The following is a 144,179-nucleotide window of genomic DNA, read 5'->3' on the forward strand; positions in this document are numbered from 1 at the left end:
CTACCTTAGGACCGCAGATATCGTCATTTGCATAGGTGTCCAAATACTTATTGATCACATAGTCAGTGTATTAGCTAAATACATGAAATAGTGTAATGCATTTTTGTTTGCATCACATACAAATTATTTATTTTATTTAAATGCTGTTCAAAACTGAACAGGATTTTGCAAACATATTGACCATATTTTTCGACCTATAGATGCAACACTTCTTCACTTAAGAAATAAGATTTAGAATTTAAAAAATAAGAAGAGAGAACAGTAGTTATGAATAGAAAATAAATATATATGCAGGCTAGCAAAAGAAGGATGCCTTCATAAAGGACTTTTTAAGCGAAGCTGGCTCAGTTTCACATTACACGTAAAATCACAAAAGCTCCCATATACCTAGCCTGAACTACCACTGTTCATTGGCTTATCACTCCCTCACTAAAGGATTCTAACGACTGTATGAATCTTTGAGAGAAATCATCAGTTATGATAATTGTTGTTGTGTATTATTACCATTGCTACAAAGTTTACTCATTATGATAATTTAATTTCAGCTTTTAAATTATAATCATAAATTACTTGTAATGAATTGAGTGATTAAAAAAAATACATACTTCTTAATATTTTTACCATTTACAAAATTTAATTCATAAAAGTATTTCTAACACTGCTACAAAATTTACTCATTATAATTGAATTTAATTTCCTTCAATTTGAAATATTTTTTTACTTCCTGTTAATAACAGAATCTAAGAAACTAAAGTAACATATACTAGTTTGAAATGCACTTATTAACCTTTTTTAAATTTCATTATTCATAACAAAAATTAACCTTTTGTGAATTAAAAATATTAGCTAAATACTACTATGATATAAATATTAACTAACAATTTAAAATATTAACCTTTTGTAAATTTCATTACTCATAACATAATCACTGCCATAAACTTATTTACGGCAGTGTTTCAAGAATTTATCATAGCAGTACTAGAAATGTTGAAAATTGGAGAAAACTGTTTTTTGCAATTTGTTGAAAATTAGAGAAAGACTGTTTATTCTAATCAAGAACTTATTTTTTAGGATTGCTATTTAGTCTACATCGGGTTTTGTTTACAACCCGCCATTTTTTTTTTTTTTTTTTTCGATCTTCAAAGTCTGGTCTACCTTGGCGACAGAAGTTGTCGCCAAATCAAAAAATCGCCAAAAAAGAAACAATACTAAAAGCTGTTCCCACTTTTTAAGTTTTTCAAGACTTTAATTCAAAAATGCAATGCAAAACTGTCCTCTTTGTCATTCCTCAGCCAATTCCTGTGCGATTCAGTTGTCCTTTCAGGTTAGCTTTCTTAGATAGTTAAACCAAAAGAATTTCTTTTAAATTTTTTAAAATTCCTAAGTCACCTAACCCCTTAATGTGTTAATAAATAATCAAAATGAAATATTATTTATTTGTCTACAATTCTACTATCTCTTTAATTTTATATTTTCCCAATATTTCACTTATCAGATATGTAAATTGTCTTTAATTTTAAGATAATGGTGTTAAGCAGTACATTTAATATTCAATGTTTTTAGTATATTATTTCAATTCTCTTGCAATGTTATTTTATTATAGTATAAATATATGTAGAATTCATCCATAAATATGTTTGACTGCAGGTTTTAACAAAATACAAAATGTTTGCACATTTAGAGAAAAATTAAAAGATAAACTGCAATTCTTTTGGTTTTCTTATATGCCGTTCATGTAAAAATGCAACGGCGCCTTGATTAGGGCATGCATGCAGAATATGCTGTGCAAACAGCTGAATGACAGGATTGTAATGTTTTTTCAAGATATGAAGCTCCCACAAAGCAGTAGACTGTGCATTGCAATGTTCAGGATCTTGCATTTTCGGAAAATAAATACCACTACCACATGTGCTCTCTGGATCTAATAATATATCACTACCCTTTACACTCTGAATTATGTTTCTAACTGAACTTAACAAACCTAATGTACCATGAACGGGTGTCTGTAAGGACACTATGCAGGCACGTTTCACAAAAGCCAATATCCGAATGAAAGATATTTTCTTTTTCTTCCTCAAAATATTATACTCTAAACATTTCACAGTAAGATCAGAGTGTTCGACATTAGCAGAGTGATTAAGTTTCAACAAACCATCATACATATGACAATATATCCTATGAGGATCTATATGAAGAGACTCTGCCTGTCCTGCCAAAATTGTAAATAATGTATACACTCCATGCAGCTTTTCTACATCACTCACTTTTCCACTCTCCATCATGCCACATAACACTTCATTTTAAGTGTTGCATGCATAATGTCAATACTTCATTTTAGGTGTTAACCGTAGGCAATTTATCTCTAATGTTGTCACTGTCTAAAGACGCTCACTAGACATTTGTACAACAGCGCTGATTAGGTTTGGCAGGGGACTGCAGATGATGCTAATAAAACACTATTTTTATTAAATATGAACTGTGGTAAAATAGAAAGAAGAAAAAAAAAATGGTCAAAGCAACAATCAATTTTAGTTGTGCCATTTAAAATTAAAAAAATAATTAAAAGTGTGTTACATGATTACAGAACTTTATACATATTCAATTATTTGGCTTTGTATTTGATATTATATATCCAAACAATTTATGATGAAATTTCACTATATGCCATTAGTGATTTTGCATTCTTTTACTAACAAAATTACCAATGAACCCTTATGGCAAGTAAAAAAGATAATTATATCCTTAAATAGCAATTATTTCCAGGCTTCTGCATATATTTTGAGGCTAAAGTGCAGAATCGCCCACTTATTTGTTAGGTGCTTTTTACAAGAGTTAGAAGAATTGGATTTTTGTCAATTTTCTTTGACTTTTTAAGTGAAAATAGGTCGATGTGTACATGGATAAAGTCAAGAAAGTACGCAATGCCATTTTTGTGCAATTCTGGGATGTTTTTTTAAGTGAAAATAGGTCGACGTGTAGATGGATACAGAGTATGTGCAATTCTTAAAAACGTGCCAAGCAGTGGGCGATTCTGCACTTTACTCTATATTGAATCAATCACAGGTATTTATAAATAACCATTTCAAGAAAAGTATGAACTTTAAATTATAAATTTTCCTAGTTTTCAGTTCTATTACTAAAAAAGTTACCACAGAATCTCAACAGTACATAAAAATCATCGCTTTCATAAATACCAATCCTTGCATGTTTCCTGCATATAATTTGAATATGTTGCAGTGTACCGAAACATTTTAAGAGTATGAATTTTAAATTATCCATTCTCCTTAATCACATGGGAATCTTCTGTAGCATTTTACTCTGCAAAATTAATAAACAATAAGGTTAATCTTTGGATTATGGTAACTTCGCAATTTTTTGGCGACCAACCCTGCTACAGCAACCTGCTAGTTTTTGTTTGGACGCCATTTCGTTTTCATGAAGTAAAGGCATATTTTTGTTTTTTACTCAACATTTTTTTCCAACAATCTGCAAGCCGAATTACACTTATGCTAGAACTTTTATGGAACAAAGGTACTTAATCATGACGAAGATTAGGTGCGAAATTGGGACAAAGTGCAGAATCGCCCACTGCTTGCAGCGTTTTTAAGAATTGCATATACACGGTATCCATGTACACGTCGACCTATTTTCACTTAAAAAAACATCCCAGAATAGCACAAAAATGGCACTGCGCACACTCTTTATCCATGTACACTGCTAAAGTCCTAGCTAGTAACCTTTATCGCCTTACCAAAATGTCTCCAAAGTACCTGTCAGCATATTCTAAAGATTAGCCAACAATAATTTTAAAAATTTAAACAAAAATTATGAACATTTCACTCCCTCCTTTTTATTATTAAAAATATCTTCAGCTGTTAGAATTTTTAAAGCAGCTTTCATTAACATGATGCAAGACTTATTATTACAAAATTAGATATAAATTTTGTTTTAATTGAAACAAGATTTTAATGAACATACAGAAGACTTTTTAATGATTTCTTGCTATTATAATTTTAGAAAATATGATGCATTATTTTTGCATAAAATTAATGGTTATATTTTCCCATATGGGTTTTCATCCGCAGAGAATGCGTTGGCGCCGTTGCATTTTTCCTCGCGGCTTATCCGCCGTAAAAGTGATCTTTTTAAAAGTTTCTCTTTTACAGACTGCTAACCTTACAAGTTGAATTTCTAACTTAATAACTGCCAGTACAACACATTTCTGAATTACAGAAAAATTCTTAAAATTTATTATTTACTAGATAAGCATTTTGTAGCTTTAAAATCACACAGAATTTACATCTATATTAATGTTGGTTTCAAAAAATAAATAAGGGTAATAATTTGATAAGCCTATGATTTGAATTACTTTAATGAGCAATATTTTTTTGCTCTTTGAAGAAAAGTGTCCTTATACCTATATTATATTTTCTAAGTAAAAGTTTACAATTGGGTGCCCCTTGTGTTTTTGCGATTCTTTTTTGACACCAAGATCGATGGCAGGAAGACACAATTTCAAGATGGCCGCTACACAAAACCAAAATAAGAAGTCAAAGAATTGCACAAACTCTGTGTCCATGTACACATCGATCTGTTTTCACTTAAAAAAACATCCCAGAATTGCACAGACTAGGCATTGCACACTGCTTTAAATTTGTCCATGTACACATCAATTAATTTTTATTTAAAAAATATCAGGAGGCTAAAGCAAAGTTAAACTATCATGGTAACCAGAAATGAGATTTCATTGACAAAATTTTACAAACAATTGCCGCTAATCGAAGGGGAACCCAATTCTAATTTTTCTAATATGAACAGTTTAAAATATTCAATAAATGGTTAAATTTTCCTAATATTAGAATATGTAAGTGGTATACACATTTTACAAACTTTTCTGTTTAGTATGACTAAATTTTAAAATAGATTAATTTATAAATTTTTATTTACATAGTTTAAAAGAAATTCATATCTTTTAGTTTGTCACATGAGATACGCAAATCAATATTATCTTCATATGAAATTTTGTTTATATCAGGATCAAATCTGAATTTTTTCTTTGGAGGTTCCTCATTGTCTTCAAGGAAGTCCATTTTATTTTGCACACCAACTTCAGCAAATAACTTCAGAATTTCCTCTGGTGACTGTGAAAGTTTATCTGGTAGGCAATGTCTGCCTTGATTAGGGCATGCATGCAGAATATGCTGTGCAAACAGCTGAATGACAGGATTGTAATGTTTTTTCAAGATATGAAGCTCCCACAAAGCACTAGACTGTGCATTGCAATGTTCAGGATCTTGCATTTCCGGAAAATAAATACCACTACCACATGTGCTCTCTGGATCTAATAATATATCACTACCCTTTACACTCTGAATTATGTTTCTAACTGAACTTAACAAACCTAATGTACCATGAATGGGTGTCTGTAAGGACACTATGCAGGCACGTTTCACAAAAGCCAATATCCGATTGAATGATATTTTCTTTTTCTTCCTCAAAATATTATACTCTAAACATTTCACAGTAAGATCAAAGTGTTCGACATTAGTAGAGTGATTCAGTTTCAACAAACCATCATACATATGACAATATATCCTATGAGGATCTATATGAAGAGACTCTGCCTGTCCTGCCAAAATTGTAAATAATGTATAGACTCCATGCAGCTTTTCTACATCACTCAGTTTTCCACTCTCCATCATGCCACATAACACGGAATTCAAGTCATCAAAAAATTCTAAATTAATCAAAAAAGCAAATTTTGATAAACCCTCAAGAGCTGGAGCCACAAGTTCAGGTTTGTCACCATCTTTAAGAATGTGAAAGTAGACCCAAAATATTTTATTCAATGTTGCTGTATGAAATTTTTTTACATTTTCTTCACATTCATATGCTTGAGCTTCTTTTAACTCTGCTTCAAGTTCCTTAATTTTCTTCTTGTTTTGACGCTCAGTTCGGGACATCATACGCCATTCTTTTCTTCCCTTGTTCATGTCTATTTTGTCAATCTCAACTTTTGCTTCCTTTAGATTTAAGCTTAAGAAAGTTCTTAGTAATATTACTGGCACACAAAACTTCCTCTGCTTAATAACATTTACAATTTGCTTAACTAATTCAAATGAAGCTTCACCCAATTTATCAGCTCTAAATAGTCTCTCAAATGATTGGCAACAGATGTTAGTTACTTTCTCATCACAATCAGCAACAAGTGGTACTAATTTGTTTGCAATATTTTTAAAATAATTGAAATGAAACTTAGTACTAAGCAATTCACACATACACCGAACAGAGATCAAGCCAATTTCTCGTATCACCTTGCCTTTACTTACTGAAATGTTAGACTTTTTCTGAATACTTTTCATTTCTCGAATCCTTTCGTACAGGATGTCAAGGTACTTTTTATATGAGCGCAAAAGAGCTTGCTCAAAACCTAACAATTTTTTAGTTTCTTTCTTTAATTTAACTTTGGGATTTTTTTCTTCCTGCACTCTAATTCTGTATCCTGGAATAATATCTGAAAAGACATGCAGCAATGATAAGGCTAAAACTTTTTTCTCCCTTAAAATCATTTGAGTCGTAGTATCTTGGAACATGATGACAAGTTCCTTTAAAGCAACAATATTACTTTCTGGATCTTCAACAATCGAAGTACATAAAATGGCTACCTTACGTTTTAAATTTTCAAGAATATTTCGTTGCACTGCGTATTGTTCAACTAAAGACAGTTTCTTATTAACCGGCAGATTACTTGGAGTATCGGAATTTTCTTCGTCGTTCTCTTGAACTATTTCAGATCGAAACATTAATCCTTGTTTACTTTTAATAGGAAGCAAATTTCTTACTTTGACCGCCTTTTGAAATCTTGGTTTCTTCTCATAATCTTCTTCCGAATCACTTGACGCAGACGATTTGACATCACTCTCATAAGTACTTTTCATAATTTTCTGGTCATTGTCTGCATCCGCTTTATTTAATTTTTTGTATTTCTTTCTGTTATGTCGAAATTTTTGTTTAGAATTACTTTTAGCGTTTGATTTTCCATTTTTCCTTTTCCGATTTTTAGAGAAAGATTTAATATTCACAACCATTTTTACAATAAAAAATGAGAGCTAAATTAACTTTCAATATTAGCTCAAATTTAATGAACATTAAAGATATTCGGATTTCAGCACCCTATTTAAGAAAACACGTTTTAGAACAGCTGCTGAGTTGAGTTGTTCTTATACTGTGCACTATATCTTTTCAATAAATTAGAGCTCAGTTTTCTTACTTTTAAAACGAAAGAAGCTTCATTCTTAATAAAGAGCCCTTCATTTAAATTAGAAGTTTAGAAGTTTCTTATTTTTTATTATAAATATGCAGAAATATGAAAAAAAAGAAATGCTTTATATTGTTGTCAAAACTTCTTGACAACATTTATCATTTGGAAATTTAATAAAAATTTATAAGAATAAAGTTCTTGCTTCGAAGTGTACTTCTATATTTTATAGTCTCATTTTGCTGCGCTATTATTTTATCTTAGAATGTAATCTCCGACCGAGGCGAAAGTATCCGAGCATGCGCATATGCATTGTTCTGTTGCGTGAAAATTGAAAGCCCACTTCTGGCAAAGAATCTGTAAGGAATCTCCTTAGAGATTCTTTGCTTCTGCTGCAGACGTGCGCAAGGCGAATAGTTCCGGAAACAGTGTACTTGTATTTCATACTTTTACATGCGCTTGTACTTAAAACTAGAAAAGAATGACAACGAAAGATAAGTTTTTAGCAGCTGTTGAAATAATTCATAGTCTCCCTCTAAATGGTAAGAGAGACTTTCGTGAACGGTGTCTATTACTCTGCTCTGAACGCTGTACTGAGTCATTGCATGAAATAATTTTATAACTTAAATAATAATTCCAGAATGGATTAAGCATAATTTAACTCACAGTAATAAAAGAAGACGTTAGGTTACATCATCAAGACGAACTCGTTTTTGTTTACATAATATTATGCTTAAAGGGAGTCGCTACAACTCTAATAATTCCTTGTATGTATGTGAATTACAGACGCTCAGTAATGAACTCGCGCTCGCCGTAAGAGCTAATTGCAGCGGTTCACGTCTGTTTTCGAACACTTGTGTTTTTGTACTTTATTTGAAAATATTAGTGAAATAACTGGGTTTTCATCCGCAGAGAACCCGTTGGCGCTTAGGGAAAGAATCCGTTGGCGCCGTTGCATTTTTACTCGCCAAGCTCGCGGTTCATCGACGATGTGCCGAGCCGTAAACGTGATTTTTAGTGCATGTAAGTTGAAATTAGCAAGCAAAACAATATATTAAGCATATGGTAGTAAAAATTTACAGATAATAAGCATGTAGATGTAAAACTAACGGTTAAATGTGATATACGAAAATAAATTTGTATTAAATTCAAGTTAGTACAGAAAAGAATATATTAAGCTTTTATAACGGAAATAAAAATTCATTTAAAAAATATAAATTATTATTAATATACTGAAATTAACCGGTTAAACGTGATATACGAAAAAAAAAAAATTGTCTTAAATTCCAGTTAACACAGAAAACAATAACAATTTTGATGCATCAAACTATTCTGTCATCTTAGGTAGTCAATAATATTTTTTTATTTCAATTTAATCATGTATTTATGTCACACCTGCCATCCTCTGAAAGGTTATTGTTAGAAAAGCATTAACAATATATAATCTTGTTAAAATTTTAAGCCATAAAAATTGATTTATGCTCATAATTTTAGATGACAATGACCAATAATAAAAATAAAAGCATTACTTAATTATTTAAAATGCACATGCACATTTTGACTTATTTTAGAGGTTGGAAACCTCATGTTTCTTAGCGCTGTTAATAATTAAGAACACAACGTAAACAGCTGTGTTACAAATTAGCATTCACCCCTCCCGCCGTATTTTCTTCCTTTCATCCCGAACCGAGAACTGGTCTCTATCTACGAAAATATTTCTATCTATTCGTTGTTAAAATTTCAGAAAAAATAATAATAAATAAGAGAAGAATAATGTAAATCTGCAAATGCGAACAACAACAGTGATATCTCAACAAAATGAACGCAAGAGAAATGGTTGCAAACTTCGAAAAAGCGAAAACGATAAATCGGCTGAGTTACCAGGTTTGAACTATTATCGCCAAAGTTGGCGATGTTTACATTTACCGGGTTCTCTGCGGAAGTGCTTCCAAATAACTTTAATGTTCTTCCACGTTTATTATTGATCCTCATTTTTAAAACATGGTTGTTTTGAAGAAAAATTACTCAAAATGTTTTCTGTTATTAAAAAAGAGTTTATTCAGAAATTTCTGAAACTGAACTCGCATCAGTTTTCAAACACTTTGAAATATGATTTTCTGAAAAAGATGAAAATAACATACATTCAGTATTATGTTGTAACTAAAAGTACACTTTTCATTCTCTCTGCCATGCATTCAACGAAATTTTTTGCTTAACAATGTTTTATTCCTTCATAATAATTGCTTTTAGTAGACCTTCCAAAGAAATGTCTAGTTTTCTTATTCTTTTCTGCAACTCAGTTCATACATGTTTAATAAGATTTAAGTCCGAAGAATGTGGGAGAATTTAGGTAATTTCAAGATAGTTGTATAATAACCACTAGTGATTATTTATTTAGGGCTGTATTTTTACGATCATTACTCTGATGTAACCTTGAACATATTTCTCATTCCAACTTTTCTTGCAGATGTATTCAGGATTTCATGAAGAATATTTATATATGTATACTGATTCACATTATTTTCTGTAAAAAACTGAATTTCCTATCCCAGAGGTGTTGAAGCATCTCCAAACCATTATTTCTTCACCCAAGGTGATGGGTTTTTCAAATTCAGTTTTTCATTCAGCTTTTCCGTGCAGCAGTTCGCCCATTAGACCCAAATCAATTAAATTTTGACTTGTCTGCATATATAATATTCTTTCAGTGTGACATGTCTTTACATATTTTGGATTTTTGTGAAAACTTGGCATATTTTCTGTGTTTTGTTATTGACAAAAAATTTCATGCTAATTGCATACTGTAGCCATGTGCTGTAATGATCCTCCCTCCAGTTGCAGTTTTAAGTCGTGAGTAGCTTGTAAATTTGCTCGCTTTGTTGAGGCTGTCATCACATAAGTTGCTACTACGAGCGATGCAGTGAGTTGAATGCTCAGGGTGGGTCCAGAGGACAAACTAGGAGGTGAAAAGGGCGTGACCAATAGTCACGTGTGATGCGGCAAGGCATTGGGTTGGCTGATCCTTCTAACAGTTTTGCAGTTAGCTTTTATTGCAAACTGTCCTAAATCCACTGCAAGTTTTTTAGTGCAAATATCTGGATTTTGTATAGGATAAATTTCCACTTTCTTCATCTTAGCTTGGAATAGCTAGACTAAACTTCAGTGCGTTTGAACAGTTTCATCGTTTTAATGCATCAAAGACAGTTGAAATGTCAAAGATTTTGTAGATATTTTGAATACTCTGACCATCTTTAAAATGATGAATAGTTAAATTTTTACAGAAATTGTCATTAATTTATAGTGTCTTTCTGTTTTCACTTCAGATATGGAGTTGTTATTATAATTTGCTGAACAAGTAGTGATTTCGGAACAGATGTGCTAGTCGCACTTTTTTGATAAAAGATTGCTGCCAATAAATTTGATGAAAAGAACCTGTTTTTGCAGACCTGCTAGGCTTAAGTTGTGAAATATGAACAAAAATCTTGAATAATTAGAACAATATAAAAACAAAAATTGAGCAACACAAAAGCCTTTTGTTTGGTGTGTATTTTAACGAAGATTATCAATTTTAAGGTCAGGCACAGGTTCCTAATCATCGGGGGGGGGGATAATCTTTGATGCTTTTGATATGCCTGTTTCAACATGAATTATACCCTGCTATTATAGTCAATTCAAATAACCCTGGTTAGGGGAGACATAACATACAGTACTTCACAGGAATACCTTGATAAAGGATAAAGTCATCAAAGATGAAAGCTATATTTATGCCAAAAGTCAAGCAGTAAAATGAACAGCAAGGTAGTGCCATCTGTTCACAGAAATAGTAATGAAACATGAAAAATTGCGTTAATATCATTTCAAAAGCATTAGGAAGAACTAGATTACAATTAGTCATTAATTAAATAAGATAAATCTTTGTGAATGGGCAAAGCTTTAAAGAAATCCAATTCATCGACTGGAAAAGTGTTTTGGATAATTTTTGCAGACCAATGTCAAATTCTGATTAAATTTCCAGCAATGAAATACAGTTCTCTTTTTTATTGAATTTCTTTTCTCCTGATGATGATGGGCCTGCACCTGCTGCTTTCGAAATCAGTAGTCTTGGTTAAAATACTATATGCCAAATAAAAAGTTGTTCCTTTCCTTTATTAGCCCTTAAGCAGTAGTCTTTAAGTTATGGAGCTTCTGAGCTACTGTACCAATTTTAAATCCTATCACGAGCTACCAACCAAAAGAACTACCAATGTTTAAAAAAGAAATCGTGCATTTGTTTATTGCCTATGAACTTACAATTATAGTAAATATGAAATCCATTTTAATTAAAATCCTTTCACTACATTACACTACAATATATATATATATGTAAGATAAAAATGTATGAATCAGAATTATAATATAATTATAAAGATTAATTCTTCCTCTCTATTCTAAAATCGTAATAACGTATCTGCATTGCGTCATTCAAATTAATCATGCGATCTTACGTAACCGTTAATACCAGATGCCTCTTGACAACCAATCACCGAATTGTAAACCAAAACTTTTCTCTTCGCGTGCTTCCATCTTTCATAACTACGTACATCAGCTTTTGCTCGCTACTGTGCTAAGATGTGATTTCGCTGGCTTGCTTTCTATCTCAAAAATGTAAATCTTCTGTGGAAAGGCACGACTAGAGTGCCAAGTGATTGTGGCCACAAATATCAATTGGAAATAAAACTGGAATTAAAATCGCTTCTACTGCCAAGTTTTATTTCTACTGCCAAGTTTTATTTACGAAGTCAACACATTCATTAGTTTACAACGCAATCAGATTACTTCCTCTTCAATTTAGGATAACTATGCATCGACACTGCTCCGTCTTTTTTCCTTTTCTTTGCTTTCATTATGACAATTAAGACGGTAGGATAGTTTCCTGCAGCCTGAAACCTCAATGGAAAATTTAGTTCTGCTCTTCAAATCATTGTTTGGTGATAAATCCAAGATAATGTGAAAGAAGTGAATCATAAAGTTTGTTTTTTCAGTGTTTAAAAAATAACAGATCATTCTTCTGCTGTGGTGTTTTGCAAGTGCTTCAAAAAATAATCACGCGTAGTGTTTACAGATTAAAAGTAATATCTCGATAAATTGAGAAGTTCGAATGCCTAGTGAAAAGGAAATCATCAGTGAATTACCGTTTAGGAATTAAGCATTACAGCGAGTTCAAGGTTGATCTGAGTTAGTGTTTGCAAGTATGTGCGACAGAAAATTATTTGCACTTCTGCTTTTTCAACAGCTCGAAAATTATTACATTCGTGTGAATCTAGCTCAGGAACTAAATTATTTAATGTGCTGCGGATTCTATAGTTTTCATTTCAACTTTGGTTAAAATTTTTGCAATTTGTTTTGAGAAAATCTGAAATTCTTGTTCATTAATTTTTCATAATTATGTGTGAGCAAATTAAGTAATTAATTTTAAGCTATTTAAATTATTCATAGGGAAGGATATTAAGATAAGTTTTTATGTTTTTGAAATTTTGTTGAGAATTTTGAATACTAATTTTATAATTATTCTAAAAATGAAGTAGGTGTAAAAAAATAAGTGAAATTGTTACAGATACGTAATATAAAATTATGGTAAATGCATGTTAAAATTTATGGGTTATTGTGTGTTAAGTATAGTATGATGAGGGTGTACTGGTTCCTTCAACAGAGGCCTGTAATTACCTCTGTACAGTTGTTCCTTTTACCCTCTTCATGCAAGATAATGTTGGAGGCTCTCATTTTATGAATGCATGTAAATTTTTTATATTATTATTATTATATTTTTTTTATTATGGAATGTATTAGTGCAGTTCTCAAAGGCCAGTTACCTTAATGCAAGGAACGGAGGCCTTTTCAAGTAACTGCCTAGGCACCCTGGGCCACCAGTGCAGAGAACACGCTGGTTAGCTCAAGAGGACAGCCCTAGTGATGGATATGTTTGTTTAGAAGTATTGCGAGGCTTCCAGTTTGGTAAAATCAGGAATTGTAAATGAAAGATGATAACGGTGAAACCATAAATTCTGAAGATCTTAATCCTATTATTTATGATGTTAAATTATAATTTATCAGTATGGAAATAAGTATCATAAATATTTATGTGCATTACATTTTATTATAAGCAATGATTGTGTAAAAGTTTATTTTGTGAGATTCTGTAATATCAAGAACCTTCCCTGAAGAATTATGATTATGTGAACTCTCAAACAAAAAGACTTTTGGACTGAAATGCTGAAAAATTCAATAGGACTCTAAAAATTAAAAATTTATTTTAAAAAAATTGATATTTATAAATTATACTTTTATAGAATCAAAATTTTATGATTTATGTTTTTCTTTTTTATTTGCTAGTGCTTTAACTCTTTCTCTTTAAAAAGGCTTCTCTGTCGCTACGCCTTTTTTTTTTTTTTTTTTTTTTTTTTTTTTTTTGAAGGGGGGAAATATGTAAGATAAAAATGTATGAATCAGAATTATAATATAATTATAAAGATTAATTCTTCCTCTCTATTCTAAAATCGTAATAATGTATCTGCATTGCGTCATTCAAATTAATCATGCGATCTTACGTAATCGTTAATACCAGATGCCTCTTGACAACCAATCACCGAATTGTAAACCAAAACTTTTCTCTTCGCGTGCTTCCATCTTTCATAACTACGTACATCAGCTTTTGCTCGCTACTGTGCTAAGATGTGATTTCGCTGGCTTGCTTTCTATCTAAAAAATGTAAATCTTCTGTGGAAAGGCACGTCTAGAGTGCCAAGTGATTGTGGCCACAAATATCAATTGGAAATAAAAATGGAATTAAAACTGCCTCGACTGCCAAGTTCTTTAGATGTTACCAAGTTAGCATTACTAGCATACTACGCAATCAAATTCTTCTTCAATATGGATCTAATCACGCATCTACAGTGTTCTGTCTTTTCTTTCCTTGTGCTTTTATTATTACATATATATCATTTAAAAAAAATACTGCTCTACCATACATATATCAGCTTCAGAAAAATACTTTGTTATTTATACTTTTGAGTTCCAGAAAACTGATAATGCTTGCTGACTGACTGTATTCCATGAAAAGTGTAATGTATGTATGAGCACAAAGATTGCATTTAGCAGTTCCTGTCATTAAGGTATACAACTACGTTCGGAGCACTTTTTTCAAAAAAGCAGTATAAGTATACTATAAACACATTTTCTAATTTATTATCTACAGAGATTAATTATGCAATATCAAAATTTAATATATTCTATTATTATCCTGCAAAAAAATATTAAATTTACAAGAAATTTTAAAACAATTTGAAACATTCTATATGAAAAAATATTAAAGTTATATTAAAAAAAGTCAGAAAATAATAAATTACATGCTTTTATCTAGGGAATGATATAGGGTTTTAAAAATATCTTAAATAGTAAAAAAATTTCTGAATTTTATGAGATTTTTGATAAATGAATGAGTAAAAAAATTTTATGAGATTTTCGATAAATTCACGATGTCATTATTTAAATAACAAGCCACAATTTCAAAAATATTTAACATATATATATTCTGGTATGTCATTCCCTAGATAACTACAGTCAAAAGTCGTTAATCCGGACTCACGGGGACTTCGGCGATGTATAAAAAAAACTCCTCTATATGTATTGCATTTGCTTTGTGGTTTCAGAGTGCGACCACTGAGCTGCTAGAGCATTGTGTCACAATCCTCTAGAGGGTCGGTGGTCATGCCGTGAAACTACTACTCTTCACAGTGGCGTTTGCTCGCTTTTCAAATAGGAATTTTTATTTTTACCTGGATATAGATAAGGGGCTTTGAAACCTCAGTGTTATTTTATTGCTAAACAATACATGCAACTGCTCAGTAAAAAGGTCTTTCTTTTCCAGCGATTTTTCTCTGACCTCAGCACACTTGCTCTCCAAGCTAGTATTGTGATTTTACAAATTATTTCGTGTGGTTTAAATTTAATGTAAATATACTTTGCTATAATTAAAACTAGAAATCGCATAAAGTTTTATTTAAATTTAAAATATTTTTCTGAATATCTTGAGTCGAAATACGAATAAAATAAGTATAAATGGGAAACAAATGATCCGTACCAAAGCCAAAACGACCAAGCCCCCCGCCCATTAACATAAAAAAACACAAATTTCACATGCCAGATGAAAAGAAACTAAATAACGCAGGCAATATACCAGTGAAATTTAGATCAGGGCAGTGTACATTTTGTAGCACAAGGAAGAAACATCATAGAACAAGATACATTTGTGAAACGTGCAGTGTGGGTCTCTGCATGTACCAAAAAGACAAAACGGGCTTTGAACAGTGTCGCAAAAAAATTTTTTCTTGAAATTAAAAAAAAAAAAAAAAAAACAGTTTTTTTTTATTCTTATTTTACTGAGTTTTTTTATCCACTTATCCGAATGTCCTTATGTAGGTACTTATATTTTCACTGCTATAGAAAAATTACATAAGTGTTTATTTTTTAATTTTTCTGATGATTTACTTTGTAAAATAATGTAAATAAATTGTGTATCGTGCAATTCTTACATACTTTTTTTTTTTTTTTTTTTTTTTTTAATTCATAAATTTTGTCATTTATTGGGAAACGTGCACGGAAAAAGACAAGATTTTTTCCTACTACTCCTAAACGCACAGTGGTTTCACAATGCGACCACCACCCACAGAACAATGGGCAAGAGTAGATTTTTTTTAATTTATATATTATGTGTCTCTAGGATCATAATATTCAGTTTGTAGAGTTTTAGTTAAAAAAATTATAAAAATAATATCACACATGTAAAGGGTTAAATGAAATTCACAGGTATGTGAATAAAAGAAAATTAAAATTCATAGATAATTGTAACTTAAAGAGGAATCTTAATAAAATCATGTTAAGCTAGAAAGGCTTGTCATGCCTGACAATATTTTTTTTTTTTTTTTTTTTTTTTTTTTTTTTTTGCATATAGATTTGAACTGTGTTGTCTTCTTATGATAAATATGTTTCATTAGCAAAGTTAGCTGGATTTTGCAAAAATTGAGAATTTTGGGAGTTTTAATTTATGTTTAATATATAACTAATGCTTCAATAAATAATATATTTTCATTTAATGACACTTATATGCCAGTATCTTAAAATTTTATCAAATATGACTCTCTAATGAAATACTCTTGAAAATTTTCATTTTCATAAGTATGTATTGAATCAAGCTAATGTTTGTATTAAATATCTTTCATAGGAACTTTTCAACCTTCTGAAAATCTGATGTTGAAATTATATGCTTATCATAAGCAAGCTACAGAAGGTCCATGTCAAACATCCAAGCCTCCAATATGGGATTTATCAGCTCGAAATAGATGGTTAGTAAACGTATATTATTAAAATATGTAAAGTGTTAATGTATTGCAAGTTACTAATACCTTTTAATGGATTCTTAGGAAAAAATATTTAAAATGGGAACCAAAAAATTAAAAACAATAACCCATATTCATAACAGATGACTGTTTGAAAAGAATAAAGCCAATGCTAAACGATGCAGATTATTTTAATAGGAGCATTTTCAGCAACTGAACATACATGTCTTCTTGGAACTACTCTTATATGCGCCATCAGGTCGCCAAATTTCTCGTTAAACATTTTTGGCAAGAAACTTTATGCCGCCATATTACTACCCAAATTTTTTGTCTACATTTTGAACTTTTAGCCTAAAGTGTCTGCAAAAATGCATTTTTTGCATGTGCAAAAACCACGTTTTGAATGCTTAATTTAAGCTAAAAATCCAAAACAAAAAGAAAAAATTTAGGTAGCAAAAACGTAAAGTTTCTAACCAGAAATATTTGACAAGAATCCATGTACACAGCGATATGTTTTAACTTAAAAAAACATCTACGAATTGACAATCTAGGCAGCGAAGGAACCTATGAACTACGCACACCTCGCTTTAATAAATTTCAAAGAATACCATGTACACACCATTCTGTTTAAGGGGTTTCATGGGTTTCATCTGAGTAAAAATGGCATATTTTCAAGATTTTTTTTTCATATAATAAATGAAATATTTAATTCAATTTTTTATTATCTTAAAGGTACATATTTAATAAACAATTTTTGAAATTTTTGAAAAAAAAATATTAAAAACTCCGCCATTGTGACGTCATTCCCGACAAGCCCTCAGAAAAAAGGTGCATTCGCGTTGACAGCAGAACTCCTAGCAGGATCATCTGAAGTGAAAAAAAAGAAATTCGTGTTTTAGTTAAGGCTTCAAACTAGAAATTGGACGAAGGGGAAAAAAAATAAAAATTAAATGTTTGACAGCGGTTTTTACATAAAAATGCAAAATTCGATAAAAATTTCGTGGCATTTTGAAAAAAAAGTAGTTGTAATCGGAAAAAAAAAAAATCCTTCAACTAAGTCCTTGTAAATTGTATCTCGAAGACCTGTTTAGAATTTCATTGAGATCGGTGGAGTAGTCTTCGAGAAATCTTGACAACCGACTTTAAAAACAGTTTTGAGAAAAAAACGCATTTAAAGTTTTGAGTGACCATAAAACAGGAAGAAAAAAAAATTTTTTTTTTTTTTGACTTACATTGAATCATCGATTCCTGGGCCATGAACCTGCTGCAGCTGCAATGTCCTCGGCTTCCTTTTGTTCCTGTCTATGACGGATCCTGGCTTCACGAGTCTCGTTTGCAGATTTTTTCTCGGTGGCGCAGATACGGTTTTCATCAATGTTTCGGGCATATTTGTGGGAATTTGGGCCAAGTTTTAAATCCATACAGTGCATAATTAATAATAATGATGATGTTCCTTCATTAAAAATGCAAGCAGCAGTCAATGCAGCAATATCAACGATCCTTGAACCAGCTAGAAGTATTTTTGGAGTAATTTTCCAGATCAACTGTTTGTAACTTTCGTTGCTATTTTGTGTAAAACCACCAACACATCGCTCCAAAAGCTCATCCTTACTCAGATCTTCGTAAGTAGGTTTCATTGCAGTCAAAACATCATCTGACTTCAAAAGGCTGTATCTCCGAAACTATTACTCGGATCAACTTGAAATTTTCGGACAATATTCAAGAGATGTTGTAGATTTTAATAAGCCCAAAAAAATATTGATTTTTTTGAACCCGTGAAACCCATGTAACCCCTTTAACTTAACCGTTTGACTGCTGCGCATCGCAAAATCACTGCGTTCATTTGTCTCGAAAGCCGCGATGCAGCGCTTTTCTGCTGCGAGTTTCAGTTTGTCCTTATTGCTTCGTGGGTGTGAATGTATGTAGTCTGACCTTACGCGTACTTTGTAACATGAGTGCATTCTAAAATAACTAACTGCGTCGGGGTTTTCGATGAAATGAACGCAGTGCTTTTGCACCGCGTAGCAGTCAAACGGTTAAAAAAAACATCTAAGAATTGCATAAGCTAGGCACAAATCAACAAAATAAACTTTAAAAAAAATTACAAACAATTTAAAAACAACAATAACAACAGAAATTCATAGTAACATTCTATAAAATAAGATCAATAAAATAAAATGCACTTACCATAATGAAAACTTCTTCGGAAAGCGGAAATATCAATTTCAAAATTTACCAAAACAATAAAAACACGAACACTTTCTTCAAATATTCTACAAAAAAATTTTTAATTTCTCCCATTCAACAGTTCTTATAATTTCTATAAATTTGTTGAAAGGATCTTCTCCAGTTTCAGAACAGCAATGGAAAAACATATAGACCACCAAATAAAACTCAAAATCCCATTTCCGATTATAACTAGGCAACATAGCTTTAACATGCCCCCACGTACTTTCTATGGTATTTATATGACAGCCAGACTTGCTGTCCACAAAATAAATATTATGGCTCACAAAATCTTCTTTTCCTAAATCCTTGTAAGATTTCCTGCCATGCAAAAAAATAGTTGTACCTCAATCCGCTCTTTTATACACTGAATCAGCATTTCCTTACTTCTATCATGTACAGCCACTAAAAATACTCTCCCAGACCCTCATTCCACACCTCCAAATACCCACTGTCCCTCAACAGGATGGCCATGATGATATTGCCGAACTTCGACTCAACTTCACCACATTATCTTTTCCCCCTATCATCTGAGACACAGAGCATACAAAGTCCAGCATACATTCGTAAATAAAATTTTGCCAGTCACACAACGTCTGTGAACAAAAGTGCCACAATTTTGCTATATCACACGTCTTTCTGCGATTCAAAATTTCGAAAGTAACGATAAAAACTTCCTCCAAAGTTAACTTACTGCACAAAAACCACGATCCAAATCTTAAACTCTGCTGACAGCCACATACTTTACCAGCAACCATTTGACTGCAAACCCATGCAAGTCTATCAGAAACACCATTCTTCATCCAAGTTCTTATATCAGTTCTGCATTTTGGACACGCCGAATTCTGTTTTAAAAGTCCTGGCTCCCACAGAAATTCCAAAAATACACTTTGATCCCCATAACACACCCATTAACAAAAGACTGGTTAACAACTCCAACATCATATCTTTTAATACTAAATTTACTTTGCACACAATCTAAAATACACGACTGAAATCTTGTCTCCACGTCTCTCATTGCAACATAGGCCATTTCAAAACTTTCACGACACAAACCAAATAGCAATTAAACCACTCCAGCAAAAGAGTTTTCAACGTCAAAAGGGTTGCCATACAATACGCAATTGCGCTAAAAACTAGCGCAGAACACATATCGCCACGTTTGGTGATCTTAGGGCGTATATAAGAGTAGAGCCGCCTTTTTCAGCTGCAGTTAAATGAAAGACAAGTATGTTAAACAGGGATAACTTTCTGTTTATTGGAAGAGACTTGTTATGGATAGAGAATGAGGATATTTAATCCAAGAATTTATTTCAATGTTTATTTCTACAAATGTTTACATAATATTAGATGACATCAGTAACCTTTGATTTATCTAAGTACATATATGCTTGAAATATGAAATGTACAGAATCAAGCAACATGAAAGGCAAATGCAATGTGCGTGCAGCAGTCTTTTATCAAAGTATATCACAACGTGTATTATAAAACTAATATATTTTCAGTTTTAGTTAAAATTATTATTTGTAGAGGTAAGCAATTTAATTATACAGTGTGTTTATTTTAAGAAAGGAAACAAAATCCTTATATAAACCTTTTATTTCTATTATTTAACTATACTGTTCAGTTCTATTTATTAATACCCTTATTTTAGAGGGACATTAAAGAGTGGGTGGGAGTAGAGCATACCTAGAACAACTGTAACAATGGACCTGCTTAGTTTAAACTGAATAATGAATTCAAATAATGCAAATATAAGACTGGAATAATGATTTTGTTTCCTCCTGTTTTAAAATAAACTCACTGTGTATCATTTATTATAAATTTAGGTACCCTTCTATTTTTCGGATCCGATTAAGAAATATATGTTTGTATCCATATATTGTATGTATGTGTATACAGTCAAAAGTCATTAATCCGGACTCGTCGGGACTTCGGCGATTCCGGATTATCAATTTTTCCGGATTATACATCATCAGTTTAAATCTGGTAAGATGGCATGCAGAAATTATAAAATTGAAAATGTGAAACTGTAATTTATGAAATAAAGAACAATTATGATCTAAAGGGTATCAAAATTTACAAAAAAAAGCTTAATATTTCTATGTTTACTTTATTAAACACTTCTTTCAATGTAAGTTATTTAAGTTGCTTCGTTTTATGTGATAATACTTTCTCTTTAATTCTATAAACAGACATAATTTCTTGTTCAGTTACAAAGTTCCGCTGTTCAAGTCCTATAATTGCTGTGTCGAGAATACTGACTAATTTGTCAATCGAAACTTTTTCCTTTTCAATAACCTCTGTGTCACTTTCTTCACTATCGGAAGCGAACTGTAATGACGAGGAATTTGATTTAAATCATATCAAAGTCAAAGACATAGTACATAGAGATGAAATACTACATTTAGTAAGGAATTAAAAGCCAAATAAAATAAAAATATCTGCCCTGAAGATAAGGATAGTGCTGACAGATCAACTTCCAGTTCATTGCGCACCGCAGCATTTGCTCCCCCTTCCCCGCCGCAGAGCAGCATGAAATTGATAAACAGATTTCGGAATGGTTAGAGAAACAAAGGATATGCCTTTATCCATTTTTTGCAGCAATTCCACTTTTTGTTTGATGGACATCGAAACATACTTTTGCTTTCATACCTTTGTAGATCCTTTGGGAGCTCCAGCATCAGAAATTCTATTTGACATAATCAAAAGTTCAAGCTTACTTTTATAAAATTGCTCTAACAGTCTGCAAAAAATAATAAGCCAGATCCAATTCGAAGATTAAGGAAGAATGCAATCTGCAACATTAACTGAAATAGATAATTAGATAATTTTAGCTTATACTGTCCGTTATACACTAAGCGTGCATGCGTAAACGTATTATGCACATGCGCACACGCATATGTGCAGCCGTAAAGGTCTTAGGCCCCGTTCAGACGAGGGCGTAAAGGACATAAGTAGTTAAAGCCGAGCTCCATTGCCAAGGCAACCAGTCACTGCTACGTCACAGAATCTGGTTTAGGGCTTGTGGCACAAGGTTCCAAGGTTTCAACTTTACGCCGAGTTTGGGATAAGCGTCGACCAATCAGAGCGAAGCGGCTTTCTTAAGATGATTTCGCAGTCACATCGAAGGCGACGTTTTTTTTAATATGGAACACATCGTATCCGAATGAGTTGTAATCGTATCCGAACAAAATAATGAGTTGTAATCATATCCGAACGAAATAAAGAGTTGATCTCGCAAGAAATCTGCGATGATGACATGCATTTTTTAATGAGTTTTTCAATTTATATTGAAAAATATGGATGAAACTCGTAAAGCGAAAGTTAAGCTCAGGATTATGCACGCTGTGTATGATCCTGTAGATGATTGATCCCTTCCAATATTTTTCATTTTATTATGAAAATTCTTTAAAAAAAGCATGCTTGCAAAAATTTTATTTTTTCTGTGTAAATTATTATTATTACTTTCTTTCTGTCTATAATTTTTTTTTAATTATTTGTTGTAATTTTTTCCTGTTTAATTATTTTTGTATTTAAGAATAAATTTATTAAAAAAGCTGGAAATATTGTATTGGTATTTGCTTCAAATGCTGATTTTCTTTCCAAACAAACTTCATGAATTAATTTTACTAAAACATCAAATCAATATCAAGAATTTGCTGTGTTTTTTTAACAGTAAAAATATTACTTAAAAAAAAAAAAAATATTTTCACTTATTTAAGAATAGTCACAGTAGTCAATTCAATGGTGTAAGCTTTGTATAAGTAATAAAAGATTAATCTTTTGAGAAAAATGCTCTTATGAATTCCAAGAAAGAAAAAATGTAGTGAAATATCCTTAAAACAGCAGTCAAAAGTTTTGTCTCCTGTTAAAGTCCAGTTTTGTCTGTTCTGTTTTTTAATTATGTTCTCCATGAAAGGAATTTACTTTTAATGAAACTAAATAGCACACATAATTCATAACATGGACTATAATTTAATGAATAGTATTTGTTATTATTATCCACTCTTTATTACTATCATTTGAACGGAATTTTGATCATTAAATTCATGCTATTTCTCTGGTAGAAATTCCTGGATAAGGTATGAATGTTTATAATTTTGATGTATTTGAAGACCTTGGGTACCTAAAATTTGTCAATGTGAAATTACTTTTGAAATTTGGTCATAAATAGAAATGACAGCACATCTTGAAATTAAATTCAGTGGTGAGGCTTATACATGCAAATTATTAAAAATAGATGTATACAAACAGCTGGCAAGACAGCAAAATGTATTTAATGATTGAGCATAAAATACATTGTTGGGTGAACGTTTCCTAGTATTGTACTAGTTGTGTTTGCTGGTCATTGTGACCAGTTGTGGGATACTAGTACTAGTGATAATTGATACTGGTAGTGCAGCAAACTACTATAGTGATCGACAGGGACAGTGAATAAGGAGTGTTAAGCATTTGATTGAAAATAATAATAATAATAATAACAATAATAATAATAATGTATGGTAAGTACTGTTTTTAGCTTAACTGCTTTCACACCTGCAAAATAGAAAAATATTATATACAGGCTATCTGTTAGTTATCCTCAAGATTTTTTTTTAAATTAGGCATATTTAGAATATCGTATTTCTCCTAAGAGAAATTATATATAAAAATTGAATAAGGTTTTATGTAGTATATAAATATGCATGTGCATGTTTATAGTATAGAGAGTACTACAGTACAATGCAGAAATATTCCATACTGCTTTGTACAGAAAGATATGTGCCAACCAAGTATTGGTCTTTCAAAAAAATATCTCTAGACCATTTTGTTATTTTTCTTTTTTTACCTTCATCCTCTTGGCTAATGAGAAGGGCAGATAAAAGATCATTCTGTTGAGACAGTAACACTTTGTGGCGAGCTGAAAAGGCCATGACACAACTAAAAAAACAAGCAGAACGAACGCGGGAAATCAATCGAGCGGGAGAACAGCGCGGGAAAGTTGTAGACATTCCACGCAAGCGCAAATTTAGCTTCTCTCATTGGCCATGGCTTACACCTCGTTTTCGCAGGTGTAAACGGGTCTCCCATATTTTATGCCCTTATGACTATGCCTCTATGTGCTTTACGCCCACGTCTGAACGCAACTTTACGCGCATGCGTCAATGCGATGCATGCGCGTAAGACCTTTACGCGCATTGAAAGTTTGTAGCTTTGAGGTCCGGATTATGGGTGTCCGAATTAACGACTTTTGACTGTACACACATTTACATGAATACGTACAGGTATGCATACATACATTTCTGGATCTGATCCAGATAACAGAAGAGAACCTAAATTTATTTTCTTAAAAATATGTCATGCTGATTTTTAAATAAAAATATTACATAAAAATTTGTAATAAAGTTATGTATACTGTAAATACATACTTCTGTTGTTTTCGATTTTAGTTGCACTTTTTCAACTTTTTTTTAGTCTTGCATGATGTAATCTTATGTTTGATGTCTATAATAGCAGACTGATGCTATCAGCATATGAAATGAAAAATACTTTATCAATTTAAAATAAAAATTTTAATTATTAAATAAGGATTATGTGATACATTAAAAAATAAAACATAATTCTTCTTCATATCTTTCTGTAATTTTTTGTACACTGTTCTCCTGAAGTATGCAGCAATCTGTTTTCACTTAAAAAATAAAATCAGAGAATTGCGTAGATTTAGCTCCGCCCAAACCTTGGCAACAGCGGCTACCTAAGAAACACATTTCCTCATTGTTTCCTTTATCAAATTTTCAGCAAGATTCTGTACTGGTTTCTGTACAGCTGGTTACTTTCAGAAATGGTTGTCATGACAGGGTTTATTGTATTTTGAATATGGAGACTGACGATCTAATTTGATAAGGTAGAGAATAAGTACAATAACAGTTAATAGGCTGTGATAAATTTCTGAAACTGGCATAAAGAGAGAACAAAGTATTTATATCATAATTTATAAATCTGTTTTTTTTTTTTTATATATATATATATATATAATCTCATGGAGGTCAGGATAAACAGTTAGTTAAAAATATTTTATCTGAAAAAAGAGCACAATGTCAGCAAAGCATTTATTTCTTAGTTTTCTTATTGATCATTTTGAAATTATATAATATTCAACCTCGATAATATTTCTTGGTTGTACAAATGCGAACATGCAGATTAGATTACCTTTTATAATTATTTTTGAATCTTTTGAAAATATATTATCCCAAAGTATATGACAGATAAGTGATTGAGAACATATGGTCATGATACTGGCAGCTGATGAGTGAGTTGTCGTAAAATTTCTTCAGAGGTTGCTTGCACATGCTCTGTAATGATCTTTTGCAGCAGGACTAATTGCAACATAATTAACTGTAGCTTTTTGTACTGCTTTCCTCATAGTTTAAACTTGGAATTACTGCATCAATCTATCTAACTTCAAATTCTTCATAGGAGAATTAGAATTTCTTCATAGAAGAAAACAATTCCTTCAACAATCATTTTGTTTATAATGATTAATCTCATCTTTAAGCAAAATTTTCGACCGGGTATTTTTGCTGAAAATATTTAACGAAAGAATCGCCGTCTTTATGAGTAATCTATTTTTAGTCAAGGTCACCATTTATCAGAACATTACGTCAATCAAATGTTTATATTTATGTTGAGAAGGAAGGGAAAACAGGTGTTGCGGTGATGCAACGTCAGCAGGAAACGGGTAATCAATCTCCTTTTTCACTCATTCCTTTCGATGTTGTGGTTCATGTTCTGGCTGCTTTAAAAATGCTGAAAAAATGCAAGGTATCTTACATTAGAAGAAGCCCTTCAAAGATTTTTTGATGAAAAAACAGATTATGATAATGTTAATAATGACCAGAATGAAACTGATATTGTTGTTGTTCCCATAGAAATTGCAGAAGCTAGTGATAAAGAAGAAGGGAATGACAATGTTTTAAATAATGATAATGATGTTTTGCCAAATGATATTGCAGTTCTCCTGCAGTATCATTTGGCAAAACGGCACAGCTTTAGTATTAGTCCTTTTTGGCGAGAAATTTGTTTGGCGACATTTTGGAGCGATATATGAAAAATTATGATAACCTTGGTAACGCTAAATACTGAGCTTCAAACATGCCGCCATTTCTGTCCACGTAACTTTAACGAATTTGATAGATATCAGAGCTTTGATGGCAGGAGGGATAAATTGTGTGTTTTTCTTAAAGTTACTTTTGTGTTAGGAAAGCACAACATTTAAAATATTTTTTAAAAAGCCGAATTTTTAATAGCTAAAACTGGTGCTTTTAATATTACATCACATGAGTCTTGACATTTTTTCATATGTCAACTCTGCATATTATTATAAACTTGCCCCCCCCCCTCAAGGGAAAAAAAAACACATTTTCAGTAGCATGAGGTAAACTCTTGGTGTTTCCTTTGCTAAAGAGATCAAAATTACCATGGTTTAAAAATACTTATTTACCTCATATTAGAAATATAGGGATGTGTAATTGCATGAATTCATAGGTTCAAATCAGGACCAAAATCAGGTTTCATTATTGCTTTTATAACATTTTCATAATTTGCCTGATTATAAAAAATATAATGTTGCTTAGATTATGGAATATATTGCTTATAATTTAGAGTTCTCAAATTTTGTAAATCTTACAACCTAACAGCTGTATATGAATAACCTTCACTGAGTATTATTACTTTTATTAATAGTATGTTGACACAACAGTCGACTTTTTATTTTAAATTTTATGCAAATTTTCTACATTACCTAAACATTATATCTAATAGAAATCTGAATTTTTTGTAATAAAAACTCTATAATAAAAGTAAGAGTACAATTTATATATAAAAATTTGACTACATGGCAAGCACTTAGTAAAGTTTAGATGTACAGAACAGAAGGCACACTTTGTGCTTACGACTCAGTCAACCACTTGTGACAAGATAACTTATGATAACAATTAAGTTCAAATGTAAAATTTAAATTCAAATAAATTTGTAGCCCAAAGGCTGCACAAATCAGTTTAATGCAAAGTTGGTTAAAAACTTAACTGGCATGGAATTCAACTATCAGCAATTATAATGCAAGGCTGAAGACTACAAATCTTTTCTTATCTAGCAACCTATTAATGTGGCCTCAGGCAAAACTCGGTTTGTTTTACAAAATAAAAACGTCATTTGGATTCTGGTGAGAAAACGGATGGAGGAAATTGACAGTAAAGATCCCAAGCGTAAAATAACTGGTTACAAAATAAAGGAACGTTACAATATACTTTGTTCCCTGATTAATTATTCAGTACATGAAATAGTGTAATGCATTTTTGTTTGCATCACATACAAATTATTTAGTTTATTTAAATGCTTTCCAAAACTGACAGGATTTTGCAAACATATTGACCATATTTTTCGACCTATAGATGCAACACTTCTTCTCTTCAGAAGTAAGATTTAGAATTAAGAAATAAGAAAATAAGAGAGAATTATGAATAGAAAATAAATACATATGCTGGCTAGCAGAAGAAGGATGCCTTCATAAACTACTTTTTAAGAGAAAATGGCTCAGATTCACATTACATCTACGGAAAACTACTAAAACTCCCATATAGCCAGCCTGTTCAGTGGCTATCACTGCACCACTAGTGGATTCCAATGACTGTTCGAATTTTCACAGAAATCATCATTTACGATGATTGTTGTATTATTACCATTGGTACAAAATTTACTCATTATGATAATTTAATTTTAGCTTTTAAATTATAATCATAAATTACTTGTAATAAATTGAGGGATTAAAAAATACACAATTCTTAATATTTTTACCATTTACAATATTTAATCATAAAAAATATTTCTAACACTGGTACAAAACTTGCCCATTATAATTGAATTTGATTTCCTTCACTTTGAAATATTTTTTTTTTATTTTTTTTTAATAACAGAATCTAAGAAACTAAAGTAACATATACTAGTTTGAAATGCATTTATTAGCCGTTTGTAAATTTCATTATTCATAAACATAAAAATTAACCTTTTGTAAATTTAAAATATTAGCTAAGTACTAATATAATAAAATATAAATATGAACTAACTACTTAAAATATTAATGTTTAATACATTATATTTTGTAATTAAAAATATTAACATTTTGTAAATTTCATTACTCATAACATAATAATTGTCATAAATTCATTTACAGTAGTGTTTCAAGAATTTATCATTGCAGTACTAGAAATATTGAAAATTGGAGAAAGACTGTTTATTCTGATTAAGAGCTTATTTTTTAGGATTGTTATTTAGTCTAGATCGGGTTTTGTTGACAATCCGCCATTTTTTTCCGATCTTCAAAACCGGGTCTACCTTGGCGACCGAAGTTTGTCGCCAAATAAAAAAATTGCCAAAAGGACCAATACTAAAGCTGTTCCGGCAAAACATCATTATCATTTTATTAGTTGTTGATATTCACTTAATTTATCAAATTATTATTTAATCAGTTGATATTCACTTAAGAAGTAAGCTTCAGCCTTCTAACAGCAGTTGTAGTCATACTAAAAAGTTTAAAAAGCAGAAGACTGAGAACTTGAAGTGGATAAGAAAGGAACTGTCAGTTATGTCTCAGAAAGAACATGAAGAAAGAGATAGAAGAGAAACTATAAAAGACAAAATACAAGGTAAAACTAGTGCACAGATTTTCGATTTTCTTTTTGGTTTAGACATTTACTCTCTTCTCGTTGAACAGACAAATATATACGCTCAGCAAAAAAATTGCCCAGAATTTATTTCATCTGAAGTCTATATGAGAAGATTTATTGGAATATTATTGCTTACGGGATATCATTCTTTACTTCATGAAAAATGTATTGGTCTTTTGGTAGGACATTTCTGTTCCTGTTGTTCGAGAATCGATATCATGTTTGCAGTACAGGAATATGAAACAGAATTTGCATTTGACAATAGCCAAATTGACAATACTTATAAATTATATGAGGTGAGACCGTATCTAAACTTACTAAATATCACCACATTTTACTACTGGAAATATAAAGTCTCTTTTAGATTTCAGACTCGTGATTGTATTATTCCTTTTGCAAACTCCTATTGAGTGTGTAGAATTAGCCAGAAATAGATCAACAGCAGGAAGACCTAGTAAATTCAGCATTCAAAAACCATTGCATGGAGATGGTAGACATTTTATCGTTGTTGATACAAAAGTCTGTTGTTAACAAAAGACTTCATTGTAAAGAGTGCCATAGCCAGACTGTTTACAGATGCAGTATATGTAATGTAGCTCTGCATCATGATTCTAATAAAGCTTTTGATACTTGAATCTTCCAATTGAAATAATCTGTATTCGTAAAAGAAATATAATGTATATTTTAATATTAAATTAATTACAAGTAAAGTGATTTGTAGATTTATAAAACGTTATACAGCTAAAAAGCAATCCTGCGCTCCACTCAAAGAAAACATCACACGAGTACAATCCTACTCATATCCGTAGTCTTATTCCGCTGACATTGCGAAATGCAACACTCGCATTTTCCTCAGGTAAGAGCATTTTTTTTTTTTTTTTTTTTAATTTTCAATGTAAATTTATGTTATAAATACTTAATTAAATATTTGTTATTATTTTCACGATAAAAGAATCATTCTTTGTAGTTTTGGCAGTTAATGGGTTAAATGCTTTAATGAAATTAAAATATTAGATTAATATAAGAATCCTAAATATATTTTTCACAGCAATTTTTTGCTATTTTATAAACTTATAGGTATGCATGGACGGATTTAGGAAACATGTCAGAAAAAACTGCCATGGAGAAATATGTAGAGGAATTGACTAAGGTAAAAAGTAATTTCAGTATTAATTCTGATTAATTATTTGCTTACCATACTGAAATTGAAATATGATTATCTTACAAATTCTCTGTATGCTTTTTAAAACAGCTCTTTATTTGATGTTCTTATCTACATGATCGATGTCCTATCTTTGGTGTCCATGTCACATACGGTAAAAATCAGCTATAAGTTCTTTCATCATAATAGTGTTTTAAAAATTCATCCTGATTTAGATTTGAGAATATTGCTGTCTGTTATTTTATGTGCGGTCCTACAGATTTAAAAATTGCTTTATCTTTTTCTTTTTATTCTGCTTAATTTTTCTAATTATAAATATTTTCTCTGTATTTAAATTATTAAAGTTTTATCTCACATAATGAATCTATAATTCTGAATTTTTTTTGGCTTTTTAATCTCTTTTGAGTTATAAAATAATTAATCTTAGTTTTGCTTTTAGAATTTATCATTAAAATTACGAAATGCATAGATAAATATATAAAGAGGACCAACTCCAAGCACAGGTATCTATTTAGTGTGGAAATTTTTGTGGACATCAGCTAAGTTGGTATCACAAATGGCTACTAATTAAAGGTGTATTTAGCTTTGAATTATTATTTTTAATTTATATGAAACGTGCTGTATTAATCATATGTAAAAATGCTATAGCTAGAGCTGTATATGTTTGGATCCTGGAGAACAAGGAGCATTTTCATGGTTTTCGTAATAGGTAACTGACCCAACAGTGGCTGAGCTGAATACTGGTAGCTCTTCCTGGGTTAGAAGCCAGGCAGTTTCATTTAGAAAGCCTTCCTTGATGGCATCCTCCTAATCCAAATAACCTGACCTCATGTATAACAATAATATAAGCCACTTTCCCTGAGAAGATCCTTCATAAAGGTATCCCTCCCTTTAAGAAAATGACTTTTACATGCTTTGATATAAACCATTGGTCTCAAACTCAAATTGCATGCAGGTCGACTGATCAATCTGAAAATAGCTGATGGGCCAGAACATATTTTTTAACAATATTTAAAAACATTTCTAATTTTTGTTTTAATTAATTTTGAATTTTACTTGCATACACACTTTATAATAAAACATTATCAAATAATAATAAATAACTGTAATACGAAGAAAAAATTACAAACCTATGTTGTTACATATGGCTTTATTGGAAAAATCAATCCAAACATATAAAACAGCTCAAGTATTACACAAGAACAATGCTATATAATTAAAAAGAACAAGCATTTAAAGTAAGAATCAGAATAAATGAACATAGGAATAAAAGTAAAAAGTTAAAAATTTAAACAAGGAACATAAGAGATGTAGTCTTTAATAACAGGTTCATAAAAGCTCTGGCATTTCAGTATAGTTTACTTATCTCACCTCGTTTCTGAGACTCTTTATCTAGTTCTAGATATATAAGAAGATGCTTTGCTTTCATGATGCATAAATTGCTAATTTGGCATATTCTAGATGGAAGGATGCCAATTTTATTAAGATGATGTGCCATGAAGTCGTTGCCTTTTTTCAGTCTGGTCTGAAGTTTGCCACAGCCTCTTTACAGGGATTTTGACAAAAAATTTTTATGTGTCTTGAATGTTAGCCCAAGATTTGCCTGTTGATTTTACTGCCTGATCAGATTTTAATAGTATCCATTAATTTCTCAAAAAAGTTCAAAGTGTGTCTTATTTCTGAAATAATCTGTGTCATGATTTATAATTATAGCCTGGATGGCTGCTTTGGAATCAACTAGAATAACTGCTTTAGAGAAACAATCTGTCTTTCTCTTGAGGTTTTCCAGAACTAGTGAGATTGTAAGGATCTCTGCATCAAAATTCGACATGAAGTGTCCTACAGGATCACCTTGGGGAAAATGTTTACTGTATACACCAAAAGTGCTGTGTTGTATTTTAGAGCCATTAATGCATACTCTAGTCCATTCGTGTTCAGGATATTGTTCACAAAGCATACATAATGTGTTTGATTTTAATATTGCATCAGGAATGTTTTTCTTTTCCAAGTCATTGATGTCTAGCTGGTATATGATATCAATAATTACAAATTTATATTTTTTCTCAGCCTGTAGTCCATATGTTGGTACTTGAAAGAAATTTCTATTAGTTATGCTTTGCTATTCAAATGTATTGAGAGCTGAATATTAAATTTAGAATGACATTTATTTCAGGTAAATCCATTATGGTGAATTAACTACTAAATGCTTCATTTTAACCTTTAACTGAAAATTTGAGAATACTGAAGTTCCACCAGCATTCGACTTAGTTAGTTAAATTTACTAATGTGGTATATTCTTCCAGCTTACTCTAGTGACATGGCCTGGCATACAAGCATACAGTTACAAAGAGAAAGCCCCAATCTAATTGTTCTATCTTTTTCCCTTCACTAGCAGTCATGCATCTAAGCACAGCCCATATCTTGAATCTCTAAAATTATAAGCTCTGAATTTGTAACAAATACATATTGAAATGTATTCAGTGGCCACATAAAACCCTGGAGCAATTTTACTGCAATAGTTAAGCAATATTGCAAATAATAATTAAGCCCACTACCATAACCAATCAAATAAATATACGAGATTAATAGGTACTGACATATTATCTGCTGCCTGGAAATTTTCACTGATGCTAAGGTACCTTTGATGACGCTAAGGATACTATAAACTTCAATTGCCAGTTCAAGTCTTCAAGAATTCAATTCTTCCCCGGTTTCAGTAATGAAAACTTCTGAAAGAAATTGTTATATTCTGTTGCAATTATCCATATATTCACCAACCATTACCAAGGCATTAGCAAACTCTACGGCTCTTTGAGTTCCCATGACAACCTTTCCCAGGACTTGGAGGAATTCGCCTCTCGTTCCATCTTCTAGGTCTTTGACCCCTACCTAGGCAAAGTTAGGAGTTGAAAGAAATCTTCATCCCATTGTGTGGACTTCTTATCGATCTCTCGTACCTTTAAACCCTTAATGGTTCTCGTTCTCTACTTTAGTCATGCTTTTTCTTAATTATTCAGTTTTTCTTAAGTTGTGGAGGTAATTGCTGTTTTCAGCAAAGGTACTCCGAAAGCCAAAGCCTTGGTCCATATACTCAATCTTTTTTTATAAAATTTGGCAAACATTTTAATACAATAAAACAGTATTAAATAAGTCATGCAAATGTTATACAGTCAAAAGTCGTTAATTCGGACACCCATAATTCGGAATGATCTATAATCCGGACCTCAAAGCTACAAACTTTCTGCACATGCGTCGCGTTGACGCATGCGCATAGGCGCTTATGCATACATGTAAGACCTTTACGGCTGCGCATATGCGTGTGCGGATGCGCATAATATGTTTACGCATGCACATTTAATGTATAATGGACGGTATAAGCTAAGCTAAAATTATCTAATTATCAGTTTCAGTTAATGTAGCAGATTGCGTTGTTCCTTAATCTTCAAATTGGATCAGGCTTATTATTTTTTGCAGACTGTTAGAGCAATTTTATAAAAGTAAGCTTGAACTTTCGATTATGTCAATTAGAATTTCCGATGCTGGAGCTCCCAAAGGATCTACAAAGTGAAAGTATGTTTCAATGTCCATCAAACAAAAAGTGGAATTGCTGCAAAAAATGGATAAAGGCATATCCTTTGTTTCTCTAACCATTCCAAAATCTGTTTATCAATTTCACGCTGCTCTGCGGCAGGGGGGGGGGACGCTGCGGTGCACAATGAATTGGAAGTTGATCTGTCAGCACTATCCTTATCTTCAGGGCAGATGTTTTTATTTTATTTGGCTTGTAATTCCTTACTAAATGTAGTATTTCATCTCAATGTACTCTGATATACTTTAAATCAAATTCCTCGTCATTATAATTCGCTTCCGATAGTGAAGAAAGTGACACAGAGGTTATTGAAAATGAAAACATTTCGATTGACAAATTAGTCGGTATTCTTGACACAGCAATTATAAGACTTGAACAGTGGAATTTTGTAACTGAACAAGAAATGATGTCTGTTTATAGAATTAAAGAGAAAGTATTATCACATAAAATGAAGCAACTTAACTTACATTGAAAGAAATGTTTAATAAAGTAAACAAATAAATATTAAGCTTTTTTTTTTTTTTGGTAAATTTTTATACCCTTTAGATCATAATTGTTCTTTATTTCATAAATTACGGTTTCATATTTTTTTATTTTATAATTTCTGCATGCCATCTTACCAGATTTAAAGTGATGATCTATAATCCGGAAAAATCAATAATCCGGAATCGCCGAAGTCTCGACGAGTCCGGATTAACCACTTTTGACTGTATATGTGATCTAGCCTTCCTTTAAATAAATTCCCTGCTTTCATTCTTATTGTTTCTGAATGCAAGTATCCACTTATTTTGTAAAAGTATTTCAGTTTTGCTTTTAAATATGTTACTGCCTGTTTTCACTAACTCAAAGAAATCTGAGTATAATTAGCAACGAAAAGGACAAAATAGTTAAGTAATTAAAGGACTAATTTGAAGGAATTTTGAAAATCCTACTAAGAATTATGCAAAATTAAAATGCTTTAGGCTAAACAATTCATACTCTCTTTTTTCAAGGTTTCCATATCAACCCTAGTAAATGGGAAATTTCAGCTTTTGACTAGAGACAAACATTAGTGGTTTCCTTGCCTGATATATTCAATTAACAATAAGATACTGCTTTAAGTCGCCTTCTTCCTGGATTTTCTGAAACTCCATTCTCTATAGCTTCTATCTAACCAACTTTTGATAGTTCAGCCTAATATATGGTTGTTGCTTTATCTGTCAGTGTTCCGGTAATCTTCTTAATTTTGATTAAAAGAACTTGCTTAATTCATACATCATTACATCTTGTAAATATATACAGTACAAAGTCCGTAATCTGGACTCGTAAGGACTTCAGCAATTCCGGATTAGGGGTTTTTCCGGATTATAGATCATCAATTTAAATCTGGTAAGATGGCATGCAAAAATTATACAATTAAAAATATGAAACAGTAATTTATGAAATAAAAAACAATTATGATCTATCAAAATTTACAAAAAAAAAAAAAGCTTAATATTTAGTTGTTTACTTTATTAAACATTTCTTTCAATGTAAGTTGCTTCATTTTTTGTGCTAATACATTCTCTTTAATTCTATAAACAGACATAATTTCTTGTTCAGTTACAAAGTTCCACTGTTCAAGTCCTGTAGTTGCTGTGTCAAGAATACCGACTAACTTGTCAATCGAAATTTTTTCGTTTTGGTTTCATCTTTGTCACTTTCTTCACTATCAGAAGAGTGCATGGGTAAATGCTTTATGAGCATGCATAAGTTTGTGGCTTTGAGGTCCGGATTATAGATCATTCCAGATAATGGACGTCCGGATTACAGACTTTGTACTGCATATTTTTCACGCTGTTCTTAATTTTATTTTATATTAGTGTTTATTTTATATAATTTGCTTGTTTTTTTGGGGGGGGGGGTGATCTGAGTATTTTAAAAAATATTTCATATAATTAATGGGTTGAAACACTCAGAAATATCTCATGTAGTTAGTGGTCTTAGTCAACATAGAAAAATATTTCATATAATTTTCCTGTGTGATGCAGGAAATATACTTGAAATGATTTTTCAAGAGTTCTCGGATACTGAAATAGCCTTATAAACCTTTTAGTAGCAGTTTTGCAGAAATGCTATACTCACAGAAAATAGAAGAAAGCTGTGTAATGTGTCTTTAATATATTGGATTCTATGTAGTTCTTGCAACATAAAAGCTTGCTTTATAAAGAAACAGAAAATAAAGGAATACAAATTTTTTAAATTTCATAACAAAATTTAAATTATGTAGAATGTAGTTGCCATAGTTAGATAATAATATACATTGAATAAATGCTAAATATACTAGTATATTTAGTCACATGCCCATAATGTTATTTATATGCACATGTGTGTCAATGTGTATATATATATATATATATTCTTAATTACTTAACATTCTTTGTAGCTATTTCTTTTCTTTATTGAAAGTATTTTCCTTTAAATGCATATAATTAGGTTTATCTTTCAGGTTATAGAAACAATGTCTTACAATGAAAAAGTTTCCAAATTCATGTCATTAATAGGACCATTTTATGAAGTAGTCATGTCTGATGAAGTGGATTCTGCAAATGAGAAGAGTAAGCAATTTTTCAACCCCCCCCCCCAAGAAATGTGCTTTTATTGTATATTCTAAACCAAGTTCAAGTAAGATCTCTTTTGTTTATAGTACAAAATATTGAAAAGGAATTTGCAGAAGTAAAATTTCAAAATATGTAATGCAATGTTTAAAATATTTTCTATAAACATGATAGTTAAAGCTTATGAAAAATGTAATCCTGTAGAAATTTAACGAAAAGAAATCTTATTTTCAGTAGGTAAATTCAAAACTAAATCAAATGTGTTGAAGCAAAATAAATCGATATGTTAAAGTTGTAAAAAATTTGAGAGTTTTTAAATCTTCTGTCAGTTATTATCTCAAAGCTAATGTCCTAGTTTTTCTTTTTATTACTACTTATCCTGATGTTTTAGTTTATCCTGATGTAATTCATGCATAATAATGTTTCTGCAGTGTAAAGTTCAATGAAAACCATCCCAGAATAAAAAGGCTTATTTTCTACCTATTTATGTGTGTTTGTTTGAGATATGCATTCAGAATTTTACTATCATTCACAGCTTTTGATTCATGTGACATCAAATGTATCTCTACTGGTAAATAATAAAGAATCTATGTGTTTGTATTTTCCTTGCATTATGGAAAAATGGTGGGACCTAGAAACATTAGATTCTGAACACTTAGTCTTCTACCTGAGCATGTGCATTTTGAAGCCCAAATTTTGATATCAGAGTTTTAAATTTATTTCATGTAGTGTCCAAATTGAATGACTTTTTGATTAGTAAACTCAGTGATTTGAAACCGTGCAGTGGCAACACCGTTTAAAATAAAATATTTTTGCCTTGACATTTTTAACTTAGTGCATGAGACTGTTGCCATTTGGCAAAATGTAAAATATTAGTCTTTTAATTTTAATCAACAGACTCCGCTGTTTAAAAGCAGCTTGTTGTCATTCACTAAAGTTATACAGTATTATCTTTCAGATTTAATCTGTCTGCTGTTGTATAACAAACTAAGGGATTTAAAAGCAATAAATGCAGTTCTTGAGAATATATTTCTGCTTTTTAATCTGATTGATTAAAATAAAAATGCATTCAAAACATGAAATGTCTGATTAGAAATATAAAATATTTTTATTGTGCTACACTAGCTGGATTCCTCAAAATCATTATACAGTCAAAAGTGGTTAATCCGGACTCGTCGGGACTTCGGCGATTCCAGATTGTCGATTTTTCCGGATTATAGATCATCAGTTTAAATCTGGTAAGATGGCATGCAGAAATTATAAAATTAAAAATATGGAACCGTAATTTATGAAATAAAGAACAATTATGATCTAAAGGGTATCAAAATTTAAAAAAGAAAAAGCTTAGTATTTATTTGTTTACTTTATTAAACATTTCTTTCAATGTAAGTTGTTTAAGTTGCTTCGTTTTATGTGATAATACTTTCTCTTTAATTCTATTAAACAGACATAATTTCTTGTTTAGTTACCAAGTTCCGCTGTTCAAGTCCTATAATTGCTGTGTCGAGAATACCGACTAATTTGTCAATCAAAATTTTTTCGTTTTCAATAACCTCTGTGTCACTTTCTTCACTATCGGAAGCAAATTATAATGACAAGGAACTTGATTTAAATCATATCAAAGACGGAGTACATCGAGATGAAATACTACATTTAGTAAGGATTATAAGTCAAATAAAATAAAAACATCTGCCCTGAAGATAAGGATAGTGCTGACAGATCAACTTCCAATTCATTGCTTGCCGCGATGTCCCTCCATCCCCGCCGCAGAGCAGCTTGAAATTGATAAACAGATTTTGGAATGGTTAGAGAAACAAGGGATATGCCTTTATCCATTTTTTGCACCAATTCCACTTTTTGTTTAATGGATTTCGAAACACACTTTCGCTTTGTAGATCCTTTACATATTAGTAAATATATATTGGAAATTCTATTTGGCATAATCGAAAGTTCAAGCTTACTTTTATGAAATTGCTGTAACAGTCTGCAAAAAATAATAAGCCAGATCCAATTCGAAGATTAAGGAACAACGCAATCTGCTGCTCGTGAGCAGCTTTTTAATATGTAACTGCTTCCTAAGAAAATATGAGTATGTTGAATTTTAAATTGCATGGAATGTTTTATTTCTGTTTCTGATTTTCTTATTCCACTTTTGGTTTTGGTGAGCTGTAATTCTTTATCATGGGAAAAAATTCCTCTTAGTAGCATTAATTCCTTCCACAGATGAAGGAAAAGATGTTAGAAAGTATGAAATGCTTCTTTAAAATTTTATTAGAATACCTCTGGTTATTTATGATTTCTAATGTAATGTTTTTGTTGGATTTCTGCTAAAGTACTTCTGTTTTCATTTCAATGGGACTAGAAAAGTCATTTCACCCAAACGCAGTGGTCAAAGCAAGTTTCACCAGCAGCTAGAAGAGTTTAATGTGTAAACCTGAAATATTTTAATAAAGCAGTGCCTTAAAGATGGCTAGGGTTCACATTAATGTGAAACAAATTTCCTAGCTTAGATAATTTAATAAATAAAAAACAACTATTTTTGTGAAATCTAAATTTAGAAATTATTCTTGTATCAGAAATTCAGTCAGCTATTAAATCCATTTAAATAAGCTACATACTCTTTGTGTGTATGATGAAAATATTATTTAGAATTGTTTGGAACATTTTCTGGAAGGATAGTGCAGATAACTGCTCAAAGAAAAGAATGATCCTTTGAAATCATAAAAAGTATTTGGATGCAACATTTTTTAAGACTTAGCTTTTATACTTCTATATGTATTTCTTTCTTGATACTCTCAGAAATAGTAAACAATAAAAATAACGTAAATAGTTTTCATTAGAAAATTTCTGCTATTGAGTAAGAATAAAGCCATTAAAGTCCCAATATGCTTGCTGGCTTTTGTTATGTGCTTAAGAGAATTGTTACATAAGTACAGAGAAAGCCATTTTATTTCAACCTTTTAAATAATTTCCTTTCTTAAAAAGCTATGTAAATTATGTATGCTGTTATAAACTATAACATTCTTTAAAAAAAAAAAAAGAGAGAGAGAGAGAGAGAGGAAAGAAAATTATTATATAATTGCAAAATGGTTATATTCACATATTGGAATTCAGTGATCTCAAACTCAAATTGCATGCATGCCAAATACATGATCTGAAAGCAGTTGATAAACTAAATCCCCCCCCCTAAGTAAATGAGATTGGATGAGACTCATGAATATAATTCAGCACACAAGCAACATTGAGAAGTAAGAAGAAATTCTAAAGTATGGGTATTAATATAATGTAGATCTATCAACAACAAGCACAAATAAACAGATTTTAGAGTATTTACAGTGGCTAAATATGTTAATATATCTCCATCTGTGTTGCAATATGAACTGCACACCTGTGTATCTAGTTAGCCAACTTGTGACCGACTGAAGGAAAGTGAATATCAGAAGTTCTAATAGAATTTTAAAAAATAAAGAGTGGAAACACAAAAAATATTGATGTGCACTAAATGTTGGCTGACAACCTAAATTTACTGATGGTATGAATATTAAAAGTTTTCTCACCTTACCCCAGTTACATGGCTTGGCATACTAGTGTACAGTGGCAAACCCCAACTTATTCATTCTGTCTCTTTTTTTTCTTCAACAGCAGTCATACATAAAAGCTCAATCCACCTTTTCAATTTCAATTAAAATATAAATACCATATTTACAAAAAAATACGTAACTGAAATATGTTTATGGGCTGTGTAAAATTGTTTCAAGAACCTGATTTGGGTTGCCAGTTTGAGACCATTGTTTTAATTCATGTAGGAAAGTAAAAGTGAAAATTTATTCCTCAATGCAACAAGGCTGTATTTTTTTAAATGATATAGGAGTATATTACTACATGCGTGTGCGTGCAAATATGTATGTGTTTTTCAAATGTATTTAAATTTATTATGTGAATCATACTGTGAGAACTTTCTGCAAATCCAAAAGATAGTGCCAACATACTAAGTAAGTTGCTGTCCTATCTAGCCTACTCCTGTTGCATTATCTAGCCATATTCAAACACATGCTATCATTCTCTAAATAGATTTGATGCCCAATTTGTGATTAGCAATTAACGAATTGTTTTCATCCATAATGGATAAAAAAAGTTCTACAAGTTGACAAAGTTTCTGCTTTCAGAGAAGTACCCATAGCCAAGAACTAAATCATGACTTCATGAATATAATGATGAACTTAATTTTAAATGATTTATGATGGTTTGATATTTTCAGTGCAGTTGAATGTTCAGTGAACTGAACAAGTAATGCTGAATGTTCTGGTTACCCATTTGAGCACTTGATATCAAAAATGATAGAAAAGGTGATGGTGATCAGTACTGTCAATTGCAAGTGCATGAGATATATGAGGCATCTGACCTGATTGTATACATAATACTTTATATGAACATACATACTTTTTTATGTGATCATATTTGATGAACATGGCAAAGTTATGTGAAGAGTAGGGACTTTAATTTTTAACATATCAAAATATGAGTGGATGTTTTTAAACAAAGCTTGGAACTGTTTAAAAATGCCCAAATAATTTTTTATATTGTTATGTGGTAGTCAGTGAACCATAGATACAGCACTTGCAACTTGAAAACAAAATGAGCTCAATGAATCAAGCAGATGGATTTCTACCAAAAAGGTGAAAATATACAAGAAGCAGAAAAAAAATAGGAGCCTTTTTTAATGAGAAGCCTTTATTGGTTACTTAAAATAGAGTAAAACAGTCATTGCGAAGAGATAGCTATTTTTGGAGCCATCTAATAGCATCTAATATCAATCAGGGCATAAAGGCTATATTTTACAATGAAGAGGTTCTCTTTTACTGCAACAAGCTAGCTTAATTAATTAATCTGTAATGTTAGTGGCAAAATTATTAGCATTGTAGTATCAAATCATTTGCCATCATCCTTATTCTCTAGGTTTGACAGTTTTAACTATCATTTCTAAATGCGAAAAATTTTTGTGCAATTTTTAAGGTAAAATATTTGCATTAAATGCATTGCTGAGCCTATCTTGCAGACTTGAAAAAATAATATTTTATAGAGAAAATGAAAAAAAAAAAAAAAACTTCAAAATAATTTAGCTGTTTAAACTATTTGCTCGCGTATTCCCCCTTTTTTCACTAATTTTATAACAAAAATCAAAAAAAGAAGCTTATGTGAATAATTTAATTTCAAAAGATGCATTTACAGTAAGAATCTAACAAATTATAAGTATTATTTATTTAAAGGATATCTACACAGTAATATTAACTTTACAATATGTAATAATAGATCTTTATGTCTAGTACTTCCTTGTATCTTGAATCTGACCTGCTCTTATTGTTGTCTACTGCTAATCCCTAGGCCTAAAATCATTTAAATGCTGCTGGAACTACTGTTTATGATAACTGCTGTAGCTTGCAAGTCGTCACTATCATCACTGTTACAGTTTTAACAGTGATGATAGTTTTAACAGTAATCACTGTATCTATCCACATCTTTAGAATTATCAAGAGTATTAGATATACCTGTTTTCTTGAAGCCCTTCATTACTATTGCTTCATCAATCAGAGTCCATGTTCACAAAATCCACAAGCAGATTGGTTAGTAAGACGAAAATGAACACTAGTGGATGAATGCACATTAAAATTTAGGGGTGCTCAATTTATGAACACTTTGAGGGTGAGTGTTTTTCACACCTCTCTTAATTAATTTACATCTTTTCATTGCCCTGCATTGGCAACACACTTTGGGTTTTGATGACATGTAACTGACCTATAACTGTTTTATAACTCTATAACTGTTTGTGCGCATGCGCGTTTAATGTTAAGCTAAAGTTATCTAATTCAGTTAATGTTGCAGATTGCATTGTTCCTTAATCTTCAAATTGGATCCGGCTTATTATTTTTTGCAGACTGTTAGAGCAATTTTATAAAAGTAAGCTTGAACTTTCGATTATGTCAAATAGAATTTCCGATATATATTTACTACAAAGCGAAAGTATGTTTTGAAATCTGAAATCTGTTTATCAATTTCATGCTGCTCTGTGGCAGAAAAGGGGGGGGCAGAAAGGTCATTATTAGATTATGATAGATTAGCAAGATTATGTCAAATAGAATTTCCGATATATATTTACTAATATGTAATTTGTATTTACAAAGTGAAAGTATGTTTTGAAATCCGAAATCTGTTTATCAATTTCACGCTGCGGATTGGAAGTTGATCTGTCAGCACTATCCTTATCTTCAGGGCAGATGTTTTTATTTTATTTGGTTTATAATTCCGTACTAAGTGTAGTATTTCATCTCGATGTACTCCGTCTTTGATATGATTTAAATCAAGTTCCTCGTCATTATAATTCGCTTCCGATAGTGAAGAAAGTGATACAGAGGTTATTGAAAACGAAAAAATTTCGATTGACAAATTAGTCGGTATTCTCAACACAGCAATTATAGGACTTGAACAGCGGAACTTTGTAACTAAACAAGAAATGATGTCTGTTTAATAGAATTAAAGAGAAAGTATTATCACATGAAACGAAGCAACTTACATTGAAGGAAACGTTTAATAAAGTAAACAAATGAATATTAAGCTTTTTCTTTTTGTAAATTTTGATACCCTTTAGATCATAATTGTTCTTTATTTCATAAATTACGGTTTCATATTTTTAATTTTGTAATTTCTGCATGCCATCTTACCAGATTTAAAGTGATGATCTATAATCCGGAAAAATCGATAATCCGGAATCGCCGAAGTCTCAACGAGTCCGGATTAACGACTTTTGACTGTACTTTGATTTGTATAAACTGGGAGTAGTTGAATTTATTAAAGTTATTTCAAAACAAAACTTCTCATTCAACTTTGGTGTCATTTGATTAAGGGCTAGTAAACATCATCACTGTTGTCACTGTTTTCATCACCATTCAGTCTTATCTATTGAGAGTATTAGATATACCTGTTTTCTTGAAATTCTTCACGGCTATTGTTTCATCAGTTAGAATCCATGTTCACAAAATCACAAGCAAATCAGTTAGTAAGAGAAAAATTACCACTAGTGGATGGATCCATATTAAAATTTAGGAGTGCTCACTGTATGAACACTTTGAGGATGGAGAAAATGTGAATGCTTCACAAAATCCCTAGCAAATCAGTTAGTAAGACAAAAAGGACCATTAGTGGATGAATCCATATTAAAATTTAGGGGTGCTCACTTTATGAACATTTTGAAGATGGCAAAAATTATGTGAATGCTTAAAAAGTTTTCAGAACTGCACTTAAAAGCTGGGGGGAAGGAATATGTGAGTATACAGTCCCAGATCTAGGGGGGGTGGCAAGACGGGGTCTGTGTCCCGGGCAGCCAATTCAAGCGTGGCACTGGATCATATTTGGAATGTCAAATTTTGCTACAACATTAGTAGTTTTATAGCCAGGTTAAAACCTCTTTTAAGAATATTTATAAATAATTTCTTGAAAACCTTTTAGTAGAACAAACAGTTTTAAAAGTTAGCTAAGTACAACCGAATACTACTCTAAAGATAAGATCAGAGTCCAGGCGTCACTGACAAAGTCAAAGGACCCTGTCCCTCTGCCAACTCAACATGTAATTTTATTGCAAAGGTACTCTGTAGACACCTTGATCTTTAGTCCCTGTAAGTTACACCTAGAGAAAAGTATCTATATATCTATCCCTTCAACTTCTGTGCCTAGAGTCCCTCTGTTGTCCTCTCTTTAGGTGGGGATATTCAAATGAGAAAAAACAGAACAATAGCAAAGGCGCTTTGTTGTCATACCGATGCCTCTTGTGAAGTAAATGGAGAAGCATGGTAAATTGTAATTCTTTCCTAAGACTTGATAAAAATTAACCTTGGGCCAATGAAGTAATTCAAATTAATGTACGTCGAGAATATACAACAGAAATGAAGTAAGGCATTTTGATTTTTTTGCAGCCAGTCAGCAATTTAGGTTTTAAAAATGGATTTATTATTTTTATAGTTTTTAAAGCTTTTTTAGTGTGGAGGGTTTTTTGTTCTCTCATTTTCTTTTAATATGCCTGCTTCCAGTATTCCTGACCATAAGGATTTAGCGAGACGCACCCATTTAGTTAGCGGCCCGAAGATTATTGAATGTAATTACGTAGCTTTTCTTATTAAGGCAAGTTACATAGTATATTATTTAGGGTGCAAGAAATCATGAGAAGGTCTAGGAAAAAAATCTCAGGGGCAGAATATAGAACCAGAGCAAAAGATAGGACCGAACACAGAAAACAAATTGCAGCTAAAATAAAAAATGGCTTCACGGAAAAGACGAACCGTCAGACCCTGCACCAACTTCCGATGGTGCCGAGATTCTAAACAATATTAATATTTCTTGCAATTTGCATGACAAAGACGAAGAATCTTCATCTATCATCCTCAAACAGACTACATTTCAGCGATGAGAGAACAACCTTCTTCATAGACCCCAAACAAACATCTAGAGGACATGAAATTAGGATATAAAGTATTTTCTCATTTAGGTATGTGTGGGCAGCAGAAACTTTTGATTTGTTGGATTCAGGTAGTTGGCCAATCACAGAAAAAAATGAACAATCAGCAACGATGTTTCTTAAGCAGTCAAGTTGTATTATTAGCCAATAAACATCCAGAAAACGTAGACCTTAGGTCCACTGAACATCATGGAAGACATTTGACTTCTTCATTGTAGCACAGAACATTAGCAAATAATGAAAAGATTAACCCCTTCGCGCTGACTGTCACGTATACGTGCCAGCAATGAACGCACTTACCTACCGGCCGACACGCAGGCGTGCCAGAGGATTGTTCCATTCTCTACCGACTGTCACGTATTTGTGCCCGTACTTTGGAACGTTTTTCAAACTATAATTTCTGCCACAAGATTGCACTGTATGTCCATATGGTTTCAGATACATGTAAATTAGACCTTCTATTTGAAATGAGAGAAGCATGACTCACATATACGTGTTTTTGATTATATAAACAAACGGGGAAATAAATGTTTCTGAATGGTGTGATTTATGACGTCTCTTTAAATCGCACTTTATTCGCACGTGGTAGTTGTTTACTGTAAGTAGAGAAGTTTTATTTGCTCTAAAGCGTTGGGTATTTCAGTTTGCAGTTCAGTTTTTAGAAAATAATTAGATCTTGTTAGGAGTGAATTCTTTGTTTTTACCGTTTCAATGTCGAAGCGTCGAAAATGTTTAACAGAGCATGAAATAGCAGAAATGATGCAAAATATTTCAGATATTGTTTCTGATATTCTGATATTGATTATGAAAGATTAACTGAAAGACATTTTTCAAAACTTTGTTCAGAAGAGACTGATAAGAAAATGAGACGACGATGCTTCATTTGTTCACATTCCCGGAAAAATCCTCCAAAACAGCAAATGAGTTATTACGAGTGCAGGGAATGTAACGTAAGACTGTGTGTAGATCCCTGTTTTCAAATTTTTCATACGAAAAGAGAATTTTAAGTAATATATTTAGTTTTCAGATGTATAATGTTAAAATTCATAAAATGGTGAGTAATTAAAATAAAATGTGTAAAATATGCATTTAAACAAGAAATAAGGTAATTAAAGTATATATATAAAAATATTTATAAAGCATAAGCCGTTTAAATACTCTATAGAGCATTATTAAACAATGTGTTGATACTTCGGAAAATTCGTGGATTTAGGCTTAGTAGCAAAAAAGCCCCCGCCCTGGAGAGAAGCTCGCCTAAGACACTGCCAGCCTCAGCGATAAGCGCGCGTTTTCACTACCCGGCTTGAAGGGGTTAAAAGATCTTGGCTTATACATTCTAAAACTAAAATTCAATTTTTGTACACCCTATGAGATTTATCAGAAACATGCCACTGCCACTACATCAACATTGTGGACTACAGGATTTATTAATTTTGAAAAAAGCTGCAGAAAGGTTAACTGAGCACAAAATATCTGAAATCCACAGAGAAGGCATGATTAATTGGAAAATTCCACTACAAATGAAATCATGTCAAGGCATCGATCATGACATTAAGAGACTAATTCACACAGAGAAAGAAAAATGGAGAAAGATCCTACAGATAGGTATGGATGCTGTATTGTATCTTTCAACAACCTTTCTTTCCGTGGGTCTGGTCTGATGAAACATACTCACAAAGTCTCCTTGGCCTAGTCAAGGCATTTTTTTTTTTTTTTTTTTTTTTTTTCCCCTCAAATTTAATGACTCTGCTAGTTGAACATAACTCTTTTTAAGTACTAGAATACCTAAAAAAAGGACAAGTATGATATTTAACAAAGATAATTCAAAATGAAATTACTGATGTAATGGTGAAAACAATTTGCAATAGCATTTTAAATTATATTAAAGAAGCCAAATATTATACAATAATGTTCGATTACATTCCAGATGTGTCGCATAGAGAACAAATGAACCAGGTGATTCAATACGTAAAAAACATATGGGGATGTGTGTGGAATAAAGAGAGCTTTATTGATTTTATAGAAGTTGGTGGAAAGACAGGAGAATATATTTCTCAATGGATTGTGGAAAAACTGACACTTGATGGTTTGGATATTGACAATGTCATGGTCACTGAGGATAACTGATCTAATATTGCCGGTACTTACCGGTCATATTAGATCCTGGAGTACAAGCCAGGATTACAGAAATGTATAAGCTGGCCAAATATGTGCGATGTTTGGCTCACTCTTTGAATCTTGTCAGTGTGCATTCTGCTTCATCTTGCCCCAAAGCAGTTAACTTATTTGGAATTATCCAAAAGAGATATAGCTTTTTGTCGAATTAACTATTCGATGGGATATTACAAAAAGATATACAAAAACCAACTTAAAAGGAAGCAGCCAGATGAGATGGTTGGCAAAATATGTGGCTGTGAAAGCTCTTCTAATGAATTTGCCAGAAGTAGTAAAATCCTTGAAAGAAATTCATTATCTTTCTCTTAGTGCGGAATCAAAGTACGAAGCAGAGCATCTGCTACATGTAAAAAATTTTGAACAACTTATCAGCCTGACAGTTTGGGCTAATATTCTTTGAGAAATCAATCAAATAAATACTGAAATTCAAAAGGAAGATATTATTCTTGCATGTTGCGTCGCATTAATGGAAGGTCTGACCAAAACTTTGCAAAAAATTAGAGAAATTCCTATTTAATATTGGATAGAAGAATCTAAAGCAGCAGCCGCATAAATTGAGGTTGAACCTATTCTGACAAAAGAACAAATTATAATTGTATTTGATCGAATCTTCTCAGAAATTAAAATGAGGGTAAACAAGGCTACTACACTTAATTCAAAATACAGTACAAAAATAGTCTTTTGCATGAATATGTAAATATTTATTACATTATCGGGCCTCGTGAGGATGATAGTAGAGTTCTTGAGTAGACTACATGAAGGCATTATTGTTAAATGAATATTTAATGCACTAGGTTAAAGTTACTGTTACTATCAAGAAATTGGTATAAAATTATTCAATCCATTGCATTAGTGATTTGTAATTTGCTTATATTTGTTTAAATGAAATTTTTTATTATTTAGTAATGTGTGATGTGCTGTGCTGAGCTATTTTAATATTTAGTACTAATCATTTTCTATCAGTATCATTTATGAGTAGGTATCGTTGCAAATATTCAAAAAAAAAAATCCCCATTTCAGGGAAAATGTAAATTTGGTTATTTCAGTGCACCGGAGAAGCACGTGCATTAAGAGAGTTCGCACGGGTTTTTAATTATGTAACTTTTGGTTTGTATGTTCGGCCACCAGCGGCTGAGAGGTAAAGTCTGAACACTGGTAGTTCGGTCGGGGGTTAGAATCAAGCAAATTAGCTGGCTGCATGGGTGTTTCCACCGTTTTGCTCATGCGTAACTTGCATATGAGCCAATAACTCTTAGAAAGACCTCAGCGAAGACATCTTCCCTCTTAGGCAGGTAGCTCTCTTATGCTTTGCCATAAGTAAAGAAACTAAACCATAATAAATTTTACATTTTATCTCCGAAACTATTTACATTTCTGAGATATAACTATCTATAGTATTTCTACGTTTATTTAAAAAATTAAAATTTGTTAGAGAAACTTAAAGAATGATGGGTGAGGGTGGCAGTTTTAGATTTTTTCCCCGCCTAGGGAAAATGCTAAATCCGGCACTGTGACTGTGAGTATATGAACTGTAAGATTGGTATGAATCTTTCATTATTTTGTATAGTTTTATCGAATGCCCTCTGTATGTCATTCTTAAATTGAGAAAATTCAGTCTTGTTATCACAAGAAAGTACATCTTTATCAGTGACAATCCTAGAAACAATTTTCTGATTATTGAATTAGTTGAAGCAATTGAAAGGGAATATCTTGAATTTTAATTTCTCACTTGTTTTATTTCTAGCCCTTTTTATTTAGTAAAATAATAATAAATAATTATTAAATAATGTTTATTTAACATTATATTTTTGCTGTAATTCTATGTCATATATGATTTTTAAATGCTGTATTTTAGAAGTTCACAATGGCAAATGTGTTGAATATCCTTTTCCAAAGACTATCTTAGAGAGCCTTCAAATTGGTAAAGAAGTAAGCTCCCTTGTAGTTATATATTTCGATCTAATGTGTGATACATTTTCATTAAAATTTTATTTTTTAATTTAATATCTTTTTATATCTTTTGTGATTCTGTTTAAATCTATGGTGATCATCAAGAAACTCAACTTGCAAAGGGATTATTTGCCAGAATGAACACAAATGATTTGAGTTTGCATTAATGATTTCAAAAAACAGTTTAATAGATTTTGAAGCCCATCTGCAAAAATATGCATGTGTACCCTTCATGTGGGTCTCCTTTTAAAATGTATTCATGGAATTAACTTTTTCAAGTTTTGTTTCTGTAGTCTGTTGTGAATAACATCCACATTTATTTTTTAAATTAATAAAAAACACTTATAAAAATACAGGTAATTAATGTATTTTTTATATTCACAACTGTAAAAAATGACATATTTTCCTTGCACTCAAATGAAATTTAAATTATTAATATATTAATGCAGGAGAATTTTAGAAATTTGTGATTATTTAACCCATACTTAATTTTAAATGTAAACAAACTTTTGATTTTTAGAAAATTTTGAAATTTTATTAAAAAAAAAATTTATTTCAAAACTTTCATAAATTTATCAGCATTTTTGTTCTTATATGTACATAAAAATAAGCATTTTAACAAAAATACATTAGATTTCCCTTTTTTCAACATATGCTTTTGGTATTGAGTCATCTGAAAAGTTCTGCAGTTTTTTTTTTTTTTTTTTTTTTTTTTTTTATGATAAATATAAATGAAGCAGTACTGAAACACAGGAAACTTTCGTGGAATCACATAGCATCATTTTATTCTGTGACTTTTTACCATCTTTCAGACAACTGGAAAATTCGTTTTTTAGAATTTTGAAGTGAATAAAAAGGTGAAAATCCAAAAGTCCAAGGTCTAGTGATATAAAAGGGAGTAAGACAAAACCTGTCAGCCTTACTCAATAAGTTTTTGGTGTGCATTCATTGACATTTGCGGCCAAACGTTTTCATGATGGAAGACAACACCTTGAAAATTGGTCAGTTCTGTGTGCTTTTGTGTGATTTCTGCTTTAAAAACTACCATTTGGCAACAGTTTTATTTTCCCCCCTGAATTTATTGTATGATTTGATGACAAAAATTCATAGCATACAGAAAGAATTACTTTTTTGGAGCAATGCTTTTGTTTGTAGTCCTGCCATACAGAAATCATTACATTTTTGCAATGTGGGCTCCCTCTTCCATGTTACTAACTTGTTTTAGTTTACTTCCATGATCTTTTCTTGTAACACTATTGTATAGTATCCACTTTTTATCTCAAGTAATGATCCATTTCAGGAAAAGTTCCTTCCCCCCCCCCTTTTTTTTTTCTCCTATTGAAGAATCACATCACAAAATTCAAGAAAACATATTTTTCTCTGTTAAAAGCAAGGGGTACTCATACATCGTAGCAGTTACATACCTGATTTTCATTGAATTGTCATGTATTGTAATTTTTGGAAGATTTTAGTTCTTGAACTCTATTACTTGGATTTTTAGTGACAGCTTCTATTAATAGGTTCTTGTTTACAAAAAAATTTTCATAATGAGCAGACATTATCTTCAAAGCTGCAATTTCCAAGCTTAAACTTCTCAACCAGACCAGGGGTCGGCAACCTTTTGAGTCGGAAGAGTCAAAAATTACAATTTACAAAATTTCAAAGTTTTTAAAGAGCCACCAAATTTTTTCTTGCCAAGAATAAATAGTACTTGCATAAATAACGTTTTTTGATAAACAAAAACTAATGTATTTATTCATAAGAAAAAAATATCTATTTATTCATAAGAAAAAATATCTATTTATTCATAAGAAAAATATCTATTTATTCTTATATATAAATAGCGTTTTTCACAAAAAATTATATTGTATTATTAGATAATTACTTATTAGTTAAGTAAAAAATTAAAACAATTAAACATTTACTTACAACACTAACTTGTACTTCAATTAAAAACAATTGATCAAACAAATTCAATGGGAACGATGGCTTTGCATACAACAACGTACATTTGAGCAAACAAATTCAATGGGATCGTTGGCTTTGCATGGTTTTAGAAAGTTTGGATAAATTTGGCTCATAACTGGTTGTTTTAAGTTTCAAACATGACTCTAAATTTTTATTTGTTAGTTGGCTTCTTACTCTACTTTTAATTATATTCATGCAAGAGAACCCTTTCTTGCACGAATATGTCAATTCGAAGATAGTCAGCACTTCAAATGCCAACTTCTTCACCTCACTATAGCAATTTAGAAGACTATTCCATGCATGGAATATAAGTGCCTCAACTCTCGGCATTTTTTTAAAGCTCTCCACTTTTGTTGCATTACGTACATTTATTTCTGGTCCTCCAACTCTTCCAACTTGCTTTTCAACTCTGTAAATTTTTCACTGCACAAAGCTTTACTTTTTAAATTGATCAGTTGCATTTCTAGAGATTCAGTATCAATTCCAAATGGCTCAGTGTAGATTTCGTTACTATTTGTGTTGAGAGGGTTTACTGTGAATGCTAGAGTAGTTTTGTTGGTTTTGAATTACTCAAATCTGTCAGCAAATTCATCTTTAATTTTTTTGTAACTGTGCTGAAGTAATTCGTGTCAACAGTTGCAATGGTTTTATCACAATATTGCTTTAGAAATTGAAAATGTAATTTACCGCTCTGAATATCTTTTGCAAAAAGAATTAATTTTTCTTCAAAACAAACCACTTCTTCTTCTGAAACATAGGCTGGGTTTCCCCTTCTTTGCAGTTTTAGATTCAGCTCCTTTAATTTCGCTGTGACATCCACCATGAAGTAAAATTTTTGCAACCATTTGTCGTTCTCTAATTCAGGGTGATTAATGCCTTTTTCATTTAGGAATGTATTTATTTCACTCAAGTACAAAGAAGAATGTTTCAACACGTTTCGTTTGGAAAGCCATCGCACTTTATTGTGAAGAAGGAAGTCGGATTACTGAGTCTCCATTTCGTTTAAGAATTCTTTGAACTGACGATGGTACAGTGCCTTTTGACAAGATGCTGATAACAATCTTGATTACCAAATTCATAACCTCAACTATTTCGGCCAGAAATGTTTGGGCACAAAGCCCTTCTTGGTGTATTATGCAGTGAAACATAAGAATTTCATGGTTTATTTTGCTCTGAAAAATCATTGTTGCCCCTTTATTTTTTCTGTCATACTTCTGGCTCCAACAGTTGCTATTGAAACGATTTTATTTAAATCGATCTTATTGCCTTCAAGACATTTTTGCATGGCATTCGCTATATCTTCCCCTCTATTTTGTCCCGAGAGTGGTATCAATCCTATAAGTTCTTCTTTTGGATCTCGGGAAGACACGTACCTGACAAAAAGGGCAACTTGTGCCGTGTCTTTTATGTTGCAACACTCATCTATAGCAAGCTATAAAGCAGAAGAAAGCTGAATATCTTCCACCTGCAAATATGTTACATTTGAAGACATTTTAGCTTTTCTATCTTGTACAGTTTTAGTGGATAGTGGCAAATCTTTGGTTTTTTCCAAGATTTCTGATTTGTTTTTGAAATCACAAAACAGTTCTTCAGATGCACGTATGAAGTAATCTTTGACATACTCACCATCTGTGAATGGTTTGCCTTTTTTTTGCAATTTCTAATGATACCGCGAAGCTTGCCAGATTAACATTACTTGTAGATTGCGTCCAGTTACTTAACATGGAACTTGATTGCTGTTTTTGTTTTTGGATCTCATCGACAGCTTTTTTTCGTTCATCCTCGGCTGGATATTTACTAGCAAAGTGAGTTTTTCAAGGCCAATGAGACAAGTTGCAAGGCATATGAAAGTGAATGACTGCGAATTGTCGATGCTCTTCTTCAGTTCTTCTCTCTTTTTTTTTTTCGGGGGGGGGGGATAAAATAAATAATATTTGAGTATGGAACTAAAGAGCCACAGATTGCCCACCCCTGAACCAGACTGTTTTGTCAGAAAAAGAATTTTTTTCTTATATAGCACAAACTTAATGGTATTTTTTCATTATGCACCTGCTGCACTTTTTGGCAAAATAAAAGCCACTGTGAAAATAAAACCAAACACATGTCAAGATATAATGATATTATCATTGGGGATCAAAGCCATTTGTCAATTCACACACACAAATGCACAAAAAAAAAAAAAAAAAAAAAAAAAAAGAATAAACAAAATAACAGGTGCATAACAAAAAAGTACAGGAACATACAAATACATGGTAGGTGCATAATGGGAAAGTACCAGTTTTATGAGCAGCCTGACTAGCATTTTTTCCTTTTTTAAAATAAAACAGCTTAATTTAACAAAATTGAACATTTGGGTTTTCCATGCTTAGCAGTGCACTGAAACAAAAATTATGCTAAAGCACATGTTGGAACTATGCAGTATGAGCAGAAATGACTGTATTTAAATATCCACTTCAATCAAGGACATTTTATTAGCAGAAACAAAATAATTAAAATAAGTTTGAATTTGAAAAAAGGCAAAACTTTTGGGATGACCAAATACATTTTGAAGTATACATGCAGTAGCCAAATCACATATGTGCATACCACACATATATCAGCATGTAACATTGAACTGTCATTTTACTAATCGGCATCTTCTGGCTGAAATGTAAATCCTAGCAACATAGATTTTTTTCCTCCCTCATAAAATTCCTTGTATTTTTTTTTTTTTTTCTATATATAAAATGCTTCTTTTTATTGTCATTTAAAAATAGAACAATACCTATGAGTCTTGAAAAGTTGCCAATGAGTTGGTAACTAATTGGGGAGGGGGTTATTTTCTCATTTTAATTAAATTTTTTTTTTTTAAATAAATTGTTGCTTTTAGATTTTGAAAAATTTTTTTGGATTTTATTTATTTGTATAGCAGACAATTAACCTTCTTCAGGGCTTCTGTTAATTAAAAAAAAAAAAAAAAAACCTGCTTTTTATCACGTGTGTGTTCACATGCATGCGTGTTCCATGCACTGATCTTTTAAGGCAGCTGCAGAAACAAATTTTCAAATCTCACACTATGAGTGATTAAAAAAGTGTATAAAACCTTCATTTTTAGGGCAATTACATACCTTCCAACAACTGGAGACAGTTGTAGAAACTTGCTTTATGTTTTTCTTAATAGCTTTGAGAAGAGATTGCTGTATTCTCTGCTCAGCGAATTCAAAAAACCTCATGTCAAACCTTAGCCCCTCCAAACATCCTTGTTCTATTCACCCTATTACAGTGATTATATTTTTGCTTGCTTTCAAACCCTGAATTTGGGCCCACCAGTGGCCAAGTAGTAAAATTGCTGAATACTGGTAGTTTTGACATAGGTTCCAGACAAATGGGCTGGTTGCATATGCGTTTTCATAGTTTTCCCCAAATGTAGCACTTATACGAGCCAGTTGCCCTTAGAAAGTCCTCCACAAAAGCATTTCTCCCCTTAGGCAGGTAGCTTAATGTTTTTTGCCATAATCAACTAACCAATCAACCTCAAACCTTTCTTAATTTCAGTAATCGCACCAGAATCCTCAGTTATACTAATTTTATACATACATATATTTAGCTTACCTGTCTAAAAAACTCAACCAATCTGTGACACATTTTTCTAGGACATCAATCTCAAAAGAAATTAAATAACAACCTGCCTTTCATATCTACATATTCATTGTCATTAAACTGAATTATGCTTAATTTACACTTTTTAAACCAGAACTTCCTCATGGATGTTGCACAATGCTCATTCATTTCACTCTTATGATACTTTCAAATTAAACCATCAATCTATTTTTTTTTAAATATTCCTTGCCATAAGCATCTCATCTTTCCACTCTGAACATTCAGCCTTATTCACAGTTTAATCCATTAACATGCATCACTCTAATAACACAAACACTTTTTCCTTTTCCTCTAAATCCTTAAAAACATTTAATCATACATTTCAGTCATGATACTGATTTCCCAAGAATAGTTAAGACAATGAATGCTTTATCATAATGGAGAAAACAGGGATGTGTCTGCAGTTTAAAAATGGGACATTTTAAAAATAATATGTGGCTGAGAGAGAAGTATCCTAGAATTGGATGAAGGTTACCAAAAAATAAGGTTGCGGGAAAAAATCATTATCAATGAATAAAATCATGAAATTCGGTAAATATGCACTTTAACCAGACTAACTTGTGGCTACTCAAAATCTTATTTAAAATTTTCAAAGTAAACATTCCTCCCAAAAATAGCTAATAAATAAATAAGCAGAAATAGCTGTGTAATAAATAACCTAAAATAAGCAGAAATAGCTGTGTTAGTCTTTTGGGAGGAATGACTTATACTTCCATTCCTGTAGTACTTGTAAAATTATTCGAACTAACAGAGATATCCAAACTTCCATTAAACTAAAATTTTAAACTTATAAAAATGCCTTACAAATCTATTTCACAGTTACACAAAGTATGTTATCAAGCAGTTTTTTGGAGGGTTCTTTCAGTAATTATTATCAAAATGGAGAATGGGGAGAAGGAAAATGAATAAGCTGTTCCTCTTTATGCAAAATATTATGGGTATGACATTTTTATCTAGTAACATCAGCTAGGTTCTGCAACTTTTACTGATGTGCATTGCAAAGAACTTTGATTTTTTCTTAGGAAATGTTTTCTGTGGTAAAGTTATAAATAGTATATCTATTGAAAGGAATCATTATGCTACAGAAAACAAGTATTGACTTGGAAATCACTAAAGAAATTTTTAGCTTTACTTTAATAGTTCCCCACGAGCGGCCGAGCGGTAACGTCGCTGAACACTGGTAGTTCGGTCCGAGGTTCGAATCCCACGAACGGGCTGGCTGCATGTGTGTTTTCGTGGTTTTCCCCATGTGTAACATGTATACGAGCCAGTTTCCCTTAAAAAGTCCTCCACGAAGTCATCCCTCCCTAAAGGCAAATAGCCCTCGAGTGTTTTGCCATAATCTAATAAACCAAACCTTTAATAGTTCGAAGCTTTTTAATTCTTTGATGTGTGCAATATTATTTTAAAAATGTTTTAACTAAAAATCTCGCTTTATTCTAAATCAAATATTTTGATCCTAGAGACAAATAATATATGAATTTTAAAAAAATTGCACATTGATCTGTGAGTCATTACACTATGAAACCAGCGCCTGTCTAAGATTTTGAAACTTATTGAGGCAATAGGAAAAAAATATAACTTTTTACAATGTACATTTCCAATAAATGATGAAATTTGTGAATTTAAAAAAAGTATTTAAGAATTGCATTATATGTAATTTTTATACATTATTTTACAAAACGGTGAAAACATAAGAACATGCATAATAAGGACGTTTGAATAAATGGATTTTAAGAAAGGAAAAAAAAAAAAAAACCCCTCAGTAAAGTATGGACAAAAAACTCGGTGATTGCTCTTTGACATTAAAAAAAAAAGTTTTTCGTGAAAGCATGTTTTGTTTTTTGGTACATGCGTAGACCAACATTGCATGTTTTGCACATGTATCTTGTTCTGTGAGGTTTCTCCCTTGTTCTACAAAATGTACACTGGCACAATTTGCATTTTACTGGCATATGTCTCTTTTCATCAGGCCTCTTTTCATTGGCTTTAGTGCAGATCCTTTGTTTTCCATTTGTACTTATTTTATTCATATTTCATTCCAAAATATTTTAAATTTAAATAAAATTTTTATGCAATTTCTATTTTTAATTATAGCAAAATATATTTACATTATATTTAAACCACACACAATTTATAAAATCACAATATCAGCATAGGAAGCAAGTGTTTTGAACTCGGAGAAAAATCTCTGGAAAGGCATTTTCATTGGGCAAGTGCATATATTATTTAGTAATAAAATAACTCTGTCGTTTCAGAGCCTCTTATCTATTATCTGGGTAAAAATAAGCACTCCTAAGCACCATTGTGAAGAGCAGTGGTTTCAGGGCACAACCACTGAGCCTTCAGAGCATTGTGACACAGTGCTCTAGTGGCTTTAATTGTTGCTATATTTTTTATTGTTTATGATAGAAATGATGATGTGCGAAGAATAACTTTTGAAATTTAAAGTTGCTTACATTAATAAAAGGAAGTTATTTTGTGTCCTTGAAAGCAAATTTTAAAATGCATCGGATTTTAAGTACTAAGACCTAAAGAATGTATGGTTCTGAAGTTATTTTGTGTTATTTAGAGGTAAAAGATAAGTAATCAATCAATTTTCACTTGAAAATTTCGAAAAGGAGAGGGGGAAAAAATTTGTGGTTTCAGGGTGAGACCAGAGGTTAATATTGCAAGTGGAGTTACTTTATTTATGCAAGTATATTTGGATATAATCATGGTCTCTTTCTTTTGCATCTGCCATACTTTAATTCGGCACATAAAATTATATGAACTGATTAAATTCTGCAGATAATATGAGTATGTAAATTGTTATTTTCAAACAGATTATATGTATTCTAAAACAACGGTTATATAAAGTTTTTGATTACCTTAAAAATGTTTTCTGTAGCTAAAACGTCAACTAACTTCATCTGAATAAAAAACTAGCAGTTGCAAAATCCAGCTAATAAAAAGCTTCAATATATCAGAAATTGGAAATAAATAATGAAATATAAACATTTTACTCTGCTGTTATAAATAATTTCTTTATACTGCACTAAATTTTTAATAGATATTAATCAAATGTAAATATAAAATTAGAAAAAAAAAAGCTGAATTCATTTAATTACCTAAACACTCTATATAATATTATAGATGTAAAATACTTTGCTAGAGGTTATCATTAAGAACGCATGTTTTCAAATGTTTGCTTTTATGTACGAATCCTACAAAAACGTATTTTATTTAATTTTCATTCCTACATAGCACAAAGTTCTTTTTAAAACATAATATCTTGCTTATAAGCATTTTGCATTATGATTAACATAACAATTTTTCCTTCATAAGCTATTGGCTCATTTATAACTAAATATGTGTACTTTAATCATTTTTACAATACATTTCAATTTTCTTTCACCTCTGTGCATTTAATTAATTATAAATTTTTCTTTTGTAATTCCTTTCCTTGATTTAAATTTAAAGAGTTTTTAATTATTTGTTTCATGTTATTTAATTATCAGTTAGGATTATTCCTTCAGGGAAAAAAAAATCATTTGTTGATTTAAACTAAATGCATATTGTATACTCACTTAGTTTAGCATCTGATAATGAAGGTAAGAAATCTCAGATAATTTTTATGTTTTATGATCTCATTATTATTGGCATGCTAAACCATTGTATGGAAAGATATTTGCAAGTCTGTTTTGGAATTGGGTTTTTAACCCCCATCAAAGCAGCTTACACAGCCTAATAGCAAAAAGCAGCTTTCAAAGCAGAAAATATTCACATGTTATAAACCTAAAAATATGATGGGTATTGGGTAGTACAAATTATTTTTTGCAAAAAATCTCTCATTGCAATTATTTTACATTACAATACTTGTCTTTAAGTTCTATTTTTACTTAGTTCTATTAGTTGGCCCCTTGATATTCTGGCCTAGTTCAACAGTTTTCAACCACACCTTTGTAGCACAGCCTAGTTATAGTTTCATTATCTAAAACAAATTTATAATGAATCACCAATAATAAATAAATAAGGAATGATAACATCATCTCTTCATTCATGCCATCTTAAAATATCCCCCTGTTTGTTACTTGATTTGTTTTGGGCAACCTTGAAAATCTCCATGAGTTCTGAGTCAGACTTAAATGTCAATGATGATGGAATTTGGTCTTTGCAGTATTTAATATGTGTCTTCTCTCAACCTTATACTATTTTCTTGAAAAGGTTCATCATGAAGTTTCCTGTTAATAATTTTTTAGTGCCAAAACTATGCTACTCTGATAAAAAACTTCATAATAGCATGCACTGAATCCTTGGGTATGCTAAATTTATGAGCAAGCACTCAACATGAGATTTTTAGATTTACAGAAGTAGTTCCATGTACTTTTCCTATTAGCTCCTGAGAGTGATCACAATCTTTACACAGCTCGCCTTCGAATTACCATTAATGTCTTCTCTCTTATCTTTGAAAACAATTGGTCAGCATGAAAACCTATATACCATAGATAATTGCTCTTATAAACTTGGTACTTGCATACAAGATTGTCTGTGAAATCTTTGTTTAGTTTAATAGTAATCAGTTTTAGAACAATAATTTTTATAAAATATTTCTCTTTTTAGTGAACTTAATATTGTATCGTAAATTTTACATGGCACTGCTAATTTTAAAACAGATTTGGTTTCTTTCTAGACAGATTGTACTAGTTGTGATATTAAATAATACTTTTTTCTGTGAATCTTTGCTGATTGTAATGATTATGAGAAAGTATAAAATTTTATTAAAAAAATAGTATTAATAAAAATTACATGAGTCCCCCCCCTGTAAAAAAGTTAATATTCTATAAAACACATTTCCAAAGTTGCAGATATGTGAAAGAAATTTTGTTTGGTGAAGAAAGATAATACTGTATTGTTTTGAATATGAAAAGTTCTAATATATGAGATGATTTAGCACTTTTTTTAATGTTTTTCAAGAAAAGAGCTATGTGAGCTAGTTTTCGCATGTGTTAGCTTAATGGGTTGAAGACATTCTGCAAGAAAAGTAGTTTAATTGTACTATCAAGGGGCCAACTAATAGAACTAAGTAAAAATAGAACTTAAAGACAAGTATTGTAATGTAAAATAATTGCAATGAGAGATTTTTTGCAAAAAATAATTTATACTACCCAATACCCATTATATTTTTAGGTTTATAACATGTGAATATTTTCTGCTTCGAAAGCTGCTTTTTGCTATTAGGCTGTGTAAGCTGCTTTGATGGGGGTTAAAAACCCAATTCCAAAACAGACTTGCAAATATCTTTCCATACAATGGTTTAGCATGCCAATAATAATGAGATCATAAAACATAAAAATTATCTGAGATTTCTTACCTTCATTATCAGATGCTAAACTAAGTGAGTATACAATATGCATTTAGTTTAAATCAACAAATGATTTTTTTTCCCTGGAGGAATAATCCTAACTAACTGATAATTAAATAGTACTTACTTTAAAATAAAATTAATATGTTTTTATTTAATCAAGAAATAAATATAAAATTGTAATCATACCTTTTTAATGTTTTAGGCTATATGTGTATGTAATGAGTATGATTTGCAAAAAGTCATTTGGAGTATATTATCATACATTAAGGCAATAAATGAATTTGGGTTTATGTGTTAAGAGTGAAAAAGAAAAGGATGATTTATAAATCATTACTTTCATTATTTTTATTGCAGGTGAAATGTAAATATGACCTAGAGTCTTCATTAAAAAAATCTAAACATGACAACCTGAGACAGAGTATTTCTAGAAAAAATTCACAATTGTATTCAGGTTAGTAAAAACTCTGCTTTCTTATTACTTAAGATGGTATAAATTTAAAGCTTTATTGCAATATATCTTGCACATAATGTTAAGTTTGTTTTCATATTTCTTTCACAGCCACAGAATTTATGCCATCTTTTGTCAAAACTGATGGTATTGATGTCTTTAAAACCAACAGCAGAGTCTTAAGGAATAGTACATTGCCATCTCAGAAAGACCTTTTCATGTTAACTCTCACAAATATGCAAAACTCTATGGAAGATATTGTCAAAAAGCTTGATGACCTGGTGATTTTAGCCAAAACCTTTAACGCTGGAATTCAAGAGGTATCTTAAACATCATTAAACATTATTTCAGCTATTTTCTAGATATTAAAAGAAACGCATATGCATATGTAAGATAAAAAATATAAAAGCAAACTTCTAAATTTAATTCACTATAACCTCTTTTTTTTTTTTTTTTTTTTTTTTTTAGTTTCATTTGGGAACTTAATTTCTCTGTCCTAAAAATAGCGCTGTAAGTCTAAACTGCGTCATTCAAATGAATCATGCGATCTTACGTAAACCTTAATGCAGATGCGTCTTGACCAATCACCAAATTGCAAACCAAAACTTTTCTCTTTTGTGTGCTTCCGTCTTGCATAACTATGCACTTCAGCTTTTGCTCTCTACTGTGCTAAGATGTAATTTCGCCTTAGTTGTAATAGATTCAGGAGCAGAAATTTTGATCTCGTAGAATGCTGATTCCATAATGACTAGGAAATAGGAGGTGAAGACAGATTAAATCTTCATTTTCATTTTTAGCAACATGTTGCGGCTACACACAAGTTGGCACATTAAATGTGCCTGTTCCAAAACAACAATGTCGACTAATACAGAAGCAATAACCACTGTCGACGCTGCAAAATTTCAGTTTCTTATTTTTGACGGATCAAAAAGTAACTTTCCTATTGACAAATACATTCTGCTGTTTGAAAAAAAAATGTACCGCTAAAAATATTCAGAATAAAGATAAAACCGTCATCTTTGCAGACTGTTTAAGAGGAGAAGACCTAGCGTATTACTTAAGAGACTGCTAAGAGAAAGATTGAGAAGTAGTGAAAGACAATTTTCAGACGTACTTTTCCAGTGCAGAGACAGTGACTTTTAATGATTTTGTGTCTATTACTTATGATAAATTTAAGAACATTGACGTATATTTCCACAACAAATTAAGACTCACATCCAGTTTGATGTTAAATGATGCTACGATAGTTGAGGCCCTCAATCAGGGTCTTCCGGAATTACAGAGGATGTTGCTCTCTATACAGGAAATAAATTCACCAAAGGATTGGATTGAAACTGCAAGAAAATTATTTCCGGTTTCAATGTCGCTGGATGGATTAGAAAATTCAAGTAGTGATAACAAATTTGTTGTTCCAAGCCAAACTGTACCCAAATATTATCCCAGGCCAGTGCAACAGTATCAAAATTTTAGAACTGTGAGGCTCCGCTCTTCTCAATATCCATACAGGCCTTTTAGTTATCAACAAGCACCGTCCCGGCCTTTTCAATATCAGTATAGGCTGCTTAATTATCAACAAAATCTGACTTTAAATTATTATAATACAGTGCCTAAAATTGAAGAAAGGAAATGATCTTATTTTAAAGTTAATGTCCGAATAGGACAACAAACTGTTCCAGCCATTATCAATACAAGTTCTCACGTAAACATTTTACCTTGTAATATTTTTAAGGGCATTGATAAAAATTTTCAAGAAATCAAATATAAATATAATAATAAGTTAGTTTCTCTCTCTAGTCAAATTCGTGTAGAAAAAATTATTAAAATATCATGTAAAATAGGTAAACTCACTAATGATATTATATTTTATGTGGTAAATTCATATTTGAACTATTTATTACTACCTTCACCTTGTGTTTCATTGTTCAAATTGCAATTGAATTTTTATAATTATCAAGTTTATCGGTTTGGAAAACAGGTAAGAAAAATGTTAAACTAGATTAGTTTGTTTCAAAATAATTTTGTATGTAAAAATGATATCACTGCTAAACAACCTGGTAAATATTTTGAAAATAATGAAAATTTTGTATGTAAAAGTGATATTAGTATTAAAAATTCTGGTAATTATTTTGAAAATAGTGAAAATTCTGATAGTAAGTTACAAAAATTGTTGAATAGTTATAATCATATATTTGCTAAAAGTAAATATGATTTTGGTTGTATAAAGATTGAACCCCCAGAGTTGTATTAACTTCTGAATTATCAATAGCCTATAGACCATATAGAGCATCTCCTAAGGATAATAGTGAAATTAAAAAACAAATAGATGAGTTGTTAAATGCTGGAATCATTAAACCTGCTTATAGTCCTTATGCTGCTCCTGTAACTTATAAGTGTGATGAACAAGCAAAAAGTAGATTGTGCATTGATTATAGAAAGCTTAATCAAATTACAAAAACTGATTCTGAGTCTATTTCTAAAATTGATGCTGTATTAGATCAATTGGCAAATGCAAAAATTTTCCCTACATTGGATTTAGCATCAGGCTATTGGCATATAAAATTAAATGAAAAAGATACTGAAAAGTTAGCATTTACTACAAATTTTGTACTTTATGAGTTTACTAGATTACCTTTTGGTTGGAAGAGTTCTCCAGCTGTTTTAAGAGCTCTTCGACAAATTTTAAACAAATATCAGATTCAATTTGCTTTAAATTATTTTGATGATATTATAGTATTTTCTCCAAGTTTTGCTGAATATTTAAACCATCTTAAAATAATATTTGATATATGTGAAAAAGAAAATATAAAATTAAAACAATCTAAATGTAATTTTGCAAAAGAAAAAATAAATTTCCTAGGATATGAAATTCAAGCAGGTAAATACCAGCCCAGTAATGCAAATAGAAATAGAGGTCATTAAGAAATTGCAACCCTCTAAAAATGTCAAAGAGTTGCAAAGATTTTTAGGAAGTACTATTAATGTATATCATAAATTTATTCAAAATTATGCTAAAATTAGAGCTCCTTTAACAAATTTACTTAAGAAGGATACCCCCCTAGAAATGGACTAATGAATGTCAAATAGCTTTTCAAAAATTAAAAGATGCATTAATTTCTAGACCTATTTTAACTTTGTTTAATCCTAAATATCCTTGTCATGTATTTGTTGATGCCTCTAAAGAAGCTTCTCTTTCCCTGTGCTGCTAGGACCTATGCTGCTACGCTTCTCATCATGCTTTCTTTGTTAGAATAAGTTATGATGCATTAATGCATCATAACTTATTCTATTATTCTTATTCAACTATTAGTTAAAATACTCTTATTTAGTAATGAATAAATGATCTACAGTGATAATTGAATTAAAGATATGGAATAAAGATGCACAGTTAAAAGCTAAATCATTTTTGTGTTTTCATTGGATTTTTCCTTACCACTCTGCAAAAGCCATGCCTGAACTTTGATGCCAAGCTTTACCATGACTGCTAAAATATCACATTATTTATTTAGTTTTTGTATGTTTCATAATTATATATCTCGTGTTTTGCTGTTCTAATGCTTTTTCTCTCAAAAAGGCTTCTCTATCACTTTGCCTTTTTCTTTTGAAAGGGGAGTGGGTAAGATAAAAAATATGAAAGCAAACTTCTAAATTTAATTCACTATAAACTCTTATATTTTTGTATTTCATTTGGGAACTTCATCTCTCTGTCCTAAAAATAGCGCTGTACGTCTAAACTGCATCATTCAAATAAATCATGCGATCTTACGTAACCCTTGATGCAGATGCCTCTTGACCAATCACCAAATGCAAACCAAAAGTTTTCTCTTCACATGCTTCTATCTTGCATAGCTACGCACTTTAGCTTTTGCTCTCTACTGTGCTAAGATGTAATTTCGCTGGCTTGCTTTCTATCTCAATAATATCAAAGATGTAAATCTTTTGTGGAAAGTCATGACTGGAGTGCCAAGTGATTGTGGCCGTGAATATCAGTTGCAAATAAAAATGGAATTGGAATCACCTCGACTGCCAAGTGCTTTAGATATTACCAAGTTAACATTATTAGCAGACTACGCAATCAAAATTCTTCTTCAATATGGATCTAAGCATGCATTGACACTGCTCCAGCTTTTCCTTGTGCTCTTATTATTTCTTATATATAGATATATCCATGACTAAAAACATATGTAAAGAGGTATAAAAGATGAAAAAAATATTATTGACAAAACGAAAATGTTATTATCAAAATGTGCAAGAATACAAACAGTAAAAAAAATTATCACTAAAATAAATCACTTGAAGAATGCTATCAGAAAATGTCATGTCTGTACTACTTTGCAAATGCAATTAAGCCTAGATTTAAGTAACTGTGTGAATATGTAAAATTTATCTATTTTATCTGAAATGCAAATTATCCTATAAATTTTGTTTTTAATATACATTACAATGAAAGACAGACATCTGGAGAAAGTCAGCATTCTCTGGTGAATGTCAATATTCACATAATCTCTTTGTATATGTCTGAAGTATTTGCTAAATATCCTTATTTCTCACTCACACAGGCAAATATCAATATTCTCCATTCACTGGTGGTGAATGCTGAGTAAAAATATTTTTGTTTGATTTTTATATTATACTTTGTTATTAAAACATATTATGATATGTATCAAAATAGAAAAAGCCTAAGTAACAGCACATGTAAATAAATTGTTGAACTTAAAACAAACTGTACATTCTAAATGAGGGAAAAAAAATAATACCAATAATAAACTTATTTATTTATGTGAGTGTAGTTATACAATCTTATTTATTGCAATGAGGAAAAAAAAAATAGTACCAATAATAAACTTATTTATTTATGTGAGTGTAGTTATACAATCTTATTTATTGCAACAACTTAAACTGTTATGACACTTTGAATTGCACAAGAGTCCCTTGTTTTTATAACACCTGTCTGTCTTCTCAGCTTCTCATTGTAACCTCCACCACAGCATATCTGTGCTTGTTGATATAACCGGTGATTTTCCAAATGTATAAGTATGCAACCAAATATTCGATCTTTCATATGTATTGACATTCACCAGACAATGTTAACATTCTCCAATTTTGGTCTTTCATGGTAATATGTACATTAGTAAATTTACTTATTTTATTTCTTATCCGACTACTGTTTTCATTTGTAAGAAAGTAATCAAGGTGCTGTTTGCTAAAGCATGGATTATGTATTGTACAATTTGGATGGCAGGATTAGCTTGTAAAATTTAGGAAAGGGAAATTAAAAGTTTGAAATTCAGATTGAAGCTATTTTTCAAAAATGTTGGCATATGGATTGAAATCAATCTTTTTTTCAGCTTTCTAGCTCTAGTTTAATATATCTAGCTAGCTAACTAGAGTAAATATCTGTAGTTAAATGCATTTTCCTAACTCTAGTTAAAATAAGTAAGATGTGCATTTTATTCAGCTTCAGATGCTTATTTATGTAAATCTTGTGACTCCATATTGTGTTTTCTCAAAAAGCAAAAATGTATTTAAGAAATGCATTTTTTGAAATTGAAGTGTGAGTTTTTAAAAACTATTTTAATAAAATTATGCGTTTCGTGTTTCATGTTTATTTTATAATTTTTTTTTTTTCTTTTATCTAATAATCTTATGTATCTTTGGCAGGTTACAAATGAAAACAAGAACTCAGAATGTGATGATTTAACCACAGCAAGCACAACATTTGCATTTTTATGGCCTATAATAGTGCAGCTATTTTTTTAATTATTTGTATAGAACTTTAGATGCTGAAGTTACTTATGAATGGTATCTTCAAGCTACTACAACTAGATATTTGTTATATTAGCATATTTGTGATTTTACTTTTAGATATACATACAACATTTATTTCATTAAGTTATACATGTATCATAAACTGTTACGTTTCATTCATTTTTCATGTTTTAATTATTTTTCTGATTATGTATAAACATTTTGTTTGTTCATGTTTGCTTGAGAATAGAATCGTTTTAAATTAATCTTTCAGATTTAACATCATTTTAATTTTATCTATTTATGCATAATATTTTGGCAGGCAAGCACAAGAATGACAAAGAAGGCTCTAGCTTTGAAGGTTCCACATCTTTATTCATTTCTCACTGCAGATCATTTTTTTACTTTAGATTAAGTTCTCCAAAATTACATATTCAATAGTGATTTAAATAAATAAGATTAACTTGAAATTTACTGCATCACACTATTCGAACAAAGGGAGACAGATGGGAAGAGCGGCAGCAAAGGTCTGATAGCAGCAGGAGGAAAAGACAGTCTGACGAAAAATGGCACGAACTCTGTATTTATGCCAGCTGTTATATAACATGCCAGAATGTTCTCGAAAGTAATGGTCTAGGGAAAGATCCTAAAATTGCGTAATGTAAATTATAAAAATATGATGGCTTTGCTCTGAGTGAACAGGCAACCTATAATTAACTTTCCACAATTTTAGGATCTTCCCTTAGAGCAGTACTTTTGAGAACATTCTGGCATGTTATATAACAGCTGTTATAAATACAGAGTTTGCGCCATTTTTTGTCAGAATGCTTTCTCCTCCTGCTGCTATCAGACCTTTGCTGCCGCACTTCCCATCCCTTTTTGTTCGAATAGTATGATGCACTAAATTTCAAGTTAATCTTATTTAGTTTAAATCACTATTGAATATGTAATTTTGGAGAATTTAAAGTAAAAATGATCTGCAGTGAGAAATGAATAAAGATGTAGAACCTTCAAAGCTAGAGCCTTCTTTGTCATTCCTGTGCTTGCCTACCAAAATATTACAGTATTTTTGGCATCATATTTTCTTTTGAAGAGCAAAAAATACTGAGTGATAGGAAAATCTGCTGACTTTGGATCAAAAACGGAAACTGGAACTTTTCTATATTTACCATTGCAATTTCACTTTGTTGTTCATTTGCCATCTTGGTTTGTGCTCTCGTTTTCATACCAATTGACGCACTATGCAAATGACAATCCTTGACTTACTTTATGGCATAGCAATGTAAGTTAGAAGTGCATTCAACGAAGAGCACAGCAGTAAGAAGTATCTAGATGTCTTCACTCATTAGATGAAAACCATAAATTAGCTAGCACAGCACTCAATCTTAGCAGACATTATCATAATGTGCTACGTCCCTCATATCATCATGTTATAATGGTCAATGAATTGTTGACAGTTCATTGGAGTATTCACCACATTAAACAGGAATCCTACTGGCTCAAAAATACTGTAATATTTTGGTAGGTAAGCACAGGAATGACAAAGAAGGCTCTTAGCTTTGGAGGTTCCACATCTTTATTCAGTTCTCACCACAGATCATTTTTATTTTAGATTAAATTCTCCAAAATTACATATTCAATAGTGATTTAAATTAAATAAGATTAACTTGAAATTTACTGCATCATACTATTCAAACAAAGGGAGACAGATGGGAAGAGCGGTAGCAAAGATCTGATAGCAGCAGGAGGGGAAAGCAGTCTGACAAAAATTGGCGCGAACTCTATTTATACCAGCAAGATGTAAAATATAAAAAATACAATGGCTTTGTGAGAACAGGAAACCTGTAATTAACTTTTCGCAATTTTAGGATGTTATATAACATGTGTCTTTTCTTACTGAATCTAGTTAATTAAAACTACATGACAAACATCATCATGAACTTCGTCATCGTGAACATCATCATGAAGGGAAAATATGATTTATAGTTGCTAAATCGCCATCACTAGTTTTGTCATATTAACAAGTAAATTACAGTTCACAAATATTACTGATTTCCATACTGTAATGTTTTCCCAATGATACAATCAGTTATTCAAATTGATTGCTGGTTCATTTAATACAGGCCCAGCTAACAGATGTTGTATACTGTATATATTTTTCAATTCTGGTCCCATATAAAACAAATATTGTGGAATTTCTTTCTTAGTCTTGTTAAACATATTGCAGTTAATTAGAAAGTGTGCTTCCTGCTGATTGTTAGCATTTAAGAACTGAAAAAAATGTAGCAGATTTTGAAGTTTTCTCCTCCCCCCCCCTCAAACATGTAGAATATTTAACAACTGAAAATGAAGAGTATCTATTTACTTTAAATTATATATAAAATGTAAATATTAGCTGTAAATTTTTATAAAATGGTATTGTAGGTCTGCTATATGTAAAATTTCACATTTTTTACAGAGAGATTTGTAGTATTTTTCTTATGGAAAAACAGAGCTTTTCTTTGCATGTAATATTGTTCTATTATTATTTTTGTGTACTTGTATTTAACCTTTTGCACTTCATTGGCTTTGTTACAGAGACATAACTATTAAACATCATACATCTGTGGTGAGTGGTGAAATATGTTTTATCCATTATGAAAATCAAACCCATAAAAAATACTGTTAGTATTAAATGGTTTCAACCACTTGGATCAGTTTCAATGATGAGTAAAAACAAAATATTTCATAAAGAATACATTTTACATTAGTGCTAAAATTAATGAAAAATGTTGTGTTGGAATTAATTGTTACACATTCCAAAAAGAATCAATGAATATGAAGGGTTTAAATGAAAATAGTTCTATGATTTCCATAGTTTATAGTTCAACTAGTTTATAGGAAAAGCACTAGTCCACCCTTATCTGTGTCTCTCTGTAATCTGTTCAAGAAAATACTGTATTAAGAAGATTATACTGAAATATCTTCAATATTTTGGTCATAATAATTAGAACTATAGTTTCAAGAGTAATTATTTTATTTATTGATGTTTCAATAAATGAAATGTGACTATTTAAAATTAACTATTATATAGACTTTCCTTTCAGATGTGATTTCAAAAATGTAACAAAATTTAACAGTGTAGAAATTTAATTTCAAACTAATATTTCTTTTGCTTTAATCTGTAAATCTGTACTTTTTGCAGTAGAACAAACACTCTTATATGTATTACAAATATAAAGAAAATTATCGATGCATTATATCAATTACCACAAGTTAGATAGTTTTGTGATTATTCAATTCCACATTTTTCTTTCTCTCAGCAAAATAGGTTTCTTCTTTTTCCATCACTGCTTTCTATATCTGATCTAATTTGTCCATCTTTAAATTATTTTATATCCTTACATAAAAAAAAAAAGAGTTTTTTCATAGTAAAAAATATCATGATTGCAACTAATTGAACTTACTGGGATATTGTTTAATCCAGTCTGTTAAGGTTGCAAGTATTAAAAGGGCCCTGCCATGCATAAATAAGCTGAATTTTTGAAATCTTGCATGCTTTAAAATTCAAATTCAGCAATAAATTAATTGCAGTGTTATAAAATATCAAAACACAATCACACTTTGCTATATTTGGTGTTCATTTGCCGATATTGTTGCAAAAATAATAAAGCTGAAATCAGTGCTGTCTTTTCTTTGATAGAATGTGTAATTTTACCATCGTATTATCGCTGTGCATTCCTTCAGACATAATGACATGACAACAGTGTCCCTGGACACAGCTTTCATTGCTGCTGCTAAACTGAGACATTCATGATATAACATCAACATTCAAAAAGCCTTCGATTTATCCTACTGTGATAATGCATATAATGATTTAATAATAAAATCTTGGTTTCTGCTTTGTTCTTCAGGTTCATATGTAACTTATAATGTCTGATAAAATTTCTTTTTATATGTACTGTATGTTAGATAATTTGAAGATGAATCTGAAATAAATTATTGTCAGAAGAGAAATTTTTGTATAGTTAATGCAATAAAAACACTGATTAATTGATCACAGCAAAGCACTTGGAAAAAATAGCTACTTAAGCATTAGAAATGATACAACAAATGTTATGTTGTAAAAATGAAACCAAGTTTTATTTTGCATATTTTACAGGGAGCATTGCATTGTTTTGGAGCACTGCGTTTATGTGTATTATTATTATCATTTAGCAGAATTTGAGAGACTGAAAGTACAGATTTATTTACGTCAGATTTATTGTAATAATACTCAAGTAAAATAAGAACATTTAAAATCATATTCTCAGAATTATAAATGCTATGAAACCACGTGAGCTAAGTGTAAATTGAGAAAATACTTGAGTTAAACATGTGTGTTTAGAAACTAAACATACATGTTTAACTCAAGACATTTAAAAAATTTTTAGTCACCACAGCTCTGACAACAAAAAATAGCATGATAATGTCATAATTGCATAGCAGTAGCATCGCACAGGATGTTGCAGACATTATATTGTCTTTAAGATGCCCAGATGTGGATGTCCGCGAAATTCTTTACTTTTGTGATTGTCACAAAGACGTTGATTTCATATCTGTACCTGCATTTCCTTTCACGCAAAGACATTGCTATCACACCTTTACAAACCACATTCTTGTTGCACAAACATAGGATGTTACGTTGTAATGACATCATACAGTGACATTTTAGTGACACCAAATTAAATCTTTTTTTTTTTTTTTTTTTTTTTTAATTTTGAGTGTTAAATAGGTAAACTTATTAGTTCTTATTAATAACTTGTTAGTTCTGTAATTTACCTTTTTGGGATTGTTGCAAAGCCTTGCTTTTTTTACAAATGTAGTCAGTTGTATTGTACCATTGTGTTTATTAAAATATTTAAATTTCTTAATTCACTGTTTCTAAATTCGGGTGTATATCTACTTACTTGTTATTTGGAACATCTGAATAAAGTGCATATTCAGTATAAAACTATGTATTTTAACAAACTGTTAATTAAATAAGAATGATTTTAAAATGGTGAACTTAAATAAGAGCTTCAGTTATGTTCAGATCTCTCAGCATACAATATAATTGGCCTAATAATATAAGCATCATTATGAATAATTGTCTTGATAATTCATAATGATGCTTATATTATTATGTTAATTATATTTTATGCTGAAAGCTTGTATAGCTTGATTTTAATTATTCCTGTATATAAAATCTGAAGTTTAGAAAATAGATTTTGCATGAGTCCCCTTTCTTTCAATGATCTGTTATGAAACAGAAATTCTGTAATTTAATGCATATGTTAAATTAAAAGTTTCGTCTACAGATTCATATAAAAATATTCTCTTGATAAATCAGAGTATAGTAAAGTATCATTATTTATTTAAACTGAACATATATTGCTTTGCTTTTACATGTTGAGTTTTAAATATTTTTCATTTCATCAAACATTACGTTTTAGCCATTATTCAAATTTGCTGTCCTTTTCTCCCATGTTTCCTCGCAATATGCATTGTCTACAAAATTCATTATTTTAATTACCTGCTGCTGTGGTAACTTTATATGAAATGTTGATTTTTATTCTTTTCTAGGTGTACCAGAGTTCGACTAATTAATGGCACCAAAAAACTTTGATAACTCAAAAAAGTCGAATTCCACGTAACTAACATAACAGTGAAGGTATATGTGTTGGTATTATAATAGAAAACTTTAATACTAAAATGCATTCACATTATTTGATGCACAACTATCAGAGTCGGAACAGGATATGGTAAGTGAGGCACTTGTCTCATCCTTATCAATGGAGAATATGTCATCCAGATACGGAATTGAGGACGTTTAACAGCCTTGAAATGTTTGTGCCATTAATTTGCTGAAGGAGCATTTTAAGCCCATATAGCATCCTTAAGAGACGATAAGTGCCAAAAGAAGTTACAAATGCGTTAAGTTATTGTGCCTTGAAACATAATGGAATCTGCCAATAACCCTTTGTTAAATCGAATATTTAGCCGAAGTTACAGTCTCAACCCTTTCTTCAGTATTCGGTAAGGGGGAAAACTTGGTCATAATTACTTGATTTAAATATCTTTAATCAATACAATGCCAATGGTCTTTGTTCGACGCCTCTGCTAAAGTAATAGGGGAGGTGTAATCCGACTCATCGATTTCAATTATTTTCATATCCAGCATTCTCTGGATTTCTGATTTTTGATAGAAATTACTTAAATGTCAGATATATTTTATAGTATAGTTGAAAGAAATAAGCAAAACACAAATGTGTGTTACATGTTTAGTTAGTCAAGTTAACAAACATGTAACATGCATTTGTGTTTTGCTTATTTCTTTCTACTATATTACAAAATACAATATCTGCCATTTAAGTAATTTCTATCACGTTATCATCACAATATGCTCTAATGAAGTTTATTCGGCAGAAATAAAGAAGAAATTTTGATTTTTCAGAAAGAAAAAGAAGCAACATCCACTGTGCCAAGGAAGTTAAGCCTAACACGTTTACAATACTTGGAAAATCCGAGCACGAGCTGTTTTAATTCAAAAAAATTGTTGGAAAGCGATTGATCCAGGTTACGGTGCTGAATTAAAGAATGATGAATATTAATGAGAAAGCCTTAACCTTCCTATGCTTAGTGGTTGAAGACCAGTTCTTAGATGACATAGCTGACTGTGAAAGAGGGAAAGAAGCGTGGGATACTTTAACCCTCCAAGTGGCCGAGCCGTATATATACGTTCAACCAAAATTGTGCTCTAAGCGGCCAGCAAGCATATATATGTCCAACCAAAATGCTCTTCTAAGCGCCCAGCAAGCATATATACGTCCAACCAAAATCTTGCTCTAAGCGGCCAGCAAGCATATATACGCTCGCGTTAGGATTTCTTTCCCCCAGCAGTTTCGACGGGAGAGATTGCACTAATAGGCTCCCTGCTGGGAAGGGTTTTGCTTTTCTGAAATTTAGCTTGTTATTTTGGGGTTGCTGCACATAACTGTTGAGTCGCCAAAAATCTATGTTTTGTTCGAATTTTTAATACAGCTATCGAATTAGCCAAGACAGCAGAAATACTTTCAACACGTACTGAAAGTAAAAATGGAATTTATTTCTTCATCTAATATCTAAAATGGAGAATAAAAATAATTGAATAATAACCGCTCTTCAACTAAAATCTGGTTTGACAGTTTGAAGCTAATATATAAATCCAGAGTACTTATTCAAAGTTCCTATGTTTTAATTAGAATCGAATATCCGCAACACAATAAGTTGATCAGGATCATTAAAATAAATTTCAAAATGTTAATGACTTAACGTACCTTAACATTTAATGAAGATTTGTTTTAATAGAAGCATATCGGTATTGTATTGAAAATTTATATATACAAGAGATGTTTTAATGACAGACTTTTGACAGGATAAGACTGATATTAACGTTATAAACATAGAAACATCTTTACTTTCGGAAATACTAGAATAATAAACATGTTACAAGAATTTTAAATAATCGTAAGCTTTAAACTGATACTCGTTGAAACCAGGGCTGACGTCACAGCAGGAGCGGCAGAATTAAAAGGCGGGAAAATTTTTAGAATTTAGAAAAACACTGAGCAGCAAAATTTAGGGATGGCAAAAATTTTAGAATTTAGGTAATACATAAGGCAGAGGCATTTAGAAGCTGAAAATGTTTTTTAATTTAGTAATGCACCGGAAAGCAAAATTTAAAACCTTCAAAAGTTACGCCGATCGACAAAATGCGTAGCACCGGCCATGGTTGCAATGCCTCGACGTATGCTATCATATGCTAGAGGTTCTGAACTTTATTAAGTAATGAACTTTATTAAGCACAGTAATGAGCAAAGTGATTTTTATTAAATATAAAAGTAAACGAGTAATAAAATAAATATTATCATTCTTTTCTATACAACTTTTCCTTAACTTCATTTATTATTAAAATTATTGTTATTATTATACCAATACCAGCTAATTATGGATCTTTCACTACATATTTTAAAGGCGATAGCTGAATTCATCTCCCGCAGTAATCTATAGTATAATAAACATATTTTTAAATAGCTTATTGTTTCGTATATGTTTGGGAAAATGGACTAATTTTCATAACAGCAGTCTTACAAATAATAAGCAATTTAAATCCGAATAAAAAAAAATATTATTCCAAAAGGCGTTAGCCCAGAAGGGCTATTAATTTCGTTTTGGCATTTTGCGTTGATTCACTTTTCAAACTGTTGCCGTCAAATATTACAGCCCTGTATTATATTTAAAGAAATTAAATAATGAAGAATCTTCATAAATATTTGTATGTTTCTCGCATTGTGATAAAACAACGGTACTTAGAGCCATCAGATTTTGAATAATGTAATCTTCCACCAAATATGGGCATCTGGAAGCCCTAATTTTTTAATTTGTTTTATTATCGATTTCATATTTTGGAACACTATAAGGAATTCTTGATAAACAAACTCAACGATTTCAAAGTGAGCAATGACGATATTGTATGGGGGGGAATTATCTCCATCGCTCGAGACTGTGTTTCGGAAATTCTAATGATACGCTCATTTTAAAATTATTTTGCGATATTGCTGTTGAATGGAATTCTATGGCTTAAGTGCGAAGAACATGATATTTAATAAATGAAAGTAACACACAAAACCTTAAAATTGGGCGTAATGTAATTTATTTATTTTTTCTTCTCATTAAAACTGCAGTTGTGACGTGAATACCAGCAATTTTTTCTAAAGTCTCTCTATAAAGATGTCTACCTCAAGGTAAATAGCTTTTCCGTGCATTTCCATTTAACTTTATCAAATCTGTCTATAAACACAGACGTCTAGTGATTATCTAATCGGTATAAAAACGTAGTCGTTTAATACTTATGCATAAAAAAATGTTATACATATTTTATTACAGTGTATTGTAAAAAGTGTTGCTTAAACACTGTCATAAAGCAGTGAATGAGAAGGAAAAAAAAAAGAGCTTCTCACTTTCCGTACAGCTGTTAACAAGATCATTATTTTGTTTTCAAACAGAGAACGAAATTTTCAGAGGATGATATATGTCGAAAGAAATTAATGGTGTTACCTCAATTTCGGTTTGCCCATTTTAAAAAACCCATACAATATGCACAAATCTATAACAATCACTTGAATAATTTTTAATACCCGATTTAGAAGACAGACCTGATATTTGATCAATATGCTTTCAGTTTTATCTTCTTCTCGGTATTAATAGATTGAATACGTAATTCAATTAAACTTTTCCTTGAAAGCATCAATTTCATTTGTAAATGTTTTGCAATACTAAATACTAATATTATTAAAATTCCCAGCCTTAGTAAAAGGCCAACCACTGGCAGAGTGAATAAGACTACTGTAATTGTGTTAAGCCGGCGTTAAAATCCCAGAGAATGAGGTGAGTCGTTTTTGTATTATTATTTTTTTTTTTTTTTTTTTTCCCATGAGCAATGCGAACACGAGCTAGTTGCCCTTAAAAAATCCTCCTTGTATGCGTCCTTTGCCTTAGGGAAATAGCCCTCGTATACTTTATCAGGTGAGCTGCAAACTCGGGAAAGTTTATGTTCTTTCATTATAGTTAATTAAAAAAGCAATCAGACCCAATAATACTGTTTATGGATGTTTCAGAAGTTATTCAAGACTTAAAAAAAACATACTACTAGTGCCTTTTGTAAGCGTTACTAGAACAGAATTTTTGATAGGATTAAATTAGATCAAGAAAATTGCAATCTATTGGCTATGCATTAAAGAAAAACAGTTAATTACAAATTATCATTCATTTCAACGTGTTATGAACAAATCTTTAATTAAAAAATACGTATTTATAACAAAAACAAGACCAAAAGAGGAAAATACTTCAATTTTTCAATTTGATTGTGAAGAAGTAGAAAAATGCAGTAAATTTTTCGTATGCTTTAAGAATTTTTCAATTTCATAGTATCGACCTAGCGGTAATGTCGCTGAACTGGTAGTTTGACTTAGGTTGAAATCCTAGTGAACGGGTGGACTGCATGGGAGTTTTAATGGTTTCCTTTTCTGTAGCGTGAATACGAGATATTTTCCCTTCAGAAGTCTTCACGAAAGCATCCTTGTTCATAGGCAGATAGTTTTAGTCTCTTAGTTAAGAAGAATCGTAGGTTACCTCACTTGCGTAAATAAACGAAAGTGAGTTCTCGCTCTATATTGGCTCTTATAGATTTTTGCATTGATTTAAGTTTAATGTAAATTTGAACGTGACTGTAAAATTAATTTTTTTATGTCACAAATATTATTAAATTTATATAGCATAATCATTGGTACACAAGTGAGCTAACCTGTTCTTCTACGGAGTCATTACGGCTTTTGATACTGCAGACGTGAAAAATGTCAATTGCCCTTTGCCGGGATTCGAACCCTGGAGCTCTCGAATACGCGTCGAGTATGGTTCTAATTACACCGCGATGGATTACGTAAAGGAGGGGGAAAATACCTTATTAATTAAACTAACTATCATAGTGTCCAAACTCTGCTATTCTATTCTAAGCAAGGCATTGAAGAAAGTTGCTCTGCAGTAACTCTTATTCTCGAAGTAAAGGAAAACAAACTACTGAAATATTATGTCCTTTGATTGTAATCAATTTTAAATTTTCCTCGTTTAGAAATATAGTTATTTTAAAGAATTTTTTTTTCCTTTTATGAAAATAAACGATCTACTGTTTACTGAGATCAATGTACTAGGAAAAAGAAACATAATTTATCATATCAGATATACATGAAAATAATGAACAAATTAGAACTCACTTCAGTTATCTGCAATCAATGCATATATTCTCTAGAATACATCAAAGATGAGTGCGTTGATTATATAATAGAATTCACGGATTTATATAAGATTAAAAGCACTTCCTTCATTAGGGACTTAAAAACGATATCTAACGACGCAGGTGTGGAATTGCAATTAAAAAGCGCATAGGATAAGCGATTTTGTAGAAGAATAGCAAATATCATAAGCTTGAATTATTTTGTCGGTTATGAAACTTAGAATTTCAAAATTGTGAACATTACTGATAAAACAGTAATAATAATAATAAAATAATATTTAAATAATAAATTATAAAATATTACATATATTATTAAATAATTATTAATAATATATATTATTAAAATAATAAATTATGCAATAAGGCGCGTTTTTTTTAATGTTTTGTGCGTTACCTTTATTTATTAAATATCATGCTCTTCGCACATAAACCATAAAATTCAATTCAACGGCAATATCCCAAAATAATTTAAAAATAAACAGATCTTTAGAATTTCCGATTCAAAGTCTCTCGCGCTTTTTTTTTAAATCCTTTACAATGTTGTCATTTCTCGCTTTGAAATTGTTGAGTTTGTTAATCAAAAATTCTTTAATGTCTGACAAAATATTAAATAGATAGTAAATCAAATTCCAAATTAAGGCTTCCAGAAAAGTGAATCAACACAGAAAGTGAATGGACGCAAAATGCCAAAACGAAATTAATATCCTTTCTGGGGTAATGCCCTTTGGGCTAAAATGAAACTACACAAGTTTTTTATTTATTTTTTTTTTTTTTTATTTTATTTTATTTATCCAAGTTACTTACATTTGCAGAATAAAAGAAAAATCTGAAAAGTTTCAGATTTAAATTACGTCCAAAGGGACTTTTTTTAACATTTTGTGTGTTACTTATTAAATGTCACGTTCTTTGCACTTAAACCATAAAATTCAGTACAAGAGCAATATCGCAAAGTATGTAGTTTTAAATTGAGCATATCCTTAGAATTTCCGATACACAGTTCCTCGCGCTGGAGATAAAAAGGTTTTTTCTGTACAGCATTGCCATTGGTCGCCTTTAAATCGTTTAGTTTGTTACTCAAAAATTCGTTAAAGTTTTACAAAATATCAAATCGATCACAAAACAAATTCCAAATTTCAAATTTGGGCTTCCACATACCCATTATCCGCAGTAGGATTACGTCATTCAAAATTCGATGGCTGTATGTACCAATGTTTTATCACAATGTGAGAAATATACATACATTTAATGCAGATTTTTCATCATTTAATTTCTTCAAATATAATGCAGGACTCTAACATTGGGTGACAACAGTTTGAAAATTGAAACGGACGTTTATAGTGAACTAACGCAAAATCGCAAAACGAAAACAATAGCCTTCAAGGACAAAGCTCCTTTGGACTAAAAAGAATATTAGTGAAAAGACTTAGACATTATTCTTTAAATTGTTAAGCATTATTCGTTAGATTAACCTTTGAGAGAATTTAGGGAATAACGTAAGAGTTTAACTTATCATACAGTGTTAAAAAATCTTTACTAAAAAATCCCTGCCTTTTTTTGTTTGTTTTGTTTTTAGTTTTTTATTTTGTTTCTAAAAATTGTTGCAACAAACTGTAGTTTTATTCTTGAAACGTAATTCTAACTTGAAACAGGGATGAAAGCTTGAAAAAAATCTTTAAATGAAATGATAGATACTTTCTCACGATTCGGAAAATCACAGATATATATATCGTCTGCATCTTTCCTTTTGGATACAGGGTCAAGTCAAAATTGCTTGAATTCGGCGAGGAGGGGGTGGGGGGCTCTTAAAAACCTGCAGTAGGTTGTCCCTGCCTTTTCTTCTTTCCCATTCTGTCTTTTTCATTGTGACTGAGGGTAATAAAATTTCCCGCGCTGTTGGAGTTGTCCCTTCATCTAAATTAGGTTGCAATAATTGTAACGTTTTGGTCCCTTTTTTTTTTTCCTTTTGAAGGATTTTCTAAGCTTTCACATTAAAGAAAAATTCTGATATTTTGTATTTCCCATCTGTTGTCTAAAAGTGGGTAATACAGAAGATGTAAATCCTTAGTTCAATTTCAATCAAATTTAATCATATTAAAATTACTATTTTGTAAAATCACTGAATAATAATTTACGATAAAATATCAATCATTCGTATAATGGCATATTTTAAAATTTTTACGTCGTTCGTTTTAGAGTTTCGGATGACCTCTTGTTGTCCACCCATTAAAAGTATTATCCACCGAACGATGAGTGCGCATTCAAAACATGAAAATTTTAAAAAGTAGATGAATAAAGATTTTAATTAACTTTGGAAATATTTTAGAGTAAAGGTTTGGAATTCTTATGATTTTATATTCTAAAAGGTATAGTCTACACTAAAAATGGATAACAAATATTTGAGCTATCTTATTCCAAAAGCGTTAAATTTCTAAAAGCATTTCAAAACATTTTTGATTGGTGCTATGATAAAATAATACGAAATACGAAAAGCCGATTTTGGTTTTTAAAATAAATTACTATCATGAAACTACATTTATAATATTCTGTTGCATTCTGATGACCATACTTTAGATACCCCTTTCAGTTTTTAAATTAAATGTTGAATCGAATTGCAGATATAAATTTATGCACAATGAGAATGAAATTTACGTATGATGGAAATAATCATACAATACTTGCCACCAAGAATAATTCTCAGTAACTGAACAGTACTTCAGGTTTTGCATATAAAACTGTACACTGTTAATTATATTATAAAATGTTCAGGAAACATAAAAAATTTCACTTTATTTGTAATCATTCTCATTAAATAACCATTAATTAACACATCAGTATTTTGAATTTGGATTAACTAAGTCTCAAGTTGTAAGTCACAAGAATAAATTTTAAAAAAAAGTAAATTATTGTAATTTCCAAAACTGGTATAACTGTGTATAGATTTCCAAATGATAAAGTTTTCTTATTTTTTAAAGATCTAAAATTTAACAAATTTCATTTGTAAAATTTAAAACGGAATTTTTTAAAATTTGCTTCAGATTTTTGAAAAGAGAAGGTGTAGAAGAGTTTTAATTTTAATCTCAATTTAATTATCTGTATTTTGGTTCTGAGCAATTATCTAGAAGATTATTTGAACCAAAACTAAAAAACTGTGTATGTCTTATTATAAATTTTAATTGTTTATACATTTATATACTTAAAAAGCAGAATTTGTTCATAATACAGCTAAAGCTTCGTATCTGAGACACACTGTGTATACTTAATAGATTTTTCTACTATAGTTCACGATTATCTGTTTTCTCTTTGAAGAAATGAATAAGTGCACTCCTTGTACGAATATTGTTTGGGATCAATTAGAAATTTTACTACTGTTATATAATTATTATTATTACGGAAATAGATCAGCATATGATGCTGAAACTTTGTTCAGAAAATTTATTAAGGATATTTAGACAGTAAAGCTCAACAAATTACGCAATGAGTATTTGTTTTAGAGTGGATATTTTAATTGGAATAAGGCTGGGAAACCATTTACAGTCCAAAATTCAGAAAATGTGGGCGATCAGTCCATTTGGTTGAAAGCAGAATTCTGAATTAGTATTTAGTGATTTTATGTGAACATTAAAATAAACTGTAAACATGATAATCTGGGAAAGAATAAGAAAGGTCAACAATAACTTTACAATTTTACGAAAGTATAAATTAAGAATCTCAATATTACAATATTGCACAATTTGGATGGCGACAGGAACGAGAAATACAGTTTAAGAATACTCAAGCTGCAAACTTTCAGATTTGTGGGTTTGTTACACTATGCAAAATGTGCTATTCTATGTAAAATATTTAATGAATTATTCATAAAATGTAATTTTAAGAAACCGATAACAAGATGAAACTTAGAAAAATCATATTTTATTCCAGCATTTATTTCGCTGAAATCAAAATTGTGCTAAACCTTGCTTATGTTTAAAATGTTCTTAAGTACTAAATCTTACTTATGTTTAATTGCTCTTAACTAATTTGCCTATATTAAAGCTAAACCTTAAGTAAATTTTTAATTTCTCCTAAAAAGCAATGAAACATGGAAAAAAATGTAGTAAAAATGTGAAATAGATCTTGTTTGCTTTTACAAACTGAAATATTAAATCCTTATTTCGCCAAAAAGTAGTCAAACTGATAGCACAGGACGTAGACAAGGAGCATAGCCAACGGCTATTTCTGGCTATAAGCGCTAAACAAGCGTCTCTTGCATCTATTGAGATGTTTTTGTAATTAGGGAGAAGGAACTCCTAGGATAGTTGAAACACACTTCTTTAACAATGCAGATGTTGTACAGCTTGAACAACAAAACTATTTCCGTTATTCAGACCTTTGAATAAATAAGGTAAAAATGAATAGAATAACACTCTTAAATATTTGAACATTACAATTAGAATTATAAAACTAAGTGATCTTCTGTTTAGAAAAGGAGAAAACATTGTCAGGCAAAAAAAAAAAAAAAAAAAAAGGCATAGAGTAAATTTTCTTTTCATGCTTTGTCACTCTAAAGATTGTTAGCTCAAAAAGCTGCTTCTTTGATGGTAGGAATCTCTATCGATAATTCTTTGATGCTTTTTGCATCACAAACAGTGGGAGGGAGAAACTTTCAAACACGGTTATAAAAAGACTTGCGAGTTACAAAGATTTCAGTTGCGACAACTTTTCCGCGACACAACCAGTGATTTAACTGAATTTTCTGAATTTTTCCTTTGCTAATTAAATATGGAAAGTGATGATGATTGCGAATCACTTCTAAGCTCTCTGAGGATTTTCTTTTTACTTATGAATCGGAATCAGAGGATAATTGCCTTACAAGCGCCAGAGGCTGGTGTAAGATTGATGTCGCTGATAATTTACCACCTCCTCCAAGATTTCCTTTCATCGGAGTTCCAGGACTGAAAATCTGCATGGCTAATCCCTTATCCTTTTTTAATGCTTTCATGGATGATTCTATTATTCAGCATATAACTACCGAAACAAACAAGTATGCTGAACAATATTTAGAGGAAAATGAAGCTACTCCAAGTTTAAGGACTCGGCTGTGGACTGAAACTGATAACAAAGAAATTAAAGTTTTCCTTGCAATGCTTATGCTGCAAGGAATAATTCACAAACCAGTAGAAAAATGGTTTTGGTCGCAAAAACCTATACTCCATACTCCATTCATAAGCAAAATTATGACCGAGAAAAGGTATAGTTTGATAATGAAATTCCTTCATTTCGACGACAATTTAACTTACGACGAAACTGAGCATCCAGAGCCAAAGCTTCGAAAAATTTACAGCATTTCAAAAATGCTAACACATAAATTTAAAACTGTGTACACGCCTGAAAGAGACATCAGTATAGATGAATCACTGATGCCGTATAAAGGAAGACTTGGCTGGAAGCAATATATCGCTTCAAAAGGAGCACGATGCGGTGTTAAGATGTTCCATTTGTGCGAATCATCTAGTGGATATGTTTGGAACTCAATTATCTATACTGGCAAAGAGACTGCATTTGATAAAAAAATATCTTAATTACGGCTTATCGACGAAGAGCGTAATGTCGCTGATAGATGATTTATTGCAAAAAGGATATTTTTTGACAATTGACAACTTTTATACTTCTCCAGAACTGACAGAACTATTGATTACTGAGAAGACAGATGTATGCGGCACAGTTCGAACTACAAGGAAAGCTTTGCCTCCTGCATTAAAATCTGAAAAGCTGAAGAAAGGAGAAATAGTAGCATAAAAAGGCAAAATGTGTGTTTTAAAATGGATGGACAAAAAAACCAGTCTGCACATTAAGTACTGTGCACAACGCAGAAATGCTAGATACAGTAAAGAAAAATAAATCGTTAAAAAAACCTACTGCAGTAGTAGATTATAACAATTCTATGGGAGGAGTTGATAAGGCCTATCAGTGCTTATCCTATTACGCTGTGTATCGGCATCAACAAAAGAAGTACTACAAAAAAATATTCCGGCATTTGGTGAATCAAGTCATGTGGAATGCTTTCATTTTATATAAAAAAATATGGCTGTGGTGCCAAATTAAATCATTTAGACTTTCGTATTGAAATAATCGAACGTTTAATTGAAGAAAATTGCGGTCCAACAGCTCGTCGTCAATCTGGACAAAATTTGCATATGGATGTTTTTCGATTACAGGGTAGACATTTTCCAACCTTTATACCTCGGTCAGGTAAGAAATTAAATGCTGTAAGACGATGTCTTGTATGTGCTCAACGTAAAAATGAAAATGGAAAGAGAACAAGACGTGAAACCAGATACCAGTGTGAGGAATGTCACGCAGCATTATGTATAGTGCCATGTTTCAAAATATATCATACCGAACATGAATTTTAAACATCATCTCTATCGTTTAATGTAGGAAACGTGAGCACTTTTCTGTTTTTAGTTATTATAGGTTTGCTTAGATGTTAATATTGTATAATGATAATCATAAAATATTGCATATTGTTTAGTATAAGTTAGTGCATAATGATGATAAGTATATTTTGAAATTATACTTCTGTATTGATTTGTCTAGAAACAATAGGTCCTCTCCCAGTATGTAAGAATGCATTCTAATTTACGCTCTGAAAATAAAAAAATAAGTATATTTTTATTTAAGTAATCTTCATTGCTTAACATTTATACAATAAGCACGTGGATAAATAATGAACTGTTTTATGTTGTTTACTTATGTCAAGCATTTTCTTATTATAATAATTATTTTTTTATCTGTTTAATTAAATTCAGATTTATTAGATTATGTTAGAGCACAGTAAAGCTATCTGCCTAAGGGAGCGAATACTTTCGTAAAGGATTTTCTAAAGAAGCCTGCCTCATATTCACTTAAAGTTCTCCACGAAGAATTTCTCATCTTACGCAGATTAGCCCTAGTAATAAGATTTGCATACCCCTCCGACATGCAAAGCATATTTCTCAAGAAGAAAAACAGGTCATAACTTTCTGTAACCTTATGAAAGTGTAGAGACATTAGGATATTTTTAGAAGAAAGAGAGATTGAAAAATTAGCAACGCCTTCGCCGGGAATCGAACCACGGACATCTGAAATACCGGCTAAGTGTGGTAACCACTACACCACGAAGACACGCTAGGAAGGCGGGGAGGAGTACCTTACAAAAGAAAAAGTCATTAATAATTTTTTAATCTGAGGAAAATATTACATTTCAGAAGTTTTGAGTTGCTGTTCAAATAGTACTAATTTTTTTTAATTCAACCACGTTTTATTGAAGATAATAATTTTAATTTTTAATTTAATTAGTCTTAAAATTTGTATGGATTTAATAATACTTTTAATTTGTTTCCAGTTTTACAATGAAATTTTCAAAACTAAAAACGATTTAACAGCGTGATTAAAACCGAAACAAATTCTGAGATAAGGGGAAAAATAAGAATGGAGATGTAGAATAGAAAATTCAGCATACTGATCCCCGCCCCCCACGAAATAGTCCAAAAATTGGGGAAAGTACAATATGTTATATGCTTAGTCTTGTGTTTTTATCGAAGTATTTTAAACTGTGCAAAGCGAATTCACATACAGATAGTAAAAGACAGATTTATATCAAAATGTTTAAATTATAGAAATAAATTTTCATTATACTATCACATTGGAAAGCAAATGTACATCTCTTATACATGAACTTAAAACTGATAAATATGGCATATAACGATATATGTGCGTATATATGTATAGAAATGTGTGTATGTGTATTTAAGGATCTGATAATGTGAAAAGATAAGTAGTTTATTTCTATATTATTAGTTACAAATGCAAATGCTAGAAAATCTGGACACCTGAAATATCTAATATCATTTGGGAAAGAAAAGCGTCATAAAAAATTTAATTGTTACAGTTCCTTTTAAAATCGTATGCTACATTTTAGCTGGTGATTGAAAGTCTGAATAAGTAGAAATTTGTATGTAAATAATACAGCAGTACATATATATTTTTAGAACAAATAAAAGTTTAAGTTTATTTAAAAAATATGCGGGCAGTATCTAAGAAACAACGATTGGGTTACATAATGCGATACTTATTTATTTATTTTTTAACTGATGCTGGCTGGTTGAGATTCAGTTTTCAAGAAGAACATAAAACGAGAAATCTTTGAAGTAATATTAAAAAGGTACTTGGTTCAGATTACAAAAAGCATACAATATTTTTTGTTTTTCTTAATATATATTTAGAACGACTATGAAACTACTGTAAAGTACGAAATCTAATCGCAGAATATAATACTTCACTTTCGAATATTTTAATATTCAAGAAACGTTTGAAAACACAAAGTCAGAAAAATTTAAAGGAATCAAATAATAATTCTTTGAATCATAAATACTTTTATTCCAAATTAAAAAGTAAAATGATTTAAAGGCACTTAAATTTAGTATTATGTTAACAATGTTGAGATATTGAAAAACCTATTTTTAATAACTTTTTTACATATTTACTCTGACATTTAATTCTCATAATAAAATGACTTTACTGCCCGTGATATGTATGCCTATTAGCTTTAAGATGTATCTCATTACTTTTCCTTCATGTGCCAAATATGTTAGCCGCACACTGACAAACTTATAACAGTTTCCAAACTTTTCGCTCTCTCATGTTGGTAATTCTACGATAATTAAACATTTGCGTCAAAATGACCATACTCAAGCAAGTAAAACTACTATTCTAATATTCCTTGTAGGCTGGTGAACATATTTCATAAATCATAATCTTGAATGTATGTATTTCACTGTTACCTTTGTTTTACAATACTTATCAAATAATTGCTGTTAAAAATTTGTTATGCTTTATTCAAAATCACAGAATGGAATAACTGCATGCCAATGATAATTAGTATTTATCAAGCTTGGAGAATACATGATTCAATGGAGAGCAGCATGCCAAACAAAACAGAAGAGAAACACTCCAAAGCGAAACATAAAATTAGCAAAGCAGCAACCTTGGGTTTAGTAAAGAACTCAGTCGTCGATTTTTAAGGCAAGCAGGTACAGGTCTCACTGTACTGGAAAGATTTCTTTGCTTCTGATGAAGAGGGACCTGTACCTGTTTGTCCTCGAAGTCGATTGCGTTCTTGACTAAATCTACGCCAAATACAAGGTTGTTGCTTTGCTAATTTTATGTCAGATATAGTTAATTATGATTTTACCATGCAATTGTGTTAAAATATAAAAAAATTAAATTCCCATAAATTCAGTTTATAGGCGCCGGGTGTGCTAAATCATGCGTTTACAACATATTCATGTCTAAAATAGCCCATTTATATTTACAAAATTTATTTTTAATAAGAGCATATAATTAAACTGATATTACAACGCGATTTAATGAGTTTTTAGAAATAAAAACTAAACCAATTCAGAGCTACTTTTGATGAACGATTAAATGTAATGCAAGTAACAACATTGTTTTACTGTATATTTGGTGTATCTTCAGATATTAACTGAATAACTTCAGATATTAACTGAATTTCCCTTTTTTCATGACATAAAATGAAACTAATGGTTACAAATAAAATAATAAAAGAAATGTACGCAAAGAAGTTCTAAATTTTATATCTTTAAATTATAGTTTCGAAAGCAATAATGTATTTTGGGTAGAAAGTCATTATATTTAAACTTGATGCGCAGACAACGAAATTGCAATTATTTCATTGGATGGTTGGTTAACTGTACAAAGCAAAGTATTCAAAGCCAATTTCCTTAATGGAGTAATGACTTTGCTAAGGGCTTTCTAACAGAAATTGTCTCGTATGTACATGAGGAAAAACACGATGTGTCATGCAATTAGTTATTTCGCTAAGATTTGATCTTAGCGAAAGTCGAACTACCTGTTTTCAGTGGTCTTATCCATTTGGCCAATTGCAAGGTTTTTTCTTGGTTGCGAAACAGCGTTGCAAGTAAATTCATGGTAATTATGAACTCCATGTGTGCAATTTTCGCTCAATCAATCGAGCATTTTCAATTATTAAATATCCATTCATTATATATATCATTTCCATAGTAAAGTTCTCGTTTTCTTCTTTACTTACTCAAGAGGAAAGCTAGAAAAGTACATCGTTAAAAAGTCCTCCCCTTTTGAGGTATATTTATCGAATTCCATTAAATTATTTGTCTAATGTGTAGTTAAGAGCTGAAGGTTAAGAATTATGTAGTTAAGAACTTTTTTGACTGAGTCAAATTTTAAAATAAATTTCTGATTTGCTTTGCCGATTTCAGTTGCTTCTGCAGAGTCGTTTCTGCAACGCTAGTACAATATTTCATCGAATACGAGTTTTCCCATTTGGTATTTTTATTCTGACAGAAAATTCAGTGTGGGTCCATAAGGTTCAAATTTTTGCTTGTTGTTTCTAACCACATTATTAGATTTTAAAGACATGAGGAGCTTCAAATTTCAAAACGAACAAAAGTGTGGAAATTAAAAGATGCAAAATAAAACGTATTAAAAAATATTTTTAATTACTCAGTTTTCAGAACATCATTGGACGCCTCGGTTTAAAATGTAGCTAGTGGGTTATCAGGTCAGGATATTTGGATATGACAAAGCACACGACGGCTGTCCTAAGGGAAGGTATATTTTCGAGGACGACTTGCTCAGCGAAACTAGGTCGCATTCACATTACAAAAGCGGAAAGCCACAAAATGGTCTATATAATAACAACCCGCTCTTCTGCGCAATAACCTAGATCGAACTACCAGTATACAGCTGTTTACTTCTCGACCACAAGTGGAGCCCCTACTCCGCAGATCACGTGATTTAACGTAACACAAAATTTTTTTCATTCTTGATTGTTCGCTTGATTGGATTTGATTATGGCAAAGCACACAAAGGCTACATATCTAAGGGAAGGGATGCCTTCATGGAGGACCTTTTAAGGAAAATTAACTCCCATTCATGCTATACAATGGAAAAATCGCTTTCCTTCTTGAATTGAAATTTTAAGCTATAGCTATCCTGGGTAAGGAGACGAAATTAAATAAAAGAATTTACATAAAGTTCAAAATATATACGTTAAAATATATGTGTTTTAATTAGAACGTGTTTAAAAATAATGAGGACAAGGATCCTTTGAAAAGTGTTGTACGATTTTGACTTTAGTATCATATGATCAGAAATGTTGGGATAATTTAAGAATTATTTTTTATTTTTCAATGCATTCTGATAAAACTTGCATATTAAAGATTTTATATATATATATATATGCATGTATGTGTAAATTTCCACACAGAGCATGATTTGAAGTATCATATTTTTGAATCTTCAATATAGCAAATTAATAAGAAGAGAAACATGCCAATATAATAGTTAAAATTTGTAAAAAAGTAAACTTTAAATTCGCGTAGATTTTTAAATAAACATTTATCAATTTCAAGAGCGAACTGGCATATGTTCTTCTTCTTCAGACGCGAAACAGATTTACTGCAATTTGCCTGCTCAAGATTGCTCTAGAAATCGATAGTATATTTTTCCTCACGTATTTTTCCCACTACCTTTTTAGCTGCAGGCTCCGTAAATTAAAAAAATATTCCTGTAACTTTCTCCTTCCTCAATGAGTTCAGAGGACGCACTCCTCTAAATTTTAAATTGGATTCGTCCACGTCGTGATTCTTTTAATCTTATTGACAAAAACAAATCCCTGCAAACTACCTGTGAAGGTAACGCCGAACCTTTCCCTTCTAACTCTTAAAATTTATGCCTAATACAAGAACCGACGAATAACAGCGAAGTAAACGCGAACTGACATTCACTCTATGATTTATCTAAGTCAGCTACACATTCCTCTTCTCTAATTATTTACGGATGTCTTGGAGCCTAGGAGTAACAGAGACAACTTTAAGAACGGGAAAGAATCAGCTTTAACACTGTACAGAGAAAAAAATCATTTCTTATTTAATGTCATATAATTTTATCTAACACAATTCAAGACACACTTATTTCAAGGCATTTTAATTTAATTCTGAAACTATATTTTCGTCAAGAATGTGTTAGAATTTATAACAAAAAAAGACGCTTCTTTAGGGAAATTTTTAAAAAAAGTTTTAACTTTGAAAATACAGCATCTTAAAACTGAATTTTAGATTTTTTCAGTGCACTAAATTAGGTAAAATCTTCTCAGTTCTACGTTTATTCGCACGATAGTTTTAGTCTTAATTTTCATTTAAAGTTAGAAATACTTAAAGCATTAATAAAAGAAACTGAAAAAAAATTATATTTTGGAAGTTTTCTGTGCGTATGTACGAATTTAGAAAAGTTTCAAGTAATTTATCGTTTTTCAGTACATGATTTAAAATCATCATTATAAACTTTTAATATGGAAAAGGAATTTTTAATAAATAAAATCATTCAAAAATCTAGATAGTAATATAGTTTATCTGAAAAAAAGTTCATTTATGTTCCGGCTTTTCTCTTTAGACGATCTTTTATCATTGCACTGTACTTCATGACACAGATTTCTTTCCGCAAATCTCTCCAGCGACGGGGTAAGGCATTGAGGGTCTTAATGTAGCAAAGAATATTTTTTTTTTTTTTTTTATCTAAAAAAAGTATTTATAATAACGATGAATAGGAAGCTGAGAATTAAAGTTAAGATTTTGGTAAGAAAAAAAGAAAAATGCAGAACTTGTAAAAACTGAATGGTATAGAAAAAATTTAATTTAATATTCTATCATATAAATTCGTTGTGATCAACGTTCAAAGTTACCACGTAAAGAAACATTTTTGAAATTCAAATTCATCTCAAATAGATTTAGTAATAATTTAAGTCAATGTCGTTGGAAAGTATTCATGTTAACGTCATTCAGAAAAGATTATTGATTAGAATATAAATTGAAGTAATTTAAAGATAAAATAAGTAAAATTAGTAGTTTATTAAACTATATGCTAACGTAATGCATTTTATTTAGTACATAAATTATGTACGTTTTTATTTGTATAATGCGATGAGTAGAAAATTTTGATGACCGTATCTTTTTTCTAGGCGTAATTATTAGTTCTATTCTTCTTGCTACGTAATACAAATGAGTAATGGTACAAAGTTACGGTGAAATCAAAACGTAATTTTCTATAAATTTTTGCGTGAGGAATGACTACAATTTTTATGGAGATTTTGTGAAATATTTTAGTAAAACACGGAGAAATAAAAGTAACTAATTTTCCAAATAAAAAACTAAAAACGCAAAGCAATATCAATTTCAAGGTGTGCGGAAAAAATGTCACCCGGAAAAAAGGGAAACGGAAAGAATGTCACTCGGAAAATAAGGAACGGAAAAAAAGGAACTCTAAAATGTCGCCGATTGGAGATGGGAAAACCTGCCAAACGGGCAGGGTTATAGCGGGCTCTCTGAGAGAAGTTTTAAGGGTAAGACGTTGAGCTGGCTGCAGCTGAGCAAGGTCATTTCGATAGCAGGTTTTTCCAACTTGCCTGCGGAAAAATCGTATGTTCTCCCCCGTGATTTGCTTCACCCGTTTCCTTAAAGAAACCGACCCACCTCACCCGGAAGGAAAGAATTCACGGGGAGCAAATGTTTCTCCTCTGTTAAATAATGATTGCCGGTCTTTAAACTAAATTTCATCCATCTCTAACTGGAAACTAACAGCTTGTTCACATTAAAGTGTTGATAAATGACGAATTGTCAGTAAAGACGGCACACGAAAGCTGCTAAACAGAACTATTGGCGTAGTATAGTCTGTTATTTTTTATTACGGTTTAACGAATCTTGCAATAATATTATATTATGCATTCCGTTATTATTTAATCTATTCGTAATATGAAATATAATTTTCTAAACACTAACGGTTTATCATCAGTTAATTTATAAAACGACAGATATTTTATAGTGTCATTTTTTTTCCCCACTTTAACGGTTTATCATTAGGTTTTTTTTTTTTTTTTTTTTTTTTTTTTTTTTTAAGTCTAAAGAGACTTTGATCCTGCAGGACTATTCTTTTCGTTTTGCGATTTTGCGCTGAATCACTATAAACGGCGAATCACTTTTCAAACTGTTGCCACCAAATGTTAGAGTCCTGCATTATATTCGAAGAAATTAAATAATGAAAATCTGCATAAATGTATGCATATTTCTCGCATTGTGATAAAACAACGGTACATAGAACCATCGAATTTTGAATGACGTAATTCTGCGAATATGGGCATCTGGAAGCCCAAATTTGAAATTTGTTTTATTATCTATTTCATATTTTGTAAAACTTTAACGAATTTTTGATTAACAAACTCAACGATTTAAAAGCGAGGAATGGCAACACTATACGAAAAAAAAAATTATCTCCAGCGCGCGGAACTGTGTATCGGAAATTCTTCTAAAGATATGATTTTTTAAAATTCTTTTGCGACGTTGCTATTTAAATGAATTTTATGGTTTAAGTGCAAACAACATGATATTTAATAAATAAAGGTAGCACACAAAACGTTAAAAAAAAACGCCCTCTTTGGACGTAGTTTAAAACCTGAAACCTTTGAGATTTTTTGTTTGTTATTAAGTTTTTTTTTTTTTTTAAATATGAATGATGGTCCCTCAGCCGACTTCGACTTGACCAGAAGCAGTTCTCACTTTATTATGCAGTCATCTAATAGGTGGGCCACCTTTGCCTCCTATGAAGGGACGGACAATTAGAACTATGCATTCCCCTGGATTCGAACCCAAGCCGTTAGGTATCGCAACCTCAGTGGAACGGTGCCTTGGTACACCAGGGTACCTGGGCCGAAGGCCCTACCCCATGTAGAATATGATTAGAATTTTCGACTTGCTGCTTTTTCATTAAGTTTTTACATATTAGTCTAATTTTTTTTTTGAACATTTTTATGTATATTTTGAATTTTTGATTTTTTTTTGGTATATTTTAGGGTTTTTTGTATATTACCCACTAAAGATCCTATTACCTGTATTACAGGTTACCTTATCCAGTGCCGTAAAGGACCAGAAGGCCAGAAAGCTGTCGAGTGATGAAAAATCCTGGAAGTGAAGATGTTAGACACAGGCAGTGCCCAAAGTGATACCAGCCCTTGGCAAATAAATATATACATATATACATACATAAATGAGTGCAATAACAATATGAAAATAAATTTACATAAGGAAGGTGTTGCGAAAAAGACAAAATTATATAAAACAGAAAAACATTACTATGCTATGCCATTACATAATCCATTCATTTAATATGGCCAAGGGCCTGTATTTGTTGTCCAGATTGTATGGGTCGTACTCAGGTATCTTAATGGCAGGGTTTCCAATCTCTAGCTGCCTGCTATGAAATCGTTTTGCAATTTTGTAGTAGACAGATTTAAGAGGGCGCACGCCCAGTTCCTCATGAATTTTTTTATTCCGCACGTACCAGGGTGCATTGGCAATTTGTCTAAGAGTGCAATTTTGGGCAGTTTGTAGTTTGCCCCGATACCTGTTACATGAGTACGCCCATACAGGACATGCATAGCATAGTAATGGCCGCAAAATGGATTTGTAAATGAGTAACTTGTTATCTATAGACAAAACACTGTTTCGAGCAATTAAGGGGAAGAGTTGAGCTTTACGGGCTCGAAACTTATTAATAATATTTGTGATGTGTGGGTTCCATGACAGAGTTTTATTGAGGATCACCCCAAGATAAGGGACTTGCTGGGCCCAGGGGATGGAACTGCCGTACATAACCAGGTTTTTTTTTTAATTTCTTTTTCCTGGTAAACAGGATGGCTTGCGTTTTATCGATGTTTACCTTGATCTTCCATTGTGTGAGCCAAGTCTCCAGTGCATGTATGTAATTTTGTAGATGTTGGATAGCTGAACCAGCAAATGCACTTTGTGTGAGGATTGCTGTGTCGTCAGCATACATAGCCAGTGTTGTGTCCTGAGTTGTAGGGATGTCGTTCACGTAAATATTAAAGTAGGTGGGCCCTAAAAGGGACCCCTGAGGGACCCCTTCCCTTATGGGGTGTAGATTAGAATTTGTTCCTGAGACGTGAACGACAAAGTTTCTACCTGTTAGGTAGGATTTAGTGATGTTTGTGATGTAATCTGGGAAACCCAGATTGTGTATTTTGTAAACTAGTGCCTCCAGCCAGACCCGATCAAAGGCCTTGGCTATGTCAATAAACAGACCGCCAGTTACTCTCCTCATGTGTAGACCATCAGAAATAAGCTCTACTACCCTGTAGAGCTGATTAGTGGTTCCCAAGCCTTTCCGGAAACCGAATTGGCTTGGGATTAAAATGTTGTTTTGCTCCAAGTGATGATTTATTCTAGTGAGTAGCATAGCTTCGTATACCTTGCTCATGGAGGAGAGCAGACTGATAGGTCGGTAAGCAGTAGGATCAGATGCTGATTTCCCCGGTTTAAGGATGGGTACAATCTTTGCCGTTTTCCAGGCCTGTGGGAAATGTTGCAATTGCATGATCCTTGTGAAAATCTTCGCCAGGATGAATATGATCTTTAGTGGCAGTTTCTTTAACATGGAGTTTGTGACCCCATCCAAACCAGGGCTTTTCCTCATCTTGAGTTTATTGACACAGTCAAGAACCTCCGAAGGCATAACCGGAGGGATGTTGTTTATGTTTGTATTTGTTGTGATATTGTTATGAAATGAGTAGACAATGTTTTCTGTTGAAATATCATGTATGTTGTTCGTGCAAAACTGAGATTCCAGTTGCATTGCTAACAGTTCTGCTTTCTCAGTTTCGGTGTAATGAATCCTCGTGGGGCCTTTAAGGGGCGGAATTTTATTGTAGCATTTTGTATACCTAGAAACAGCTTTCCACAGAGAGTTGTCATCCGTGGAAAGTGAGTTAAGGTAGCTGGTCTAGCGTTGTTGTGCTTGCTCGCGTGTAAGAGACTTGACTGCATTGGCAAGTCGATTGAACAGGTTTTTATCGTCTCGGCATCTGGTCCTTTGGAAGAGCCTCCGTGCAGCATTTCTCTGTCTGATGAGTGCCTGAAGATCACTGCTTCTTGCATATTTCCTTTTATGTATTTCAATTTTAGCTTTTTCATGAGCTTCTTTGATATTTTCAGTGAGCTCCTGAATGAAACTATCAATGTCATCCCCAGTCTGTATCGTAGGGAGTGTATAGTGTATGTTGTTGAGAGCTTTGGCAAAAATATGCCAGTCTGTTTTAAAGGCTCTTGTGTCTGCTGTGGTATACCTACTAATGTCCAGAATCATCTTAACCGGATTGTGATCCGATGACAGTTCGTCCAGCACGGAAATATCCAGTGGAACACTGGTATTTCCGAGCAGGAAGAAGTCAAGGATCCCGGTGGACCTAGTGGTGTACCGTGTTGGGGTTTTTGGAGCTGCTATGTGTAATCCAGCCGAGTGGGCTAAGTTGAAAATTACACGTCCAGTGTCGTTTGAATTATAGCAGTTCCACGCGCGGTGTCGTGCATTTAAGTCTCCACCTAGGATAATGTGTTTACCTAGACTAAGTAATATTTGTAAGTCAGCCAGGACTGCAGAAACTTGACGTCCTGGGGGAATGTAAGTGGAGACAAGAATGTATGTTGTGGAAGTGTTTGTTGTGAGTGAAATTGCAGAGGCCTCCACGACCGAAAGCTGCGGTATTGTGACTGGAAGATGTGGGATGCAGCGTTTAATCAGGAGCGCCGTTCCACCTCCTCTTGGGCGGGAGATTGCCGGAGCTCTGTTCGATCTATGAACAACATAATTTGGTACGTAGATAGGAATGGCTGGGCCAAGCTTGTGTTCTTGTAGGAACATAACGTCAGGAGTGTACTCATTTATAAAATCTCTTAGCTCATGAATTCTATGAGATAATCCATTTGCGTTCCATGTAATTATGTTTAACACCGAATTCAAACTATACATTATTTACAGTATTTACAGATCCAAAAATCTCTTCAAATAGTTCAAACAGAATAAATAATTTATCTACCGTATTTTGAGTAGCCTGTAGTTCAGGCATTTTTTTCGTGATCTTGCGTATAACATTAACAAAAAAGATTCCATTAAACATATTAATTATATCTTTGATTAATTTAGACATCTCAAAAAGGCCAGACAGGCCCACATCATTCGTGTTAACTGGCTTATTGGATTTAGTCTCCATTTGCACAATGTTTTCCTTTTTGGTTATCTCACCCGTACTCTGGGGAGTTTTCCCGCTCACAACATTAGCAAAGGAAATTCCGGGTTTGACATGGCTTTCCTTAATGGGTACTGCTTTTTTATTTTGTGGTCTGGCACCCTGAGGAGCTGGGAATTTAGGGCATCCGCGATAATTCGCAGGATATCCTGCCTGCCCACAGTTACAGCATTTAACATCATTAATAAATTTGCTGGAACACTCCTCAGTTTTGTGGGTGCCAGCGCATTTAACACATCGGGGTCTCAGCTTACAGTTTTCATATGAGTGATGGAAGTGCTGGCAATTATGACATTGCACAACACTCCCATTCACTCTATATGGTTTAATACATAAAAATTCAAGAATTTAGTAACATCATAAATTTTTTCAATTTCCGGGGTACGTTCAACGTGAATTTGGAACAAGGGCATCGCAGTTGGCTCCCCTAACCACTACACCGTCTGGGCGGCATTTATCATTGGTTAGTTTATAGAATATTATATTCTAAACTAATTAATATAGTTATTTTAAAATAATTAGCTAAACCGGCTTGGCTAGTTTCTCCCCCGCCAAATACTTACTTATTCGAGGAAATAACTTAATTATACGCTTTAACGGTAACATATATTTTACGCTATATTTATTTTATATTAAAATTTTTCCTATATATAAATAGATACGACCATACACGCAATCGAATCGGCTTAATGTACTTTCATTTATAGAATAATGCACTTCCGAATGTGAACAGTGAACTTTCTTCTGGTGATTATCTTCCTATGATGATCAGTATTTCTGAGAACTTGGACATCGGTGCTGAGAGCTATTTCTCTAATTCGCAAAAGCCCAAAATCTTATGAACCTGTGGTCATCTTAGAAAGGATTTACTGTACTTTCTGTCCCTAACTCTGGCAATTTATTGGTATGAAAAAATTTCTTGTAGTAGAATATAATCCATTCATGCAAGCCCTGTTATAAGAATAATTTAATAAAGAAGCAAAATTATCATTTTATTCAAAATTGCATTTTTCGAGCGAGGTAGTAAAGAATTCTGACTTTCTTATCGGTTAAATGTTTCTATTTCTGACTTTTAACTTGCTAATTTAACATTTATATATTTTTTTTTAGCCCAAAGGGGCGTTAGACCCAAAGGGCTATTAGTCTCAAAACGACATTTTGCGTGGTTTCACTTTCTGCGTTGATTCACTTTTCAAACTGTTGCTGCAAAATATTATTGCCATGCATTATATTTAAAGAAACTAAATAATGAAGATTCTGCATGAATGCATGAATGTTTCTCGCATTTTCAAAAAACAACAGTACCTAGAGCCATCTAATTTTGAATAACGTAGTACTCCAACCAAAAATGAGCACTTGAAATTCCGAATTTGTTTTATTAGCTATTCCCAATTTTGCAAAACTTTAACGAATTTTTTAATTAACAAACTCAACGATTTAAAAGCGTGCAACGGGAACACTGTACGAAAAAAGAAATGTATTTCCAGCGCCCGAAACTGTGTATTGGAAATTCTTAAATTTTGCGCTTTTTAAATATTTTGTGATATTGCTGTGGAATTGAATTTTATGGTAAAGTGAGAAGAACATTATATTTAATAAACAAAGGTACCACACAAAACGTTAAAAAATCCTTTTGGGCGCAATATGAAATATGAAAGCTTTCAGATTTTCCTTTAAATAATGAAAAATCTGCATAAATGTATGTATATTTCTCGCAATGTGATAAAACAACGGTACATAGAGCCATCGAATTTGGAATGACGTAATCCTCCTACGAATATGGGCATGTGGAAGACCAAATTTGAAATTTGGAATTTGATTTATTATCGATTTTATATTTTGCAAAACCTTAACGAATTTTTGAGTAACAAACTCAGCGATTTAAAAGGGAGCAATGGCAACACTCTACGGGTGGGAAAAACCTTTTTGTCTCCAGCGCGCGGAACTGTGTATCGGAAATTCTAAAGATATGCTGCGGCATTGCTATTGAATTGAATTTTATGGTTTAAGTGCAAAGAACATGATATTTAATAAATAAAGGTAACACACAAAACATTAAAAAAACGCCCTTTGGACGTAATTGAAAATCTGAAAACTCAGATATTTTTTTTTTCCCCAGTGGCGTGCTAAAATGAATCATTAAAAACGAAGCTGAGCTCCTTAATTACATTTTGCAGCTTTAGAATGATACCGCTAATTTGATTATCCAGAACTCGAAATATTGAATAAATTTGAGTTAAATAAAATTCAAAATTAATGCGAAAGAATTTGTTTTAGCAAATTTCGTGAGATAGATTATGTTCTGCTGTTCTGTAATTTTTAATTAGGACCGTAAAAGAAATGTTTCTTGACGAAGAAGTGAAAACTGTTGAAAACAGTCAATTTCCTATTTATGAGAAAACTTTATTATGACTTTGGAGATTGAAAAGTACATATAAACATTATAGTTCTCATTTTTCATGTTTAAATAATTAGTAAGAAATATGGATTCTAATGCAGCAATTGTAGTGTAATTCTAAATGAACTATTTATTACATTGTTATCAATGAAGCAACAATTGTATAATTAAAAAAATGAATGCAAAATTCTATTCTTATTGTTTTGAGCTCAAGTTCTATGTTTCAAGAGTTTTCAAGTCTGAATTAATTACTTCTCAGACTTAAAATTGCAGTATAACTTTTGTATTTAAAATTTTGTTAGCAGTTTCTTAGCAGTTCTAAAACAATATCATGCAGAATTTTGGCAGTATTAGAAAAGGACTCAAAAAGAGCTGACAAGGAAACTTCCTATCTTTTGGCTTTTTTAATTGTTGAAGTGTATGGAGTCAAAATTAAAGCTACTAACAACCAGTTTTTAAGGTTGTTATTAATTAAAACATCTGTAATTTTTAATAAGCATCATGTTTATGAGGAAATGACAATAATTATCGTTTCCTAGTCATTCCTAGTATCATCAGGGCCGGTGCCAGAGCATATGCAATAGGTGCGGCCGCACCGGGCGGCAGAATTGAGAGAACGCAAAATTTTTAGAACTTTAGAAAGAGCTGGGCGGCAGAATTTTGAAGTTTTAAAGCAGGCACCGTGCGGCAAAACGTCTAGCGTCGGCCTTGAGCATCATTCCAAGTCTTAGTAAATCAGCTTAGAATAATTAGAACTGATTTATAGATATTTAGCAAAACTGCGCTACAGTAACATATGATTGATAAAAGTATATCCCAGGAGAAAATATTCTTATTATTATACTATAATGTTCCCTTAAAAAGAATGTAATATTTAGCACTCATACTTAGTATTGCCGATTTTTCAAGAAACACAAAATTCAGAAGGTTTTGCAAGCGAGTACACCATTCAATACTTTACAAATGAGTCGCACTTGATCAAACAAACCATAGGCTTATACACAACCGTCCAGGAGTAATTTAGTCAGGTATTTTTTTAAATGTTAATTTGCAAAATATAAATTTAATACTAAATATGCATAAATTTTAGACTTGAGCCTTCTTGACGTGCTTTCGTGGTGTAGTGGTCTGCACGCTGGGCGCGTTTTAGGCCACTTATATAGATGGTTGCATTAGAGAGGCAAATGTATAAAAGCCTGTTTATTTATGTTGTAGGAAACACTTTAGAGTTCGCCGTCATGAGATTCTCTGTACTTATATGTAAAACAGTTACAAATAATACATCTTACTAAAACGATCTGACATATTTAGGCTTCTAAAATCATGTCAAAAATTTCAAAAAGGAAATCTAATAGAAAAAAATCCTGATTTGGTTAATTTAAAGCAGTTAACACAGTTTATGATAAATAAAACATTAATTAAAGCATCACAGGCTTCAGTATGAGAAAAGATTAGAATGATCATCAAAGCAGATTATTTAGGTTATGGCAAAGTACCATAAGATTATGTGCCGAAGTGAATATGGATGCCTTCATGGAGGAATGTTTATAGCGGGTAGTTGACAAAAATTATTTCATACGTCTGATAGAAACTGACTCGTATATATGTTACACATGGAGAAAAACACGAAAATTTCCTGGTAAGCAGCATATCCGCCATGGTTTGAACGCCAGTCGAACTACCAATATTCAACGATTTTCACCTCTCGGCTGCTAGTGGTCGAAGGCCATTTAAGTTATTCTCTGAATTTCAAAGTTATCGGTCTATGCTTTATTACACAATTATTCATGCTCAGATTTTTGGAAACAAGAGATAAATTAAAAACTGGAATTCTAGATAATTAAGTTAAATAATTAAATTTATTTAATTTTCCGTTTTGATACGTTTTACGTTATGAATACGAAATGCTCCCACGTATGACTTATTTGGGGCTCAATTTAGAGAGTAGAATGAATAAGCTTCTTTAATTTGGTTTGATTTACTTGACTATAACAAAGCGCACGAAAGATATCTGCCTAAGAGAATGGTTGCCTTCGTGGAGGGCTTCCTAAGGAAAACTAGCTCGTAACCACATTATAAAAACCACGAAAAGCTGCTTTGCTAGGAATCGAACCCAGATCTAACAACCAGGGTATTCAGCAACTTAACCGCTCGGCCGCTTTTAAGTTTCCATAAGCTGTACACGTAATTGTAATTAATATAACTACTATAAGTAAAAATCTTTTCTAAGATATCCATCAGCCATCCATCAGATTTCAGCCTATCAGCGGCCGAGCGGTAAAGACGCTGAACACTGGTAGTTTGGTCCGAGATTCCAATACCGCGAACGGGCTAGCTGCATGGGCACTTACGTGGTTTCCCCATGTGTAATATGTACACGAGTTAGTTTCCAGTTTCCCTTAGAGAGTTCTCCACGAAGGCATCCCTCCCTTTAGGTAGATAGCCCTCGTGCGCTTTGCCATAATTGAATAATCCTAATCCATCCATGTTTCTAGTTGACTTTTGGTATTCTGTGAAGATCACCACCCTAGAAAGATGATATTCAGTGCAAGCGTTTGTTTATACCCATAGAAATGCCTGTCACTTTTGGAAGTGTATGTCTTAGGAGATGGTCGCCAATCGTTTATGGGCTACTAGATGCTCCGGCTCTGAGTAGGTTACGCATTGGTGCATTGTAAAATGCATTAAATCCTCTCTAATACGATTATCCACGTTTCTAATTATTTTGGTCTTTGGTGGAAGTGGTCGTCTTAAAAAGATAACGCTCGGTACAAGTGTTAATTTCTACTCTGAGAAATTATTTTGGAAGAGGTCGCCATAAGAGGGTTCACTGCATATTAAATGTTTAAATCCAGATCGCGTGGTTATAGGATCCATTTTAATTAGATTTTAAAATTTTAGTAAAATAAAAAATCTGAAAGGTTTCAGATTTTAAATTACGTCCAAAGGGGCCTTTTTTTAAACATTTTGTGTGTTACCTTTATTTATTAAACATCATATTCTTCGCACTTAAACCATAAAATTCAGTTCAAGAGCAGTATCGCAAAATAATTTTAAATTGAGCACATTTTTAGAATTTCCGATTCACAGTCTCACGCGCTGGAGATAAAAATGTTTTTTTTTGTACAACATTGCCATGTCTCGCTTTGAAATTCTTGAGTTTGTTAATCGAAAATTCGTTACAAAATATAAAATCGATAATAAAACAAATTCCAAATTTGGGCTTCCAGTTGCCCATATTCGCAGTAGGATTACGTCATTCGAAACTCGATGGCTCTAGGTACCGTTGTTTTATCACAATATTTGGTGGCAACAGTTTGAAAAGTGAAATGGACATTCAGAGTGATTCGATGCAAAGTCGCAAAATGAAAACATTAGTCCCTCAGGGACTAATAATTTTGAAATAAACCTCTTAATTTTAATAACTGTGGTATTCTTGTTTTCAAACTTAAGTGCAAAATTAAACAATTGTTTCCTGTGCAGATGCGTTACTTTTAATTAAAATCAAACGAGAAAAAAAAATTATGCAAAAATTAATTAGGTAAAAAATTTAGTCCTATTCTTATTGCAAACCGTAACTTGAAATTGCATCTACAACTGTTTCTTATACCAAAGCTCAGCATGAATTCGTTTTCTGTTGTGCGTCAATAAATGTTTCACTAAACCGCAGCTTAAGGCTATAACTACATGCGGTGCCAGAAGAGTAATAACTAAAGACCTGACAATGACCGACGCTGGACAACCCGCCTTTCCCCCTGGCTTCCATCGCGAAAGCTTCCCCCTCTTAAACAACCCTCTACTTTTAACCTTAACGAAGAAACCATGGAGGTAGGCTCCATGGAAGAAACAAGCAGCCAACACATCTTCTTGCTTCTACTCGCACATGTTTACGGTCATCCGAAGTTGTTGAGATAAAACTTTTATCACCCAGCTTGGCGATCTTTCTAAACATGCCTTATATTTCCCATTGCAAACGAAGGGTGACATTTTTCCCGTTCCTTATTTTCCGGGGATATTCTTTCCGTTTCCCTTTTTTCCGGGTGACATTTTTTCCTACAACCCAATTTCAAACACATAAAGTACATACGCTGTTTAAAATCTGCTTAGTTACGCAGCCAACACGGCGATAACCACTAAAATCTGGTATACATTCAATTATCTTTCTTGCCATAACGAGAGCCTGCTGGACAAAAGGACATGGACACGTCAATACTCCCCGCTGAACGACGGTCATTTGAGTGGGGGGAAAGCAACTAAAGACAGCGAAACGTCTGCCGCTTTTAGCTTTAATCTGAAAGCAGAATGGGCAAAAGAAATAGTAGAATCTGGTTTCTTTTCAAGACTTGAGATGAAGAGTTTTTAGTTGAGGGTCTCGGCCACTAGGAAGGTTAAAAGACGTCCATACGAATTTCGGACTCTTGCATCCTCTACTACTTTTAAAGGAATTTTTTTAATGCAACTTTAAAATCAGGAGAAAGTGTTATTATCCAAGTCAATTAATGGACCTTCACCGAAAGGTATCGTCTTGCGAAACCGAAAGGTATCGACAGAGAAGTTGCCCTCGTTATGTTAATGGGTTTGCCCAAGGAATATGAAAGCCATATCCTCAATTTAGAATGTGAAGAAGATAAGTTGCCAACTCAAATCGTAAAATCGCGTTGAAAAGTTACTGCGCTACACAGAAGTGAAATCAGAAGTTGCTACCAGTGAGGTCATGGGAGGGAAAGCCCTCAAAACTCGAGATAAGTACAGAATTAAAACTATGCAGCCATTACAGAAACAGCATAAAAATACTGACAGAAAAACCCGTTGCTTTTCTTGTGGTAGTGGGGTCAAATTGCCAAACATTGCTCTGCTGCTAAAACCCCACATGCAAAAATGGTTTCTAATGAAGTATATCAAGCACTGTTTGTTGATTCTTGCGGTGGGAAACCTGTCTGTGATTAGAACCTCGAAAGCCGAGCCACTGAACATATGTGTTCTCAAGTGGCACAGGAGACATTGTTTTGAATCCTGTCAGAGAATGTGCGAAAGATGCTATTCACCTAGCAAATGTTCTGTATGGCCCTAAGCTTGATGGTAACCTTCTTTCATTAGAAAGAATAGAAGAAATGGGGAGGACTGTTTACTTTGAAAGGGGCAAAGCAATCATAAAAGATCCAAGACAGCAGGATAAGGTCATCCTCACTGCACATAGATATGGAAGATTATACAAAATTGAAGAGAGAAAACGCACAAAATATATCTGCCATTTAAGTAATTTCTATCAATTTTAAGATAAATGTTTCTTCCAGGAGACATTCGACTTCCAGGCTTCTATCAAACGGGCTGATTACTTGTTAATTTAAAGTCATGAACCACTAAATCTTTATTCCAGGCTCATTGGAGAAAACTGACATATGTTTATCCAGCAAAGTTTGTAACTCAGTTATTTGTTCAGAACTCAACCATTCTTCCAGTTTACTCTCTCTTGTTATTGCTGCAAAGTCATATACGTTTGGGTCACCTGTGATGTATGGAATATTTGCTTGCTGTGAGCCTACCCGCAGTGGCTAATCGCACCCAAGGTGCGAATAGCTAAAAGACTATTGACACCCCTACGTTCACGCATGCGCACAATCAGCCCAGGTACCATCATTTTAACGCCGATTTCCGTAAGGCAGGCGGTAGAGAGAGCGAAGGTTATTAACCCTAACTCAGCAATAGAAAGGGTTGTTAATAGTTTATCAGCGAGAGAATTATTTGCAAGTAATAATTATCAATTACAAAAACGAGGTCAATCTGTATACATGATAATGTTCAGAAAATGATTAGATAAAATAGAGATTTAATGATGGTTCTAATTGCAAGCAAGAATGTGTAATTAGTTAAAAAATCTTTAATGTATTGACAAAAAGGCCACAGAAATTACTTAAATTCTTTTATTCAACAGAGGAATTTTTATGCAAACTTAGACTCTAGCCTTATAACATAGGACTATCAGAATTTATTATTCAATAAGAAAACTTACTGAACATTACAATATTCTTATATATTCATAACTTTTTCAGTATCCACACATGTTTATAGGTTCAAATGCCATATTTCAAAATCAAAGTTATTTATGAAATAAAATCTGATAAACCATTTCTGTGTGCAAATTTTTCAATCTAAATCTCTTATATTAAATTGTTTCTGTCTTTTAAATCACATCCCATTATTCATTTAAATTTAATTTATTAATGTGTTTGTACTAATATTTCAAAGTTCTTTGAAATACATTTTGTGTCCTTAAAATGCCAAGAATTTCCATAAAAGAAATAAGCAGGCATACAAAATTGTTAATAACCAGTATTATATGATTAATTATTCATTTAATAGTTGATTTAATCACATTTAACTTATTTCATGTCTAAATTTTCTACACAGAAATCCTCTGTCTATTTTAATTATCTTTTCTCAGGCGAAAATTTTCAAAAGGAATGAATTAAAGTCTTGATTAAACAAAACACATCTTTTAAGCTAAATGTGTTATTCTAAGAAGTACCAAAAATGTAAACAGGATTTTGTCCCCTCCCCCCCCTAAATCAGTCATTTAAAATATTCCAACCGTTCAGAAAAACAATAAACATTTCGAACATAAAAATCTGCCCTTTTTTATATATACTACTTTAATAAAAGGAAATGTGTTTCTTCTTTATATATATATAAGAAAAGGAACTCATTTTCCTTTCTAATCTTTTGAAAGTCGCCAACGCTTAAAAAATGATAAACTACAACAAGGTAGTAACCCGCCTAAAAAAAAAAAAAAAAAAAAAAAAAGATTTACTACAACACTTAGGCGTATGTAGAATCCGTTCTTTTGATGGGGGTCAAATGACGGATCCAACTACTCAATGCGCATGCGTGGTTAATGTTGGTGTGAATAGCTGAAGCGGCTAATCGCACCGCTGGTGCGAATAGCATCGGCCGAGTCTACCACCCTACTGCACTAATAGGTTTATTGTCTCGGGCCGTTGATAATACGGCTTCAGCGTGTTGACATGCTTTTTCCCGGTAATTTGCTACATATTCTCCGAGAATTGCCTCTCCATAATACCAGGGCCGAACCATTGAACAGGCAATCGGTTCACTTTCGAGGAGGTGACAACTGGCACAGAGACCAGTATCTAAGTATCTCTTAACTGGTTTCTTATATTATCATAACTTATGTTTTCTTCAAATTCTCCTTTTTGAACGCTAGCTATTGGCACCTTTCAGCCTATTTATTAATGAGAAAACATACTCTAACAATAGCATTCTCCTCTTAGAGCTCAACCCAATGTTTACATACTGTTTCTAGTATCCTCAAATTTTTGCTGTAGACTAATTTGGCAGGACTAATCCCGTACTTTCATGCGTTACCGAACACAATGCGTGCAGGGCAGGCGGAAGATGTTTTTCCCAATCTGATCCAGCTTCTAAATACAGCACTCGCAAAAGTCTTTTGATCGGGGTGTGAAATATCTTTACGGGCTTCCACTGGAATCATTTTGAACCCGTAATTTGTGAAACTGAACTTCATTAAGATACCCCATTCTAGTGGAAATCCTCATCATCGTATCCGTTACCGTCAGAGACCTGATATATGCAATAGGAATTGCATCATTGTGTTTTGAAGACATACAGTTAGCAGCTTTTGTTTATTTATTCCCGCTCGTAGTGACCTGTAGAGTTCCAGAAGCATCCATATTGATTTTGGAAAAAATCTGATTTACAAGGGGCACTAATTTCTTCTCCTTTCTCCGGTTTTCCACACCTTTTGATATGGGGCAAACGTGCTCCTTTATATCTTTGAAGCAACCAGACCAGTAAAAATACTGTTATGTTTTTCTTCTTCTTTACGTACGGGGGTTCTTGCGGATTTGGAGTGAATAATGACGACACTACTTAATGAAGTATCGAAACACACTTTATTGGTCAGTATTCTCAGGACAGCTCCAAATCACGCTTTTTTACACTGCTATAAACAGGCTGCAACAATCAGCGACACACCCTTTAAGCTATAACGGTGAAGAGAGCTTCACAGCAAAGCACCAGAGTACAGCTTCCAACTCTGCTCGGTCGTTCTCGGAACTCTACGTACTCTCGAGACTCTCCACTCTACAACTCGCAATGCGCTCGACGATACACAAGAGTACAGCTCTCGGCTCGGTTCAGTCGTTCCCGGAGCTTAACACACTCTAAGATGAAACTCGACAATGCATACTCACAATATTCTAAGAAATTCTGTCGATGCATTCGACGACCAACTCGGCGCTTACAGAGTGACTATCAACTTGATGGACTCCGCACAGACTAACTAACTTGACACTAACTGACTCTCCGCATACCAGCAGGGTTTATATAGCTTTTGGCTTGTGTTCGGGAACATTTTTGGCTAAACCAGTAGCATATAAGCATTCTATACCGCACCACGCTCATTGGGGAAAATCCCTCCTCCTGTTGGATATGAGTTCCGATGACGTCATTTCCTCTAAGCGAAGGAACGCCTTTGATTGAGCTCGAGGGTACACCTCCGTTTGTTTACATGTTGATAGCAATACCGAAAATATTAATATGTGCCATTGTATTTTTGTTGCTATGAGATTACACGTCTTACAGCATTGTAGTGTGGTAAATTTAACATAAAAAATGTAGGGTTCCCCCCCCCTTGGAGAGAAAGTGTTATTTCTTCTTGTGCTAACTCCATAAACGTGTATTAAGTGCAGAGATTTTTAATTTAAAACTTTTCATATTAAAGGTGTTGTGATTATTAATTCATTATTTCATGTTCATTATATATCCATTCTCTGCAGGTGCAATCTTCAAAAGCATAAAGCAAGTCCGTTTTTGGAAATAGCAAAATCGACGTTAGAAGCTACCAACGTCGTTTTAGAACCAGTCTGAAAAATTAAAATTTCTTTTTGAAGTTGACTAATATTGATTTGGAACAGAGATACAAATTTTAAATTGAATATTGTTACTTGAAAAATAATGCTTATTTTTAATGTGTAACATTTTTTGTAATTTTGCATAAAAATAGTGTTTATCGGGAAAGAAAGTTTCTTTTCTTATACGCATGTATTAAATCAGCGACAGTACTGAATGCACTTTTTTCTTGAAATGACATGGATATTAATAGGGAAATAACAAAAATTTACAAAGGAAATATTTTCTGCAATGTGAAAGGAACAAAATACAACAAAATTTCAATAACAATAATATACTTACTAGCACACAATGCCTTTACAGTTGGATTAAGACCGTCGTGTTTTGGTTTTTGCACTAAATTCGTGAACTCAGCTATTTATATAATCTAAGCGTTGCTGCTAAGATTGCTTCTGATGTTAACAGCATCTTTGAAAGATTTTATAATTTTATTTTTCCATGAAACAGGTAGCCACCTGCAGAACGCTGCAGCTAAACTTCTTCATTTCAAAGAAAACAAATAATAACTTTCACGCCTCCGTGCTACTCATTTGCGTTATTCAACGAAAACAAAACCCTAAGAATCCCGACTAAACGTCATTACGCCAAGAGAAAATGATGTCATCGAAAAGTGTGTCCAATCACAACTACAGATTTCTCCCTGTGCGCGTTTATAAAAGTCAGGAATGTGTTATTATTTTTTGCGTACTTCGCCAGTAATCCATATTGTAAGTGAAAGCGATAGAAATAATTAAATCTCGTATTTGTATAACTATCTATAAATTTCTTGAACAGTAATTTATTTAAACCGTGGCAAATTTTGTATTTCAAAATGTTTGAAGTTAAGAAGAAATGCGGGCAGTGCAATATTAAGCATTTAAAATATGGAATAACGCACTCGCCTACAAACCAATCCTCACCTATTTGTTTAATTTGACCAAACATTTTTTCTAATGGTGACATGAAGCCTTCTATGCTAAAATAAAGTGGACGCTGGTTAAAAATAAAGGAAAGATCTATCCTGTTTTGAGGGACTGGAAAAGAGATATTTAAAACAGCTGACTATATGCAACCTTTTTGCATGGTCTTCTAAACAAGAAAATACATATATATACGCTTCATATTGTTAATCGCAAAAGCGGGAAAGCTACAATTGTCAAGGGATTAATCATTCCAAAGAAGTAATAGAACCGTTCGTTATCATAAGACACCGTCAGATATCATCACAGAAGTTCTGAGTAATTAATTATTCGGTGTAAAGAACAGATGAAACGGCTTAAAGACATTTAATTATTGAGAACCTCTGACTTAAATCAGTGTTTAAAGGTTCCCAGACAAAAGCCCACTGGACGCGACAAAAGTTCACAAAAGAAAGCCCGCTATCATAATTGCCTACGCGACAAATACCCACAGCGATGAAAGCGCACATTGATGAAAGCCCACACTGATAAAAGCCCACGTTGATAAAAGCTCGCATAGATATAACCCCACGCTGATAAAAGCGCACATAATCAAAACGGACTTTTTTAATTTTTTTTATGTATTTATAATTTTAATTATAATAAAGGGAGTATTCAGATCTGAATTTTAATGTCTCAAATATGTCTGTTTGTATATTCTATCACTACTTTATTTGTTTAATTTATTAGGTTGAAAGCAAACTTTCTACTCTCTGATTAAGTGATTAGCTATAACGTTTTAATGATAAATCTGAAATTGCATTTTATTATTTATTTACTTATTTAACTTTGGTATGTGTATGTGAAAATGAAAAATATCATTGTGGAGTTTCTCACATGCTATTTTTAAGGTAATATGGCTGAGATTAAATATAATTATGTTTCATTATTAAAACTATTAACTTTTTAATTAAAAACACTTGAATTTTATTTCTTTTTATTTCTTCCTTTAGTTTAGGAATATTAAAACAGTTAAGCACAATGAAAAAACTTGGCTAATCTTGGCTAAGAGATATTTTATTCTTTACTTTAGACTGAGCTTATTATCAAAGTTTAAACATATTTCTCATTGAAAGCTGTTTTGAATGTAACAAATATTCGGTTCACGGTTTTAAAGGATTTTGGTTGTAGATATGGTGGCCTTAGAAATGTGATATTCGCTGGCAATTTTCGTTTATGTTCACAAAAAATGCAGGTCTCTTTCAAAAGGTGGCCTCTTAGAAATGTCGTCAATAGATATAATTCACTATAATTATTTTCTAATGAATAATGGAATTAATTTAATCTAATGTCAATTAGAAAACGGCTATTTACAATAGGGAGATTTAAAAGCAGTATAACTGTAATTAAAAGCACTGTAATTTTTCTTTCACAATCAGCTGTTGTATAAGATTAGCTGCTTTCTGTGTATTTTCCATGTTAAATAACTGATATCCATACGTCTTGACCAAATATACAGCAAATGCCAGACAAATTATTAAACAATTTCAATTTGAAACATTAATACTAATTTTCTATTACTATACATAATGTTATTAATGAATGATGAATTTATATAATATGTATACTTGGAATCTAAAAACGATGAACTTTGGATCTGATTACTATAAATATATATTTATAAAGTGACAAAATTTTATTAGATGTTATTATATGCATTGTTCTCTGCCATCTTTACAATCTCTAATAAAATGCTACATATTTATTACTATTAGTTTGAGTGTTTTATTACTATTAGTTTGAGTGTTTTATTACTATTAGTTTTTATTAGTTTGAGATGATTGTACTTAAATTTGTAGACATGTTGACTTCTAAGAGTTGTTCCATTCCCGCCAAAAAAATAAATAAATAAAATTAAAATTAAAAACACTATTCCAAATTGCTGTAATTGAAAGATTAAAAGGTTACATTTGGAATTCATTTTCTGACAGGGTGTCAGCTGACAGTTTTAATTTATTCAGAAATCTAAAAGAAAATATCTCTAGAAAATCGCCAAATTATAATTGTTACATTCAAAACAGCTTTCAATGAGAAATATGTTTAAACTGTGATAAAAAGCTCAGTCTAAAGTAAACAATAAAATATCTCTTAGCCAAGTTCTTGTTGTGCTTAACTGTTTTAATATTCCTAAACTAAAAAGGAACTAAAAGGAACTAAAGGAAAATCTAAAAAGAAATAAAATAAAATTCAAGTGTTTTTAATTAAAGAGTTAATAGTTTTAATAATGAAACATAATTATATTTAATCTCAGCCATATTACCTTAAAAATAGCATGTGAGAAACTCCACAATGATATTTTTCATTTTCACATACACATACCAAAGTTAAATAAGTAAATAAATAAAAAAATGCAATTTCAGATTTATCATTGAAACGCTATAGCTAATCACTTAATCAGAGAGTAGAAAGATTGCTTTCAACCTAATAAATTAAACAAAGTAGTGATAAACTATACAAACAAACATATTTGAGACATTAGAATTCAGATCTGAATACTCCATTTATTACAATTAAAATTATAAATATATAAAAATAATTAAAATGTATAAGTCCCTTTTGATTATGTGCGCTTTTATGAATGTGGGCTTATATATATGTGGGTTTTTATCAACGTTGGCTTTTATCAATGTGCGCTTTCATCGGTGTGGGTATTAGTCGCGTGGGCCGTTATCCCAATGGGGTCTTTTTTGTGGGCTTTTGTCGCGAAATCACCTCATGTGCGGTCAGGTCGGAAATTTAGAACCCCTTTTTTCATGGGGGGGCTGAAAAGAAGGAGATAATCTTGCTCCTGGTCTTGAGAAAATGTGGGGGTCGTTTAAACATCTAACTTCTCTACACTCAGTTTTTATACAAAGCAAAATACAAATGGAATTCTTCGAATGAATGAAATTTTGTACAATGAAAATGTATTATTGAACTATAAACTGTAAGGGAAATAACATCTTTTTTTTAAGTAGGTGTAGAAAGACAGATATTTGTTACATCAATGAATTTGTAGTAAATATTGAATTTTTCATTTCGAATGCTATGTTCCATGTATGTGAAGTAGCTGAGTATCTGAGAAAATAGTCTTAACCCAAATGGCCTTCAACCTTTTCATGTCTAAGAGACTGTTTTTCAATTACATTGTGGTCGCTGCTTTCTAGTTAATTTTCTAATGACATATAAACATTAAATTGTTTTTAATTTCAGACTTATGAATAAAATAACGCAAACTAGACTGCAGAAAATTCTTCAGAATGAAGTTAATACTGAAAATACATTTATCCTATTATCCAATTTTATCCTACAACATATCTTTTAAAAAGTGTGGAATTAGCAGTGCTCTAGGTGGAAATAAGGATGACATTGTGTTTTAGAAAAGTGGCAAATCTAGTTATAGTGACAACCTAAGTGAAAATAACTATGATTTTAGCAACAGTGATGACGAATTTCTGGGATTCTAAGAAACGCTGATGTATTTGCTAATTTTTTAATGCAACAGTTCCGTTTTCATTGTATAAAGTGTTATCATTAAAACAGGTACTTGATCCTTTTCTGTCTAAGTATTTTTCCCAAGTTTGAACCTGATAAATCACTGCGCGTCTTACAGGCCAGAAAATTGAGGTATAGTATAAATCGCCCTTCATTTCGTATCAGTGCTGACGATTTCGATGAAAAAGGGTACCTTTTTAAAAACGACCTTCTTAACGAAGAAAAGCCGTTTTATGTACAGCATAATGTCAAATTAAACAGTAATTAAACAAATTAAACAGTAAATAAAATACCGTCAAATTAAACAGTAATTTTGACTTTAATGCTTTTGTATGCATGTCTTGAATTGATTAATAAATGTAAATTTGTAATTAAAAAAAATGTATAATATTTTATTTAGTTACATGCTAGTTATCTGTGTTATTGCTTCGTTTCTGGCACAGAACCCAGGAAAAAGCGTTTTGCTTCTCGATCGCAAAAATTTCTCGATTTTTCATTACTTAACCAGTGGACTTTCCTAGTTTCCCCTCCCCCAATAAAATTACAGCTCTGCTACAACAACTGAGTAAAATATTTGCAGCTATCTACACATAAATTGAATGTTTATTTAAAAATAAAATATTTATTAATTTTTATATCCCTTTTCTAGTTTATATGAAATTTCAAAATTTAACGGTATCAGTTAATGAAATACTTGCAAGTAATATAATGGTTCTGCGAAATATATTCTTGATTCCAAACCCTTACTGCTAGACATCGCCCATCGCTCTTAGAATACATTATTAGTTCAAAGGCGCAATTTGCCCAAAAGGAATTTCATTTTGGCATTTTGCGTTGAAAACTATAAACGGCGAATCACTTTTCAAATTGTTCCCACCAAATATTATCGCCCTGTATTATATTTAAAGAAATTAAATAATGAAGAGTCTGCATGAATGTATGTATGTTTTGATAAAACGACGGTACCTAGAGCCATCAAAATTTGAATAACGTAATCTTCTATAGAATATGGAAGCCCTAATTTGAATTTAAAATTTGTTTTATTATCGATTTCATATTTTATAACACTTCAACGAATTTTTGATTAACAAACTCAGCGATTTCAAAGCGAGCAATGGCAACACTGTACGAAAAAAAAATTTTTTATCTCCAGCGCGCGATATATATTTCTGATATACTGATACTGAATGAGACCTAAAAACACTTTTCTTTTAAAATATATCTCCTCGTATGATCCCTAACACAGCCGTTTACTTTCCCCTTCCGTAATTAACGTCAGTCTCCTGCTCTTGACCGTATTTGCCAAGCCACCTTTGTCGCGTGCGCTTTCGTCCAGTGGACTTTTGTCTGGTCACCGTGTTTAAAAGTATGTATCTCTGACAAGGAGGGTTTCACCCACAGCCAACTCTGATACAGTCGGCTGTGGTTTCACCAAATACTGATTTGAGCATTCAATGTACAATTGCTAGCTACTGATGGGTTCTATGGCCTTGAATTTTTAATCATATCATTACTTGTTATAGTAAGCTTAAATTACATTTAATTTAACGGCAGCAGTAACTTTCGTGTTTTTTTTTTTTTTTTTTTTTTTTTTTTTTATGAGTATATTTTACCCATAACTCCTAAATCATTAAGGAGCCACATATTATGGAACTGCACAGAAAATAGCGTAAAACATAGGCAAAATTAAATGGCAACGCTTGAGTGTTTAACTAGCTGTTCTAGAGAATGGATAGGTAGTATATTTAGTAGTTGTTGCTAGCAAACGTGAGTTGTATTCGCTTGAAAAAAAAGTGTAAGTACCATTTCTTTTAAAATAACATGAAAATTTCTTTGACTGTAAATGGCAATAAATTAATGAAATTGATTTCCTGCGTCGGGATTAATTTGGATATGAAAACAGTAGTTCTATTTTTTAAAACCTTAACTTAAATGGCTTTAGAGCTGTTGTTTTCATGTCTTTTTTTCTCCTCTGTGATCGCGCAAAAGATCAGTGAGCCTAATTTCTATGACGATAAAGACGATCAACAAAATCTAGATTACTTTAGTAATATCCAGTCTTACCCTATATTTGACCCAGTTTTAGAAGACGAAAATAGTGATTTTGAACTATCAGATATTATTGCTCTGTCTGAAGCGGCTGTCGACTATGATATTGACATATACACGAAAGAGCAAAAGCAATACATTGTCCATTTACACAATTTGTATAGATCTAATCAAACTGAACCTATTCCCAAAGGCTCTGATCTGACTTATATGGAGTACAATAACACTTTGGAATGGACAGCTTATTTGTATTTGAAGAAATGCCAGTTCAAACACGGTTTCTCTGAAAAAGACAACATGACGACGAAGCAAGGTCAGAATCTTTACTGGGGTTGGAGTACAGACATTAATCGATATATGTGGATGTATTATGAAGAATATAAATGGTATTTCTTTAATAATCTTACATGCATGCAACCATATCCTCAATATATGTGCGGTCATTTCACTCAGTTATTCTGGGCAGAATCTTTGCATGTCGGATGTGCACGAAGAAGTTATTGTTTCCCCACTAGCAGGAAAAAAATTATAGCAAACTGTCATTACATTCCTAAAGGAAATTACCAAGGCCCTGCATTTGAACCCTACCGCTACGGGTGGCCTTGCACAAGATGTCGCTTTTCAGATGGTAATCTGTGTCATAAAAATTTATGTGTTGACAAAAGAATTTGCAAGGAATATAAACTCGATTGCAGTTGTCAAACAGCATGTAAAAATTGTGTTAAACCTAATCCGAAAACTTGCAAATGTGAACCATGCAAATATGGCTGGGATTACGAAGACTGTTCTTTCCCTTGCATAGACGCCATTGATGCCTCGTCCTTCCCCAGATTATGCTATAAAAATTCTGAGTACAAATATAATAAAAGTTGTGATAAACTACCCGGTCTAAAATGGTGTAGGAAGTTCTGTGGTCGATGCTTTGCCCTTGATCTTACGAAAAAAGACAAGCTTTGCTGCGGCGGTAAAATTTGTGAAAAATATTATGTTCTGGATGAAAGAACTTGCGAATGTGTTTTAGATTGTCCTTCACCATTGTGTCTTTTCCCACCATCTACCACTCCATCTCCTCTTCGAAACGCTGCTTCAGTAAATGTACCAATCGGAAACAACTTTAGCAAAATTTTATGTTTTATAATAACTTCTTCGCTTTTTTTTAATTACTTCTATCTGTTTATTAATACTGCAAATAATGATAATTTGGTAACTGTATTAAAGTAGCATTTGAATTCAAGTGTTTTTCGTTGTTCAAACTTAATGCAAAGGTAAATTTGAATTTCTATAACTTTCCTGTGATATTTTTTTTAATCTCTGTCTAGTTGAGTACCGATATAATAATTTTCATTTATACTCTAGATCAGGGATTCCCTGCCTTTTCCTTTCATCAACCCCTTACAATTTTCTCTATAATATATTGCATACAATATATCATAATACAAATAATTATACATAAATAACGTAAAACTATGAACAAAAGTTTTGAAAAAAATGGTTTATTACATTTTTATGTTCTATTATTTTGTTATTGTTATTATTGTTAATTTTTAGAAGTATAAACAAAATCATAGATCTTAATTGCCCAGAAGTTCGATTTTAATGAATGTGTAGATGTAATGATGCAATATTTTTTAATATTTGCACAAAATTTCTTAATTCTTAAATTGCCTCGTTCAAAAATATTCAGCCTCTTTCTTGTTTTCTATAGTAAATTATTGGCTTCATTAAAGCCTGCCTAAACTATGTAAGAAGAAGGAAAAGTCAATGATATTGGTGCGGTACCTTTTTCAGTACAACTTTTATTTTGAGGTATATTTCTCAGTTGGCTTTTAAATTTTAAAACATAGTGTACCCATGTGTTTTGAATAAAATATATGCTTAAACATCTTCCTACAATGTGATCAAATCTTCTTCCATTATAATTTTAGTATATTTTCCCCTTATATTTATTTAATATGATTTCTTCCTTACTGTATGATACAGATTCATATCAGCAAGAAATTAATAAGTAATTTTAGTAATAAAGCTTAATAATTATAAATGAAATCTTAATTATGCCGATCCGTTGCTGTTGCTATCAATCGCTTAATCATCATTGACCTCTTCTAAAATTTCATCGACCGCCGACGGAACACTAAAATTAACAGGTTTAAATTGTAAGTTTTAATTTTAATCACTGTTACCAAGGATCCTCTACCATGAGAACAGTATTTTTACTAACTCAGGTATTCAGAGCGGATTGAGCGATAAGTGACTGAACACTGGTAGTTCGACCTGGGTTGGTTCCAAGCAACGGGGTAGCTGCATGGGCGTTTTCGTAGTTTCTCCATACACCTTAGGCAGATAATGCTTTTCCATGATCAGGTAAACCAAATCAAATCAGAACGGATTGATAATAAGGTTTTCTTACCCATGAAATTTGTGTTAGTAACAGTGATCTGGCCACTGTAAAATAAGTAAATCTTTACTTGGAAGAATAAATTCTCAACCCTTTCTCAAAATTATATATAGAGACAGATCTCTCTATATATGTGTATATGTATATGAATCTGTATCTTAAAGTGCATAATAGTCTTGTATCATCTTAAAATACATAATAGTAAAAAAAGGAGCTACCAATATTTTATAAGTAATGCAAAAAAATATTATTTAATACTGAGTTTTTGATCGCGAATGGCTTAGGGAATTTGGTAATTTCATAAAATTCTCAAAACACTGCTGTATCACTTATAGCTAGATTTGTAAATTTCCAGTTTCCCCTTTACATCGATTTAGCAGTTAATTTCTTTTAACATAATACACTGGTGTGCAAAAATTAAGGACGAAGTCGAAAAATTAGCATATCAGCTGAACGAAGAGGCAGAGCGGACAGAAAGACCAAGCAGGAGATTAAGTAAGGTGACGTACGGTAGCACATGCGCAGATATGCAGGTAGACGTAATGGGGGAGTGTCTGAGTAGTATAAAGCATGTTGTCGGTGTAAGATCAGTATTTCTGGCAAAGAGATTGCACACCGTATAGCAGTTAAAATCACACCAAGTTGCTGCCTCAGCGAGAAATGGCGAATAATCAATCTGTTAGACGACATCTGGATGCTTTTACCCGAGGTCGAATCATTGGGAAGTTGGAGGAAGGCCGCAGTGTGACAAGTGTGGCTGCAGAGTTCGGAATTGCTCACAGCATCGTTTCACGACTTTGGAGACAATTTCAAACTACAGGAACAGCTATCCGGGGGTTTAGTAGTGGTCGTGCACGAGGAACCACCACACCCGCAGATGACCGGTATATTGCCTTACAGGCCAGAAGAAACAGGCGGCAGCCCATCGGAGAAGGCGTTCTCTGTGGTGCCGGGAACACCGGAATTGGAGAGACAATGAATGGGGACGAGTACTCTTTACAGATGAGAGCAGATTCAGTCTGAGTAGCGATTCTCATCGCATACTCATCTGGAGAGAGCGGGGAAGCCGCAATCATCCCTCAAACATCATTGAAAGGGACAGGTATGGAGGTGGCGGTGTTCTCATTTGGGAAGGCATCATGCTTGGTAGTCGTACAGACCTTCACATCTTCGACGCAGGTTCAGTCAACGTGACCCGTTATTGTAACGAGATTCTTCTTCCATATGTGCGTCTTTTTAGAGGCGCTATGAGTCCGCAGTTCCTTTTCATGGACGACAATGCACCATGTCATCGCACAGTAGCTGCCGAACAGCTCTTAGAGAGTGAGGATATTGAACGTATGGACTGGCCGGCACGATCTCCGGATCTCAATCCCATCGAGCATGTATGGGATTTTCTAGGCAGACGCTTGGCAGCTCGTACCTTATCCACAGTAACGATTCCGAAGCTTCGATTGGCGCTGCAAGACGAATGGGCAGCAATGCCTCAACAACTCATTGACACCCTCATTCTCAGCATGGGCAGACGCTGTGAAACCTGCCTAGCAGTCAGGGGAGATCATATCCCCTATTAAAGACCGGATGTTTCTTGCTGGACACCCATCACAGGGATGTTTCGGCCTTCAGTCGCATTGCGCTCCAAGCTACTTTTTAATAAAGTTTCTTTTTATCCCTCTGATTTCTCATTTAGTAAGTGTTGCTTACATTACTCATGTCCTTACGTATTGGGGATCTTACGGTATTAAATGTGTTGATTTGGAAAGCTTTTGTACAAAGTTATATTGAAAAAACCGTCTCGTCCTTAATTTTTGCACACCAGTGTATGCTTCTAAATAAGTAAAAATATTTTTAGTTTCTTATTGCTTTATTTACAGATAACTTCAGTGTTCGAAAACGCTTCCCCAGTTTATCAACAAAACTGCATACACTATTCCTTGAATTTTTAACTAATTCTAAGGGAGATATAGTGGATTTTACAAAGCTACAAAAAGAAAGCTATTAAAGTAAAAGATACTTTCGAATTATCTTCATCCCTCTGAAAAGTATTCATGAGGCAATGCACTATGTCGCTAAAATAGGCAAACGCGTACTCAATAGATCAGCGTCTGATATTACTGTTTCCTTTTGCTCATTGACGACGGCCATAAGTGTTCCCCCCCTCATTGAGTGCGTTTTTTCCTCCCTTGTAAGGAATCCATTTGTGTTTGTGCATTATTTCATACTCATGCTTAAATCTGTACACCTGGTATATCATTTCATGCATCTGAAAACTGGCTACGCAAAGTTAAGCTTTCTAAACAGGATTGTTGGTTTGGAATTGGCATATAAATGATATTCTCTCTCTAAGAATAATCTACTTCTAATTAAAAACACATTATAGTAAGATATAAAAAGAAAACTTTATTAAATAAGCTTAATCACAACAAGCCTTAGCGCATTCTACAAAACCATAACAAACCCTCAGATGCCAGACACATTTTTAACTCATTCTTTTTTTACAATTTAAGAAAATGTCAATGCTGCCAAAATATTAAAATTTAAAATTATACTTTATAAACAAATATTATCAATTCCCCCCCCCCCAATCTATTAATGCTTGACAGTCTGTTCTAATTTCTATTGGTTTGTCAGTTAGATCGTCTTGTACCAATTCTTCAAGTAAAAAGATGTACCATTTAACTTCACATGCACATTCACAGAATGCTAAAAATTCAGCTTCCGATGTAGATAGAGCAACTATTTTTTGTTTGTTGCACTTCCAATTTATGAAATTTTACCTAATTTAATGAAATAACTTCCAAATGATTTTCCATCTTCAGTGGTACACCAACTAGCATCTGATGTAGCGTTTAATTTCCCATTGTCTGAAGAATATATTAAACAAGCATTTTGTGTTTCTTTAGCTAAATATCCTCTTCACAGCTTTCCAGTGTTTCTCTGTGGGATCTTGATTATATCTTTTCTATGGTATCTGTCAGTTATTTCTCACTTGTTTACACTGCCATTAGCTTTTTCATTGTAAAAAATAATCTAATTTTAGTCTAGTTAAATTCCTTTCCTTAAGAACTTACACAGTTCAACATATTAGCATTTTCCTATACAAGCATTTCCATACCAGCAATCCATATATACTTTTTTTTTACAAGATGTACTTTGTTCGGATCTGTTATAAATCCAGATGGTTGTTAAATGTAAATTGGTTTATCCAAGTATCCATTTAAATATGCAGTTTTTACATCGAAATATCTTATGTTGTAGTTTTTGTAAATTGCAATCGATAACAATGTTCTGAAGGTAGCAAGTCTTATTCCTGGACTAAATCCATATTCATAATCAATTCCCTTTATTTGATTAAATCCGGTAGCTACTAGTCTTGCTTTGCAAATTGTTTTTAAATTACTCTTTTCATTCTTTTTTGAGAATATCCAGCGGTTTTTAATAACTTTCTTATCGATGGGTCTTTCAACTAATTCCCAGATTTCATTAGCCTCCATTGAACTCAGTTCTTCTATCATGCATGTAGTCAGAATTCACTTTCAGCAGATTCTACAGCTTCATCATACGTCTTAGATAATTTTTCGTTTGTATTGTATACTACGTAATTTTTTTATTTTTCTGGGGGCTTCGTCGTTCGCGCTGGTCTTTTCTGTACAGAATTTCCATGACTATCATTTCCATGACTTAATTTATTTATGGATACTCTGTTGGCTTTTCCAATGAATTGTTATCGACGTGTTCATCATCAGTGTTTGATAGTAAATTTTTCTCAGCTTCTTCGTCTGTTGTATTATCTTTTCTATGGTATCTGTCAGTTATTTCTAACTTGTTTACACTGCCATTAGCTTGTTCATTGTAAAAAATAATAAGTTCTTCTAATATTTGATTTTTATTCAATTTCAAATAATTTTCTTATAGTAAAGGTGATCCGAGTTACTGCTCATTAAATTTTACATCTCTCACTTCTTGAATTTTATTTAGTTCAGGAATACAAATTTTGTATGCTTTTCTTTTCATGCTATAGCCTATCATAATTCTCTTTTAAGCTTTTAGATCCATCTGTCTACGTTTTTCTTGTCTTATATAAACATATGCTTTGTTGTAAAACATTTTATAGCCTCGAAATTTCACAACAAATTAATAAAAATAGAGAGCAAAATGATTCTTCTTACCTTGTATCCAGCGCAACATCAAGCGAGATCATACCTAAGTAACTTGTAATCCAAAATTGGTGTAGACGGAAATTGTAAGATCACAAAACACATTCTTTATTAATACATGAAAAATAGATAAAAGTTCGTTAGTATTTCAAATATATACATTGAAAAAAGGAGTTATATTATAGAGAGTGTCATATCACTGTTCTTTTCTGAAGGAGTGAGAAAAGTAAGTGTAAAGAATAAGTGTGTTAAATAATTAACTCTTTTGCAGGGTTTCCAGTTCATACAGTTTATCGTGCTATTGGTGACAGTCCATCACTATATGCATACCAATACCCCTACTTGATGGGCAGGATCGCCATTTGCAGCGATTCTCGAACACAGGTTTGCCTAGTGGTTTGGTGAGTAATCCTCAATCATGTCGGAGCTTCTGCAGTAGTCTAGGCTCAGGATCCCGTTTTGTTGAAGTTCACGCAAGTAGTGGTATTTCACGTCTATATGCTTTGTTCTGGAGCTATTTTTCTCCGTTTGTGATAGTTTGATGCATGATTTGTTATCTTCATAGAGAGTAATCGGCAGATTTTGTTTTAGTCCTAGATCTTTAAGCAAATTTAAAAGCCATTGTGCTTCTTGTGCTGTATTAGCTGCTGCAATATATTCTGCTTCAGTTGAAGATAGTGCAATGCAGTTTTGCCTTTTGCTGCTCCATGAAATGCAGTTATTTCCTAGTTTGAATATGTATCCGCTAATGGATTTTCTTGTTGTTCTGTCATTTGCCCAATCTGCATCCGAATGTGTAGTTAGTATAGGTTCTTGAATTCTGTTAAAGACCAACTTAAAGTCTTGAGTTGTGTGCAAGTATCGAATTACTTTCTTGACAGCATTCCAATCTGTGTTCCGAGGTTTTTCGTTTCTTCTACTCAGTAGATTGACTGCACATGCTATATCTGGTCTGCTGATTGTTGCAATATACAATAATGCCCCTACTGCTTGTCTATATTCTGTATTATCCTCTAGATACTCTAGATCTTCAGCTTCTAGTTTGCAGTAGTTTGTTTCCATTGGCGTATATGTTGGTTTTTCGTTCTGAAGTCCAAACTTTTGAACTATTTCTTCGATTTTATTCTTTTGGTTTATGGCAAAAGTTCCATCCTTAAATCTTTCAATGCTTATGCCGAGGTAGTAGGTGACTTCTCCTAGGTTTTTGATTTCGAATTTAGCGTTCAATTGTTGGATTGTTTCCATTACATCTTCTTCTCTTTCACTTCCTATAAGCATATCATCTACATATAATATTATATACGTGAATTTTCCATTGATGTTTTTGTAAAACAAGCATGGGTCTGCTTTACTTTGTTTAAATGACATGTTTACATGACATGTTACTTTGTTTAAATGACAAGTATTTTTCCAATTTTCAGATTCCAAGCTCTAGCGGCTTGTTTTAAACCATATATAGATTTCTTCAGCTTGCAAACTTTATTTTCATTTCCAGCTTTTGTGTAGCCTTCGGGTTGAGTCATGTAAATTTCTTCTTCTAGTTCTCCATGAAGGAAAGCTGTTTTGTCTGTCAGACAAAACAGCTTTCCTTCATGGAAGCTTTGATCGATATGTCTGACAGACATGTTCTTATACGAAGCTGCACATAGGAAGGCTCGTAGCGTTGTGTATTTTACTACAGGGGCAAAGGTTTCATCATAGTCAGATCCAAACTTCTGGCTAAATCCTTTTGCGACTAATCTGGCCTTGTATCTTTCAATTTTTCCTTCTGCATTGAGCTTTGTCTTGAAAGACCATTTGCATCCTATTGGTTTTCTTCCTTTTGGTAAATCAACTAATTCCCAAGTGTTGTTTTCTTCTAGTGAATTAATTTCTTCTCGAACAGCTGTTAGCCATTTTCTTTTTTCATTTTCTTCCGAACTTTGAATTTCCTTCCAGGTTTTGGGTTCGGAGGAGACTGGATATTTGGTATGGAATCCGTAGCGATCAGGAGGTTTACTTTTTGTGAGTCTGTTCGATCTTCTGACTTCCAAAGGTTCTTATTCGTGTTCTGATATTTCTCCCTCTTCGGGTTCTTCTATTTTTATTTCTTCACGTTCTGAGCTTTCTTCCTTAGAATTTTCTTCATCCTGGTTTAAAGGATTTAAAGAGATGCTTACAGGCTCGTTAGTTTCAGTGTCTTCAATAAATCGCACAGATCGACTTATTATAATTTTGTCTCCAGGAATTAAAATTCTGTAGCCTTTACTTCTGCTGTCGTAGCCAACGAGTATTCCTTCTATAGCAGTGTCATCCAGTTTACCTCTTTTAGATTTATGGATGTAAGCAAAAGCCTTGCACCCGAAAGTCCTCAGATGAGAGAGGTTGGGTTTCTTGTTATTCCATAATTCGTATGGAGTTTTTGCTTTTGGTTTTGTACGCATACGATTCTTTAAATAATTTGCAGTCAGCACTGCTTCGGCCCAGTATCTGTGAGGTTGACCTGAGTCAGCTAAAAGACATCTTGTCATCTCCATCGAAGACCTATTTTTGCGTTCACTGACTCCATTTTGTGCTGAACAATACGGTACAGTAAGCTGGTGATTTATACCATGTTTTATAAGATATTCTTCAAGTTCCTTACTTGTGTACTCACCACCGTTATCACTTCTTAGCGTTTTTACCTTTCTCCCGAATTTATTGTTTGTAAGAGCAATAAATTGTTTTAGTTTAGAAATTACTTCATTTTTCTTTTTCATTCGGTAAATCATTGTGAACCTGCTGTAATCATCAATAAAAGTTACGAAGTATAGGTATCCACAGACAGACGGTGTTTGTACTGGTCCTAAAACATCAGTGTGAACGAGTTCTAGCGGTTTAGATGCTCTGAATTTGGATTCTTTGGGATAAGGGAAATCAGTTAGTTTACATTTTATGCACTGAATGCATTTGATATCATGTTTACAATTATCTAGTTTAATTCCTTCAGCGAGTTCTTTGTTTACAAGTTGCTTGATTGCGTCATCGTTTCTATGACCAAGGCGTCTATGCCAAAGTTGAACACAGTTCTCATTTTTGCACTGAAATGCTACATGAGCTGATGGTTCATTATTCCTGTCTATTGGTTTAATTTGGTAAAGATTATTAATTGCATGATATTCTAGAAGAATCCGATCTCCTTTCGCGATCATACATTTATTTCCTTCAAACAGAACTGAAAGTCCTTTTTCCGTTATTTTCTTAGTTGAGATTAAATTCGTTTCTAATTCAGGAGCGTATAAAACTTCCGATAAGAGAACTTCAGTTATTTTTTGTTTAGCATTTAATGTTTTAAAACGGACAGTTCCTATCGCCGTTGATTTAATACATTGCCCATTCGCAGTTATAATATCTGACGGATTTATGGGTTTACATTCCGTGAAATATTTCTTATTATTTACCAGGTGATTACTTGCTCCGCTGTCGAAAACAAAACTCTCGGATGATTGATGTACGGTGTAGTTAATAGACAGAGCGACACTGTCACATCTGGATTCGATTTCCGGTGTTTTAATTTTTGTTTGTTGTTGATTCATCATGAGGTTACCCATATTCTTTGCTTGGCGTGTTTTAGGATCCGCTTATACTTTCTTTGAGTTTTGGCGCGGTTCATTTTTTTGTTTCAATTTTAGATGATAACACTTTGATCTAAAATGGTTATTTTTATGACAATATGAGCAAAACTTTTCTCTCTGTCTTGTTTTGAAATGAGGCTTTAAATGCCTTTGAATCTGATGAATTGTTTTCAACTCTCTTGTTAAATTCGTCAATTAATTTCCCTTTTAAGAATTCTGGATTCAGTTCCGATTCTGCTCTGGCTTCAAGATCCGTAATGAGCGTATCGTAAGAACTAGGCATTGAACAAAGCAAAAGTGCCAAAACGTGTTCGTCTTTTATGTTCTCACCTATTGATTTGAGTTTATCGACTAACTCCAGTAATGTATTTATATGTGTTTGCATATTTCCGTCTTCTTCAAGCTTCAAACTGTAAAGCTTTCGCAAAATAAATAGTTTACTTGAAAGATTAGACCTTTCATCTACCTGCCTGAGTTTTTCCCAGGTGGCTTTAGCAGTAGTTTCATGTTTAATGTGAATTATTTGGCTGTCTTCGATAAATAAATTTATCATCGCGCGACATTGCCGATCCCCTTTACTCCATTGTTCTGTAATGGGGCTTGGAGATACATCTTCGATTACATCGTAAAGATCCTCCTTTATTAGTAGCATTTGCATTTTGAATTTCCATGTTGAGTAATTGCTGGAATTCAGTTTTGCAATTTGTATTTGACTTGAATTCAACATTTTTGTATAGTCGAAAAAATTAATTTTCGGTTTTGATATGAAACTACAGTTTAGCTTTTACAGTATTTTTTTTCTTTATTATTATTTAATTAGCTATGATTTTTTCATCAGTACTCATAATCTTTTGTTGTAAAACATTTTATATCCTCGAAATTTCACAACAAATTAATAAAAATAGAGAGCAAAATGATTCTTCTTACCTTGTATCCAGCGCAGCATCAAGCGAGATCATACCTAATTAACTCGTAATCCAAAATAGGTGTAGACGGAAATTGTAAGATCACAAAACACATTCTTTATTAATACATGAAAAATAGATAAAATTTCGTTAGTATTCCAAATATATACATTGAAAAAAAGGAGTTATATTATAGAGAGTGTCATATCACTGTCCTTTCCTGAAGGAGTGAGAAAAGTAAGTGTAAAGAATAAGTGTGTTACACAATTAACTCTTTTGCAGGGTTTCCAGTTCATACAGTTTATCGTGCTATTGGCGACAGTCCATCACTATATGCATACCAACATGCTTCCCATTCAAATCTTTTAAGATAAGTAAAATTAGGCTTGCGTCCTTTATATAGTTCATATGGTGTAAACTTTTTATCATTTTTATGACTCCTGTTATTCACATGTACAGCTACTTTAACGCTTTCAGACCAAACTTTTATCGGTAATTCTGCATCAATTAACATAGTTCTAGCAGATTCAATTATAGTACGGTTAAAACGTTCAGTTTTTCCATTACTTTTCGGAGTATAAGGGGTTGTAAGTTCATGTTTAATTTCCATTTTCTCAAAAAATTCTTTTATACTTTTAGCTAAAAATTCACTACCATTTATCACTACGAATTTTTTTTTTTTTTTTTTTTTTCAGTTTCTTTCTCGTTAGTCTTTCTTCTTGGATGATAATTTTGATTAGAGCTTCTGAAGTTTCATTCTTCTTCTCAATTGTTATCACAAATATGAAATTACTGTAATCATCTACCACTGTTAAAATATAACAACTTTCATCTATTGATTTCTCAATTGGTCCAACTAAATCTATTTGTCATAATTGTAAAATATCTTCAGATTGCTTTATTTCACACTTTTATAAGATGTTCGTGTCATTTTCCCTAATGTACAAGGTTCACAATTGTTTTGAGAAATTTTTACATTTTCTAATCCAATGACCGATGAAATTTTTCATTTCTATCAGCCTTTGATAATTTATATGACCTAGTCTTTGATGCCGTAGTACGTCATTAACATTACTAATTTTAGCTTCTTCAACTAAATTTCCTACAACTTCAAATTTATTTCCATTTCTGTTAGCTATATACAGAATGTTTCCATGTTTATTAATCACTTCTGCTTTAGTTTTGGTAAAAATTACTTTTAAATCATGATCTACAATTTTTTATACTGACAGCAGGTTTTCACTTAAATTCGGTACTTGCAGAACATTTTCTACTCTCAAAATGTCTTTATTTCTATCAGTTTGCGTTTTAATGTTACCAATACCAACTGATTTGATCATGGCGCCTTTTTCCGCTGTCATTATTTGTCGTTCTTTATTTTTAAAATTAGTTAATATTTTTTTACTAGTTGCCGTGTGAGATGTGGCTCCTGAATCAATAATCCATTTAATTTTTCTATTCTCTTGTTCATCTGTTTCATTCTTTCCATCATTTCTATCTTGATTAAGACATGAGCTTTCTGTTTTCTTAGATACTTCAGATATGCATGTAGCTGACTCATATTCTTTTTCCTTGCTTGACATTCTATAAGTTTTATTAGTTCAATTTCTCTGCTTTCGATGTCCTTGTTTGGTTTTAATTTTATATTCAGTTGATTTTGGCCGAATTTTCCACACTTTATGTTATTATTATTCCGGCATTCTTTTACTAAATGTGCTATTTTTCCACAATTAAAGCATCTTCTTTCATATTTCGATTTTATCCAGTTTCCTTTTGCCTTAGAATTTACTTCTATTTCTTTTCCTCTTTTTTTCCTTCTGTTTCTTTTAGAGCTTGTCTAATTGAAGATATATCTTTCTCTTTATTGCTTTTAATGATTTTAACATCAAATTCAAATTCCTTTCTAAGTCCTTCTAGTATGAAGTAAATTAATTCTTTATCTCTTATTTCATCCCCAACTTGAATACTTTTTTTTTAGAATTACAGCTCTATCCATATAATCATCTACAGATTCATTTTGACTCATTTTCAGTTGAGCTAACTCTATTCTGCATTTGATTTGAATATCTTCTGTTCTTGCCGGCATGTCATTTTTTATTTTCTCCCATAACTTCTTTGCGTTCTTTTCATTCGCATATTTTAACGCTTGTGGAGCTGTCATACATTTCTTGCTATTGCATTATTATAATCCCATATTTCTCAAGTTTTTACTTCACTTTCGAAATTAACATCATCCCTTTTATATGGATTTGGTGGTAGTTGCCTTGAACTAAAAAGCTTCAGCTTTGTATAAAAACTTTATTGCTATTCTAAAACATTAAAAATTTAAGAGAAAAACTGCCTGCAGCGCAGTGCGGTTAAGAATGCTATTCTACTGAAACATAAACATGAACAACTGTTGCCATTCACACAAACTTAATAGTAAAATAAAGCACGTTGCCAGTAACAAGATTATTGTAAAAATCATAACATAAAATTAAACAGTGAGAAAATAAAATATACAAAGAAAAAAAAATGCAAATATTAAATATACATTCAACATTAACTCCCACCCTTGCCATTGCATTAACAATAGATCATTCCCGATGCAATGGCAATGGTAAAAGTTTTACTACAGATCTTTTAAAATAACCACGAACAGTTTTTACTGTAACAACTCTAACATTGCCATTAATTGATTATTAGATGACAATTTATATCTGTGACAAACAATGCATTTATGGATATAAGACTGAATAAGTTTCTTACCATTTACAATCCAATAGTTTTACTTTAAAATGTTAGCTGGTAAACTAGGCCCTACATGCATATAAGTTACATGATATTGTTTAACAAGTAACAAGGCAATCTTGTGTTGACTGGGATAGTTATGGGATGTTTAGCACTGAATTTTGCAGCCGACCTCCCACCCGTAAAACACCATCATCATCTAGAAAAGGAAAAATTGAGCTTAAAACACTCTTAGGACTTAAAGATGAATTATTTTTGAGATCCTTTATATCTTTATGGAAGTGCACAAACTGGATCCAATTAATGATCAACTTCATAGCTTCTTGCCTTTCATTAGATGAAGGTACTACTGCAGGATTTTTTAACCTATTATCTTCAGAATCAAAGACCCGTTCTTTGCACCTAGAAATAAATCTGAAGCAAAAAGAAATTTCATTAACTATTTTAGATAAAGAAGAACAGTTCTGAAATAAATTCTCCAGAGTGTCATTAGGCAAATAAGTTGTTGTACAAAAAACTGATTTTGTCCTTTGTTCAGCTAAGACAGCTGCATCACTATTGGTCTCATTACTGACAGAACATTGTAGAGGCCACTTTGAACTGTCGAACGCTAAGAATGATGGCCCATGCCACCATAGGGATATATTCGGTAGAAGCTTAGGATCGATTCCTCTAGAAGAAAAATCGGCAGGATTTTGTTTCGACGAAATATAGCTCCACTGTTGATAGGGAATAGTATCTAATATTTCTGAAGTCCTGTGTGCCACAAAAGGCTTCCATTTTCGAGGATGAGCTGCTAACCAACAGAGAACAACCTTAGAGTCAGTCAAAGCATGAAAGGAAATTTCAGTACTGGAGAAGGCTTTACGGACAGCTTTGATTAATCTGGCAAGGAGCAATACACCTAGAAGTTCCAGTCTAGGTATGGACACTTGTTTAATGGAAGCAAATTTGGTTTTAGCAACCACCGAATTGACTTCATTTCTGTCGTGAGATGTTGATTGAACACAGTAGATAACAGCAGCGTAAGCAGATTCTGACGCGTCACAAAAACCACGCAGATAGATATGGTTAGACGTAGTTAGAAGCCACCTCGAAATTTTAACATTTCTGAGAACCTTAAGATCTTGAAGTCGCTGCAACTTCTCTTCCCATTCTTTAGGCAGTGGGGCATCCCAGCCAAGTTTTAAAAACCACAACTGCTTATAAAGCATTTTCAACTTGACTGTACACGGTGATAGCAAGCCAAGAGGATCAAAGATTTTAGAAGATTGAGAAATGAACCTCCTTTTAGTAATTTCAGTCCCCAAATCCATAGAAATGTTAAATAAAAATACATCTTCTGTAGAGTTCCAAAACAGCCCTAAAGTCTTGGCACATTCATCTGAGTGAACTTCCAGGTCACCTTCTTCATAATAATCAATGGATAAATTTTCGAGAAGCTTAGAGCAGTTTGATCTCCATTTCCTTAAATTGAATCCACGTTTCTCTAATGGCTGTGAAAGCTTAGAACATAGGTCAACAGCTTCCTCTAAACTGTTTGCTCCAGATAAACAATCATCTACATAGAAACCATTTTTAAGAACGGAAGATACATGAGGATGATCCTGTTCTGCATCCAAAGCAATTTGCCACAAACAGCGTGTTGCTAAAAATGGTGCAGATGCAGTGCCATAAGTAACTGTACATAATTTATATGTCTGCATTTTTGAATTAACAGATTCTCTCCAAACAATTCTTTGTAAATGTTGATCCTCATTATCTACTAAAATCTGGTGGTAAATATTTTCTATGTCAGCAGAAAAAGCTATTTTATGTATACGAAAGTTGAGCAATATTGAAAATATATCTCGTTGTAGTGTTGCACCTACCCCTAAAACAGAGTTCAAAGAAACTGAATTTTTAGGTTTACATGATCCGTCAAATACTACACGAAGTTTAGTGGTAGAGCTACTCAGTTTAACAACAGCATGATGCGGTAGATAATATACTTGCTTATTTTCTTCATTCTCAACAACTAGAACCATATGGTTTAAAGTTTCGTATTCTTGCATGAGCTCCTTGTATTGCCTACCAAGTTCTTTGTCTAAATCAAATTATCTTGTCATGGATAGAAGACGAGGAAATAGCCAAAGATTTGGAGTCGCCTAATTCTTCAGCATTACTGAAAATTGGCAGTCGGACAACAAATCTGCCGTTTTTGTTTACTCGATAATGTTCTTTAAAATGATTCTCACAAAACTCTTCTTCAACCTTTGACTTCTGATTTTGGAACGTTAATTCTTCCAACTCCCAAAAACGCTTAAGTGTTGCATCGACGTTATCCTCAATATGTAAACTAATGCGATTAACACTAATGGGATGCGAAGTATTCCCTTCTGTTTTAATTCTGCCCGATACAACCCAACCAAAAATAGTATTTTGCGCAATTACATTTTTATAGCCAACAATCTGCCCCGGCTGAAGCAGAGAAAAGAAATAGTCAGTTCCAATTATCATGTCTATTTGCTTCGGCGTACTGAAATTCGGATCTGCAAGATTAATTGAATTCAAATAATCAAGGTCTTTGCTGTCAATCTTTACTGAAGGCAAACGCGAAGTTAATTTTTTAAGAATATATGCTTGTATTAAAACACCATTTTTTTTTCAACTCAGATTTCGGAAACAATTTTACATTTACATAACCACGAGTCAAAGCTGCTTCAGAATCACCAAGTCTTTTTACGCAAATAAGGGCATTTTGTCTGCGTATATTTAATTGTCGAATAAATGATTCACTGATGAAAGAAGCTTCACTTCCACTGTCAAAAAGAATGATACATTCATGACCTTGACCAGCAGAATCGTAAATTATTACTGCCGCCGTTGGTAAAAATGAAGTACTCTGACCCTGAATAGAAAAACTCGAAATATTATTTTGTTCGTCTGAATTAGAAAATTGTTCATAAGATGGAGATGAATATGACACCACTACGTTATTACTTTTAATATCTTCATGCGGTAAAGTATGGTGTTTTGCTTTGCAAATAGAACATAGATTCTGCGATGGACAAAATTTTAATTGATGATTTCCGAAACAATTGAAGCATAACAAATTCTTCCGAATGATATTTTTCCTACTCGTAATATCTGTCAAAAAGAATGATACATTCATGACCTTGACCAGCAGAATCGTAAATTATTACTGCCGCCGTTGGTAAAAATGAAGTACTCTGACCCTGAATAGAAAAACTCAATATTATTTTGTTCGTCTGAATTAGAAAATTGTTCATCAGATGGAGATGAATTTGACACCACTACGTTATTACTTTTAATATCTTCATGCGGTAAAGTATGGTGTTTTGCTTTGCAAATAGAACATAGATTCTGCGATGGACAAAATTTTAATTGATGATTTCCGAAACAATTGAAGCATAACAAATTCTTCCGAATGATATTTTTCCTACTCGTAATATCTGTCAAAAAGAATGATACATTCATGACCTTGACCAGCAGAATCGTAAATTATTACTGCCGCCGTTGGTAAAAATGAAGTACTCTGACCCTGAATAGAAAAACTCGAAATATTATTTTGTTCGTCTGAATTAGAAAATTGTTCATCAGATGGAGATGAATTTGACACCACTACGTTATTACTTTTAATATCTTCATGCGGTAAAGTATGGTGTTTTTAATGCGGTAAAGTATGGTGTTTTCATGCGGTAAAGTATGGTGTTTTTTAATCTATGTTCTATTTGCTTTGCAAATAGAACATAGATTCTGCGATGGACAAAATTTTAATTGATGATTTCCGAAACATTTTGAAGCATAACAAATTCTTCCGAATGATATTTTTCCTAGTCGTAATATCTGCACCTTTAAATTTATAACACTTTGATAAAATATGAGAACCATTGCAGTGCTGTTATTTTAGAACGGAATGTTTATTATTATGTGAAACATTCTTAGAAACAGAGCACTGATTTTTTTGCAATACTCGCTTTTCAGTATTATGAGTGTTTAACATTTCGAGTGAAATACATCTTGAGTTTAAGAATTCCAAAAAATATTCTAAGGTAGGAAATTCTTCTTCACCATTTTTTTTGTGACCATAAATGGCGCGTTTCCGGATCGACTTTTCCTAACAAAAAATAAATTCGCCAAACATCTCTAGACGAAGCCTTTTCGCTAAGAGATTTTAATCCACGTATAACTTCATCAGATGTATCAGATAGTTTTCTTAGATTAACAGAATCAGCGCTAGTAATTTTGGGTTGCTCAAGAAATGTTCTGACAAGCGACATTACAATTTGATTTTTTCTATCATGACAATTCATCAATTTGTCCCAAGCCTCATCGTATGTAGTTTCGGAAATTGGAATGTGCTTAATAATAGCAGCTGGTTCGTCTGTTAAAAGTCCTAGCATATATTGGAATTTCTGAATTTTCGCGAATGACTGATTGGTATGAACTGTCGCCATGTACAGATCTTTAAAATTAAGCCAATCAGTATATTTACCATTGAAATTCGGAATGTTTACACGCGGAAGTTTAAAGCTAGCCTCAACTGCAGTGGGATTTGAAATCAAAACATTTCTGGCCGTTACGGATTCAATGACGGATTGATACATTACTTTCGTTTCAAAATATTTAGTTCGAATTCAGCAATTTCAGAAGCTTCTCCGGGTAAAGCAGCATCATATTGATCAAATTCCTTAAATATTTGTTCAATTCTTTCTAATCGTGCTTTTAATTCCGTTAAACTTAACTGATTACTGAAACTATTATGAAGCCGCGTTAGGGTAGATTTCGTTCGTCCTCTTAATCTTTTAAGATCAGCTTCACTTAATTCTGTCATTTTTACCATGAATAATGATTAATAAGCACAAATAACTTCAACAAGATACTTAAGCAGCAAAAAATATTTCCGCTTATCTTTCTGACGTCACGCAGACGATTCGCAGTACCAGTACTTAAAAGTTCGTTAAACACAGTTCTAAAGCATATAATAATAACACATTAAATAGCATTAAATGCCTCACTTGGGGAACCAAATAGTTGCCTTGAACTAAAAAGCTTCAGCTTTGTATAAAAACTTTATTGCTATTCTAAAACATGAAATATTTAAGAGAAAAATTGCCTGCAGCGCAGTGCGGCTAAGAATGCTATTCTACTTAAACATAAACATGAACAACTGTTGTCATTCACACAAACTTAATAGTAAAATAAAGCACGTTGCCAGTAACAAGATTATTGTAAAAATCATAACATAAAATGAAACAGTGAGAAAATAAAATATACAAAGAAAAAAAGAAATGCAAATATTAAATATACATCCAGCAGGTGGTCCATCAGCTTCTATCACACTTCTCCATATTTTCAAACTTCTTAATTCACTTTCGATTCTATTTGCCCATATAAGGTAATTATCATCAGTTAATTTTTCTCTGTGACTCAAATTTATCATATTATATGCCATATTTTCTAATTTATGTTCACTAATTATAATATAATAATATAAATCTAATTTATCTCTTAGAGAAATTAGCGATGAGTGTTCTATGTGAAAGTCCATCAGCAGAGGGGACAACCACGCTCTGCTACCAAATGTTGATTTGGGAGTTGGCATATAAGTGATATTCTCTAAAGAATTATCTACTTCTAATTAAAAACACATTGTATTAATATATAAAAAGAAAACTTTATTAAATAAGCTTAATGACAACAAGCCTTATCGCATTCTACAAAACCATAAGAAACCCTCAAATGCCAGATACATTTTTAACTCATTCTTTTACAATTTAAGAAAATGTCAATTTTGCCAAAATATTAAAACTTAAAATTATACTTTATAAACTACTATTATCAAGGATTAAATACGTAGCTGAAATTCTAAGGTTTTTATTTTTATTAACCCATTATCGTGTAATTTTTTTAAAAATCTTTATTGTCATTTCCTCTTTCGTCGGCTTTAACCAGGATGGAAATTAAACTATTGAAATGGAATTCTGAGGTTATTAAGAGATTACCTAAGTAACAGGTCGCTGCAGTACGCCTCCAAGACTGGCATCCAAACGTACAAGATCACTAGAGGATGCTCACAGATATATGAAACAGTTTATATGTGTGCGTGCATCTCACTTCGTGTATGTGTGTGTACTTTTATGTAGTATTTGTGAGTGTGTAGTTGCATGTGTGTATATCTTCTTCATAAGCTCCACAGCCTGTTACGGGCCAAGGCTGTCACGTTTTCTCCCCCTGACCCCATTCAGTGCAATAGCCTTCCATCGGTTAACTCCAATTAACATTAAATCTGCTCGACATCATCTATCCATCTAGTGGGTGGTCTTCCTTTTCGTCTTACTCCTTCAGTTCTCGAAAAGGTTATCTTTTTGGTTGGAAATGCATCATCATACGTAAACACATGGCCCAGCCATCTGATTCGAGATGCCTTTAAGATTCTCACAATATCATTTTCACCATATTTCCAATATTTTCCATATAGTTCACCATTTTGTTGTACCGATCCAAAGATCTTTCTTAGGATTTTTCTTGTGGTCTGTGTGGAAATCAGGCCTTTCTCTGCTCTGTTAAGTATCCAAAATTCACTTCCGTAAATGGCAACACTCCTTATTAAAGTTTTATATAAATTTAGTTTTTACGCTGATTAGCTTGGATTTAAGTTTTTTTAAGGCCATAGTAACATCTGTTAGCCATAAATATTCTATTCTTTATTTCAGTTTTTATATCATTGAAACTTGTGATCAGTGTGCCGAGATATTTAAATTGTTTTTACGGTTTCAAACGTATAACTGTTTATCTTCAAGGGGGATAAATCAACAGTTTTATTAGATGCAATCATAAATTTTGTCTTCATTGATGATTAGGCCCATCTTGCTTGCTGCATTTTAAGGTGAGACAAAAGCCTCGACCACAGCTCGTTTTGATCGCCCAATGATATCAATGTCATCGGCGAAAGCCAGCAGTTGAATGGTTCTGTGAAAGATGGTTCCACTTGTGTTTACTCCAGAGTCTCTTATAGTCTTTTCTAAAGCTATATTAAACAGCAGCTAAGATAGTGAGTCTCCCTGTCTTAATCCTTTCTCAGTATAAAAAGGTTCTGAAAGGTATGTTGAAATTTTTATTCTACTTATCACTTTTTTAAGAGTCATCCTTGTGAGGCTTATCAGCTTCTTCGGGATATTAAACTCTAACATCTCTTCAAGTATTTTTTCTATGTTAATACTGTCATAGGCGGCTTTAAAGTCAATGAACAGGTGGTGGGTCTCAATGTTATATTCTTTAATTTAAGGTATGTTAATATGTGTATTTTTTAAAAAAATTACCGTATTCCCTATATATAAAGTTTTTAAAATACTAAATGGTGTTTTCGTAAGAAAAGAGAGAAACCCTCACATATTGAATTCTCTCTGCTCTGCTAGAATGTGACACAATATGAATCGAAATCTTTTATTTACTTTGCAAAACGAAATTCCTAGTCGAAATGCTCTTTACTCTTCATTCACTTACTCAATTATTTAATTAATCATTTACTTACATCTTAGTATAGTCACATCCAGCTTATTTCAAAGCGATCTGCAATGTAAAAGACCGTTCCCACTGAGGTTTATCTGAGCTAACGAGGACAACTGACGTAGCCAACCCATCTACAAAACCTGTTTTTTCGCACAGGGCAGCAAGTTGAAAAATCTTAACTGCAGGCATAGCGGAGCTAGTCGACACATGGAACTGACTCCGTTAGCTCAGATAAACCCCAGTGGGAACGGCCTTAAGACGTTGTTACCTATTTCCCGCGCCATTCGGCTAGAGGGCGCTGTGACGTTCCAGTAGCCAGTGGCAGGCGTATACGTGTATGTTCCAATAGTTAGCGGCAGGCTGGATGGCTGTAGCAGTAAAGTAACTGAAAATAATAAATATCTAAATGAGTCTCTAGAATCGGGAGTTAATCTTTATGCAAATTTATTGGACATAATTCTTAAATTTCGGGAAAATCAAGTTGCATTTTGCGGAGATTTAGAAAAGGCTTTTCTTATAATAGAGATAGCTGAGGAAGATAGAAAATATCTTAAATTTTTGTGGTTTCCCGAAGACATAGGTGATTCAACCGAAACACTTCATTTAAATCGGCTCCCATTTGGTTTAACCACTTCGCCATTTTCCTCGGCTTGCGTTTTGAAATTTCACATTAAGAAATTTAAGGAACATCATCCAAAATGTTGTGACATGTTAAATTCCTTTTTTATATGTTGATGATCTGTGTTATGGAGCCAATACCTTTCAGGATGTTTATTATTTGACTTCTACGGCAATGAAGATATTGAAAGCAGCAGGATTTCATTTGAGGAAATTAAAAACAAATTATTCGGAATTGTATAAACTTTGGAATGAAAACGGATATGAGGATAGTACTGATTTCGGGCAAGGGACAGGTTTTTTGGGATTGAAGTGGGATCCGATTGAGGATAGAATTAAATCCATTGATGTTAGAATCGCCAAGCGAAAGGTTTTGAGAGTTATTTCAAAGATATTTGATCCATGCGGACTGATTAGTCCCTTTGTAATCATCACTGTGAAAATTCTTCTTCAAGAGATGTGTGAACGTGGTCTAAAATGGGACGAAGATTTGCCAAGTGACTTACAAAATAAATGGAGAACCTGGTGTTCTGAACTTTGTGAACTTGAATCAGTGTCTATTGAAAGAAAGTTTTTTGAGAGTGCAGAAATAAATGAAGTTTTTCTTCATGAGTTTTGTGACGCCAGGCATATGGGGCTGTTGCGTTCCTAAGTGTTATGTATTCATTGTTATTATTTTCAAGCTTTAAGTTATTTGCTTACTTATAACAGTTTTAATCAGTAATTGAGGTTATTAATTTCTTGCTTTAGTTTGTTTAAAGTGGGTTGTAAGTTTAAACTGTAACTTTTGTAAACTTTAAATTTAGGTTTGGTTGCTTTAAAAGTTTTCTTAAATTGAAGTTATTTAGTTTTATTTGAGTTTAGGGACTTAAGTTTTACTTGTTTTTTGTACTTGTTTGTTTCTGACCGTTAAGATTGTTTAACTTTTAATTTTAATTATTTTAAGGCTTTGTTACTGCACTTTTGGTGTGTTAAATTTTAATTTTTATTAGGTAACTTAATTTTTTTACCCCTCTTTCTATTAAATGTAAACGCAACGTATTAATTTTATTTAAAATGTATTTTCCCGATTGGCAACAACAGTTTTTTTCAGAACGATAATATTTTTGAACAGTAATGTTGACGGTAATGTTTCTGAATAAAGCAAGTATTTAACAATTAATGTTTGACGGAATGTGTTTTTAATAAAGGAACTAATTAAATGCTAACATTTCAGAAGTGGGATAAACTAGAATTATTATCTAGATTTAACAACGTATTGCCTTAACGTACGCTAAGCCTAAACTGAATGTGGAAACTCGCCAAAACTGAAAGTAGAAAGGTACGTGAATTTATAAACTGTTTATGTTTTGTCTAAGTATTAAACGGAAAGAACTTAAGTATAATTATTGTATTAGTATTTGAAAATTGAAGTCTAAGATGGCTTATTTGGCAAGAGGCAAAAAATGTGATTTAAAAGAACTTGCTTTGGAATTTGATGTAGATGTCCCTTCTGATATTAAAATTGTAGGCTTAAGAGATATGATTTTGAATAGTAAGAATTATAACGAAGACTTTACTAAACAAATGCTAGATAGAATTATAAATGATCGTTTAGACAGGGAAAAGTTAGAAATTTTAGAAAAAGATAAGCAAAGAGCATTTGAAATGGAAGAAAAAGATAAGCAAAGAGCATTTGAAATGGAAATTATAGAAAGAGATAAGCAAAGAACATTTGAACTTGAAAAATTGAAAAATAGAAGCGGAAATCAGAAGTAGTAATGTTAATGATTCTGTTCCTTCTAATGTTAGTAGAAGTAATATTTGTGATATGAGTAAATTAATGCATAAGTATGATTTGAATGAAGGTGATATGAGTTTTTATTTAGTTTTATTTGAGAGACAGGCACGACGTATTGGGTTAGAAGAACAAAACTGGGTTTCTCAGCTGTTGGGTCTATTGCCTTATGAAATAACTCAATTAATTGCCCGTGAATCAGAAGAGAAAGCTAACGACTATAAGCACGTTAAGCAACTGCTACTGAGAAAATTTAAGTTAAGACCTGAACAGTTTCGGCAAAAGTTCGTTGATCATATTAAAACTTTGCGTAATACGTGGAAGGACTTCACGTTTGAATTAAAAAATTATTTTGAAGAGTGGCTTGCTGGATTAAATGTAACAGATTTTGACTCTTTAAAACAACTTATTATTACTGATCAATTAAAGAAGAGGGTCCCCGCTGCTATCCGAGACCATTTCATTGATGATTGGTCTAAATTCATTAATCCTGAAGAGTTGGCTGAAAAACTAGATGAATATGAAAATATTCGGGCAGGGATAAAAGTACTTCAAGTAGAAAATAAATCTTTTAGGCATAATTTTAAGCCCAAATCTGGTTCTACATTTTATGAAGGATCCTATAATCAGTATTCAAGACAAAGAAATGTTAAAGATTCCATGCAGACAGATGGTAATTTCAAAGTGGATTTTAAAAACAGTTTTGATAATAAATACAATCTGAGAGATAAATTTTATAAAACAGACGAAAGGAAAAGGGAATATAATCCTGGCATCCGCAATGAAAAGGGTGAGCCGAAATGCTTCAATTGTAATGATTATGGACATATAGCGACGGATTGTCCTCAGCCTAAAAAAGAAATTATTTGCAGAAAATGTAATGAAAAGGGTCATACTTTTAAAAAGTGTACGTCTAAGAATCCAGACTTGACAAATGTTAAAAATTATTTATCCGTGGACCAAAATTCAGGTGTTTCACCAGCTGTATATTAAAGTATGCTCGCATCAATAATGGAGAAGAAATTACTGCAATCATAGATACGGGTATTAGTTCGTGTTTATTGAAACAGTCTGCGGCTAAGAGACTGAATCTTATTTTAAAACCTGATGTGGAGGAATTGTTTGGCTTTGGGAACCAGAATAAACCAGCCGCTAGAACATTGGGAAAAGTAACTGTTAACTTAGAGATTGATAATGTGGAAGGAAAGGACATTACAGTTCTAATTGTAGGAGATGAAACGCAACCATGCGACTTATTAGTTGGTCGAACATGGATTGATTTACTGCATATTGCATATGCCAAGATAGGTAATACCTTGCACATACGCTATGCTAATGACTGCCCATTTTCACAGTTGCAAAATGATAGCAACACTCCGCGAATTAAACTGAAGGCTTCCCAAGGAACTCAAATCGAAAGTAATACGGTTAATTTCGTGAAAGTTAAAACTGAGAAATAAATAACGGTTATGTTTTAATAAGTGGATCGGAAGATGAGTTGGGCTCATTATTGGAAGTAATACAGGGAGAAACAGTGATACCAGTCTCTAACTACAGCGATCGAAAACTAATTTTGAAAGAGAATCAATGTATCGGTAGAGCGGAAGTAGCAGAATTAGTTGAACCAAGTTCAGATCAGAAAACTGAAAATTCAAGTCAAAAGGAAATACTGATAATAAATGAAATTAAGAAGTTTAGGAGACCGATTACTTTAGAAGAAATTAAAGTTAATAATAATACTACGCCAGAAAGAAAACAGGAAGTTTTACATTTGATAAATGAGTATCGAGATTGTTTTGCATTAAATATGGAGGAATTAGGGTGTACAAACGTAACAAAAATGAATATTAAAGAAATTGAAGGGAGTAAGCCTATTTGCATGAAGTCGTATAAAACCAATGCCGAAGAGCGTGCTTCTATAAAGAAGATAATAAATGAATGGAAGAAATATGGAATTGTTACTGAAACAAGATCTCCGTATGCTAGTCCAGTTTTACTCGTAAAGAAAAAAACAGGTGAATTACGATTAGTGATAGATTATAGAAAGTTGAATTCGCAAACTGTTAAAGATAAATTTCCACTCCCTAGGATAGATGATCTTCTTGAATGTCTTAGTGAGTGTAAAGTTTTCACTACATTGGACTTAGCTCATGGATATTTGCAGATTCCTTTAACTGAAGAAGCGAAACTGAAAACAGCTTTCATCACTTCAGATGATACTGGTCAATTTGAACGTATGATCTTTGGGTTAGCTAATGCACCTGCAGAATTTCAGAGACTTATGAATCAAGTTTTAGGTCCATTGCTTAATAAAGAAGTTTTGTGCTATTTGGACGACATATTAATTCCGGCTAAATCTTGGGAAGAAATGATGGAAAAACTTACGAAAGTGTTTGATAGATTGAGAGAAGCAATGCTGACATTGAAACTGACAAAATGCGAATTTGGAAAAGATGAAGTTGAGTATTTGGGATTTCTAATAAAATCAAATGGTATGCAACCTGGACCAAGAAAAGTACGAGCCATATTAAACTTTCCTAAACCAACCAATGAACATGAAGTTAGACAATTTTTAGGTCTTACAAGTTTCTTTAGAAGCTTTGTACCGAAATACGCAGAGAAAGCTGAGCCGCTAACGAGATTGACGAGGAAGGATGAAACATTTCGTTGGAACGAAGATCAGCAAGAAGCATTCAGTACTTTAAAGGATCATTTAACTAATGAACCAATACTAGCATTATATAATCCCGAAGCAGAGACTGAAGTGCACACAGACGCGAGCAACAAAGGACTGGCAGGAATGCTGTTGCAAAAAGGTGAAGATAGAAAGTGGCGTTTAGTTTATTGTGTAAGTAAAGGAACAACAGAAACAGAAAAGAATTATCATTCAAGCAAATTAGAATTAATGGCTATAGTTTGGACTTTGACACGACTTCGACAATTTTTTAATTGGGATCCGATTTACGGTAATTACAGACTGCCAAGCTTTAGTTTATTTAAACGCGAAGAAAACTTCAAATCCTCAGATAGCAAGGTGGAGTAATCTGATCCAGGAATACAATCTTGAAATAAAGCACAGACAAGGTAAAAAAATGAGTCACATAGATGCATTGAGCCGATCGCCAGTTGATCAGCCAGAAGAAACTTTAGACTCTATAATTGAAAACAACTTGGAAGTTTGTTTAACGCTAACGATAGATGAACAAATTCTTGTGATTCAGCATTCAGATCCAGAATTACGCAAATTAATAGACATTTTAAAGAAAAAGATAAATGATAGAACGAATGCAAAGAAATATGTAACTGAAAATTACGTCTTGAAGAATAATCGATTGTTTCGTAAAGTGAAAGATCAGGAAAAGGAGAAATTGTTATATGTCATACCTAAATCGATGAGAAAAGGTATTGTAGTAAAATTTCACGATCTTTTGGGACATTTTTCAGCAGACAGAACTGTTGCCAAAATCAAGGAATCATACGAATCATACTGGTTTAAAGGAATGAAACGATATGTTATGCGTCACATTTCGATGTGTTTCGAATGCCTAGTAAATAAAATGCCTAGTGGTAAGAAACAAGGAGTACTGCATCCAATTAGACCTGGTAGAAGACCTTTTGCAATTATACATATAGATCATTTAGGACCATTCGTAAAAAGTTCAAGAGGTAATACAGAATTATTTGTAATAATGGATAATTTTACGAGATTTACACGCTTATATCCTATGAAAAGTACTGCAACCAAGTATGTGTTAGTTGCATTGAAGAGTTTTGTAGATAATTTTGGGTTACCAGAAAAAATTATCATCGATAGAGGAACATGTTTCACAGCGAAGGAATTTCGAGAGTACTGTCAAAATAATGGAATCAGTCATACACTCAATTCAACTCAACATCCAAGTGGTAATGGAATGGTGGAAAGAGCAAATCGAACAATTTTGGCTACGATTAAAACGAGTATGGAAAATCCGAATCAGAGAGACTGGGACAAAAAGATTAAGGAATGCGAAAGAAATCTAAACAATATGATAAATAAGACTACAAATAAAACTCCTTTCGAAATTCTTCACGGTTATTCACCAAAATTTAACGACGGATTGATGAAGATGATTACAGATGAAGACGCAGATGAATGGGAGAATCCAGTAATCTTACAGAATGAAGCTAGAAAGAGAATTGAAGATATGCAGATGAAAATGAAAGCAAATTATGACAAGAAGAAAAGCAATTCTTTAACATTCGAACGATTAGAAATAGTAGTTATGAGAAGAGTACCTAAATCAACTGGAGAATCAACCAAAACACAACAAAAGTATCGAGGACCTTTGCTAGTTACAGAAGTTTTACCAAGTGATACCTATAGAGTGACTCAATTAGAAGAGAAGGTGAAAGGACATTTCTTTAGTACGACAGCTCGTGTGAGCCAATTAAAGTCATGGCAGTGTCAAGCTGAATCAGAAGAAGACGATGATGATGGTGATGACATTAGTGTTACTGGGGATAACGATAACAACACGCCGCATATTACTAAAACTAGGACACGGAAAAAGAATAGAAAACGACGGTGAATCTATATGACAGCTGAAGACTTTCGGACTATAAACATTCATTACAGATTTAAATTTCTAAATATAAGTTCTTAATGTTCCGAGGTCGTAACTAAGTCAGGATGCCCGAATGTAAACGCAACGTATTAATTTTATTTAAAATGTATTTTCCCGATTGGCAACAACAGTTTTTTTCAGAACGATAATATTTTTGAACTGTAAGTTTTTGAGCAGTAATGTTGACGGTAATGTTTCTGAATAAAGCAAGTATTTAACAATTAATGTTTGACGGAATGTGTTTTTAATAAAGGAACTAATTAAATGCTAACATAAAGTTTCTCGAATTCATATTTTCTGACTGGTGGTAAGGTCAATCAATTGTAAAAGAACACCCAGTCTTGAAAATGAATACGCATACTTATTTCTTCTGAAGAAATAACTTATAATGTGTGTATTTCAGTAACTGAACTTAATTGTTAAATAATAGTTGTAATGTTTACAGTACTTAATTTGTTTATTGTGTTGAAAACTATTCGCTGGTTCTGTAATTTTTTCCATCCAAAAATTGTCGGTTTGGAATTCGCTTCTCAGAATTCCTTATCTGGGGACTGCTGTTCTTCGAATTCTTTTACCAAGTACCTTACCATGTGTGCTGTATTACTTTACCATGTGTGCTGATTTGCATATTCGGCACTCTGCTTGCTCAGGCATCTCTAGCATAGAAATGTTCTGCTGGGAGATTTGTTTACGGGGGGGGGTGAAGTTTCGTCAGTTAGATTGCTCGCCATAGTAGAGAGAAACCCCGATGCGAGGCTAGTGCCTTTCTTTAGCAGAGGGATATTTGGCCTCGCGCCGTGGCCTTGGAGGGCTGTACTGCTGAACCGCGTTGTTTGCCAAATTCCGGTGGACGGGGAAGTTTTTCCCTATATGTTTCTTCTCTTTGGAGGTTGCCGTACTTGGCGTTTTCCCCATCACCTTACTTCGCTAATGATTCAAGATCTCGCCTGTGTACTAAAAGAGTGCTGTTTGTTGGAACACAGAGAGAGGGAGAGCGATAAAAAAGAAAAGAAGCTCCGCATCTTCCCTTGTACCTACTGAGAAGTCGGGAAAATTCCTTCCTGAAATGAGAAAGAGGGCATGGCTGAGCAGTGAGAGAAGAGAGCCGAACCGTGGAGGCTAAAACACTATATCCAACGTGAAAACCCCTGCTAAGCTGAAAATTTAATTTTTTCACCAGCATAAGAATGACTGCAGTTTCCTTCAAGCAGACTCCTGGGCTGCTGTTTGGAGCCAGCAGCCCAGGAGTCTGCCTGAAGGATACTGCGCAGAACAGCGGAGTTCCAGGCCGCCGCCCCAGGGACCAGCGTTTAAATAATTTTCTTTTAATTTTTTTCTTTTCTCTTTACAGATTTCTTCCCCGGCTTTTATCCAACAACAGCACTATGAAAATTTTAAATGGAAAGAACTGCAGTGTACTAATAAAGGGGCCCTTCAAATATTTTTAGAATGTTAATTAATTTTAAAAATATATGTGCCGATTTATTTTGTCTTGTCAGCTAACCATGTTAACTTTGATGACCCACCACCACCAAATTAAAAAAAGTAACTGTAAACCTTTGATGTCACTAAATAGCGTAAGCTTGATTTTACTTACTTATTTGAGTTCCGATGGTATGCGCATGTTGAGAGTTTTTTTAGTTTCGGATTCGGGTTCTTGTCTCTATAATTTGTTTGCGTTTAGGGAATTATTCGGCTGATCCGAACTTTCATTTCCTGTTTCAAGTTAAGTTTATCATTTTTTTCCCTTATGCTTCTAGTTATGCGCTAGACCCTTTTGGCTTAGAATTTCGTTAAGTTACTGAATTCCGTTTCTGGAGTTTCTCTCTGCATGTCTGTACTTCTTTTCAGATTAGAGGTTATTTGTGATAAACTTTTCTGGTTCATGTTGCTTGCTACTGTTGTTGATTAGGATACTAAAAGTTTGTATTTATTTACTCACTAGTGGTTTAGTTTGTTTCTGGTAACTTGCGTTACCAAGTTGGCAATTAATCCCCTGAGCGTTACGGCTTTTTCAGGAAACGGCATGAAAAATAATCGTGTGTACTCATCTGGTCTGTCGCAAAAACTGCAAGTATTTTGACTCAAACTACTTCAAAAGCGGGTCCCCCTTACCATGTGGATATAATTAAGCTAATTATCTCCTCTTTTTCTCCCTATGGTATCTTCGTCACAGGATTGGTTGCTAAAATGTTATTTTATCTCCTATTTGGCTACGTTATAGTTTGCATACTAACACATATGCTGTATATTGCTCGTATTAATCAAGATATGTGCCAAATAAGAAAGTAAATATGCATCAGTAATCGAAACTAAGTAAAATGCTTTAAATTTTCAGTTTCTTTAAGGAACTGCTTCGATGATGGTGAAAAATTTATCTTGCATTCTTTATGGTTATTTTCTTTGAAAATACTTTTTAATATACAAAGAGAATTTGTCAAAATTTTTGCTCTCATATTCTAATTTTTCGAATACAAATTATTCGCAACTTATTTTAATATTATGTTTATATTTAATTTTCAAATATTTTAAGTTTATTCCAGATTAAAGTATTAGATTTAAATAATTCTTTAGATTGCATCATAAATTTATTAGAAGTTAGTTATTTATGACATCGGTTTGATTTGTGAGAAATAAGTACTGTAATCGCGAAAAATTTCGATTTTCATATTTCAAAGGAAATTTCCATTTTGATTAGTTCCATCATGACGCTTACACGTACGTATGTCGCATAACTTCACCATAAAATGCTGAAATTTTATATTTGGAACTTATGACTAGTTTTAGCGCGACGTGTGTCCGTACGTAAGTATTCATGTATACCGCATAACTCAAAAACGGTAAACCATAAAATGTTGAAAGTTTCTGTATGCGATTGCTATAACATCTAGCTGTGCACCTCCCTTTTTATTGCAATCGGCATTTCCAAATGGGCATTTTGAAATGGAATAGCCTATTTCATTTTCAAACGAAATAGGTTTAAATGAAGTTTAGCAAAAAAATGTGTTTAATTTAGTTGGTGTACAAGGCAGTCATGGAATGTCTGCATCAGATTTTTTAAGATGTTTCAAAATAAATAAATATGTGGTTTGAATATCAAACGATCTCAAATATATGAGCTTTATTTATTTGTAAATATTTTACAGGAAAGATAAGAAGTAATCTAAATAGCATATCTTGAAGAAAACACATTAAATACACTTTTTTTAAAGCAAAATTTAAAGAATAACTGATTAAATTTTCCTTAAATACCTTTTGTAAAATATCATATAGGATACCAGATATTGTTTTCAGAAAGACAATTCCTAGAGTGATTAGGTTTCTTTTTATGCTAAGGACGTGAAAAAGGAGCAATGCCCTCGCCGGGATTCGAACCTGGACCTCTCGAATACGCGCTAATAGTGCTACCATTACACCACGAA

At 32.3% G+C, this 144,179-nt stretch overlaps 3 protein-coding genes across 3 annotated transcripts; 2 read left to right on the plus strand and 1 right to left on the minus strand.

Annotated features, from left to right (window-relative positions):
* Positions 1–4,912: 4,912 nt before the first annotated feature.
* Positions 4,913–7,200, minus strand: Noc3 (Nucleolar complex protein 3). Its single transcript, XM_035364078.2, has one exon. It carries the CDS (start codon positions 7,086–7,088, stop codon positions 4,953–4,955), a length of 2,136 nt encoding a protein of 711 aa, XP_035219969.2. The 5' UTR covers positions 7,089–7,200; the 3' UTR covers positions 4,913–4,952.
* Positions 7,201–7,573: 373 nt separating this feature from the next.
* On the plus strand, positions 7,574–69,654 carry LOC118193042 (acyl-CoA-binding domain-containing protein 5-like). The gene is made up of 8 exons (XM_035364081.2): positions 7,574–7,800; positions 16,512–16,632; positions 29,634–29,706; positions 35,775–35,883; positions 48,417–48,490; positions 59,820–59,916; positions 60,025–60,233; positions 65,572–69,654. The coding sequence occupies exons 1-8, from the start codon at positions 7,740–7,742 to the stop codon at positions 65,668–65,670; spliced, it is 843 nt and encodes a 280-aa protein (XP_035219972.1). The 5' UTR covers positions 7,574–7,739; the 3' UTR covers positions 65,671–69,654.
* A 42,612-nt stretch (positions 69,655–112,266) lies between these two features.
* LOC118188739 (uncharacterized) lies at positions 112,267–113,786 on the plus strand. The gene has a single exon (XM_035359234.2). The coding sequence runs from the start codon at positions 112,347–112,349 to the stop codon at positions 113,682–113,684; it is 1,338 nt and encodes a 445-aa protein (XP_035215125.2). The 5' UTR covers positions 112,267–112,346; the 3' UTR covers positions 113,685–113,786.
* The last annotated feature ends 30,393 nt before the right edge of the window (positions 113,787–144,179 follow it).

This window comes from Stegodyphus dumicola, chromosome 4 (genome assembly GCF_044657685.1).
Source record: "Stegodyphus dumicola isolate Sdum_Otavi_A_Nest chromosome 4, ASM4465768v1".
Taxonomy (NCBI): domain Eukaryota; kingdom Metazoa; phylum Arthropoda; class Arachnida; order Araneae; family Eresidae; genus Stegodyphus; species Stegodyphus dumicola.

What these genes read in the sequence shown, in the direction of transcription:
- Noc3 (XM_035364078.2), bottom strand. Translation starts at nt 7,088, where the DNA reads ATGGTTGTGAATATTAAATCTTTCTCTAAAAATCGGAAAAGGAAAAAT.
- LOC118188739 (XM_035359234.2), top strand. Translation starts at nt 112,347, where the DNA reads ATGGCTTTAGAGCTGTTGTTTTCATGTCTTTTTTTCTCCTCTGTGATC.
- LOC118193042 (XM_035364081.2), top strand. Translation starts at nt 7,740, where the DNA reads ATGACAACGAAAGATAAGTTTTTAGCAGCTGTTGAAATAATTCATAGT. An exon ending in GGATTCTGCAAATGAGAAGA is followed by an intron (nt 35,884 to 48,416) that starts GTAAGCAATTTT and finishes GCTGTATTTTAG; the next exon opens with AAGTTCACAATGGCAAATGT. An exon ending in GCCTTCAAATTGGTAAAGAA is followed by an intron (nt 48,491 to 59,819) that starts GTAAGCTCCCTT and finishes TTTTTATTGCAG; the next exon opens with GTGAAATGTAAATATGACCT.